Raw genomic sequence first — 144179 nt, 5'->3', positions numbered from 1 at the left:
CTCAGCAAGGGGGAACAGGCCATGAGCCAGACCTCCATTCATTTGATGCCAAACTTCCCATTAAGATAACTACGTACTCAGCTCTTGAAATGTATTTTTTAATTTAATTTAGACATATTACCTGTGCTCAAGGAGTTTTCAATTAAGTAATGGAAAAACAAGCAGGTCAATATGTGGTTTCAGAAACACATACAGAGATAACATAAAACTCTGAAATAGAGGCCGGGCGAGGTGGCTCACGCCTGTAATCCCAGCACTTTGGGAGGCCGAGGCGGCGGATCACAAGACCAAGAGATCAAGACCATCTTGGCCAACATGGTGACACCGCATCTTTAATAAAAATACAAAAATTAGCCGGGCGCGGTGGCACGAGCCTATAATCCCAGCTATTCCAGAGGCTGAGGCCGGAGAACAGCTTGAACCCGGGAGGTAGAGGTTGCACTAAGCCAAGATCACGCTACTGCACTCCAGCCTGGTGACAGAGCGTGACTCTGTCTCAAAAAACAAACTCTGAAATAGAATGTGACAGGGTCAAAAATGTTAAAGTGGAAGTATTTGCAACCTTGTTCTCCTCCCCTGCTCAACCTAAGAGCTTGAATCTCGGAATCAGTTGTGTGAGATGGAGCTGTAGTCGGGCGTGGTGGCTCGTGCCTGTAATCCCAGCACTTTGGGAGGCCGAGGTTGGCGGATTGCTTGAGGTTAGGAGTTTGAGACCAGCCTGGCCAACGTGGTAAAACCCCGTCTCTACTGAAAATACAAAAATTGGCTGGGCGTGGTGGCTCACGCCTGTAATCCCAGCACTTTGGGAGGCTGAGGTGGGCGAATCATTTGAGGTCAGGAGTTGGAGACTAGCCTGGCCAATGTGGTGAAACACCGTCTCTGCTAAAAATACAAAAAAATGAGCTGGGTATGGTGGCACATGCCTGTAATCCCAGCTACTTGGGAGGCTGAGGCAGGAGAATCACTTGAACCCAGGAGGCAGAGGTTGCACTGAGCCAAGATTTCACCACTGCACGCCAGCCTGGGTGATAGAGTGAGACCCTGTCTTAAAATAAATAAAAGAAAATACAAAAATTAGCCAGGCATGGTGGCATGCACCTGCAATCCCAGCTACTCAGGAGGCTGAGGCAGGAGAATCACTTGAACCCGGGAGGTGAAGGTTGCAGTGAGCCAAGATCATGCCACTGCACTCCAGCCTGGGTGACAGAGCAAGACTCTGTCTCACAAAAAGAAAAAGAAAGATGGAGCTGTAAGGCTGGAAAGAGCTTTATTTCTTTATTTTATTTTAATTTTTGAGACAGGGTCTCCCTCTATTGCCCAGGCTGAAGTGCAGTGGTGTGATCGTGGCTCACTGCAGCCAGGTTCAAGCAATCCTTCCACCTCAGCCTCCTGAGCAGCTGGGACTACAGGTGTGCACCATCACACCTGGCTAATTTTTTTTTTTTTTTTTTGAGACTGAGTTTCACTCTTGTTGCCCAGGCTAGAGTGCAATGGCGTGATCTTAGCTCACTGCCACCTCTGCTTTCCAAGTTCAAGCAATTCTTCTGCCTTAGCCTCCTGAGTAGCTGAGATTATAGGCGCCGGCCACCATGCCTGGCTAATTTTTGTATTTTTAGTAGAGATGGGGTTTCACCGTGTTGGCCAGGCTGGTCTTGAGCTCCTAACTTCAGGTGATCCACCCACCTCAGCCTCCCAAAGTACTGGGATTACAGGCGTGAGCCACCATGCCTGGCCACACCTGACTAAGCATTAAATTTTTTGTAGAGACAAGGTCTTGCTATGTTGTCCAGTCTGGTCTTGAACTCCTGGCCCCAAGTGATCCTCCCACCTTGGCCTCCCAAAGTGTTGGGATTACAGGCATGAGCCACCACGCCTGGCCTGGAAGGAGCTCAGAGAAGTCATGAGGAGAGGGGAGGAGAGGGAGGTCAGGAGGATACCTCTCCCACAGGGAGGCACAAAGGTGGCAGCAGCAGGTGCCCTAGGATTTAGCAGCTGGTTGGCGTGCGGGTGGAGCGGTGCTCCTTTCCGTCTCGCAGCTTGTCTGGAGAACCTGATGTAAGAGCTGCTAGAGCCTCCTTTCAGGTCCAGGTGTGTGTGTAGGGGTGTGTGTGTGTGTGTGTGTGTGTGTGTGTGTGTGTGTGTGTGAATTCCATGGGGGCGGAGGAGGTGGGAGAGTAAAGTCTGTCACGGTGGAACTTCTGCCCAGGCAGAGACATCTTCGTGGTGGATTTCAGAGAGGCAAGATGGAGCCACCTGCAAGTTTCAAGACCAGCTGGGGGAAGAGTAAATTAGAGTCCCAGCCGCCCCCACATCTATCTTCTACACCTGCTCCTTTATTTTTCTTTCTCTGGAGGGCTGAGAGAGACTTACTGGGCAGAAGGAAGAGCTCCTCACTCGGTTTCAGGAATCTCACTAAAGGAAATGGTCACAGAAAGAAGAGTCACTCAGGTAATTGGGATGATATAAGTGAGTAATTATCAAAAGTTGATTGAGCAGAAAAGACTCACAGGTGGGTGGGGTAGACTTTTTTTTGAGACAGAGTCTTGCTCTTGTTGCCCAGGCTGGAGTGCAGTGGTGCAATCTTGGCCCACGGCAACCTCCGCCTCCCAGATTCAAGCGATTCTCCTGCCTCAGCCTCCAGAGTAGGTGGGATTACAGGCATGTGCCACCACGCCCAGCTAATTTTGTATTTTTAGTAGAGACAGGGTTTCTCTATGTTGGTCAGGCTGGTCTCAAACTCCTGACCTCAGTTGATCTGCCCGCCTTGGTCTCCCAAAGTGCTGGGATTACAGGCTTGAGCCACTGCACCTGGCCATGTGGGGGTAGATTTTGGGAGAAAAAAAAGGATATTGGATCATGATCCCACCTGGGCAGAGACCACAGTTCTAGTTCCAGATATCAGCCTAATGTGGGGTCCAACCCTGGAAGGCATCGAGGCAGCTAGTCCTGGTTACACTGAGAGAGGAACTGGGTTACAGCATCTTGGCTGGACATGGTAGCTTACACCTGTAATCCCAGCACTTTGGGAGGCCGAGGCAGGTGGATCACTTGAGCCCATGGGTTCGAGACCAGTGTGGCCAACATGGCAAAACCCTGTCTCTACGACAGATACAAAAATTAGCTTGGTGTAGTGGTGTGCGCCTACAGTCCCAGCTACTCGGGAGGCTGAGGTGGGAGGATTGCTTGAGCCTGGGAGGTGGAGGTTGCTATGAGCTGAGACCGTGCTACTACACTCCAGCCTGGGTGACAGACAGAGACCCTGTCTTAAAAAAAAAAAAAAAGTTATAGCATCTTTACTAAAAATGTTCAGGAGACTAAAGTAGGGCAGAGGATGAAGGGAAAGACTTCTCTCCTGAGCTCTAGGTCCACATTTCCAACTTTCTGTTAGAAATCTGTAAACCCCATCTCTAGAAAGATCATGAGCTTGGTAGGAGGGTAAAGGTTAGATCAGAGGGGAGCTTGGAGGAAGGGTCAGTTAGCTGCTATCACAGATGAGATTCAGGCAAGAGGTAAAGATAGCCTGAATCAGGTTAGCAGGAGAGAGGCTTGCAAGACATTCTCTAGGTGGAATCTGTGGTACTTGATAACCGATTGGGGTGAGGCAGAAGGAAGAAGCTTCCAACCTGGGTCAGTGGGAGGGCGGGATGCTGTGAACATGAACAGGGGACACAGTGGAGAAGGAGCAGGCTTGGGAGGAAAATGTGGGAAGAGGTGTTGAGCACATTGTGTTTGGAAATTTTTCTTTTTTTTTGTTTGAAATGGAGTTTTGCTCTTGTCACCCAGGCTGGAGTGCCGTGGCATGATCTTGGCTCACTGCAACCTCTACTTCCTGGGTTCAAGCAATTCTCCCACCTCAGCCTCCTGAGTAGCTGGGACTACAGGCATGCAACAACACACCCAACTAATTTTTGTATTTTTAGTAGAGACGGGTTTTCACCATGTTGGCCAGGCTGGTTTCAGAACTCCTGACCTCAGGTGATCTGTTCACCTGAGCCTCACAGTGTTGGGGTTACAGGCCTGGGTCACCATGCCCGGCTTTTTCTTTTTTTTTTTTTTTGAGATGAAGTCTCGCTCTTGTTGCCCAGGCTGGAGTGCAATGGCACAATCTCAGCTCACTGCAGACTCTGCTTCCTGGGTTCAAGCAATTCTCCTGCTTCAACCTTCCAAGTAGTGATCCGACCTCAGGTTTGCCTGGGCCTCCCAAAGTGCTGGGATTACAGGCGTGAGCCACTGCGCCTGGCCCTGTATATTCATTTCTCTGGGTATATACCTAGGAGCAGAATTGCTGGACTCCAGGATATGAACATGTTCAAGATGACTAGGTAAAGTTATTTTTCAAAGTGATTGTACCCATGTACCAGTGAAATTTACCTTTTTTGCTCTATTTTTCACTGCTTTCTTTTCTTTCTTTTTTTTTTTTTTTTGAGATGGGGTTTCAGTCTTGTTGCCTAGGCTGGAGTATAATGGCGCGATCTTGGCTCAGGGCAACCTCCGCCTCCTGGGTTCAGTGATTTTCCTGCCTCAGCCTTCCGAGTAGCTGGGATCACAGGTGTGTGCCACCACACCCAGCTAATTTTGTCTTTTTAGTAAAGACAGGATTTCTCCATGTTGGCCAGGCTGGTCTCAAACTCCTGACCTCAGGTGATCCGCCCACCTTGGCCTCCCAAAGTGCTGGGATTACAGGCATGAGTCACCACGCCCAGCCACTGCTTTCATAATGAGAATATAAATGCATATATATATATATTTTTTTTTTTTTAATTGCGAAACATGCAGGATTGTTGCATAGGTACATACATGGCAATGTGGTTTGCTGCCTCCATCCCCCTGTCAACTATATCTGGCATTTCTCCCCCTGTTATCCCTCCTCAACTCCCTACCCACTGCTGTCCCTCCCCTGTTGCCCCTCAACAGACCCCAGTGTGTGATGCTCCCCTCCCTGTGTCCATGTGTTCTCATTGTTCAACACCTGCCTATGAGTGAGAACATTCGGTGTTTGATTTTCTGTTCTTATGTCAGTTTGCTGATAATGATGGTTTCCAGATTCATCCAGGTCCCTGCAAAGAACACGAACTCATTGTTTTTTATGGCTGCATAGTATTCCATGGTGTATATGTGCCACATTTTCCCTGTCTATTCTATCAATGGGCATTTGGGTTGGTTCCAGGTCTTTGCTATTGTAAACAGAGCCGCAATGAGCATACATGTGTATGTGTCTTTATAATAGAATGATTTATAATCCTTTGGATATATACCCAGTAATGGGATTGCTGGGTCAAATGGAATGTCTATTTCTAGGTCCATGAGATAAATGCATATTTTTAATAGACAAATGAGATTATATCAAACCAAAAAACTTCTGCATAGCAAAGGAAATAATCAACAGAGTAAAGAGACAGCCTGCAGAATGAGATAAAATATTTGTAAACTACTCATACAACAAAAGATCAATATCTAGAATAGGACCGGGCATGGTGGTTCATGCCTATAATTCCAGAACGTTAAGAGACTAAGGCAGGAGGATCACTTGAGCCCAGGAGTTTAAGACCAGCCTGGGCAATGTGGCAAGATCCTGTTGTCTGTATTTTTTTTTTTTTTTTTGAGACGTAGTTTCACTCTTGTTCCCCAGGCTGGAGTACAGTGGTGCAATCTCGGCTCATTGCAGACTCCACCTCCTGGGTTCATATGATTTTCTTGCCTCAGCCTCCTGAGTAGCTGGGATTACAGGCATCCACCATCACCCCTGGCTAATTTTGTATTTTGGGTAGAGACAGGTTTCAGCAGGCTGATCTTGAACTCCTGACCTCAGGTGATCCGCCTGCCTTGGCCTCCCAAAGTGCTGGAATTACAGGAGTGAGCCACTGCACTCTTTTCCTGTGTCTATTTTTAAAAAAGAAAAGAAAATGGCAAATAGGCTGAATAGACATCTCTCGAAAGAAGACACACAAATGGCCAAGGTATATGAAAAGAATCTTGATTACTAATCATCAGGGAAATGCAAGTCAAAACCACAGTAATTTTTCTTTCTTCCTTTCTTTTCTTTTCTTTTCTTGAGATGGAGTCTCACTCTGTCATCCAGGCTGGAGTGCAGTGATACAATCTCAGCTCATCGCAACCTCCCCCTCCCGGGTTCAAGCCATTCTCATAGTTCAGCCTCCCAAGTAGCTGGGATTACAGGCATGTGCCACCACGCCCAACTAATTTTTGTATTTTTAGTAGAGATGGGGTTTCACCGTGTTGGCCAGGCTGGTCTCAAACTCCTGACCTCAGGTGATCCACCTGCCTCAGCCTCCCAAAGTGCTGGGATTATAGGTGTGAGCCACCATGCCCAGCTGAGATGCCATTTTATCCTAGTTAGAATGGCTATTATCAAAAAGGCAAAAAAGGCCGGGAGTGGTGGCTCACGCCTGTAATCCAAGCACTTTGGAGGCCGAGGCAGGCGGATCACCTGAGGTCGGGAGTTGAAGACCAGCCTGACCAACATGGTGAAACCCCATCTTAAAAAAAAAAAAAAAAGGCAGGGCCGGGCGCGGTGGCTCACGCCTGTAATCCCAGCACTTTGGGAGGCCGAGGCGGGTGGATCACGAGGTCAAGAGATCGAGACCATCCTGGTCAACATGGTGAAACCCCGTCTCTACTAAAAATACAAAAAATTAGCTGGGCATGGTGGCGCGTGCCTGTAATCCCAGCTACTCAGGAGGCTGAGGCAGGAGAATTGCCTGAACCCAGGAGGGGGAGGTTGCAGTGAGCCAAGATCGCGCCATTGCACTCCAGCCTGGGTAACAAGAGCGAAACTCCATCTCAAAAAAAAAAAAAAAAAAAAGGCAAAAAAAATAACAAATGCTGGTGAGGATGCAGAGAAAGGGGAACTCGTATATGTTATTGGTAGAAATGTAAATCAGTACAGCCATACTGGAAAACAGCATGGAGATTTCTCAAAATAGAACTACCATATGATTTAGCATTCCTACTACCAGTTATATATCCAAACTAAAGGAAATCAGTATGTCAAAGAGGTATCTGCACCCCCATGTTTACTGCAGTATTATTCACAATAGCCAAGATACAAAATCAACCTCAGTGTCCACCAACGGATAAAGGGATGAAGAAAATAGGGTATATGTATATACATGATGGAATGCTAGTTAGCAATGAAAAAGAACAAAATTCTGCCATTTGTGGCAACATGAATGAGCTTGGAGGACATGATGTTAAGTTAAATAAGTCAGGCACAGAAAGATAAATACTGCATATCCTCACTCACATGTGGGAACTAAAAAAATTGATTCTCTCTAGAAGTAGAGAGTAGAATAGTTGGGGAGGAGGGTTAGCCAAAGACTTGTTAACAGATACAAAAGTGTGGTTAAGTAGGAGGAATAGGTTCTAGTGGGGTTTTTTCCTTTTCTTTTCTGCTGGTTCTAGTGTTTTATAGCATGGTTGGGTAACTGTATTTAACACCATTTTTTTTTTTTTTTGAGACAGAGTTTCGCTCTTGTTGCCCAGGCTGGAGTGCAAAGGCGTGATCTCAGCTCACTGCAATCTCTGCCTCCCAGTTCAAGCAATTTTCCTGCCTCAGCCTCCCAAGTAGCTGGGATGACAGGCATCCACTACCAGGCCCAGCTAATTTTTGTATTCTTAGTAGAGATGGGGTTTCACCATGTTAGCCAGGCTGGTCTTGAACTCCTGACTTCAGGTGATCTACCTGCGTCAGCCTCCCGAAATGCTGAGATTACAGGTGTGAGCCAACGTGCCTGACCTAACATCAATTTATTTTCTTTTTCTTTCTTTTTTTTCTGAGACAAGGTCTTACTCTGCTGCCCAGGCTGGAGTGTAGTAATGCCATCACGACTCACTGCAGCCTCAATCTCCTGGGCTCCAGTGATCCTCCCGCCTTGGCCTTCCAAAGTTCTGGTATTACAGGCGAGAGCCATTGTGCCTGACCTATTGTATATTTTCAAATAACTAGAAGAGTAGATTTTGAACATACCCAACATGAAGAAATGATAAATATTTGAGGTGATGGAGTTGTGTCGCACCCCTATTGACTCCCATGGGAAAGACACCAGGTTTAAGAAGCTAAAGAAGAGATCCAGAGTCAGCAAAGGAGACATGGGGCTTTAGTGGAGGCTACATACAGGGAAGAAAGTCCAAGGTCAAAGGGCTGGACAGGAGAACCACTTGCAAAAAGCATACAGTTTATGGCTGGGCTCAGTGGCTCACGCCTGTAATCCCAGCACTTTGGGAGGCCAAGGCAGATGGATCACTTCAGGTCAGGAGTTCGAGACCAGCCTGACCAACGTGGAGAAACCCCATCTCTACTAAAAATACAAAATTAGCTGGATGTGGTGGCACGTGCCTGTAGTCCCAGCTACTCGGGAGGCTGAGGCAGGAGAATCACTTGAACCTGGGAGGCGGAGGATGCAGTGAGCTGAGATTGCGTCACTGTACTCCAGCCTGGGCGACAAGAATGAAACTCTGTCTAAATAAATAGCATGCAGTTTATATCGTATTTTCACCTAGAACCCTCTCCATGACAATCTTTGGAACACAGGCTGTACAGGGGGATTGAGGGCCTGAGTTTGGGGTTGAATGAGGATTGCCAGGTGGAGGTTGTTATGGGCTTCCATTTCACATCATTCTGGGAAGAGAATGCCTGCCTGGTGGTCTAGGGTATCCTGCTCTTGTTGACATCTTAGGGCAGCAGCCAGACTGGAGTGCACCCTGGTAATGGTTCAAGCAGGTGAAGAGAACCAACCATCTTCATTAAGTCCCATTTTTCCATTCGGGACTGAGGCAGAGAGCAGGAAGGGGCGAGGAAGGATGGGGAAGGGAAGGTCTTGTCAGGGAGGGATAGACCAGCTCCCCTCCCTCCCTCCCTCCCTCCTTCCTTCCTTGCCTTTTTTTGAGATGGAATCTCACTCTGTTGCCCAGGCTGGAGCGCAGTGGCGTGATCTCAGCTCACTGCAACCTCTGCCTCCCCGGTTCAAGTGATTCTCCTGCCTCAGCCTCCTGAGTAGCTGGGACTACAGGCATGCACCACCACACCCAGCTAATTTTGTATTTTTAGTAGAGACGGGGTTTCCCCATGTTAAACAAGCTGGTCTTGAATGCCTAACTTCAAGGGATCTGCCCATCTTGGCCTCCCAAAGTGCTGGGATTACAGGCGTGAGCCACCACTCCCAGCCAGCTCCACTTCTTTCTGAGGCTGGCATGCTGAAAGCTCGCTCCAACCTTTATAGTTCCACTGCCTGGCATGCTTTGGTGGTCAGTTTTTGCTTGCTGGCTTCTTCCCTTGAATCCAGCATTAGCTGAAACGTCCCTTTCTCAGAGAGGCCTTCCCCACCCTCCTCACACTGTCCTCACCCCTCTGTCTTGAATCAGCCTGTCTTTACTCCTGCAGCACTTCAGAGCGGACGCTGTTGGCGGCCTTCCTAGCAGACATTCTTCTCTGCGGATAGAACTTTGCTTTTGTTCAGGTGACTCTTCCTAGCTCCACTCACCTCGAGAGTGAATCCTAATTAGCTTCAGCCAATCATGGTGCTCCCAGTGTTTTTGCCAGTGCTTGGTTTGGGATTGGGCCTGGGAGGACATGAGGGCCAACATTTTTACTTGACTAAGGGCTTCTGGAAATAATTTTATTTTTCTGAAAAGGGGATGCATGGCATGAATCAGACCCTCTTGGCTTCCAAGGAGTGTCATTCTGAGTGTGGTGCCTTCAAGAGCCAGCTACAACCGCCAGGCACGGTGGCTCACACCTATAATCTCAGCACTTTCGGAGGCTGAGGCGGTTGGGTCACCTGAGGTTGTGAGTTCAAGACTAGCCTGACCTTTAGTAGAGAAACCCCATCTCTACTAAATACAAAATTAGCCAGGCGTGGTGGTGCATGCCTGTAATTCCAGCTACTCGGGAGGCTGAGGTAGGAGAATCACTTGAACCTGGGAGATGGAGGTTGCAGTGAGCCAAGATTGCACCATTGCACTCCAGGGCAACACGAGTGAAACTCTGTCTCAAAAAAAGAGAGAATAAAAAGAGCCAGCTACAACCACGTGGGGCACTGGCAGAGGGCAGAGCAGAAGGGTGAAAGAGCATGGTCTGTGATGATTAATTTGAGGCCCCGAATTAATCAAGCCACCGCTTGCTTCAGGGGTTCTTGGTGGTGGGTGTATGAGTTTTGCTGCCATGACAGAGTGCAACAGACTGGATGGCTGAAACAACATATATTTATTTTCTGACAATTCTGGAGGCTAGGAGTCTGAGATCAAGGTGTTGGCCTCTTCTGAGGCCTCTCCTTGTCTTGCAGATAGCATTCTCTCTGTGGGTCTTCATGTGGTTTTCCCTCTTTACATATATCCTAATATATTCTTTTTTTTTTTCCTTTTACTATTAAGAAAAAGGCCAGGCGCAGTGGCTCACACCTGTAATCCCAGCACTTTGGGAGGCCGAGGCGGGTGGATCACCTGAGGTCAGGAGTTCAAGACCAGCCTGGCCAACACGGTGAAACCCCGTCTCTACAAAAATACAAAAATTAGCTGGGTGTGGTGGTGGGTACCTATATGCCCAGCTACTCAAGAGGCTGAGGTGGGAGAATTGCTTGAACCCCTGAGGCAGAGGTTGCAGTGAGCCGAGACTGCGCCATTGGACTCCAGACTGAGCGACAGAGCAAGACTCCATCTGAAAAAAATAATAAATTTTTTTAAAAATTAGCGATGGAGTCTTACTATATTGCCCAGGCTGGTCTTGAACCCCTGAGCTCAAGTGATCTACCTGACTCAGCCTCCCAAACTGCTGGGATTACAGGTGTGATCCACTGCACCTGGCCAGTAACCTTCCTATTATATATATATATATGTACACACACACACACACACACACACATATATATGTATATACATATATATAGAGAGAGAGACAGAGTCTCACTCTGTCGCCTAGGCTGGAGTGCAGTGGCACGATCTCAGTTCACTGCCCTCAGGCTGTGCCCGGGTTCAAGCGATTTTCATGCTTCAGCCTCCCGAGTAGCCTTGGGATTACAGGCACCCACCATCACACCCGGCTACTTTTTGCATTTTTAGCAGAGATGGGGTTTCACCATGTTGGTCAGGTTGGTCTCAAACTGCTGACTTTAAGTGATTGGCTGGCCTCGGCCTCCCAAAGTGCTGCAGGTGTGAGCCACTGCGCCTGACCCATATTTTATACTTAAAAAGCAGAATCTGATGTGTGGAAAATGTGAATCCCCAGGCAAGCAGAAAGTCAGCCCTTCATTTTGGAGATCTGGTATCTGCATAATTTCAACAGAAACTATGTGTTAGAGAGGCAGAAATGATGTTGGCTCCTATCTGAGCCTCAGGGGTTTCTAGTCTCAATCAAGGAAGTGAAGATCAAAGAGAACATGACTGATTAGGGCTTTGACTCTTAGAGTTTGGTGTGAATCAGAATCACCCCAGCCTTGTTAAAGAATTCAGACGCCTGGCTCCACCCTACAGACTCCGATTTTATGAGTTTAAAGTGGGGCCTGGGCATCTGTTTTTAACAAATCACCCAGGTGACATTGTTGCCCACTTATGTGTTGAGGGCCTGCTGGAGGAGTCTGAACTGAGGAAAGCTGGGAGGGGAAGCATTCAGCTGTGATCAATCCTGACTCTGGGCACAGTGGCACGCATCTATAGTCCCAGCTACTTGGGAGACAGGCTGGAGACTTGCTTGAGCCCAGGAGTTTGAGACCAGTGCCCCTACACACCCCACCTCCATCTCTTTAAAAAAAAAAAAAATCCTAGGGCTATGAGAGGCCTTGAACTTGGCCCTGGAAGGGCAGAAGGCTTGGGAGGACTATGATCCCATCTCCGTTTAGGCACAGGGAGCTGGGTTTGGACCAGGATCATCCATGAAAAGCCAGCATTTGGCCCAGCGCGGTGGCTCATGCCTGTAATCCTAGCACTTTGGAAGGCCAAGGTGGGTGGATTGCCTGAGCTCAGGAGTTCAAGACCAGCCTGGGCAATACGGTGAAACCCCATCTCTACTAAAAATACAAAAAAAATCAGCCAGGTGTGATGGTGTGCACCTGCAGTCGCAGCTACTCGGGAGGCTGAGGCAGGAGAATTGCTTGAACCCGGGAAGCAGAGGTTGTAGTGAGCTGAGATTGCAGTACTGCACTCCAGCCTGGGTGACAGAGCAAGACTCTGTCTCCAAAAATAAAAAAAAGAACAGCCAGCATTCACCTCTGGCCAAGACCTGCCCTTCTGAGAGGCAGCTGAGCATTAGCCTTCTGTCTTTTACTGTAACCTTTCTGTTTTCTGCTCTTTGGTCAGTTCTGGGGAAGAGACAAACATATCCCTGAGTTGCTGAAAATTTTGCTGGTGGCTTGGGAGCATGTTCAGGACTGGAGATAATCCAACCTACCGTGGTGTCTAAAAATAGAGCCAAGCCAGCAAGAAGCCAGCTGGTTGGGGATCCTGAGGTCTCCCCGGTGATGGAGAGGCCTCTGAAGAGTTGCTGCTCCGGGGAACCACAGTCTTCTCCCCAGCGCTGCTTCCTGGCAGCTCCTGCAGCATCCAGTGGCTAGCACCTGACCCCACAACAAAGCCACTCTTCTCCAGAGCGGCCAGCCACGCAGGCCGGCAGGCTGCGAGATTAAGCCCCACTGCCACATGGCTCCAGCCAGGCCTTGCGAGCTTGCCCGGACCACCAGGAGGGCTCTATTTTAAATCATGAAAATACGGTCCCCATGAAACAGCTGAAGTGAGAGCTTAAGACAGAGGGCCCTGTGTTTCCTGTGCCCACCCGCCCCTTGCTCAGCTGGCTTCGCACACGCTGCTGCTGCCCGCCTGCCAGAAAGGGAACTGCCTCTGAGTCTTGTACCACGGGGAACCAAAGCACAAGGCGAGACATGATCACGGTGAAAGTTCCCAAGAGGAAGGCAAGGGGCTGGCGTCTGTCTAAGTAGATGTGAGTACCAGGATGCAGAGCTCTTGAGGATGTTGGAGCGCGTGGGCTTTATTCTGGAATTTTTTTTTTTTTTTGAGAGGGAGTCTTGCTCTGTTGCCCAGGCTGGAGTGCAGTGGTGCAATCTTGGCTCACTGCAACCTCTGCCTCCGGGGTTCAAGAGGTTCAGCCTCTGCTCCCGGGTTCTCCTGCCTGTCTCCCAAGTAGTTGAGATTATAGGCGCCTGCCACCACACTCGGCTAATTTTTGTATTTTAGTAGAGATAGAGTTTCACCATGTTGGCTAGGCTAGTCTCAAACTCCTGACCTCAAGTGATCCACCTGCCTTGGCCTCCCAAAGTGCTGGGATTATAGGCATAAGCCACCACACCTGGCCTTGGAATACATTTTTATTGAGCATGTCATGTTGACAGTTTTATGCCTGGTCCCACGCCAAATGAAAGTGCAACCATGGTCCCTGCTTCTGAAGAACCAAAAATCTGTTTGGAAAAATACTCACTTGTCGACCGTGTGCCAGGCTCTGTTCTCCATGCCCTACAATGTTCTGACTCATCCAATTTTCACCCCTCTCTTATGAAGTGGTTCCAAGGTGGACGCAATTATACTTCCCGTTCTAAAGAGGAGGACTTTGAGGCACAGAGAAGCTAAGTAACATGCCATAGGTACCAGCTCATGAGGGACACAGCTAGGACCTGAATCCAGATGCTGGCACCTGTAGCTGGGCCATCACCCTGGCACTGCTCTGTCCTCAAATGTGGCTAGCACAGACTGGGGGTGGGAAGATGCTGCCTAAGGCCTCTTCCTTCTCCTGGGAGTTATGACTGCCCTGTAATGAGATTTTATTTTTTTTTTAAAGACAGAGTCTCACTGCGTCGTCCAGGCTGAATTGCAGTGAAATGCTCTCGGCTCGCTGCAACCTCTACCTCTCGGGTTCAAGCGATTCTTGTGCCTCAGCCTCCCAAGTTTATAGTAGCTGAGATCACAGACATGTGCCGCCACACACGGCTAATTTTTGTATTTATTTATTTATTTTTTTAGATAGGGTCTTGCTGTGTTACCTAGTCTGGAGCGCAGTGGCGTGATCTCAGCTCACTGTAACCTCCACCTTCCAGGATCAAGCGATTCTCCTGCCTCAGCCTCCTGAGTAACTGGGATTACAGGCATGTGCCACCACACTTGGCTAATTTTTTTGTATCTTTAATAGAGATGGAGTTTCATCATGTTGACCAGGCTGGTCTCAAACTCCTAACCTCGTGATCCGCCCGCCTCGGCCTCCCAAAGTGCTGGGATTACAGGCATGAGCCACTGCACCCGGCCCTAATTTTTGCATTTTTAGTAGAGACGGGGTTTCGCCATGTTGGCCAGGCTAGTCTCAAACTCCTGATCTCTAGTGATCTGCCCGCCTCAGCTTCCCAAAGTGCTGGGATTATAGGGGTGAGCCACTGCGCCCAGCCTGACATTGTTTTTTAATACAAAAATAGATCCATAGACTCTCAAGTTTACAAGGGTCTCGAAAGTTGCGGAGTGAAACAGCCCTGCCACGCTGTGGAGCTTCACAACGAGATAATTGCTGCCCTTTCCACCCTCAGAGGGCTCAACAGTGATGCTGTTGTGCCGCCAGCATTCTTGGCTCTCCAGTTTTGGAATTGCTTGCTTCCAGAAACACTTCTTGAGCAAGACATGAATCAGTCTCCCAAGAGTCTTACTTATATATTTATTTACCCGCTGTGTTATTACCTAGCTTTATCACGAGAATTATTTGCCAGCTTAATTCTGAATGCCTTTTAGCTACTTCTGAAAGTCGGAGCTGCTGTAAACCACTTTGCCACCACTGAGGGTATTTAAAAGAATCCTCCAGAGGCTCTCAAAGCTATTTCATGAGAAAAGCTACAAAACAAAAGAAACACAAAATCCTTGCTAGAAGTGTGTGTACAGGGTATCATCTTCTCAAAGTCACAACTTTAGGAGGAGAGTATGCCTTTGGATAGTTTAATTCTGCCTGTTTGTTAGAAAAATGAATTTCTGGCCAGGCATGGTGGCTCACGCTTGTAATCCCAGCACTTTGGGAGGCTGAGGCAGGTGGATCATGAGGTCAGGAGTTAGACACCAGCCTGTTCAATATGATGAAACCCCGTTTCTACTAAAAAATGCAAAAATTAGGCGTGGTGGTGCACACTTGCAGTCCCAGTTACTCAGGAGGCTGAGGCAGGAGAATCGCTTAAACCCAGAAGGCAGAGGCTGCAGTGAGCCAAGATCATGCCACTGCACTCCAGCCTGGGCGACAGAGTAAGACTCTGTCTCAAAAAAAAAAAAAAAAAAGAAGAAATTTCTCTGCCTTATGGTCTTCTTCTTTAAGAGACAGCGTTTTGCTCTGTCACCCAGGCTAGAAAGAAATTACATAATCATAGCTCAGTGTAGCCTCAAACTCCTGGGCTCAAATGATCCTCCGGCCTCAGCCTCCTGAGTAGGTGGGATTATAGGCAGGAGCCACCATGCCCTGCCTACGGTCATCTTTTGTATGCTAGGTTGTATGCTCTCTGTATGAATACCAGGCAGGCTGGTATCTATTTTGCCCACTGTTGTATTCCCAGTACCTATTACAAGGCCTGACCCAGAGTAGGTACTTAAGAAATGGGCCAGGTGCCAGGGATGGTGACTCAAGCCTAGAATTCTAGCACTTTGGGAGGCTGAGGTACGTGGATCACAAGGTCAAGAGTTCAAACCAGCCTGGCCAAGATGGTGAAACCTTGTCTCTACTAAAAATACAAAAATTAGCCGGGTGTAGTGGTGGGTGCCTGTAATCTCAGCTACTTGGGAGGCTGAGGCGGGAGAATTGCTTGAACCTGGGAGGAGGAGATTACAGTGAGCTGAGATGGTGTCACTGCACTCTAGCCTGGGTGACAGAGCAAGACTCTGTCTCAAAAAAAAAAAAAAAGGGCCGGGCGCGGTGGCTCACGCCTGTAATCCCAGCACTTTGGGAGGCCCGCCTCGGCCTCCACGAGGTCAACAGATCGAGACCATCCTGGTCAACATGGTGAAACCCCGTCTCTACTAAAAATACAAAAAATTAGCTGGGCATGGTGGCACGTGCCTGTAATCCCAGCTACTCAGGAGGCTGAGGCAGGAGAATTGCCTGAACCCAGGAGGCAGAGGTTGCGGTGAGCCGAGATCGCGCCATTGCACTCCAGCCTGGGTAACAAGAGCGAAACTCTGTCTCAAAAAAAAAAAAAAAAAAAAAAAAAAAGACCAGGCACGGAGGCTCACACCTGTAAGCACAACATTTTGGGAGGCTGAGGGAGGAGGATTGCTTGAGCCCAGGACTTTGAGACCTGTGTGGGCGACATAATAAACCCCATTCTATTTTTTAAAGGATTAAAAATTAGGTGGGCATGGTGGCACACACCTGTAGTCCCAGCTACTTGGGAGGCTGAGACTGGAGGATCACTTGAGCCTAGGAGGTTGAGGCTACAGTGAGCCATGATGGCATCGCTGCATTCCAGCCTGGGTTACAGAGTGAGACTGTGTCTAAAGAAGAAAAAAAAAACTTGTTGAATTAATGGATAATATGATACACTAAGTAATAATAGATACTCAAACCAGTAATGAAAGACTAGACCAGGTGTGATGGCTCACGCCTGTAATCCCAACACTTTGGGAGGCCAAGGCAGATGGATCACCTGAAGTCAGGAGTTTGAGACCAGCCTGACCAACATGGTGTAACCCCATCTCTACTAAAAATACAAAAATTAGTTGGGTGTGGTAGCATATGCTTGTGATCCCAGCTGCGTGGGAGGCTGAGGCAGGAGAATCGCTTGAACCCAGGAGGTGGAGGTTGCAATGAGTTGCTGAGATCACACCATTGCACTCTAGTCTGGGCCACAGAGTGAGCTTCCATCACCAAAAAAAAAAAAAAAAAAAAAAAAAAAGACTGTAGCCAGGCGCAGTGGCTCACACCTGTAATCCCAGCACTTTGGGAGGTCTAGCGAGGCAGGTGGATCACCTGAGGTCAGGAGTTTGAGGCCAGGAGTTTTCAACATGGTGAAACCCATCTCTACAAAAAATACAAAATTAGCTGGGTGTGGTGGCACGTGCCTGTAATCCCAGATACTCGAGAGGAAGGTTGAGGCAGGAGAATCACTTGAACCCGGGCGGAGGTTGCGGTGAGCTGAGATGGTGCCACTGCACTCCAGCCTGGGCAACAAGAGCAAAACTGCACTTCAAACAAACAAACAAAAACATTCACACATATATATATTTCACACATATATATGTGAAATGTTCATGTTACAGGCAATGAGTTCTATAGGAGTTCAGAGTAAGGAATTGTGAGCTGGTGTGAAGGTGGGGTTAGCGCTGAGTCTTGTATACAATTGAGATAGGGAAAGAGATACGAGGAGGAGCATTGGAAGCCTGGGGGAAGTACCTACGTGGACCAGCTGGCTAGAAAAAGGCTCTTCTCACAGAATTAAAGTTTGTAAAGGTTGTTTTTAATTTTTATTTTTAATTTTATTTTTTGAGACGGAGTCTCTCTCTGTATCCCAGGCTGGAGTACAGTGGCTAGATCTCAGCTCATTGCAACATCTGCCTCCTGGGTTCAAGTGATTTTCATGCCTCAGCCTCCTGAGAACCTGGGATTACAGGTGTGTGCCACCAAACCCGGCTAATTTTTTAATTTTTTTAGTAGAGGCAGGGTTTTGCCATGTTGGCCAGCTAGTCTCAAACTCCTGACCTCAGGTGATCCACCCGCCTTGACCTCCCAAAGTGTTGGCATTACAGGCGTGAGCCACCGCACCCACAGGTTGTTGAAACCAGGTTGGAAAAGCCCCAGTTACCTAGGAATGAGTCACTGAATGATTTTGTGGATGGCATTGGCTTGGTAAGAGTGGCGTTTTGGAGCAATTCATCTGGCAGGACTGTGGGCAAGATGGGCTAGAGAGGGTAAAGCCTGCAGGCAGATCTATCCCAGAGAGCAGTGTAGACACGATGCCATGAGGACCTGGTCTGGGGAGAGCGAGACATGGGGGAGAGACACCTGAGGATGGAAGAGATGCAGGAGGGATGAGGTAACCGGTTAGGAAACTGATGGCTGGAGGCGAGGGAGAGGGAGACATCAAATATCAAAGATGACTCTGAGATTTCCGGCCTGAGTGATTGGGATAATTACAATGGTACTGGGCTGGGCACGGTGGTCCACGCCTGTAATTCCAGCACTTTGGGAGGCTGAGGCGGTAGGATCACTTGAGCGCAGGTGTTTGAGACAAGCCTGGGCAATATAGTAGACCTCGTTTCTACAAAAAATGCAAAAATTAGCTGGGCATGGTGGCACAAGCCTGTGGTCCCAGCTACTCAGGAGGCTGAGGTGGGAGGATCACGTGAACCTGGAGGCTGCAGTGAACTGATGCCGTGAACCATGATGGCTTCAACGCACTCCAACCTAGACAACAGAGTGAGACCCCATCTCAAAAAAAAACCAAAAAAACCAACATTGGCCAGGTGCGGTGGCTCATGCCTGTAATCCCAGCACTCTGGAAGGCCAAGGCAGGTGGATCACTTGAGGTCAGGAGTTTGAAACCAGCCTGGCCAACATGGTGAAACTCTGTTTCTACTAAAAATACAAAAATTAGCCAGGTGTGATGGTGGGCACCTGTAATCCCAGCTACTCAGGAGGCTGAGGCAGGAGAATTGCTTGAAACCAGGAGGTGGAGATTGCAGTGAGCTGAGATCATACCACTGTACTCCAGCCTGGGTGACAGAGTGAGACTCCGTTTGAAAGCAAAAACAAAAACAACACTGACAGGAACAGGAGGTGGTTTCTGGTCATATTAAGATTGAGGTGACAACAGGACATCCAGATGGAAACATCTAGGAGGTGGTTAGAAATGTAGGTGTGGTTCTCTTGAGCTTTGCCCACCCTGAGCTCCTCTGCTCCCCATGGCCAGAATGGAGGGGTACAGCAGCCCTCAGAGGCCCAGGGGGTGAGCGGCCGTGCCCACCCCAGGGCGAGTGAGGTACAGGTGCCGTGAAAAAAAAAAAAGTAGGTGTGGAGCTGAGAGACAAAGAAAAATGGGAAGAAATCTTATAAAGAAAACAAGGCCAGGCATGGTAGCTCACACTTGTAATCCCAGCACTTTGGGAGGCCAAGGTGAGCGGATCACTTGAGGTCAGGAGTTTGAGACCAGACTGGCTAACATGGTGAAACCCCGTTTCTACCATAAATACAAAAATTAGCCAGGTGTGGTGGCGGGTGCCTGTAATCCCAGCTACTCAGGAGGCTGAGACAGGAGAATCACTTGAACCCGGGAGGCAGAGGATGCAGTGAGTGGAGATTGCTCCATTGCACTCCAGACTGGATGACAGGAGCGAAACTCTGTCTCGAAAAAAAGCTCATCAGAGGGTGGCACCCTGAGTCCCCACTTGCACCCCTGAAGCTCTCTGGCCCTACCTGCCAGAAGGTCCCAGGTCTTCAGCTAGACAGAAATTGACACTCTTATTCTGCCACCCTGATGGAAGGCTGACTCCTCCCTAGTCCAATTTAGAATGCAGAGATTTCCTTTTAGCTTGAAAGGACAAGGCTGCCTTTTTCTTTTCTTTTCTTTTTTTGAGGCAGGGTCTCCATCTGTCACCTAGGCTGAAGTGTAGTGGTGCAATCATGGCTCACTGTAGCCTTGATCTGCTGGGATCAAACCATCCTTCATCCTCAGCCTCTAAGTAGCTGGTTCTATAGGTGGTCACCACCATACCTGGCTAAATTTTTTTTTTTTGAGGCAGAGTCTTGCTCTGTCCTCCAGTCCAGAGTGCAATGACATGATCTCAGCTTACTGCAACCTCTGCCTCCCAGGTTCAAGCAATTCTCCTCTCTCAGCCTCCCGGGTAGCTAGGATTACAGGAATGCACCACCATGCCCAGCTAATTTTTGTATTTTTAGTAGAGACAGGATTTCAACCATGTTGGCCAGGCTGGTCTCGAACCCCTGAGCTCAGGTGATCCACCTGCCTCAACCTCCCAAAGTGCTGGGATTACAGGCATGAGCCACCACGCCCAGCCTGTACTTTTTTTTTTTTTTTTTTTTTTTTTTTTAGTAGTAGAGATGGGGTTTTGCCATGTTGGCCAGGCTGGTCTTGAACTTTTGAACTGAGGTGATCGCCTGCCTCAGCCTCCCAAAGTGCTGGGATTACAGGGGTGAGCCACCACACCCGGCCACCTGGCCTATCTTTTGAATCTATAATGTCAGGGTTCCCTGGGCTTGATCCCTTAATTCTCATAGGTGACTTCCTCCAGCCATGACTTCAATAGCAAGTGTACTCAAAGATCCCCAAGTTTCCACCTCTAACACATCTTCTTCCTGAAGCTGCACACTCAAATGCTGAACTGCTCTCTTTTTAAATTTTTATTATGGAAAAATTAAAATATATGCAAAACAGAATGATGATCCCCATGGCATGAAGTGCTTTCTTAATGTCTTGCCATGAATTTCTTTTTGTTTTTTCGTTTTTTGTTTTTTGAGATGGAGTTTCACTCTTGTTACCCAGGCTGGAGTGCAATGGCGCGATCTCGGCTCACCGCAACCTCCGCGTCCTGGGTTCGAGCAATTCTCCTGCCTCAACCTCCCGAGTAGCTGGGACTACAGGCGTGCGCCACCATGCCCAGCTAATTTTTGTATTTTTAGTAGAGACGGGGTTTCACCTTGTTGACCAGTTTGGTCTCGATCTCTTGACCTCGTGATCCACCTGCCTCGGCCTCCCAAAGTGCTGGGATTATAGGCGTGAGCCACCGCGCCCGGCCTGTTTGTTCGTTTTTTCAGATGGAGTCTCGCTCTGTCACCCAGGCTGAAGTGCAGTGGCTGCACCTTGGCTCACTGCAACCTCTGTCTCCCAGGTTCAAGCAAGTCTCTTGTCTCAGCCTCTTGAGTAGCTGGGATTACATGTGCCCGCCACTACACCTGGCTAATTTTTTGTATTTTTTTAGTAGAGAAAGGGTTTCACCATATTGGTCAGGCTGGTCTTGAACTCCTGATCTCAGGTGATCCATCCTCCTTGGCCTCCCAAAGTGCTGGGATTACAGGCGTGAGCCGCTGCTCCCGGCTTTTTTGTTTGTTTTGAGATGGAGCCTTGCTCTGTCACCCAGGCTGGAGTGCAGTGGTGCGATCTCAGCTCACTGCAACCTCTGCATCTCAGGTTCAAGCAATTCTCCTGCCTCAGCCTCCCGAGTAGTGGGATTACAGGCAGCTGCCACCATGTCCAGCAAATTTTTGTTTTTGTTTTATTTTGTTTGAGAAGGAGTCTCGCTCTGTCACCCAAGCTGGAGTGCAATGGTGCGGTCTCAGCTCACTGCAACCTCTGCATCTCAGTTTCAAGCAATTCTCCTGCCTCAGCCTCCCGAGTAGCTGATACTTAAGGCCCATGTCACAATGCCTGGCTAATTTTTGTATTTTTTAATAGAGACGGGGTTTCACTGTGTTAACCAGGATGGTCTCAATCTCCTGACCTTGTGATCCACCTGCCTTGGCCTCCCAAAGTGCTGAGATTACAGGCATGAGCGACTGCACCCGGCCAACTTTTGTATTTTTAATAGAGAGGGGGTTTCACCATGTTGGCCAGGCTGGTCTTAAACTCTGGACCTCAGGTGATCCACCTACCTCAGCCTCCCAAAGTGCTAGGATTACAGGCATGAGCCACAGCATCCAGCCATGAATTTCTTAATGAATATCTCAAAGTTAACTATGATCCAGTTGAAACTTTTTTTTTTTTGAGACCAAGTCTCGCTCTGTTGCCCAGGCTAGAGTACAGTGAGGTGATCTCTGCTTACTGTGCAGCCTCTGGGTTCAAGCAATTCTCCTGCCTCAGCCTCCTGAGTAGCCAGGATTACTTGCGCCACCATGCCTGGCTAATTTTTGTATTTTTGGTAGAGATGGGGTTTCACCATGTTGGCCAGGCTAGTCTCAAACTCCTGACTCGAGTGATCCACCTAGCATGACCTCCCAAAGTTCTGGGATTACAGGTGTGAGCCACCACACCCAGCCTCATTTGAAACGCTTGATTCCCCTTCAGGTATGCTCTTTCTCGAATCTTCTTCCTCTTTGTGAACTCACACTCAGTCACCCTGTGGTGAATGAAGAGGAAGCGAGGCCCAGACCAGGCAGGTCCTTCAGTATCCACTCTGCAAAATCCTTGAAGCCAGGTGAGGGCTGCACATTTATCTCTACCCACAGGGTAAATGCAGTAATATGATTTTCATATCAATAGATATGATGCTGAATGTCCTTTACCTGCCAATGCTGGGGAGTATATAAATAAGCCTACCCCTGGCCGGGAACAGTGGCTCACACCTGTAATCCTAGCACTTTAGGAGGCCCAGGCGGGTGGATTGCCTGAGCTCAGAAGTTCAAGACCAGACTGGGCAACACGGTGGAACCATCTCTGCTAAAATCACAAAATTAGCCAGGTGTGGCAGTGTGTCCCCTCAAATGTCAGAAAGGGCAGGGGACTTTCACTCTCATTTTTTATAACTTTTGAAAAAGTATTTTCTTTTTTTGAGATGGAGTCTCACTCTGTTGCCCAGGCTGGAGTGGCATAATCTTGGCTCACTGCAACATCCGCCTCCCGGGTTCAAGTGATTCTCCTGCCTCAGCCTCCCAGGTAGCTGGGATTACAAGGTGCCCACCAACATGCCTGGCTGATTTTTGTATTTTTAGTAGAGACAGGGTTTCTACCCATGTTGGCCAGGATGGTCTCGAACTCTTGACCTCAGGTGATCCACCCACCTCGGCCTCCCAAAGTGCTAGGATTACAGGTGTGAGCCACTGCACCCGGTCTGAAAAAGTCTTTCTTTTTTTTTTTTTTTTTTGAGACGAAGTCTTGCTCTGCTGCCAGGCTGAAGTGCAGTGGCACAATCTCGGCTTACTGAAACCTCTGCCTCCCAGGTTCAAGGGATTCTCCTGGTCTCGAACTCGACCTCAGGTGATCCACCCACCTCAACATCCCAAAGTATTGGGATTACAGGGGCGAGCCACTGCGCCTGGCCAGTATTTTCTAATTTTATTCATATTTTAAAACATGGTACTGTGAAACATAGCACCTGTTTTGTTCCTCATTTCACTTTGGAAAACCCCCAGGTTGAGAGTGAGAGTTAAGCCCAGTCACTCTTTTTTTTTTTGAGATGAAGTTTCACTCTTTTTGCCCAGGCTGGAGTGCAATGGTGCGATCTCAGCTCGCCACAACCTCTGCCTCCCAGGTCCAAGCGAGTCTCCTGCCTCAGCCTCCGGAGCAGCTGGGATTACAGGCATGTGCCACCCTGCCCAGCTAATTTTATATACATATATTTTTTAGTAGAGACGGGGTTTCTCCATGTTGGTCAGGCTGGTCTCGAACTCCCAACCTCAGGTGATCCGCCTGCCTCAGCCTCCCAAAGTGCTGAGATTACAAGGGTAAGGCACCAAGCCAGGCTGGAGCTCGGTCGCTCTTGACTGGCTATGTGGGCCTGGGCAGTGCTGGGGTTTGGCAAGAGGGCCTGGGGGCCTCTGAGGACCAGTGGGGCACAGAGAGTGGCTACTGGTATGGCATGGGCTGAAGGAGAGGGGGAAGCTGCTGCCTGGTCCGTCTCTGATCCGTGGAGCTGATTTTCCAAAGACTCTAAGGCTTCAGCTCACGTTCTGTTCCCCACAGAGGGGGCCCTGTATCTCTGGCCTGTTCTCAGGCCCTGCCGGGCTGTTCACCATTTGGAGCCACACCTATGGAGCCAAACTGCCTCGACCCACTTTCTGAGGAGGGGACAGGCAGGAAGTGCCTGCCCTAGCCAGGTTCAGCCCGCAGGGGGTGTTCCAGTCTTCGGGCAGCCTGCTGGCCCAGCTCCAGGCCCAGGTGGCTGCAGGCTCTGTGATGGGTGACTCAGGTAAGCTGTGCTGGGCAAACAAGCCAGTATTCTCAGTCCAGCAGGGTGATGCTTGTCATTAGCTTTCCTGTCATCATTGTGTAAGGTTTGTTCTTGCCGAGTTTAAAAGGAAGAAACTGAGGCCAACACAAGAAGATCCAATGTGAAGGGTTTATTCAGGCTCCCGGGCGAGGTTCTGCGGTCCGACAGGAGGGGCCGGAGAAGTCGCACGGACTCCTCTCAGACGTGGGGTTTTATAGGGAGCGAAGGAGCTCGATTGGTTGTGGGAGAGCAGGACTACTATTGGGTAAGGTTACAAGCCTTTGTTTGAGCTTTCGGAAAAAAGGAGGGGGGTGTGTGCGTCCGAGCTTCCAGCGAGGCAACCGGCCTTACACATTGTACCACCACTTTCTGAGTGTGGCCTTGCCAGGGCCATGGAGACTGGCAGGAATGTGGTTCTCTTGGTTTATGTCTTGTTGCCAAGGTGCTTCCTGATGCTTCCAAAGCTGGGCTTGGAGCTGATCCACCAGCACCTGTGCTGTCTGATGATGCCATGGAGGCCACTGGGCTGAAAGAGCTCTACTTAGACCACAGACAATCTGGTGAGGAGATACTGATATGTGTCTTTCTCGTGATCCCAACACCTAAAGTTTTGGTGCTCCCTTCAGGAGACCCAAAAGACCAGCCAGACTGGAGACACTTGGCCAGACAGGCGACTGGGCTTAACAAACAGCCAGCTTAAACAAACAGCTAATGTTTCCCAAGCACTTCGCATGTGCCAGGCACTGCTCTAAGCACATATGTCACTGAATTCTCAAAACATTCCTGTGATACAGCTACTAGTATTATCCCTATTTTACAGATGAGGAAACCGAGGCTGAGTCACAGGCTCAGAAACACACAGCTGGAGACCAGGTGAATCCAGGATCTGAACTCAGGCTATCAAACCTAGAGGCTGCTAGATCCACCTGCCAAGCTACCCGACCTTGAGTCGGTGCTTTTTTTTCCCTTTGTTCTTTTTTCCTCCCTCCTTCCCTCCCTCCCTTTCTCTTTCTGATAGAGTTTCGCTCTTGTTGCCCAGGCTGGAGTGCAATGGCATGATCTTGGCTCACCACAACCTCCACCTCCCGGGTTCAAGTGATTCTCCTGCCCCTGCCTCCTAAGTAGCTGGGATTACCGGCCTGCGCCAACACACCCGGCTAATTTTGTATTTTTAGTAGAGATGGGGTTTCTCTATGTCGGTCAGACTAGTCTCAAACTCCCGACCTCAGGTAATCCACCCACCTCGGCCTCCCAAAGTGGTGGGATTACAGGTGTGAGCCACCGTGCCCGGCCTATTTTTCTTTTTTATAGACAAGGTATCTTGCTCTGTCACCCAGACTGGAGTGCGGTGGTACAATCATAGCTCACTGTAGTCTCGAACTCCTGGGTTCAAGCAATCCTCCCACTTCAGCCTCCCTAGTAGTAGGACTATAGGCATGTGCCAATACTCCGGTTAGTGAGCTGGTGCACCTAACTCTCACAGGTACTGCCTCTCTTCTGCTCTGTCATCGTGACTGTAGTGCAAGAAGGGGACTCAGCATGCAGCCTCAGGATTCTAGGCCTGGCTTAGCCACAGCCTGCTGTGTGATCTTGACCTTCACTCCCTACTCTGGCCTTCGGATTCCTCAGTGATTAGATCAACTAGTCTGCAACTCTGCCTCCAGTTCTGTGGCTCTGACCCACATGGAAATAGCAGTGGGGAAAGGCCCTATCCCCTCCCACCTTGGACAACCCCACCTGTAAGTGTCTACTCCTGATTACCAAGGACAGTCTCATGGGCATTTGAGAAGGACGGGAAGCAACCCCTGACCTGGTGACACTGATGGAGCAAAGCTGCTTCCCCACTCTACACCTCAGTTTCCCCACTCCTTCCAATGGAGATAATGACCTCTTTGTGCTCTGTGCTACGTGAGTCAGGGTTAATTAGCATTAGTCACAGACTTGGGAATCCTCAGAAGAAAAGGGTCATCTGGTGGGTCTGGGGTGTGCCCTGACCGTGATGAGACACCACTCATGCCCTGGTGAGTGTGTCATCATGCTTCATTAGTGGCTTGCTTAACTGCAGGTTGGCCCTGGGGTGGCCCAGCCCTGAGTGCCAGTGCTGAGACCTGCCCAAGGCTGACATGTGGGGAGGGCTGCGTGTGTGGCAGCATGGCTGCCAATGGCTCACGGTCCCCTGGGTTTCCCTTTCGGTTGACTTGCCATTTGATCTGGTTCTTATCCTTGCCACTCAAGCGTCTCATCCTGAATGCAAGGCCCCAATTCTGACCTTAAATTTAGAGATTTTTTTTTTCCTTCTGTCTCCTAAATAAATATCCATTCTCATTTCTCTGTCCCTCCTGTCTCAATGCTTTCAGTCTCCTTCTGTTTCCATCACTGCACTTGGTAGAACTTAAGTGAGGTTAGGGGAGAGTACCTGTAACAAAATAAAGACAAAGTTCAGAATGATGAATGTCTGTTGGCAAGTTCATCTAGGTATGCCAAATATGGAACGCTGGGAGCATCTAGTGGCCGTGGTAGGTATTGCTAGCATTCCTGCTTCGCACTGAGGCCAAATACCTGAACTTTTTTTTTTCTGAGACCAGGTCTTGCTTGGTCACCCGGGCTGCAGGGCAGTGGTGAGATCACAGCTCACTGCAGCCTTAACTTCCCAGGCTTAAGTGATCCTCCCACCTCAACCTCCTTAGTAGCTGGGACTATAGGCGAATGCTACCACGCCTGGCTAATTTTTTTTTTTTTTTTTTTGAGACGGAGCCTTGCTCTGTCACCTAGGCTGGAGTGCAGTGACGTGATCTAGGCTCACTGCAACTTCCGCCTCCCGGGTTCAAGAGATTCCCCTGCCTTAGCCTCCTGAGTAGCTGGGACTACAGGCACGTGCCACCACACCCGGCTAATTTTTTTATACTTTAATAGAGACGGGGTTTCACCATGTTGACCAGGATGATCTCGATCTGACTTTGTGAACCACCGTGCCTGGCCAATGCCCTCCTAGTTTTTGTACTTTTTTTTCTTGTAGAGATGGGGTTTCCCTATGTTGTCTACTCTGGTCTTGAACTCCCGGGCTCAAACAGTCTGCCCGCCTTGGCCTCCCAAAGTGGCCTCATACCTGAACTTGCTTCTCAAGTCGGCTACAGTGACTTGCCCCAGCTCTTGGAGACCTGGGAGATGGCATAATCGTTAGGAGGGGAGATTTTCTTATCACTTAATAGCTAATAAATTGCATTTCCCTTGACATCTGCTTTCTCTGGATCTACAGAAGAAAGGTCTCAGGAGTAATCCTAGCACTTTGGGAGGCCAAGGCAGGTGGATCATTGAGGTCAGAAGTTCAAGACTGGCCAACGTGGTGAAACCCTGTCTCTACTAAAGACACAAAAATTAGCCAGGCGGTAGTGGCACATGCCTGTAATCTCAGCTCCTCAGGGGGCTGAGGGAGAATCGCTTGAGCCTGGGAGGTAGAGGTTGCAGTGAGCTGAGATCGTACCATTACACTCCAGTCTGGGTGACAGAGTGAGATCCTGTCTCAAAAACAAAACAAAACAAAATTCAAAAATTAGTCAGTCATGGTGGCAGGCGCCTGTAGTTCCAGCTACTTGGGAGGCCGAGGCAAGAGAATCATTTGAACCTGGGAGGCAGGGGTTGCAGTGAGCCAAGATCACAGCATTGCATTCTAGCCTGGGCAACAGAGCAAGAATGTCTCAAAACAAAAACAAACAAAAAACTCACATTACAATGGTATTAAACATCGTCATGAATGAATAACTATATCCTTGGTTAAAGGCAGGCGGTAGGGGCTGCTCTGGAGGCAGGTGGACTGTTTGAATCCCAGCCCCCACTTTGTTCAGGGCTGTGTGACCCTCAACAAAGTAATTAACTTATGCTTTTGTTTCCTCATTTGGAAAAATGGGACAGTAATTATACCTACCTCATAGGACTGCTATGAGGCTTAACTAAGATAAAATGCTTAGACCAGTGCCTGGCAAACCATCTGTACTTACAAGTGATAGCTATTTGCAGTATTAGTAAAATCAAGTTTCAGAGGTTCTCCTGCTCAAGACTGGTCCCCCACATCTCAGCAGGAGGCAGACTCCAGCTGCAGGCTTGGCTTTGGCTTTGCTATCACTTCTTTTTTGAGACACAGTCTCATTCTGTTGCCCAGGCTGAAGTGCAGTGGAGCGATCTTGGCTCACCAGAACCTCTGCCTCCCCAGTTCAAGTGATTATCCTGCCTCAGCCTCCGAGTAGCTGGGACTACAGGCACCTGCCACCATGCCTGGCTAATTTTTGTATTTTTAATAGAGATGGGGTTTCACCACATTGGCCAGGCTGGTATCAAACTCCAGACCTCAAGTGATCTGCTGACCTCGGTCTCCTAAAGTGCTGGGACTACAGGCATGAGGCACCGCACCTGGCCTTGCTATCACTTCTGATTGGCTCAAAACCCACCGTGCCATCCAGGTATTCTTGCTTGCCTTTCCTTCTTCTCTTTTGGTTCTAGTTAGGTTGGACAAGACTGGCCAAGAAATGGACACAGAGGCTAAAAAGGGTTTTCTTGTTTCTGTGATCCTGGCTTCCCCATGAGAACTATGATGGCCTTGGAGGTGAATCTTGAGTCCCTTCCACCCTTCACATTTTCTGTTCCTACTACTATCCCTTTGAGGGCTGTGACTGATCCACTATGGGAAACAGTCAGTTTTCCTCTCTATCTGCTTACTGGGATATCAATAGATAGCTAATAGAAGTGAGTACAGAAAGCTGAAGAGAGTTACTATAATGATCTGACTTGTTGGATAATCTCTGGATAAGTGGCCAAATCTCCATGACCTACCTTTCCTACACAGATACCTTTGTGTGTTTCTATTTCCCTCTCTTCCTAACTGGCTTCAGCTACACAACAGTCAATTCACCTAGAGAGGCACTGTGGCAAGAAAAACAATAACCACCACATCTGTAGCTAAGGAGCAATGAGAGAAAAGACAGTATGGGATATAGATCAAATGAATGGTCTCTAATTAAAGGGTTTAAATGCAGCATTCACTTCTGAGGGCATGGGCCAACTCACCAAGATGGCAGCTGTAGAAAGCCAAAGAAAACCTAGCATGGGAATAAAACTAAACACAGAAAGGAAAACAGGAGAAGGAAGTGTTTGTGCTTCTGTCGTTGGTCAAGCTGAGCGTGCAGCTGTTTTTGTTGCTATGATGGAATAGGATGGAAGGGATTCAGAGGCGGCTCTCAGGCAGCCACAACCAGAGAGTGTGAGAAAAGCCCCCAAACAGCAAAGAGAATGAGAATGTGCCACCTGTTAAGTCTATTAAAGTTGGCTGAAATCAAAAAGGGGCCAGGAAAAAGACTCTGTTCTGGGCACTAGTATCCCATGAGGGGCTGCAAGATATTCCTTTCTACTGTGAGAGGCAGATCTCAACTTTGAGCTTGGGAAAGAAAATCACCGACTCACAGTGCTTGGAAGATATTCCCAGCTATATCGTAATGGAAAGAACAGAAGGCTGGGAAAGATGGATTTCAGTGCAGCTCTGCCTCATCCTAGCTATGACACTAGATACTAGATGTCTTTGAGCTTCAGTCTTCTCGGTAAACAGAGAATCTACTTGGATGGGAAATGCAACCTTTGTTGAAACACAGAATCCTAGAGGATTTAGTGGAGAAAATTAGTGAAAGGTGAATCTGACAGTTGGGGGGCTATCCATATAATGGGGTATGAATAATCTGGAATGGCAAGGGTGCTTCAAAATGCCACCACCTGTCCTGATCACTGAGACCAAGCACTGCAAAAGGTGTTGGTCTGGGAGGTGGGGAGGAGGGCGCTGAAGTTCTGCTTACCAGCGGGAGACAAATTAACACAGAAATCACATAGGATTCTCATAATCTACCTAATGTGGCTAATACAAGAGGAAAAATTCCTTAGAAGTTGACTTATGCTACCTTTGTGGATAGTCAAGTAGCAAAAATGAAATTTCAGGCAATTGTCTTCTTTAGAGAAATCTAACAAAAGAAAAAAAAAATCAAGCCAGGTGCAGTGGCTCACACCTGTAATCACAGCACTTTGGGAGGCTGAGGCACGTGGATCACTTTAGGTCAGGAGTTCGAGACCAGCCTGGCAAACATGGCGAAACCCCATCTCTACCAAAAATACAAAAATCAGCTGGGCAAAGTGGCATGTGCCTGTAATCGCAGCTACTAGGGAGGCTGAGGCAGGAGAATCGCTTGAACCCGGAAGGCAGAGGTTGTTGTGAGCCAAGATTGCACCATTGCACTCCAGCCTGGAGTGAGACTCTGTCTCAGAAAAAAGAAAGAAAGAAAGAAAGAAAGAAAGAAAGAAAGAACAATGCAAATAAAGAATCAAATCAGGAAGACTGGGTTCCTAGAAAGGTGAAACTAAAACTTTTATGGGAACAAACCACGAGACGAATGAATAAGAGCCTGGGGTTACAGGCGTGTCCTGGGGTGTCGAAGAGACAGATGCTTTGGGAAAGGAAGCTCACGTGCTCAGTCCCATCTGAGAACACCCCATGACACTACTAGGCTGGAATGAGCATGTTTGAAAGCACACTCATTCCAGTTTAGTAGCGTATTCTCCAGAAACGCTGATATGTAGACTTGAACTCATGCTGTTAAAGAGGATAGCATTAAGATTTCTTGTGAGAAGACAAGGTTGAGAGCTTCACTCTACATGGCTCTATAGATCCTAAAGGTCCTCTGTGCCACCTAGGCTAGTCTTAAACTCCTGGGCTCAAGCAATCCTCCCGCTTCAGCCTCGTAAGTAGCCAAACCTACAGGGGTGTGCCACCACTGCCAGCTGATTTTAAGCATTTGAAACAACGATCTTTGATTTCTCCAACACAATGAATCCTCTCCTGAACTCTATTTCTAGACAGATGTCTTCATATGTAACTGAATTCAGTAAGTTAAGAGTAAAAAACTATTATCATCCATCAACATCTGAGGGGTTCTCAGTCTTGGTTAGGCCTCAACCTCAAGGTCATCTCTGATTCTTCCCTCTTCCTCATGCCTGAAACCATTCATGAAGTCATTGCTGACATTTCTATCCTATTCTGCCCCATTGCAACTGCCATGGCCACTGCCCTCACACCTCCCTTAGAGCCTTGTCTTCCCTAATGCAGGCTATTTAGAGAGCAGAATTCTCTTCCTAAGCACAAATGTCACTCTCCTGCTCAAATATTCTTTAAGAGTTTCTCGGCCGGGCGCGGTGGCTCACGCCTGTAATCCCAGCATTTTGGGAGGCCGAGGTGGGTGGATCACGAGGTCAAGAGATCGAGACCATCCCGGTCAACATGGTGAAACCCCGTCTCTACTAAAAATACAAAAAATTAGCTGAGCACAGTGGCGCGTGCCTGTAATCCCAGCTACTCAGGAGGCTGAGGCAGGAGAATTGCCTGAACCCAGGAGGCGGAGGTTGCAGTGAGCCGAGATCGTGCCATTGCACTCCAGCCTGGGTAACAAGAGTGAAACTCCATCTCAAAAAAAAAAAAAAAGAGTTTCTCTTTCCCTACAGAATCTAGTCCAGACTCCCTAGTATAACATACAAGACTCTAATCTGGCCCAACTTTCATTTTGTTTTCCTTTCTTTTCTACTCAATGCAAAGTTCTAGCCAAAACAGAACACCTGCTCTTTCTAGAATATATGCTACATGCTGCTCATTTGCTTACAATGCTCCCTCCAACTCGGATGTGCATATTTTTAACTGAGGGTCTATGACATGTCAGGCACTATTTCAAGTGTTGAGATTAAAACCAAGACAAGGCCAAGCATGATGGCTCACGCCTGTAATCCCAGCACTTTGAAAGCCGAGGTGGGAGGATCACCTGAGGTCAGGAGTTTGAGACCAACCTGGCCAACATGGTGAAACCCCATCTCTACTAAAAATACAAAAATTTGCTGGGTGTGGTAGTAGGCGCCTGTAATCCCAGCTACTCCAGAGGCTGAGGCAGGATAATTGCTTGACCCCAGGAGGTGGAGGCTGCAGTGAGCCAAGATGGCGCAACTCCAGCCTAGGCGACAGAGGGAGACTGTTTAAAAAAAAAAACAACCAGGACAAAGTCCCTGTTCTTATGAAGCCTACATCTCCCACTCATCTCCAAGGTCCAGCTCAAATCTACACCTTCCTCAAAGTTCTTCCCAATGATACATGAGCATTAACTTCTTCCTGTTTTATACCTCTCCTAGACTACAGCATTTAGCAGTTTGCCCTGTGCGATGTTTATATACCGGTGTGTCTTCTGGCCTGGACTATAAACTTTTTAGGGGTAAAAACTAGGTAGTCATTCATCTATAGCACAGTGCCTCACACACGGAAAATAATATTTCTTGAATTACACAAAGTCTATATCAATCTGCTTCCATTTATTTTTATTTCTATTTATGTATTTATTTTTGAGACAGTGTCTTACTCTGTTGCCCAGACTGGAGTGAGTGCAGTGGCGTCATCTCAGCTCACTGCAGTCTGCATTTCTGGGCTCAAGAGATCCTCCCAGCTCAGCTTCCTGAGTAGCTGAGACTACAGGTGAAAGCCACCATGCCTCACTAATTTATTTGTATTTTTTGTAAGACAGGGTTTCTCTGTGTTACCCAGGCTGGTCTTGAATTCCTAGACTCTAGTGATCCTCCTGCCTCAGCCTCCCAAAGTGTTGGCATTATAGACCTCTGCTTCCATTTATGATTTTATTTTTTGACATGAACTCTTGCTCTGACGCTGAGGCTGGAGTGCAGTGGTGTGATCTTGGCTAACTGCAGCCCCACCTCCCGGGTTCCAGAGATTCTCCTGCCTCTGCCTCCCAAGTAGCTGGTATTACAGGCGCACACCACCACGCCCAGCTAATTTTTTTATTTTTAGTAGAGATGGGGTTTTGCCATGTTGGTCAGACTGGTCTCCAACTCCTGACCTCATGTAATCTGCCCCCCTCAGCCTCCCAAAGTGCTGGGATTATAGGTGTGAGCCACCATTCCCAGCCTAAGATTTTAAAATACATATAAAAACAAAAAATGTGGAGTCTTGTCTATTTTAAATAAGTATAAATACTTTTAGGGGGAGTATAAATTAAAAACTGGTCCGGGCACGGTGGCTCACGCCTGTAATCCCAGCACTTTGGGAGGCTGAGATGGGTGAATCACAAGGTCAAGAGATTAAGACCATCCTGGCCAACATGGTGAAACCCTGTCTCTACTAAAAATACAAAAATTAGCTGGGTGTGGTGGCACGTGCCTGTTTTTGCAGCTACTCTGGAGGCTGAGGCAGGAGAATCATTTGAACCCAGGAGGTGGAGGTTGTGGTGAGCCAAGATCATACCACTGCACTCCAGCCAGGTGACAGAGCGAGACTCTGTCTCAAAAAAATAAATAAAATTAAAATTAAAAACTGAGGTGGAAAAACTTGAGGTCTCGTTTCTATAAACATTAGAGAGGTACCCACTAGTCTCCCCTCAAGGGAGACCTGGAGACCAATAATAAACAATTAAGGCACTTACCACAGCCTAAGGTAAGAAAACACCCGTAGAAAACAACTTGGGGCTGGGCACGGTGGCTCATGCCTGTAATCCCAGCACTTTGGGAGGCCGAGGAGGGCGGATCACAAGGTCAAGAGATGGAGACCATCCTGGCCAATATGGTGAAACCCTATCTCTACTAAAAATACAAAAATTAGCTGGACGTGGTGGCCTGTACCTGTAGTCCCAGCTACTCAGGAGGGTGGGGCAGGAGAATCACTTGAACCCAGAAGGTAGAGGTAGCAGTAAGCCAAGATCGCGCCACTGTATTCCAGCCTGGCGACAGAGTGAGACTCCATCTCAAAAAAAAAAAAAAAAGAAAGAAAAACAACCTGGACAGCCTCTACCTGGCTTAGTCCATTGATAAAAGATTGGTTTAGGAGATATTTTACCTTTTAAAAGTTCAGATTGAAAATGACAAATTTAAAATCTGACATGCATGAAAGAAATGACTGCCCTTTAGAATAAAATGAGTTATGCAACTAATGATCATGTCCTGGTTTGGACGATTCACATATAAACAATGTATTTGGAATAATCAGAAATTTTGAATATAGAGTAGGTGGTATTAGATGATACTGAGGGATTTTTTTTTTTTTTTTTTTTTGAGATGGAGTTTCGCTCTGTCTCCCCAGCGGGAGTGAAGTGGCGTGATCTCAGCTCACGGCAACCTCTGCCTGTCAGGTTCAAGCAATTCTCCTGCCCCAGCCTCCTGAGTAGCTGGGACTACAGGCACATGCCATGACTCCTGGCTAATTTTTTGTATTTTTAGTAGAGATGGGGTTTTACCATGCTGGCCAGGCTGGTCTTGAACTCCTGACCTCGGGATCTGTCCACTTTGGCCTCCCAAAGTGCCGGGATTACAGGCATGAGCCACCACACCTGGCCAGATTATTAATTTTTGTTGGGTGTTATATGTAGGGAAAAAGTTCTATTATTTATTTATTTATTTATTTATCTTTGAGACGAAGTCTGGCTCTGTTGCCCAGGTTGTGGCACAATCTTGGCTCACTGCAGCCTCCACCTCCTGGGTTCAAATGATTCTCCTGCCTCAGTCTCTCCAGTAGCTGAGACTACAGACACATACCACCATGCCCAGCTAATTTTTATATTTTTAGTAGAGACAGGGTTTCACCATGTTAGCCACATTGGTCTCGCACTCCTGACCTCAGGTGATCCACCTGCCTTGGCCTCCCAAAATGCTAGATTACAGGGCGTGAGCTACCGCACCTGACCTAAGTTCTATTTTTTAGAGATTAAACAATGAGTAAAATATTATGTCTGTTATTTTCTTTAAAATACTTCAGTACAAAAGTATAAAAACAAAACAATCACAGCAACTAAAAACATGGCGTATCAGAGAAAAATCACTTTCTAGCCTTTGCTACATCATGGTTACTTTATCAGTGGGCAGTCTTATTTAGATGGGTCAGGTTCAGGGTCAACCTTCTCTACCACTAAAACTGATGATCCCCCAAAAGCAGTGAGTCTTGGGGAAGCCCAACTGGGGGAGTCACGCATTCAATGACACATGGAAAGGGGTCTCTTCTGAAATGCCTTCCTCCCCATTACATTCTTTTATTCTGTTATTATCAAAGCAAAGAGAAAATTATCGGCTTACCATTCACTGTAACACACCAGGAAATGGAGTTTGTGGTGTGTTACAACCGCAATGAAAATCACCTTGCTTTTGATTTAAGAAAGATTATACTGCTGGGCAAGGTGGCTCACACCTGTAATCCCAGCACTTTGGGAGGCTGAGGTGGGTGGATCATGAGGTCAGGGGTTCAAGACCAGCCTGGACAAGATGATGAAACTCTGTCTATAAAAATTTTTTGTACTAAAAATACAAAAAAAAAAAAAAATGAGCTGGGCATGGTGGTAGTCACCTGTAATTCCAGCTATTCGGGAGGCTGAGGCAGAGAATTGCTTGAACCCAGGAGACGGAGGTTGCAGTGAGCCAAGATAGTGCCAAAGCACTCCAGCCTGGGCAACAGAGCAAGACTCCATTTCAAAATAAAGAAAAAGAAAAAAGAAAGATTATACTTCCTTGACTGGAATCACAAATAAATTTTAGGCTTTACAGCAAATCTGAAAACCAGCCCACAAAGTAAAGGGGAAAACAGTTCTCCAACAATGAGAATCTTAGCAAATATTTTATTAACACACGCTGTCATACTCCTGGGATAGAAGAGTCCTCAGAACACTGCCCCACATTGAAGATGCTGAAATGGGTAGTGAGGTCCTTGGTCCTCCCGCTAGTCAGATAACCCCACACTCCTTCAACACAACCAGGCTTGCTGCCCTTACCCCGCCACAACCTGAAAGCGATGACATCTGGTCTCCCTCAGCCAGATGCAGATGGTCGACACTCACTGCCTTTGTAACAACAGGCAGTCCTTATGATTAACCCAGAACAGGAAAAACTTAGCATCAGCTGACCAAAAGGAACTCGGTCTTCATTTTTCAAAGAGTCACTCTCATTCCAGCTGTCTCCACAAGGGGCTGGAATATCTTCAGGACGAGCATAGAGATTCCCACTGCCGAAATATTCGGAATACTTTCCTTGATTTTTCAGAGAGACTCTGTAGGTAGAAAAGCTTATTATTAGTGATTATATTCTTTTATAGAGACAAAGGATAGATCATTTCTCCTACATGATCTAGACATGTCTAGAACTGAATAAAAATTCACTTTGTAGTGTGCCATACATAACATATAACTAAAGTCAGACTAAAGATCAAGGGGCTGGGGTTCTACTGTTAGATTCCTGTTAACACACTCTGAACCTCTAAGACTCGGCTCGTATCCTCCCTTCAGGCATCTGTATCTGTCCTCCTCTTTGTACTTGAGGATGACACTTCTAACTCACTGTTGTACATCATGTTTAGCACTGCTTTTTCACTCATGATGCTGAATTGGCCCTAGTTCATTATAAAGACTTATTCCTGTGAATAAGTATTTATACTAATGTGAGGCCTAGCTGAAGTGAACAATATAAACCAAGGCCAAGTAATAAAAAAAGAGTTGAATGACTCCTATGAGTTTAAGCCTTGGCCTTGGTCTTCACAGCTTTGTTTTAGCTGGCAGTGCTAATAATAGGAAGAATCTCACTGCCATCTGATCATGCCTGTGAAATGCTCTGAGATTCTGAGAAATGGTGGTAAAGGGAGACAAAGTAATTCATTAGGAGATAAAAGCTCTTGGTGAATCAGAACACTTGGAAGTCTCACTCTGTTGCCCAGGTTATGGCATAATCTTGGCTCACTGCAGCCTCCACCTCCTGGGTTCAAATGATTCTCTTGCCTCAGTCTCTCCAGTAGCTGGGACTACAGGCAACATACCCTGTCTGCCTTTGAGAATCAAAATAAATAGCAAATATTCCATGCATGAAGGGTCTCTGTAAGAGTACAAAGAATGTCTAGCAAGATGATCCACAGTTACCTCCAGTTTCTCATATGACACTTTCATAGTTTTTAAAAAATCTGGTCGGGCGCGGTGGCTCACGCCTGTAATCCCAGCACCCCATCTGGGCTCACTTCAATCCCAGATGGGGTGAAACCTCGTCTCTACTAATACAAAAAAAAATTAGCTGGGCATGGTGGCGCTTGCCTGTAATCCCAGCTACTCAGGAGGCTGAGGCAGGAGAATTGCCTGAACCCAGGAGGCGGAGGTTGCAGTGAGCCGAGATCGCGCCATTGCACTCCAGCCTGGGTAACAAGAGCGAAACTCCATCTCACAAAAAAAAAAAAAAAAAAAAATCTATCCTCTTCCTTTTTTGAAAGGGAGTCTCACTTTGCTGCCCAGGCTGATGTATAGTGGCACGATCTCGGCTCACTGCAACCTCCGCCTCCTGGGCTGAAGTGATTCTCCTGCCTCAGCCTCTGGAGTAGCTGGGATTACAAGTACACACCACCAGGCTGGCTAATTTTTTTCTTTTCTTTTTTGAGATGGAATTTTGCTCTTGTTGCACAGACTGGAGTGTGATGGCATGATCTCAGCTCACCGCAAATTCCAGCTCCTGGGTTCAAGAGATTCTCCTGCCTCAGCCTCCCGAGTGGCTGGCATTACAGGCATGCACCACCACACCTGACTATTGATTTTTGGATTTTTAGTAGAGACGGGGATTCGCCATGTTGGCCAGGCTGGTCTTGAACTGCTGACCTTAGGTGATCCGCCTGCCTTGGCATTCCAGTGTTGGGATCACAAGCGTGAGCCACTACGCACAGCCTTAGTATACGCTTTTTCTCAAACATCAGGATCCTTTACCACACAACCTTATTAAGCTTTCTAGCTTCCAGTCGCAGCAGCTGTCAGAAGGTTAAAAGACATACTACCAAAAAAAAAAAAAAGAAAAAAGATCTTAAAAGTCCTTTAAACAGGACATTAGTTAAAAAAAAAAAAAAGAAGTCCTGGAATCCACGTCCAGTTATGAGGCCAACTTCCCACCCCAAAACAAAAGTAAAACCCCATGGGCTTTCTTTTTAGTATGGCAGTGACAGAGGAGTCCTGCTAAAAACTGCCAAGTTTTCTGTGAAAACCTGGAAAACTTTCACCTGTATATTTACTAAGTGTACTAATACACACTTTTGGACTTCTAGCATTACTATAGTTCCCTCCGGTGGAATCCTGTAACCCTACAAAACCATGAATCTGGGAATGCTGCTCGTAAATATCTGGTGACAAGCATTATTTTACTTTGTCCTTGCAAGTTATAGAGGTCAGAAATTGTTACCAGCTACAAGGAAAATCTGGGAGTGAGCCAGCCAAGGAGAGACCCAGTTTTCAGGATTCCATATTGCCCAGCCTATCACTTCCAATCTTTACACACAGCAAACACTTGACTTTTCTTCTCAGTTGACACCCACATTTGTAACCCACAGCAGTCATGGCTAAAATGGCTAGTAGAGTCACAGTCTGGGCTATGGAACAGAGTAAAGTAATGTGGCCAGCATGCGGAATGAAGCCATCATCTTGGTGTCAGAGTCCAGTGCTCCAAACAGCTAAGTTAACTGGCCAGGTGCAAGTGACAGCAACTGAAAGAAAAAGCAGCTGTCTGCAATATGAGGCTGGAGCAGCTGCCTATTCATCTATTTCTGTTTCTGTACTCCTTTTCTATTTGGAGTCATTTTATTTAAGAGAACAAAAGAATTTATCAGAACTTGATGGAATGTCATATGCTAAAGTGCAGAAAGACAAACCGGTTCTACGCCTATTCCCTAGGATGAAAGCAAAATGAGTCTAACTTGACCTATTAGCCGGGCGTGGTGGCTCACGCCTGTAATGCCAGCACTTTGGGAGGCTGAGGTGGGTGGATCATGAGGTCAGAAGTTTGAGAACAGCCTGGTCAACATGGTGAAACCCCATCTCTACTAAAAATATAAAAATTAGCCGGGCATGCTGACGGGCACCTGTAATCCCAGCTACTCAGGAGGCTGAGGCAGGAGAATCGCTTGGAACCAGAAGGTGGAGGTTGTAGTCAGAAGGTGGAGGTTGAGATTGCGCCACTGTAGCCTAGCCTGGGCGAAAGAGCAGAACTCCGTCTCAAAAAAAAACAAAAACATCTTTGTGTAGTTTGCAGGAAAAAGAAAAAAAAGGAAAAAAAAATTAGCTGGGCGTAGTGGTATATGCCTGTAATCCCAGCTACTTAGGAGGCTGAGGCAGGAGACTCACTTGAACCCAGGAGGCAGAGGTTGCAGTGACAGAGATCACGTCAATGCGTGCCAGCCTGGGCAGTAAGAGCAAAACTCCATCTCACAAACAAACAAACAAACAAAAAAACCCAAATAACTTGACATATGAAAGCTGAGGGCAGGTGGGGTGCTAAATATAGGACCAGCCTCTGCTCCTCCTCCTATAAACAGCAAGGGCTGTCCACACACAAGGTAATAGCTTATCTCACCACAGAGTCTGTTTCAGCTGGCTGGCTGGACTGTTTGTGGGCCAACAGGATGGTCAGCACTGCCTTCCAGCCTGGCTCTGCTGGGGCGCTGGCCTCTGGTTCAGTTCCACCATTCTCCCTGCTTTCTTTGTCAAGTGTGATATTCACCCAAGGGCACCAGTCTCTATGCTGAGAGGTGGGATCAAAGAAGCTTCGGGAAGATGTGTCCTGAGGAAGGAGAAAAAGAAATAGCATTCATGGGCAGATGCTATGTAAGTTCAGGGAGGCACTGCTATTAGTCATCAAATCCAGAATCTCATAACTACCCATACTTCAAGTGTTTATGCTCTCCTTTAAACTCTGCCGAGATATTTTCCTCTCATTTTCCTTATTTTTTCACTCCTTTCATGTTAAACAAACTATACCTTATCACAAGGGATAGGGGATACCTCTTAATCTCTGAGCATTGGGTGCCAGATTAAAAAAAAAAAAGGATAGGGGATACCCCACCCCTAGGCCATGCCATGGATGGGGACCAGGCCATACAGCAGGAGGTGAGCAGCAGCCGGGCAAGGAAAGCTTCATCTGTATTTACAGCCACTCCACATCCTTTGCATTACTGTCTAGGCTCCGCCTCCTGTCAGATCAGCAGCGGCATTAGATTCTCATAGGAGCAGGAACCCTACTGTGAACTGCACATTCGAGGGATCTAGGCTGCTGGCTCCTTATGAGAGTCTGACACCTGATGATCTGTCACTGTCTCCCATCACCCCCAGATGAGATCATCTAGTTGCAGGAAAACAAGCTCAGGGTTCCCACTGATTCTATATTATGGTAAGTTGTATAACTATTTCATTATATAAAAAGTGCACAATACATGTAACGTGCTTGTATCATCCCGAAACCAACCTCTCATGTATGTGGAAAAATGGTCTTCACAAAAACAGTCCCTAGTGCCAAAAAGGTTGGGGACCACTGCCTTATCAGGTTTGTCCCCATATCACACTGCTGTTCCATTTGCCTGAGATCTCTATTATTTCTCCAGAAGCTACCCCAAAGGAGCAAATGTCTGACATTTTTTCCCTTTGGTCACCCAACTTTAAACATATTCACATGGTCTACTTTTTGCAATGGACCATGGAAGGGCTGCTTCTCCATGCTGCCCAGGGAAATCCCAACATGCTGTCTATGCTCAGCCACTGCTACATGTGAGGTGGACTCACCGAACTACTGGAGGAGCAGAGGCGAGCTCGCTTGGCTTTCCGAAGAGGGCTAGATGGTACCTCCAGGCCAGGGGTGTCACCTGTTCCCATGCTTCGGGTCACTGGGCGGGTTCTGGTGGTGGGGCTAGCAGCCTCTGGCTCAGGACGGTCAACAGGACTGGAGGAGTCCCAGCTGCGAGTTCGAGACACAATGGGACCAGGGCTCTTTTCAGCCTGAAGGAAAGGGGAGATAATGGAAGTACGAAAATGATATTAATGATCATGGTCAGAAACACTTCTTTAATCTTTTTTTTTTTGAGACGGAGTCTTGCTCTGTCACCAAGGCTGGAGTGCAGCAGGGTGATTTCCGCTCACTGCAACCTCTGCCTCCTGGGTTCAAGTGATTCTCCTGCCTCAGCCTACCAAGTGGCTAGGACTACATGCACCCGCCATCACGCCTGGCTAATTTCTGTATTTTTCATAGAGATGGGATTTCACCATACTGGCCAGGGTGGTCTCAAACTCCTGACCTCAAGTGGTCTGCCTACTTCAGCCTTCCAAAGTGCTGGGATTACAGCATGAGCCACCGCATCTGGCTGAATTTAGCTTCTCCATTAGTGAACAGAAACACCATGTGGCATTGTAACCAGTGTGGTAGAAAGTGAAGCCTATCTCCCTAAATTAATTTCCAATTTTCTAGCAACAACATTTTTGCCAAGAATGTTGTTTCAAAGTCCACTCCAGTTCAATTCATCCACTTCAGAGGACAGTTAAAAAAAAAAAAAGGCCGGGCGCGGTGGCTCACGCCTATAATCCCAGCACTTTGGGAGGCCGAGGTGGGTGGATCACGAGGTCAAGAGAGCGAGGCCATCCTGGTCAATGGTGAAACCCTGTCTCTACTAAACATATAAAAAATTTGCCGAGCATGGTGGTGCATGCCTGTAGTCCCAGCTACTCGGGAGGCTGAGGCAGGAGAATTGCTTGAACCCAGGAGGCGGAGGCTGCAGTGAGCTGAGATCGCGCCATTGCACTCTAGCCTGGGTAACAAGAGTGAAACTCCGTCTCAAAAAAAAAAAAAAAAAGTCCACCCCAAACAAGCTAGGTGCATACCTGCTCTGAGCCTGGGGAGAAAGTGGCATCCTGGCTCCGGGTCATCATCCTCCGAGGAGATTCAGGCACCAGAGGGAAGCGCTCTGGCCGCCCCTCAAGGCCTGGGATAGGGGAGCTGGTCAGGCCAAACGATGTGTCCAGATCAGCTATGGACGACTCAATCTGCTGGAAGCCCCAGAGCCCCACCTTCCTCATACACTGCGAACATGTTATCAGGGAGAGCTGCAAGGGTTCCAAAGAGGAACTAGACAGGAATGAAAAAGAAAGAGAGTTTTCTCAAAGTGTCACAATTCCAAATGACTAAGTGTAATGTCTTGAGAGTATGTTTTATCTCATCCAATTTCTAACAGTCCAGTGGACGGGAACCATGTCCTGTCAGAGCCTTTGTGCTCCAATCTCAGGACCCCAGCTTCATGCTTTGTCATTTCTCATATATTTCCCATAGAAAGACCTAGGGTTCTTAGTGTGCTCTCTATGGTGAGACTGTTTTGCAGGCATGTTTTAAAAGTTTCTCCTGTCCCTTCTTAAACCTTTTCCCTTTACACAAAAAACATTCCTTAATCTACCAAAGAGAGCATATTTAAAATAAATCAAGATTTATTTACTGTCAGAACCAATCTTGATTTATTTTAAATATGCTCTCTTTGGTAGATTAAGGATAGTGGAAGTCTCTGCCAAATTGAGCAGCTGGAATGGAAATAGCAACATGGGGGCCTTGAGGACTCCAGCTGGTGTTTCCTATGGTAGTTTTTACCAATTAAGCGGATTTTTCTTCCTTTCTAAAAATAGAAAAGAACTTCCTATTTTTCCTTCTTAAAAATAGAAAAGAGCTTATTTTCTATTTTTAGAAAGGAGCTTCACTGTTTATAGAATACAAATTCCCAGTTGAGAAGCAACAGCACAAGAAACAAAGTTCAGCTGTGACACTAAGAATTCCTGAATTCGAATTCTGGTTTTGTTACTAATTATTATTACCCATTCTCCCTGCTGCCACCCCCCAACCAGTTTCTCTTTGTCTCTTTTTCTCACGGGAAACACCATGTGATTTCTAAATATGATTAGGGACTGATATATATGGGTATAATGCTGTTGTCATAGTTCCTGTCTCTGGGCAAAATTCGCTGACTCACCTACATGCCCAGCCACACACAGAGAGAACACAGGCAGTGACGTGGACTTGGATGTCTGAGCCTAATTTGGTTGTAGTTTTCCTCTCATCAGTTCGGTGATCAAGTTCATCTTCAAGTAGGTGTAGGAGAAGACTGATCTTGTCTTCTGTCAAGCACTACAGAGGAGCCAAGTAAAAAACTTCAAGTTTTAACCACCATAAAAAGAAAAATTATACATTATAACATACCTAGTTGGTACAAGTCAAAAATCAGGAAGGAAATTACAAACATGAAGACAGTTCAGAGAGAACAAATACTTCCAGGACAGGGCTATAGTATCACACAGAAGGCTTCTTTCTTTCTTTTTTTTTTTTTTGAGACAGAATTTCATTCTTCTTGCCCAGGCTGGAGTGCAGTGGCGCAATCTCAGCTCACTGCAAACCTCTCCCTCCCGGGTTCAAGAGATTCTCCTGCCTCAGCATCCTGAGTAGCTGGGATTACAGGTGGGTGCCACCACACCTGGCTAATGTTTTTATTTTTGTAGTAGAGATGGGGTTCTACCATGTTGGCCAGGCTGGTCTCAAATTCCTGACCTCAGATGATCCACTTGCCTCAGCCTCCCAAAGTGCTGGGATTACAGAGTGTGAGTCACCACGCCCAGACCCACACAGAAGCTTTCTGAATTGCCCTGGATCTGCCGACTGAGAAAGACAGAGTTTCCCTGGAACTGCCAAAACTCTTGTTACTACTAAATTGTTTTCAATTTACCAGTTGCAGATTTTCCCTGAAACATGCAAACTTCAAACTCAAATAGTGAAAACAGATTACTGCTATGTCTTAGCCTAACGCTAAATTTACTTAAACATTAAAAAAAAAAATTTAGAGATGGGGTCTCACTATGTTGGCCATGCTGGTCTTGAACTCCTGAGCTCAAGCAATCCTCCCACCTCAGCCTCCTGAGTAGCTGTGACTACAAGTGTGCATGACTGTGCCCCTCGCTCTGAAATTACTTTTTGACAGAATGACAGAGCTTTGTTAGACTTTATTTTTGTTCTAAGAAAAATTAGGAACTGTCTGGGCAAGGTGGCTCACACCTGTAATCCCAGCACTTTGGGAGGCCAAGGCGAGTGGATCACAAGGTCAGGAGTTCAAGACCAGCCTGGCCAAGATGGTGAAACCCCATCTCTACTAAAAATACAACAATTAGCCAGGCATGGTGGCAGGTGTCTGTAATTCCAGCTACCCGGGAAGCTGAGGCAGAGAACTGCTTGAACCTGGGAAATGGAGGCTGCAATGAGCCAAGAACATTCCACTGCACTCCAGCCTGGGCAACGGAGCAAGACTCCATCTCAAAAAAAAAGGAACTCTGATCTGGTGAAAAAAATTGCCTTGGCTAGAGACAGGGTAATATTCATAAGAAGCATCAGAGGTTAACAGTTTGCGTCTATGGCCATAACACCCCGAATGCACCTGATCTCGTCTGATCTTGGAAGCTAAGCAGGGTCAGGCCTGGTTAGTACTTGGACAGAAGTTCAAGAGATGAATAGTTTGATGCTAAAACCCATATCACTCTCTTAATTTTAAGAGGCTACTATTTCCTACAGTAAAGCTTGTCTTCATGTCTTGTCTTCATGGAGTACCCACATGGTGATGAAATGGGACAGTAAATATTCAGTTTCAAAGTACAGATTGACTAGAGCATTTATTTATTTATTTTTTTGAGATGGAGTTTCTCTCTTATTGCCCAGGCTGGAGTGTAATGATATGATCTTGGCTCACTGCAACCTCTGTCTCCCAGGTTCAAGCAATCTTCCTGCCTCAGCTCCCAGAGTAGATGGGACTAGGGGCACACACCACCATGCCTGACTAATTTTTTGCATTTTTAAAAAATTCTTTTTTAGCACTCGAAGTGGCTTCAGAATAATTTTTTCTATTTTTAGTAAAGACTGGGTTTCACCATGTTGGCCAGGCTGGTCCTGAACTCCTGACCTCAGGTGATCCACCTGCCTTAGCCTCCCAAAGTGCTGGGATTACAGGCATGAGCCACCACACGCGGCCTGACTAGAGCATTTAGACGTTTCTATTCATAAGGAGAAGGGAGTTTGTTACTTTCTTTGGAAAATGATATGCAATAAATCATATGTAGTCGTATTTCTTTTTTTTTTTCTTTTCTTTTTTTTTTTGAGACAGAGTCTCGCTCTGTCACCCAGGCTGGAGTGCAGTGGCACAATCTCAGCTCACTGCAACCTCCACCTCCCAGGTTCAAGCAATTCACCTGTCTTGGCCTCCCGAGTAGCTGGGACTACAGATGTGTGCCACCATGCCTGGCTAGCTTTTTGTATTTTTATCAGAGATGGGGTTTCACAGTATTAGTCAGGACCTGGTCTCCATTTCCTGACCTCATGATCCGCCTGCCTCAGCCTTCCAAAGTGCTAGGATTACAGGCATGACCCACCACGCCCAGACTGTATTTCAGTATTTTCTGTTAATTAGTTCAAGTAATAAATTAAGATAGAATTGAATTCATGGGAAGCATATATTCAGGGCAAACCTGAATCTATGCCTCCAGGTTATAGCCCTAAAACTTGGCTCAAATAAACTCTCTACTTATATACATATATTTTAAATTGAATCTATGCCATTTAAAAAACCATACCTGCAGGGCATGGTGGCTCATGCCTGTAATGCCAGCACTTTGGGAGGCCAAAGTGGGTGGATCACCTCAGGTCAGGAGTTCGAGGCCAGGCTGGCCAACATGGTGAAACCCCATCTCTACTAAAAACACAAAAATTAGCCATGTGTGGTGGCAGGTGCCTGTAATCCCAGCTACTAAGGAGGTTCAAGGAGGAGACTCGTCTGAACCCGGGAAAAGGAGGTTGCAGTGGGCTGAGATCACGCCATTGCACTCCAGCCTGGGGACAAGAGCAAAACTCCACCTCAAAAAAAAAATTATACCTAAATATTCAAATGGAACTCTCAACAGTTACCTTCCTGGTGGAGACTGAAAAGGTCAGCTGAGAGACAGACAAGCAGTTCTCTTCGTAGTAATTGCATCGTGTTGTCATTAAAAGAAATGCTTCAGGCCGGGCGCAGTGGCTCACACCTGTAATCCTAGCACTTTGGGAAGCTGAGGTGGATGGATTGCCTGAGCTCAGGAGTTTGTGACCAGCCTGGGCAACATGGGGAAACCCCATTCCTACTGAAATAGAAAAAATTAGGCTGGGTGCGGTGGCTCACGCCTATAATCCCAGCACTTTGAGAGGCCGAGGCGGGTGGATCACGAGGTCAAGAGATCGAGACCATCCTGGTAAACACGGTGAAACCCCGCCTCTACTAAAAATACAAAAATTAGCTGGGCATGGTGGTGTGCACCTGTAATCCCAGCTACTCGGGAGGCTGAGGCAGGAGAATTGCTTGAACCCAGGAGGTGGAAGTTGCGGTTAGCCAAGATCACGCCATTGCACTCCAGTCTGGGTAATAACAGCGAAACTCTGCCTCAAAAAAAAAAAAAAAAGAAATAGAAAAAATTAGCCAGGCATGACGGCCTGCGCCTGTAGTCCCAGCTACTGGGGAGGCTAAGACAGGAGAACGGTTTGAACCCGGGGGGCAGAGGTTGCAGTGAGCCAAGGTCACACCACTGCACTCCAGCCTGGGCAACAGAGCAAGAGTCTGTCTCCAAAAAAAAAAAGAAATGCTTCAGGTATAAATGCTGGCAATAACTGGAGGCCACTGCAGCATAGTCAGGAAAAACTTACCATGGTTTTCAAGTCCTCCGGCCTTAGGGAAGGAAGCTGGAGATCCAAGTGACAAAGGCTTTGAAAACGATCTAGGAATTCACTAACAAGGACAGCAGGCTCATCCAGGGGCAACATCCCAAATCGGTCTGTGGAAAAAGTAAACTGGAAGATTATACTGGTGTAAACTGTCAAAAATAAAAAACACTATTGAACGACTGAGGAAACTTGATGATATCAGGAAATTACTGATTTTCATTTTGATGGGGCTATAATGATACTACTGTGACTATGTTTAAAAAGTAGAATCTGGCCGGGCGCAGTGGCTCACGCCTGTAATCCCAGCACTTTGGGAGGCCGAGGTGGGCAGATCACGAAGTCAAGAGATCTAGACCATCCTGGCCAACATGGTGAAACTCCCATCTCTACTAAAAATACACAAATTAGCTGGGCATGGTGGTACACGCCTGTAGTCCCAGCTACTCAGGAGGCTGAGGCAGGAGAATCGCTTGAACCTGGGAGGTGGAGGTTGCAGTGAGCAGAGATTGTGCCACTGTACTCCAGCCTGGCAATAGAGTGAGACTCCATCTTAAAAAAAAGAGAAGTAGAATCCATATCTTTTATATCTTAAAATATTTACAGATAAAATGGCATAGTATGTGGGACTGGGCTTCAAAATAATGCAGAGGGGCAAGGTGTTTGTTAGGTGTTAGGGATATAGAAACAAGATTGGCCATGAGGTGATAATTGTTGAAGTTGAGTGATGGAGTTTCATTATTTATCTCATTCTGTGTACTTCTGTGTATGATTGAAATTTGTTACATCAAGAAAGAGAAAACAAAACAGAGTTAGTGGAGGTGGAGGCTTAAATAGGTGAAAGGGCTTAAAGAACCAACATTTTATAACAACTCCCAAGTTGTAACTTATTGAGCTAAGAATGAAAAACATGGCATGTTCCTAAAGTCTACACAAGAGATACAAAAAGGCTTACATTATAAGGTGAAGCATAACTGGGTACCAGAGTATATAAAGTATACAATTAGGAATTATACTGGTAATACCTACCTTGGAAAAGAAAGAATCTGTCTGAAATCTAAGCAGTGTGGCAACTGATTATATACTATAGTATAATTATATCTGGCAATGGCCGGGAGTCGGGGCTCACGCCTGTAATCCCAGCACTTTAGAAGGCTGAGGCGGGTGGATCACTTGAGGTCAGGAGTTCAAGATCAGCCTGACCACTAAGATGAAACCCCATCTCTACTAAAAATATAAAAATTAGCTGGATGTGGTGGCTTGTCCCATAATCCCAGCTACTCAGGAGGCTGAGACAGGAGAATCACTTGAACCTGGGAGGTGGCGGTTGCAGTGAGCCGAGATTGCACCATTGCACTTTAGCCTAGGCAACAGAGCGAGACTCCATCTCAAAAAAAAAAAAAAAAAGATGGAAACAAAAAATAGCAAAAGTAGCTGGGTATGGTGGCTCATGCCTGTAGTCCCAGCTACTTGGAAGGCTGATATGACAGAACTGCTTGAGCCCAGGAGGTCAAGGCTGCAGTGAGCCAAGATCAGGCCACTGCATTCCAGTCTGGGTGACAGAACAAGACGGTCTCAGAAGAAAAAAAAAAAAAGTAAACAGTGAAGAAACTAAACCCAACATGAAAATATATATTTAAGTTTAAAGATATATTTTGTAATTAATATATTTGTACATTTTACTGTTTAAAGTGACGTGTTTAAAATAAGCAGTCCTAGTAAATTAATCATTGTAATTTAAAATGTTTAAAGAAATTTAATTTAGTTTAAAATTATTGGTAAATGTTAGAAGAAAATTTCCTTCAAAATTATATTTATTAGTTTTGCTTAATAAATTTAACCGTAAAGTGTAAATAGTTGTGAGTGTTCTTTTCTCCACATATACGTCCTTTGAATGTTAAAGAACCAAACCAAGGGATTGTATACTTGAAAGGTCATAGCTAAGACCCTTTTAGGAGACAGAATGGATAGGTCAAAGTGGGTGACGATAGAGAAGAGCATCTCAAGTGACTTCCAGGTTTCTGGCTAGGACAACTGGATGGGAAAGTTAGTGCCATTTGCCACGATGGAGAAAGTTTTAGGTATGAGATGAAGAGTTCAGTTCAGTTTTATACATGTTGAGTTCCAGCTACCTATAATATTAAGTGGAAATGTTTAGAAGGTAGATGAAAATATAAGTCAAGCTCAAAGGAGAGATCTGGATAGGAATTAGAGGTCTCCAAGGTGGTAGCTGAAGTTGTGAATGAGGTCAAGAAAGCAGAATGTATAGTAACAAGAGCTGGGAACCACCAATAGAGCCCTGGCAGACCTTAAAAACTTACACAGCTGAGCATGGGGGCTCACGCCTGTAATCTCAGCACTTTGGGAGGCCAAGGCGGGCAGATCATGAGGTCAGGGGTTTGAGACCAGCCTGGCCAACATGGTGAAACCCTGTCTCTACTAAAAATACAAAAATTGGCCGGGTGTGGTAGCACATGCCTGTAGTTCCAGCTACTGGGGAGGCTGAGGCAGGAGAAACACGTGAACCTGGGAGGCAGAGGATGTAGTGAGCCTAGACTGCACCACTGCACTCCAGTCTGGTTACAGAGCAAGACTCCATCTCAAAAAAAAAAAAAAAAAAAAAAAACTCAGACTGAGTGCACTAGACAGGGATGGATTCAAATCCTCAGAGGACCAAGTTCTGTTATACTCTACAGTTAAATAATTAGTAAATCCTAGCTATTTCAACAGCAGGAAATCCGTCTTACATAATCATCTTCATTTTAACAATTTTAATAAACTCTTTTCTACCATACCTTCATTGATCAAAGGTAGAGAGCAATCTCTGGTTATTTTCAATCTACTTTTTCCTTTTAGTGATAAATCATGGACTATTCCTAGCCATCAGTGACCCTGGAAGTAGCCTGCTATCCTACTGAAATAAAAAATACACCTATATGGCACTGATTCCTGGTCAAGGCATGAAATATAGGGATGAACAGTGTTGCTTTTTAACTACGGGTCTAAAGAATTTTTTATACCTGCTCTTAGATTCCCCATCAGAGGGCTCTGCTGTTGAAGCTGTTTAGTTAGCAGGAACATGCCTACATGATCAACAAAATATTTATTTATTTTTATTTTTAATAGAGATGAGGTCTTACTATATTTACTGCTCAGGCTGGTCTCAAACTCCTGAACTCAAGTGATCCTCCTGCCTTGGCCTCCCAGTGTTAGGATTATGGACAAACAAAATATTTTTTAAAACAAAATATTTTTTTAAATGATGAACAAAATTATTTTCAAAAACCCAGTTGAGGCTGGGCGTGGTGGCTCACACCTGTAATCCCAGCTTCGGGAGGCCGAGGCAGGAGGATCATGAGGTCAGGAATTCAAGACCAGCCTGGCCAACATAGTGAAACCCCGCCTCTACTAAAAATACAAAAATTAGCCAGGTATGGTGGCATGAACTTGTAGTCCCAGCTACTTGGGAGGCTGAGGCAGAAGAATCACTTGAACCGGGGAGGCAGGGGTTGCAGTGAGCTGAGACCATGCCATTGCACTCCAGCTTGGGTTACAGAATGAGACTGTCTCAAAAAAAAAGAAATAATAAAAATTGAAAAAAAAAAAAAACCCAGTTGAGATTACATTTTGGGCTCTCTTATTCCAAAGTGTTCTGTGTACACATAAGTAGTTCCTGATTCAAGGGAGAGTATGTCCTGTCATGGCCCTTATATAAAGAGGAAACAGGAGGGTGGACCTGGCCTCCCCAGATAGACAGCCTATGGCTGTGATGACACCCTTACTTCAGTGCTGTTGTGATAGTGTACTGTTTTACTGTAATAAATTGCAGATTTGTGATCACTCTCACTTGGGGTCCTGTGAGTCTTCTTTAGCAAATGAACCCTGTTTAACTTCCACCATTATTGCTATTAGTACTCCCTCTACAGGAAGCCTAGGTAGAATATGGTGTTGCTTGGTGTGGTGGGAAAAGCAGAGGGTTTGAAATCAGATTAAACTTAGTTATAGCTTCTCTTTACTTGGTTTTAAGACCTCTGATTCTTAGTTTCTTCACCTAAATGAACTGGGTTGTGGCCAGGCATGGTGGCTCACACCTGTAATCCCAGCACTTTGGGAGGCTGAGGCGGGTGGATCACTTGAGGTCAGGAGTTCGAGATCAGCCTGGCCAACATGGTGAAACCTTGTCTCTACCAAAAATATAAAAAAATTAGCCAGGCATGATGGTAGGTGCCTATAATCACAGCTACTTGGGAGGTGAGGCAGGAGAATCGTTTGAACCCGGGAGGAGGAGGTTGCAGTGAGCCGTGATCGTGCCACTGCACTCCAGCCTAGACGACAAAGCAGGGTTCCATCTCAAAAAAAAAAAAAAAAAAAAGAACTGGTTTGATAATATCTACCTCCGTAGGCCGGCATGGTGGCTCACATCTGTAATTCAAGTACTTTGGAGTCCAAGGTGGACGGATCACCTGAGGTCGGGAGTTCAAGACCAGCCTGACCAACATGGTCAAACCCCGTCTTTAAAAAAAAAAAAAATTAATTAAATTAAAAAAAAGATAACATCTACCTCCCAGGGCCCCTGTAAGGATTACATGGGATAATGCATATCTATGGCTAAAGCCTTAAGTATGTCAAATGCATTTAATAAAGGTAAGAAATAACACAAGTGAATATAAGTTCTTCTGGAAAAATGCAAATAGAAAAAGAGAAGAAGAAACTTCAAAGACTAAGTTTTCACAAACAAGTAGACAATATTAGAAATGCAATGACAAAGGAGAAATGGTGAACAGGAATTCTTAGAAATAAGTACCTGGAGATGGGCTGTCTGGCCAGAAACAGAACTTCTCATGGGCAGTACACAAGGCTTTCTTCAGCTCAGCACATCGTTGCTTATCTGAAATCCACATAAACAGCGACGCCTTAAAAAACACTCTATAGATTCAAAATCCAATGAATGGCCTCTAAGAGTAGAGATTTAACTAAAAATAAAAATAACTAAGAGAATTTTAAAATGTGAAAATATTAGCAAGGACATCATCTTAATATTTTCCACAAAACAGCTTCTAAACTGAGATCCTAAGGTCAACAAAGGAGATACCATGTATCTTGTTTTTACTTTTTATTTTTTTGAGACAAAGTCTTCCTCTGTTGCCGAGGCTAGAGTTCAGTGGTGCAATCTCAGCTCACTGCAACCTCCACCTCCCAGGCTCAAGAGATTCTCCTGCCTTAGCCTCCTGAGTAGCTTTTCTGTATTTTTAATAGAGACAGAGTCTCACCATGTTGGCCAGGCTGGTCTCAAACTCCTGAACTCATGTGACCCACCTGCCTAAGCCTCCCAAAGTGCTGGGATTACAGGTGTAAGCCACTGCATCCAGCTGCGTACATCTTATAAGGCAGAGCATTCCAAAGTGTGAGCCTTCACAAAAGTCCTTTGTCACTCTTTGTCTAAAAGTATACATTTTGGAATAATAAAGTAAACATGCTGCTGTTACCTAGATTACATTATGTTAAGTCCATGCTGTAGTAGCTAGCTTAATTTTAAAAAAAAAAAAAAAAAACAAGAAGAAAAAAGACTGGCCAGGCACTATGGCTCACCCCTGTAATCTCTGTACTTTGGGAGGCCGATGTGGGCAGATCACTTGAGCTCAGGAGTTCAAGACTAGCCTGGGCAACATGGCAAAACTCTACCTCTACAAAAAATACTAAAATTAGCCAGGTGTAGTGGCACTGCACCTGTAGTCCCAGCTACTTGGAAGGCTGAGGTGGGAGGATCACTTGAGCCCAGAAGGTTGAGGCTGCAGTGAGTTGTAATTGCACCACTACATCTCACTCAGCCTGGGCAACAGAATGAGACCCCATCTCAAAAAGACAAAAAGATTAAAAAAAAAAAAAAAAAAAGAATTAAAGCTAACAGGGTGAAAGCAATCACAAATACACCTTGTCATATATAATAGTACACACTTTCTGATTAAACTGACTCTTTTTTCCAGAAAACCAGGATAGTATCTATTTCAGTATGGAGAAAAACGTAATTTGTACCTTATACTTACATCTGTCAAAGTCAAAAGCTGGTTGTAAACTGGCACAGAGAAAAGCTTGACAGCTAGTGCACTTGAGCATATCACATTCAACTGTGACCCAGCCATATTTTGCACAGACGAGGGGAGACAGCTCAGAGGGCTTACCTGCCCATTTCAAAGAGTATCCATGTTAAGAAAAGCAACATCACAAATGTATATATAAGTGTGTGTGTGTGTGTGTGTATATATATATACACTTTTTTTTTTTTTTTTTTTGGGAAAAGGTCTCCCTCTGTTACCCAGGCTGGAGTGCAGTGGCACGATCTCAGCTCAATGCAACCTCACCCTCTCAGGTTCAAGCAATTCCCCCACCTCAGCCTCCCAAGTAGCTGTGACCACCTGGCTAATTTCTGTATTTTTTGGTAGAGACAGGGTTTCACCATGTTGCTCTGGCTGGTCTTGAACTCCTGACTTCAGGTGATCCACCCACCTTGGCCCCCCAAAGTGCTGGAATCACAAGTGAACACTGCAAGTATATTAAATGAGTAGGTCATAAATTACAATCTCTCTTAGCTTCTAGGGCTTAAATTAAAAAAAAAAAATTACAATCTTAACTCATTCTTAAGGTATATAGGAATAAATATTAAGGAGAAAGGCAATGAGAAAAACTTTTTTTTTTTGAGACCGAGTCTCACTCTGTTGCCAGGCCCGAATGCAGTAGTGTGATCTCAGCTCACTGCAACCTCCGATTCCCAGGTTCAAGCGATTCTCCTGCTTCAGCCTCCCAAATAGCTGGAATTACAGGCACGAGCCACCACGTCCAGTTAAGGTTTGCATTTTCAGTACAAACAGGGTTTCACCAAGTTGGCCAATCTCCCAACTTCATGATCTGCCCACCTCGGCCTCCCAAAGTGCTGGGATTACAGGCATAAGCCATGGCACCAAACCAAGAAAAACTTTTCTTTTTTCTTTTTTTTCTTTGTGCCTCCCCTCCCTCCCCAGAAAAACTATTTTTAATGCACAGGCACATGCTTTACAGAATGATGAAGGTCATTTAAGTAGTAAGTGGAGGGGAAAAGTTATTAACTTATTCTTGAAGAAGCCCTATGTATTTTGTGTGTTTAAAATGTGTTGGTCAGGCACAGTGGCAAATGCCTGTAATCTCAGCACACTGGGAGGCTGAAGTGAGAGGATCGCTTGAGCTCAGGAGTTCAACATCAGCCTGGGCAATACAGTGAGACATCTCTATGAAAATCAAAAAATTAGCAGGATGTGGTGGTGCACACCTGTAGTCTTAGCTAATTGAGAGGCTGAGGGAGAAGGATGGCTTGAGCCCAGGAGATTGAGGCCACAGTAAGGTATGATCACACCACTGCCCTCTAGCCTGGACAACAGAGTAAGACCCTGTCTTGAAAAAAAAAGTTTATTACTGGTCATCTGGTAGAATATAGGATCCATTAATTTTCACTCAATCTGAAACACTACGAACTTAATGACATTAGTGAAAGTACTGCGATAGGCCTAAACAGTAAGAGATGGTCAAAGTGAAACACAGAAATATTTTCTGCCACTCGCCTATGCTCTCCTACTGTACCACCTCCATTTTTACTTTCCAAAGAATAAAGGAAGTAAAATTATCCCTCCAAAATTTGATTGCTAGTATCAATGGGGATATGCGAGAATGTGTTTCAAATAGCTAAAAGCATCTATAAGTATATATTTGGAAAGGTATCCTAAAACATTTATTGCTCCTTAATAGTAAATGCTCAATTTTTTTTGTTGTTTTGTTTTGTTTTGAGACAGAGTCTTGCTCTGTAGCCCAGGCTAGAGTGCAAATGGCACAATCTCGGCCCACTGCAATCTCCACCTCCTGGGTTCAAGCGATTCTCTTGCCTCAGCCTCTGAGGTAGGCTTACAGGCATGGGCCACCATGCCCCGCGAATTTTTGTATTTTTAATAGAGGAATGGTTTTACCATGTTGGCCAGGCTGGTCTTGAGCAACTGAACTCGAATGCCTGAGGCCCTCCTTGGCCTCCCACAAGGCCTCTCCTTGGGATTACAGGCGAGAGCCACCTCGCCCAGCCTCAGTTTTTAATATTCTACCTGGGCCGGGTGCAGTGGCCCCAGGACTTTGGGAGGCCGAGACAGGCAGATCACTTGATGTCAGGAGTTTGAGACCAGCCTGGCTAACATGGTAAAACCCCATCTCTACTAAAAACATAAAAATTAGCTGGGCATGGTAGGATGTGCCTGTAATCCCAGCTACTCAGGAGGCTGAGGCAGGAGAAACGTTTTAACTCAGGAGGCAGAGATTGTAGTGAGCTGAGATGGTGCCACTACACTCTAGCCTGGACAACAGAGCAAGATTCTGCCTAAAAAAAAAAAAAAAAAAAAAAAAAAAATTCTACCTGAAGAGCTCTTATTTTACAAAGCACAGTTAAAAAAAAAAAGGATAAAATATGAAAGAAGATGCAGGAAAGTTTTACATTTTTATAAAGGGATATAGGAATTTGAAAAACATTCCAATATCAGCAAAGGAAGTATGAAGACTGTAAAACAAAATTTAGACGTAAATATTAAAGGAGCCATGATTATGTAGAATAAAAGTAACAGTTAAATAAATAATCATCATAACCAAAATGATGATCAATTTATAGCCAATGAGCGAAAAGGAAATTGATCTAAATACTGTATCAAAATCAAGATTTAATGCAAGAAACAAAGGTAGAAAGATGGCTAAAAAACCTTCCCTTTCCTAGGCAATTTAGCTTTTTTTTTTTTTTTTGAGACGGAGTTTCGCTCTCGTTACCCAGGCTGGAGTGCAATGGCGCGATCTTGGCTCACTGCAACATCCGCCTCCTGGGTTCAGGCAATTCTCCCGCCTCAGCCTCCTGAGTAGCTGGGATTACAGGCACGCGCTACCATGTCCAGCTAATTTTTTGTATTTTTAGTAGAGACGGGGTTTCACCATGTTGACCAGGATGGTCTTGATCTCCTGACCTTGTGATCCACCCGCCTCGGCCTCCCAAAGTGCTGGGATTACAGGCGTGAGCCACCGCGCCCGGCACAATTTAGTTTTAAAGCCATTAGGTGGTTAACAAGGAAGATGTCTGAGTCAGGAGGCTGGGAAGAGGCAGCTCAGCACAGGGTGTCAGAACCTAAGTGGTATGTAATAGGCATTCGCTTACGGCAGCCAAGTGTGGAGTGCTAGGGCCCAAACGGGATGACGAGAGATCCATGCAAGAAAGGATGGCAGCATGGCAGAAGTGGGAGATGAAGCACACATAGGGAGATTGATCAAAGTAGTAAATATATTGAGGATAATAGAAATTATGTTTCACAGTGTTGAATAAGGGAGGGACAAATACGGAAAAGGAGAAAACTAGAATGAATCCTGTGATGTACAATTGCAACTGGAGATGCCAGAAGGAACTCACTGTTTCTAAAATATAGAGATAAATGGATGTAAATTTTGACGTATGTGTGTACATATGTGAATGTGTGTGTGTATGTGTGTACGTAAACATATATATTCTCTAGCTTTTTCCTCTGAGAGGGCCTGAGAACAGTGGTATCCCAGTAGCTGTGAGTTCTCCCTGCACCCAGATCTTGGCATTCATTCATTCATTCATATAGAGACAGGATCGTGCTATGTTGCCCAGGCTGGTCTCTCTCCTGGGCTCAAGCAATTCTCCCACCTAGGCTTCCCAAAGTGCTGGGATTACAGCTGTGCCACCACGCCCAGTTCAGATCTTATCTTTTAAATAACATTCTCCACTGAAAATGAGCCAAGGATCCTTGTAGAATTGGCTGATTCCAGGGATGGGACAAGAAGATAAGCTTAGAACAACTTGTTCCTGAAAGCAATAAAGAAGTCATGGGTTATGGGATAGGTCAAAAGGCCAACCTGAGGGGGATGTCACTGACTAAATAAGGAACAACTGGAGCATCAAAATATATAATAATAGTTATGAATTATAACCTATTGAATAAAAACGAAAATCATGAGTCTATGTTGCTACAAATAAATCAATTACCTAAAGTCTGACAAGGAACAGAATATTTACATAGTTTCAAAGAACCTCCCCACAAAGTACTTTTTATTCACAAAGGAGGAAGGAGTTATTTTACAATGGAAATGCCAGACACTCCCTTAATCAAGTGATCAAAGTGATCAACACCACAAAGGGATAAATAGAAATCATGTGTCACCTGACAGGATGCAATGAGAATACAGCATCGCTTCACGACACTCCTGCATAACCTGAATCTAATCACTAAGAAACATCAAACATCATTGACGTACACTCTACAACATAACTGGTCTGTTGTATCAAGATCATGAAATTCAAGGAAAAACTGAGGAAATGTTCCAGCTCAAAGGAGACTATAGCAACATGACAACTAAATGTAGTATGTGATTCTCAACTGGATCCTTCAGCTATAAAGAATGTTATTAGTACAACTGATGAAAAAACTGGCATCTGAGGTTAGAGGGTAGGAACTTATCAATGTCAATTTCCTGATTTTGATGATTGCATTCTGGTTATGTAGGACAAAGTTCTTGTTAATAGGAAGTACTTGGGAGTAATAAGACATCACTTTGGTGGCTTACTTTCAAATAGCTCAGGGAAAAAAGGTTCTCTGTAACCTCTGCAACCTTTCTGTAAGTCTGTAATTTAAAAAGATTTTTAAATCACTGGAAAAAACTACCATCTAGGTCTTTCTGTCCTTGCATACAAGGAACAAAGTAGTGAAAAACAGAGGACTTGGTGTGGTACCACATTTCTTACACCTTCAGCCTCTGCTCCTTTCACAGAGCTACCCATCAGTACTATGTTGGCCATGTTGGGCTAGAGTATCCTCAGCTTCACAATCTCTATGGTCTATAGAAGCCAAAATGACAGCCCAGAGAATTTGACATTTTCAGTGAAAACAATTGGCATTTAATAATTATGATGACTTGTACTTTGGATCCGATTTGCTGTACGTTTCTTTATAAGATATCAACTGCCAGGGGTGGTGGCGGGTGCCTGTAGTCCCAGCTACTCAGGAGGTTGAGGTGGGAGGATTGCTTGAGCCCAGGAGTTCTGGGCTGTAGTACGCTATGCCGATCAAGTGTCCGCACTAAGTTCGGCATCAATATGGTGACCTCCTGGGAGCAGGGGACCACCAGATTGCCTAAGGAGGGGTTAACCAGCCCAGGTTGGAAACGGAGCAGGCAAAACTGCCGCGCTGAGCAGTAGTGGGATTGTGCCTGTGAATAGCCACTGCACTCCAGCCTGGGCAACATAGCAAGACCCCATCTCTTATTTAAAAAAAAAAAAGTCATCAACTGGGCCAGGTGTGGTGGCTCACGTCTGTAATCCCAACACTTTGGGAAGGTCGAGGCGGGTGGATCACCTGAGGTCAGGAGTTAGAGACCAGTCTGGCCAACATGGTGAAATCCTGTCTCTACTAAAAATACAAAAACTAGCCAGGTGTAGTGGTGGGAGCCTGTAATCCCAGCTACTCAGGAGGCTGAGGCAGGAAAATTGCTTGAACCCAGGAGGCAGAGGTTGCAGTGAACCAACATCACATCAGTGCACTCTAGCCTGGGTGACAAAAGTGAAACTCCATCTCAAAAAAAAAAAAAAGACATCAACTGTTTAAGATGGATGTTTGAGTTCACAGTTTCTTTGATACTATACAGCCATAAAAGGAATTAGATAATGTCCTTTGTAGGGACATGGATAGAGCTAGAAGCTAGTTCAGCAAACATACACAGGAACAGAAAATCAAACACATGTTCTCGCTTATAAGTAGGAGCTGAATGATGAGAACAGATGGACACAAGGGGGGAAAAACATACACTGGGGACTGGTGGGGGTGGGGATGGGAGAGGAAGAGCATGAGGAAGAATAGCTGATGGATGCTGGGCTTAATACCTAGGTGACGGATTGATCTGTGTAGCAAACCACCGTGGCACATGTTTACCTATATAACAAACCTGTATGTCCTACACATGTACCCCAGAACTAAAAATAAAAGTTGAAGAAAAACAAAACAAAACAAAACAAAAAAAATGGATTAAATTCTTGAACTCAGGCATAGAGCACACTGGGTATGTTTGTAAATAAACTTATGATCTAATGCTTAATGTCTTTTCTTGAAATATGCAATGTGATAACTAGTACGTGCTTACTTTTTCATTTGACTAACATTCCAGTATTAGTTTCTGTTTTTTTTTTTTTTGAGGCAGAATCTTGCTCTGTTGTCCAGGCTAGAGTGTAGTGGCACCATCTCAGCTCACTACAATCTCTGCCTCCTGAGTTAAAACGTTTCTCCTGCCTCAGCCTCCTGAGTAGCTGGGACTACAGGCACGTGCCACTATGCTCAGCTAATTTTTTTTATTTTTAGTAGAGACTAAAATTCACTGTCTTAGCCAGGATGGTCTCAATCTCCTGACCTCGTGATCTGCCTACCTCAGCCTCCCAAAGTGCTAGGATTACAGGCATGAGCCACTGTGCCCAGCCTAGTTTCTTTCTTTTTTTTTTTTTTTTGGAGACAGTGTCTTGCTCTGCTGCCCAGGTTAGAGTGCTCACTGCAACCTCTGCCTCCCAGGTTCAAGTGATTCTCCTGCTTCAGCCTCCCAAGTAGCTGGGATTACAGGTGCACATCACCACACCCAGCTAATTTTGTATTTTTAGTAGAGACAGGGTCTCACCATGCTGGCCAGGCTGGTCTCAAACTCCTGATCTCAGGTGATCCACCCACCTTGGCCACCCAAAGTGCTAGGATTACAGGTGTAAGCCACTGCAACGGCCAGTATTTAGTTTCTTTATCAAAAAATGGTGTGTGATTTGGCTTATTTCATGGTCTTAAGTTCTGAGATTTTGTTAATTTTTGATTCCTAGGTCAAGACCTTGTTAATAGTTTATAAGACAGAAATTCAGGGTCAGGTTTGGCAGCTCATGCCTGTAATCCCAGTACTTTGGGAGGCTGAGGTGGGCAGATCATGAGGTCAGGAGTTCGAGACCAGCCGGCCAATGTAGTGAAACTCCACCTCTACAAAAAAAAAAATATATATATATATATATACATACACACACACACACACACACACACACACACATATAAAGTAACACTTCTGTCAAAGCAAGGTGATGTAAGCAGCTTTTAAGGTGGCTCCAAAGATCCCTGACTCCTTATATTCATGCCCTGGTGTTATCTGCTCCTCTTGAGTATAGGCTGGCCTAGCGACTTGCTTCTAATGCATAAAATATGACAAAAGTGATGGGATGTCACTTCTGAGATTAGATTACAAAATGAGGCTGGTTTATATCTTGTTCTCTCACTTGCTCACTCTGATGGAAGCCAGCTTCCAAGCTGTGAACTTTCCTTTAGAGAAGTTCATGTAGCAAGAAACCAAGTGGGGAGGGGCATCTCTGGCCAATGGCCAGTATAGAACTGAAGCCCTCAGTCCAACAGACACCAGTAAATTAATCCTGCCAACAATCACCTGACAGTTTGGAAGTGGACCATTTCCTAGCTGATCCTTGAAACAACAGTGCCCTGACCAACCTTAATTGCAGCCTGTGAAAGACCCTGAGCCAGAGGACTCAGCTAAGCCATGCCTGGACCCACAGAAATTATGAGATAAAAAATGTTTCTTGTTTTAAGATCACTAAGTTTTAGGGCAATTTGTTATGCAGCAATAAGTAGCTAATACACAAAGGAAAATCTAGAAAGAGACAGTATAGTAGTATAGTCTCTAATAATCTAAAAAACATTAGGTTATAATCTTGGATCTGCCATTTGCTAAAAGGTTCATCTTGGGCAAGTCCTATAACCTGCCCCAAACTGTTTCCTCTTCTGTAAAACAAGTATAATAATAATGCTTTTTTCATAGGTTTAAGGTCAAGATCAAACATAATAATATTTCCTTCCAAAAATAATACTATGTACAAGTATTAGTTGTTATTTGTTCTTTTCTCAGACTCTTAGTGTTTTCTTCGGTAAAAAGAAAAGGTTAGATAATCTCAATTGTCCCTTTGAGGGATAACATTAGGATGCTGAGTTTCCTATACAATTTCTTAGCAAGATTTGATTCTTCTTTTTTTTTTTTTCTTTTTTTTGCTTCTTCTTATACCAGGACCACCGGAAAGAAGGATTTGATTCTTAAATTTAAACCTTGAAGAATTTTAAATACCTTGGAGTAATACCTTGGAGGAATGTGTAATACCTTGGAGGAATTCTAGAAGCTGGCAGAAAGTGCAATTCACATGAACTAAAAAAGGATATAGAAAATGTTTCCACTCTGCTAAAGAAGGCTTCTTTGCTTGTAGATTCCAATGAAGATTGTTCCACTTGGGGTGATCCATTAAGTGACTGGGATGTGGCAGACGTGTCCTTCCTAACAAAGTGGCAAAACTGTTGGTAAGCCTTTCACAGTATCCCTCTGCTTAAATATTTTCCATCTAGCTTCTCTATGTATCGTATCATAAATTACACCAATACTGGATTTCAAGCTTCCTAAAAATCATTTTACTCATGTCATTCCTCAGCTTATTATTTTCAATGGTTTTATAATATTTAATAAGTAAAACTCCAATTTTTCAGTCTGGCATTCAAAACTCTTTACAGTTTAGCCACACCTAACTTCAATCAATTTCTACCTCTACAGGGCTCTACTAATCCTAGCAAACTATTCTCTTCACTCACTCACTGTTCTCCACAAGTATTCTGCATAACTTTGGTGAACAAAAAATAAGACTCAAGGCTTCAGATATGCATTATACAATTTGAATCTCTTCAGAAATCTGTTAACAGCAGAAAAAACAATTTTGATATTTCTACCTGGAGAGACCTTTGATAACCCACACCTTCCAAAAAAAAAAAAAGGACCAATTAGAAAAATTCAAATAAAGGAAAGATCTTCAGGAGATTTAATGAAAAAAAAAAAATCAGGGAGAAAAAAAGTCAGCAAAGCAATTATCTCATTTTCAGTGGAAGGCACTTCAGCAGTGCCTGGGGAAGTGCTGAAAGACGAGCATTATTTTAATAAAAATAGGATTGCATCAAAGATTATAGCTCCAAAGAAATAAATTCTGGCCGGGTGCGGTGGCTCACGCCTATAATCCCAGAACTTTGGGAGGCCAACGAGGGCGGATCACCTCAGGTCAGGAATTGGAGAGATCAGCCTGACCAACATGGTGAAATCCTGTCTCTACTAAAAATACAAAATTACCCAGGCGTGGTGGTGCATGCCTGTAATCCCAGCTACTCGGGAGGCTGAGGCTGGAGAATCCCTTGAACCCCGGAGGCGGAGGTTGTGGAGCCGAGATTGAGCCATTACACTCCAGCCTAGTAAACAAGAGTGAAACTCCGTCTCAAAAAAAAAAAAAAAAAAAAAAAGAAATTCTAAGACTCTCAGAGATTCATAGAGAGCCTCAAGGGGGTGTGGTTCTTAGGGAAAAAAAAATCACAGCATCCAATAACTTGGATGGGTAAAAATGACATTTATTTCTCTCTAAATGACAAGATTTAGCATTTTCTTCAATTGTGAACGAAGGTAAAAATACCATAGTAGTATTAGCAGTACCAGTTAATTTGTCACCAATGGAAATAATGTTCCCACATTATGGTGGTTGCACATTTTCAAATAGCTTTGTGCTCAACACTACTTCAAAATTATGGTTGACTAGACATACTACTAGATATTATGAACTCTTTAATATGTTACTGAATAACTTTTTTCTTTTACTATCTTGATAACAATATTCCAATCTAACTGGTTTCCTTTATAGTCCTATGTAATTTACTTTAAGCAATTACAAATATTCTGAGTTCATAAGCTTCTCCAGACAGCCAAAGAGGTCCACGCCACACAAAAAAGGTTAGGAATCCCCAAGTAAAAGAAGTCAGGTGCACTTATTCAGTTAACGGTCCTCCGTGTCCGATGACAAAATTTCGGCTATGATTATGAATCCGGTACATCCCGAGGGGAAGATCAAAGCCAATCAAACATAGTAATACCAGTATCTTTCAGATCCTGAGAAGCCAGCCCCCACTGCCCAAGTCGCCGACCGAGGGGGACCTTCCCTACCCGCTACCCCCTCTCCAGGCCTGTGTTTCCCAAGCCTTCTCCACTTTTCCAACGCCGGACCCAGGGTTAACTCATGAACTCACGCGTCCACGCCTCCCTCTTCCGGGGCAATCCCCTCATCTATCAGCTGCCGGATTTTCTGGGGGGTTCCTTCTGGGGAGCGAACTACTGCACCCCAATTCTTTTCAACCCCCATGGCAAACGCTAGCCCCTCACTGGGCGCCGCCATCTTGGTCCGCTGCCGAGTTGCTTCCCCGAGGGTTTGAAGGCTCCGGAACTTCCGTCCTGGGCGGCTAATATCCGCCTCTGGAGGCCGCCTGGCAGGGAAAGTGTAATCGCCGGACCCCCGTCTCCCTGACCGTTAGAATCTTAGAGCTACCTTAAGGAGGGCTGTAGTGTTTAGGACACTCTTGATTAGTCGTTTCCTTCGTCAACTAGCATATTTAAGTTAAGAGATTTTTAGAACGCTGTCTCTCCAAATTCAGCAGGGATGAGGGGCCCAAGTTAGTTTTCAAGTAACAATAGTTAGTTTTCGAGGAACAATAGAGAATGTCTCAAAGTAGGCCCCACAAGGGTTGACCATTTCTTCCTCTTTTCATTGTCTTCCAGTTACTTTAGATTTTCCAGGAACTCATTCTCTGAGACGGAGTTTTGCTCTTGTTGCCCAGGCTGGAGTGCAATGGTGCTATCTTGGCTCACTGCAACCTCCGCCTCTCGGGCTCAAGCAAGTCTGCTGCCTCAGCCTTCTGAGTAGCTGGGATTACAGGTGTGTGCCCCCATGTCTGGCTAATTTTTGTATTTTAGTAGAGACGGGTTATTGGTCTCTTGGCCAGGCTGGTCTCGAACTCCTGACCTCAGGTGTTCCGCCCGCCTCGGCCTCCCAAAGTGCTGGGATTACAGGCATGAGCCACTGTGCCTGGGCTTGACTTGTTATTTAATGTGTTACAGAGGCACATTAATTACTCTATCACAGCTGGGTGCAGTGGCTCACTCCTGTAATGCCAGCACTTTGGGAGGCTGAGGTGAGCAGATTGCTTGAGCCCAGGAGTTTGAGACCAGCCTGGACAACATGACGAAACCCTGTCTCTATAAAAATCACAGAAATTAACCAGTTGTCGTGGCGCATGCTTGTAGTCTCAGCTACTTGGGCGGCTGAGATGGGAGGATAACCTGAGCCCAGGAGGTTGAGGCTGCAGTGAACCGTGATTGCTGCACTGCACTCCAGCCTAGACAAGAGTGAGACCCTGACTCAAAAAAAAATTTACTAGATTATAAATTTAATTATTTTAATATTTTGCTATCTATATTTCAATATAATTCATTTCCTTTGTAATCCTACACATCTTATTTTATGCGTTAAAAACATTATTCTGGAGGCTGGGGGCGGTGGTTCACACCTGTAATTCCAGCACTTTGGGAGGCTGAGGCAGGTGGATCACGAGGTCGGGAGTTCAAGACCAGCCTGGCCAACATAGTGAAAGCCTGTCTCTACTAAAAATACAAAAAATAGCCAGGCGTAGTGGTGGGCGCCTGTAATCCCAGCTACTTGGGAGGCTGAGGCAGGGAATTCCTTGAACCTGGTAGGCAGAGGAGGCAGTGAGTCAAGATGGCGCCACTGCACTCCAGCCTGGGCGACACAGTGAGACTCCGAGTCTCAAAACAAAAACAAAAACAAAACATTATTCTGAAAAAGTGTCCATAGGCTCCACCAGGTTGATAGAAGTTTAAAAAAAAAAAAAAAACCCTGTTTTTTGTTTGTTTTTTTTGAGACAAGGTTTACTCAGTCTCTCAGGCTGGAAAGACCTCCTAGCTGAGTAGCTGGGACCACAAGGTGGCGCCACCACACTACTAATTTTTAAATTTTAGTAGCGACGGGGTCTTGCAGTCTTGGCCTCAAGCAATCCTCGTGCCTCAGCCTACCGAAGTGCTGGGATTACAGGAGTGAGCCCTTCACCCAGCCAAGAACTCCTGATTATAAGGAGCAATATCTGCTTGGAGAAACCAGAACAGTGTCCTATGAACAAATTCCTCAGGGAGATTAAAGTCAGTGGAGCCCTTCCTTCTTTCCTTCCCTCCTTCCCTCCTTCCCTCCCCTCCCTTCCTTCCCTTCTCCTCCCTCCCTCCCTTCTTTCCTTCCTTCCTTCTTCCTTCCTTCCTTCCCTCCCTCCCTCTTTCCCTTCTTCCCTTCCTCCCTCCTTCCCTTCCTCCCTCTGTTGCTCCCTCCCTCTGTTGCTGAGCCTGGAGTACAGTGACGCGATCTCGGCTCACTGCAACCTCCACCTTCTGGGTTCATGAGATTCTCATGCCTCAGCCTCCCAAGTAGCTGGGATTAAGGCGCCCATCACCACACCTGGCTAATTTTTTTTTATTTTTAGCAGAGACAGGGTTTCACCATGTTGGCCAGGATAGTCTCTCTAGACTTCAAATGATCCACCCACCTCAGCCTCGTAAAGTGCTGGGATTACCAGTGTGAGCCACCATGCCCAGTCCCTTTTTTTTCTTTTTCCTTTTTTTTTTGAGACAGGATCTCACTCTGTCGCCAAGGCTGGAGTGCAGTGGCATGAACACAGCTCACTACAGCCTCAACTTCCCCATAGCTGATCCTCCCATCTCAGCCTCCAGAGCAGTGTCTGGGACCACAAGGCAGGCACCACCACACCCTACTAATTTTTGTATTTTTTGTAGTGATGGGGTTTCACCTGTTGCCTAGGCTGGTCTCGAACTCCTGGGTTCAAGTATTCCGCCCACCTTCACCTCCTAAAGGTCTGGATTACAGGCATGGGCTGCCCTACTCTGTCAAACATTTTAACCTACTGTATAAGGATATCCTCAGATTCACTCAGATCTTGACAAATTATCTTTCCTGTTTAGAGAAATCCCTCTCCCACCTTTAATTTTTTTTGAAAGGAAAGATTGTTCATATGCTGAAGACAACTTCAACTTAGCTTTTGTTTGGAGTCTTTGAGTGATTTTAACATCTTTTGTTTAATTTTTGCTTGTTTTTACAACAACTTTAATTAATTCATTTTTGAGACAGTGTCTTGCTCTGTCACCCAGGCTGGAGTGCAGCCATGAGATCATAGCTCACTGCAGCCTCGAACTCTTGAGTTCAAGGGATCCTCCTACCTCTACCTCCCAAGTATCTGGGACTATAGATAGGCACAGGCTATCATGCCTGGTTAATTTGTATACATATATATATATATATATATATATATATATATTTTTTTTTTTTTTTTTTTTTTTTTTTTTGTAGAAACAGAGGTCTCACTATGTTGCCCAAGCTGATCTTGAACTGGGCTCAAGCCATCCTCCTACCTCAGCCTCCCAAAAGACTGGGATTACAGACATGAGCCAGTGCACCTGGCCTTAAACTCACATTTCAAACTTCCAGTGTGCTGATTTGGGCCTGAGAAATCTTTAGTAGTTGTTTTCACCAATGGTGACAGAAGGATGGTTGCAGGTATTTACTTACTTTATTTTTAAAAATTATTTATTTATTTCTTATTTTTTAGTTTTTCTGAGATGGAGTCTTGCTCTGTCACCCAGGCTGGAGTGCAGTGGCATGTTCTCGGATCACTGCAACTTCTGCTTCCCAAGTTCAGGTGATTCTCCTGCCTCAGCCTTCTGAGTAGCTGGGATTACAGGCATGTACCACCACACCCGGCTAACTTTTTTTGTACTTTTAGTAGAGACAGGATCTCACCACGTTGGCTAGGCTGGTCTCCAACTCCTGGCCTCAGGTGATCCACCTGCCTTGGCCTCCCAAAGTGCTGCAATTACAGGCATGAGCCACCGAGCCCGGCCCTCGTTGCAGATTTCAAAAATAAAGGAATAGCAATGTACTCCAGATGTGATGGCTCACCCCTGTAATCCCAGCATTTTGGGAGGCTGGGGTGGGTGGAGCACTTGAGGTCAGGAGTTCGAGACAAGCCTGGCAAACATGGTGAAAACTTGCCTCTACTAAAAGTACAAAAATGTCAGCCAGGTGTGGTGGTGCATGCCTGTAATTCCAGCTACTCAAGAAGCTGAGGCAGAAGAATTACTCGAACGTGGGAGTTGGAGGTTGCAGTGAGCTGAGATTATGCCACTGCACTCCAACCTGGGCAACACAGTGAGACTCTGTCTCAAAAAAAAAAAAAAGAAAGAAAGAAAAAGAAACACAGTGGAACTCTGTCAGTACGAAAAATAAGCAAAATTAGCTGGGTGTGGTGATGCAGGCCCGTGACCAGCTATCGGGAGGTTGAGGTGGGAAGACGACTTGAGCCCAGGAGGTCAAGGCTGCAGTGAGCCAAGATTGCACCACTGCACTCCAGCCTGGATGACAGATAAGACCCTGTCTCAAAAAACAAACAAAAACTGTGGGGGGGAAGACCCCATAAGTGCCGAGGCAGGAGTCAGAAGCCTCAGCCTATTCCCATATAAATAATGAAGAAGAAAATAACTAGAGATATAACCATAGCAGTTATTCACAGGTGATCTTAGTTATTCATATGTGATCTTAGTTATTAACAGGTGATCTTAGTTCTTTTATTAATGCCTTTCGGTCGTGAAGTGTGAACGTGGGGTGACATTGTGAAAGGACCCTAAGGCAGCACACTTTAAGCCCTCTGTCACCCCCATGTAAGGGCTGCTGGAGGGCGCCTTGGCTGAGTGGCAGCACCAGCTCTGGGAATGCGCCTGCTGTTTAGCCAGCTAGGGAAGGAGAAGTCCAAGACAGCTGAGACATCTCCCTCCCCGGAGAAGTTAAGAGAAAACTCCGCTCCTCCAAGCTCTTGTGGTGGGCCTGATGCTGTCAGGTAGGCCTGCAGACATCCCGGGGCTTAATTGTCTGTATGTGATGCTGTGCTTCAGTGGTCACATTCCATGTCCACTCTCATGTTCCGCTTCTCACCTGGTTCCCTTTTTCTTAGAAGAGATAATCAGTGAAAGTAATATAAATCTTAATGTCTTCGCCCACTTTTGAATGGGCTTGTTTGTTTTTTTCTTGTAAATCTGCTTTAGTTCGTGGTAAATTCTGGATATCAGCCCTTTGTCAGATGGGTAAACTGCAAAAATTTTTTCCCATTCTCTTGGTTGACGATTCACTCTAATGACTGTTTCTTTTGCCGTGCAGAAGCTGTGGAGTTTGATCAGGTCCCATTTGTCTATTTTGGCTTTTGTGGTCAATGCTTTTGGTGTTTTGGTCATGAAGTCCTTGCCTACGCCTATGTCCTGAATGGTTTTGCCTAGATTTTCTTCTAGGGTTTTTATGGTGTTAGGACAGACACTTTACAAAAGAAGACATACATGAGGCCAACAAACATATGAAAAAATGCTCATCATCACTGGTCATTAGAGAAATGCCAATCAAAACTACATTGAGATACCATCTCACACCAGTTAGAATGCGATCATTAAAAAATCTGGAGACAACAGATGCTGGAGAGGATGTGGAGAAATAGGAACACTTTTACACTGTTGGTGGGAGTGCAAATTAGTTCAACCATTGTGGAAGACAGTGTGGCGATTCCTCAAGGACCTAGAAATAGAAATTCCATTTGACCCAGCAATCCCATTGCTGGGTATATATCCAAAGGATTATAAATCGTTCTACTATAAGGACACATGCACACGAATGTTCATTGCAGCACAGTTTACAATAGCAAAGACCTGGAACCAACCCAAATGCCCATCGATGATAGACTGGACAGGGAAAATGTGGCACATATACACCATGGAATATCATGCAGCCATCAAAAACGATGAGTTCGCGTCCTTTGTAGGGACATGGATGAACACCATCATTCTCAGCAAATTGACACAAGAACAGAAAATCAAACACCGCATGTTCTCACTCATAGGCGGGTGTTGAACAATGAGAACACACGGACACAGGGAGGGGAGCACTACACACTGGGGTCTGTTGAGGGGGAAAAAGGGGAGGGACAGCAAGGGGTGGGGAGGTGGGGAGAGAGAGCATGGGGAGAAATGCCAGATATAGGTGAAGGGGAGGAAGGCAGCAAATCACACTGCCATTTGTGTACCTATGCAACAATTTTGCATGTTCTTCACATGTACCCCAAAACCTAAAATACAATTTAAAAAAAAGAAATAAAATAAGTAAATAAAATTAAAAAAAACTTAATGTCTTTGTTTTTTCTTGACAAGTGTGGAAAAGTGCTGATGCATTATGCTCCTTACCTCATCTCGGCTACCTGAAATTCTTGAGCCCCTGCCTATATAACACATGATGTACTTCACCCTATCACTGACCACCAATGCCACGCCCTACCTACCCTGCCCCCAGCTTTGTACTCAATAAAAGTCAGAGCGTCCAGCCACTTGGGGCCACTGCCAGACTCTGTGCTTTGGTTGGCAGTAGACCCCCGGGCCCAAACTCTCTTTTCTCTATCTCTGTGTCTTGCGTCTTTTATTTCTACAGTTTCTTGTCTCCACACCAGCAGAAGGGCTCACAGGACCCTGCAGTGCTGGACCTTACAAAAAAAACAAAACAAAACCCTCAAAAAACAATGTATAGAGCTAAGACATATTGTATTAAACAACAGAAAACTATCTGCTGAATACATATTGTATAAAAGTACAGAAAACTATCTGCTGATTGAGTACTATCCCTGTTAAAACTCACACTTTGAAGAGACCCCCTAAACAGGCTTTGTGTGAGCAACATGGCTGTTTATTCACCTGGGTGCAGGTGGGCTGAGGCCAAAAAGGGCGTTAGCAAAGGGCGTGGGATAGGAGTTGGTTTTATAGGTTGGGGCAAAGTTTTTGGGGAGGGGGCAGGGGTGTTACGGAGTAAGATCAGTTACAGTGGTGGGGGTAGGGGCGAGGAATATACATTATCATAAATTCAGTTATAATGATGGGTGGGGTAAAGAGTAAGAGTAGTTAAAGCGTAAGATGGTAGGGTGGGGCGGAGGGATATTCACAGAGCAAGAACAGTTAAGATGGCAGGATGGGGTGAGCCATCTTACCGGGGGGTCGGGGGTGGGGTGGGGGGAAGCTCCACTGGGCTATCAGGGATAATGGTGAACACAGGCCGGGGGTGAGGGGTGATCAGCCGAGGCAGGCAGGACTTCAGACTTTCTGGGTCCAGGTTTGCACGTGGAGGCCTGACAATCCCGAATTACATTTATGTAATAAGTAAAAACAGAGTACCTGCACAGGTCTACAGATGTGTGCATGTATACATAGAGAACTAAAACTATATCAAACTCTGTGTGTGTGTGTGTGTGTGTGCGCGTGCGTGCGCACGCACATGCATGTGCCTGTGTGTATGTGTCTGTGTGTTTGAGTCGGAATTTCACTCTTGTTGCCCAGGCTGGAGTACAATGGTGCCTTCTTGGCCCACTGCAACCTCTACCTGCTGGGTTCAAGCAATTCTTCTGCCTCAGCTTCTCAAGTAGCTAGGATTACAGGCACCTGCCACCATGCCCAGCTAATTTTTCTATTTTTAGTAGAGACAAGTTTTCATCATGTTGTGCAAGCTGGTCTCAAACTCCTGATCTCAGGTGATCCACCCACCTTGTCCTCCCAAAGTGCTGGGATTACAGGCATGAGCCACTGCGCCTGGCTGTACTCATTATTTTTAACATTAGAATTGAATTTAAAGACAGTAAAGTTACTGTCTTAATCTATTTTATGCTTCTGTAAGACAATACCACGGACTGGATAATTTATAATGAACAGAAATCTATTAGGCTCATGGTTCTGGAGGCTCAGAAGCCTGAGATCCCGAAGCCATATCTGGATAGGGCCTTCTGGCTGCATCTTAACATGGCAAAAAGCATCACATTGGGTGAGAGAGAGTGAGAGGGAAAGGCAGAGGAAAGGAGGAAGAGAGAGAGAGAGGCGCCAAAGTTATCCTTTTACTGGGAACCCACTCCTGAGATAACTAACCCATTCCTGCAATAACAGCATTAATCCATTCATGAGGGCAGAACCCTTAGGTCCTAATCACTCTTAAAGGTCCCACTCCAGCCGGGCACAGTGGCTCACACCAGTAATCCCAGCACTTTGGGAGGCCAAGGTGGGTGGATCACCTGAGGTCAGGAGTTCAAGACCAACCTGGCCAACATGGTGAAACCCTGTCTCTACTAAAAAAAAATAATAATACAAAAAATTAGCTGTGCGTGGTGGCGGGCTACTGTAATCCCAGCTACTGGGGAGGCTGAGGCAAGAGAATCACTTGAACCCAGGAGATGGAGGTTGCAGTGAGCCGAGATCATAGCACTGCTCTTCAGGCTGGGATGACAGAGTGAGACTCTGTCTCAAAAAAAAAATTCCCACTTTTACAGATTGGGGATTAAGTTTCCAACACATGAACTGTGGGGGACACATTCGAATCATAGCAGTTACCCATATAGCTATTGAGTCAAATCTTGGGACTATGAAAATGTTCTATGTCATTGTCTTATTTCATCTCTCCCAGTTGATTAATTAAAAAGCATTGCTTAAGAATCTACTTTGGGGGCCGGGCGCGGTGGCTCACGCCTGTAATCCCAGCACTTTGGGAGGCCGAGGCGGGTGGATCACGAGGTCAAAAGATCGAGACCATCCTGGTCAACATGGTGAAACCCCGTCTCTACTAAAAATACAAAAAGTTAGCTGGGCACGGTGGTGCGTGCCTGTAATCCCAGCTACTCAGGAGGTTGAGGCAGGAGAATTGCCTGAACCCAGGAGGCGGAGGTTGCGGTGAGCTGAAACTCCGTCTCAAAAAAAAAAAAAAAGAAAAAAAAAGAATCTACTTTGGCTGGGTGTGGTGGCTCATGCCTGTAACCCAATGCTTTAGAAGTTCAAGGCAGGAGGATGGCTTGAGGCCAGGAGTTCTAGACCAGCTGGAGCAACAAGGTACGACCACCCTCTCATTCACCAACACTGCCCCATCTCTACAAAAAAGTACAAAATTAGCCAGGTACTTGTACTTAGGAAGCTGAGACAGGAGGATCCTTTGAGTCCAGAGTTCAAGGTTGCAGTGAGCTATGATGGTGCCACTGCACTCCAGCCTGCGTGACAGAGGAGACCTTATTTCACCACACACACACACACACACACACACACACACACACACACACACAACCTCTGTATAGTAAATATCTCAATCCATTGTACTTTATGGTTTGCATCTATTTCTCACAACTCTAGAGATAGTGTATTAATGATAATTTTATTGGCTTCAGGTAACAAATCCAATTTAATCTAACCTAAAGAAGAAGGAAAACTTAGTAGAACAGTGTTTCTTAAAATTGAGATCTCCCTGCCTCGGCCTCCCAAAGTGCTGGGATTGCAGGCGTGAGCCACCGTGCCAGGCCTGTGATAGATAGATCTTAATGTGGCAGTTAGAAGATATTTGGGAGCAGAGGTTTTTTCCCTCAGGCTGCTGCTTATAGGCACCTCCATTCTCCATTATAAACACCCAACTCAATTCACTGTAGCTGGAGTGATCTTTGAAAACAAATCTGATCGTGTCACCTCTCTGCTTAAAGCCTTCAATGCTCCTCACTCTGTTAGGATTCAATCTAAGCTCCTTGATGAGGTTTACCTTTTCAGTGTCATCTCGAGCAGAATTGCTCAACTTCTTCCCCATTCTAGAATGGCACATTATGTCTCACCTCTTATTTTGTGGTGCTAGCGGTGGATGATGCTTAGTGGGTAGATCTCTTAATTCATTAGGGGTTGCAAAATGGTGACATTCTATCATTCCTTATTTATTTGTTTCTTGGAATACTCTTTTTTTTTTTTGACATGGAGTCTGGCTCTGTAGCCCAGGCTGGAGTGCAGTGGTTCGATCTCAGCTCACTGAAACCTCTGCCTCCAGGGTCCTGGTTCAAGCAATTCTACCTCAGCCTCCCAAGTAGCTGGGATTGCGGGCATGAGCCATCATGCCCAGCTAATTTTTGTATTTTTTAGTAGAGACGGAGTTTCACCATGTTGGCCAGTCTGGTCTTGAACTCCTGACCTTGTGATCTGTCCGCTTCGACCTTCCAAAGTGCTGGGATTGCAGGCATGATCCACCACGCCCAGCCGGAATACTCTTATAAAAGAAAATTTCCCTCATTTACTCTTTGGTTACTCAAAGGTATAGATTCCTTAGAAAAGTTAACACAGGCTGGACTCGATGACTCAACGCCTGTAATCTCAGCACTTTGGGAGGTGGAGGCAGGTGGATCACCTGAGGTTGGGAGTTCAAGACCAGCCTGGGCAACATGGCGAAACCCTGTCTCTACTAAAAATATAACAATTAGCTGGGTGTGGTGGCTTGTGCCTATAATCCCAGCTACTTGGGAGGCTGAGGCAGGAGAATTGCTTGAACCTGGGAGGAGTGGAGGTTGCAGTGAACTGAGATCACGCTTTTGCACTCCAGCCTGGGTGACAGAGTGAGACTCTGTCTGAAAAAAAAAGTTAACATATATTAATTTTGGTTTTTATACTTTGAACTATAGGCTTTTTTTTTCAAGTCTCAAACATTTTCATAAGCAGTGTGCTACAGTGCTAGTGGCTAAAACATCTCTGCCTACAGAGACTGGAAGTAGAAAAACAAGGAGGCAGGGCCAGTGGCGACTAGAAATTTTCACAGCAGGACCAAAGGGTATTTGTCCTTAGCTCCAGCAGAGTTTCTCACCTTTTTTCTCTGCAACCGTGAAACGTTCTTCTCATGCAAAAGAGAAAAAAAAGAAAAAATCCGTCATATCTAAGACGTTGCAAAGTTTTGTTTCCCTTGAGAAATTTGATATGCTTTTTCCTTATCATTCAGAAACACAGTCTGTTTTCCCAGTTTGCATTGCGCCCTATAAATTTCAAGCCAAAATTTGTTTAATTTTGGAACAATAGGAACTTCTGATCTGCACATCTAAAGTTTTCTTCTATCTTGATCTTCCATACTTGTTGCTGCCTTTTATTTAATTTTACGTTTCTGTTTGATTATATATATTCCACTAGCAAAAAGGAGTTTGAGTGAACGAAAACATTTACAGAGCCATCAGCCATCTAAGAGAGTACCTTTTCTTGGCATTCCACACACTGCCGGGTGTTATTTGAAACATTTTTACTGATGTAGTAAGCCAGAAATGGTTTCTCATTGAGGTTTTAATTTGTATTTCTAAGATTACTGGTGAGAGTGAACATTTTCCGATATTTATTAACCAGGTTTAAAACTGTTTGCTTGGGACGTGGCTTATACAGAGACGAGTGCAGCTAATCTGCCTGAAAGACAAATGAAATCCAGGAATATATAGTTTTCACATTTTAGCTTTGACTCCGCCCCTGGGTCCCCTCACCCACCCCTACCCCAAGCAAGCCCTTTGTGTGTATCAACCGTCAGGGAATGGGATCTCAGACTGAAAAGCTGGTAGAATACCGTATTGCCCCTAAATATGTGTGTTATGCGTATATCCTGTGTCTGATTGTAATGTTTATGGGAAAGAGTTCCCGAATCCTAACCAAGCCTGGGGCACTGGCCGGAATCGGGCATCTTTCAGCAGGCGCGGCCTCTGCCACTCGGCCTTCGATTGGCCCGCCTGGTCCCGCAGGAGTCCGGAGACGCCGGCCTGCCCAGCGCGGACGATGCGAGCGAGGAGTGTCTGCTTCTGGCTTTCTCTCCCCCACTTTTTTTTTTTTTTTTAGCCATAGCTATGGTTACCACGTTTCTCTCCGCCTCCCTCCACCTGCCAAGAAAACGATTGGCCATTGGTTGCCTTTCACCAAGGCGGTCAGTCATTGGTCTCTGTTGGGACGGGCGCTGCCCCCTTCCCCTGTCTCCTGGGTCTCTGGAGGAGCCCAGGAAGGAGGCTCCGCTGGTGCCGCCGGGTCAGGCGCTGCTGGGACCGGGCTGCGGCAATCGTTAGCGGGTCATGTCGGCCGCCCAGGGCTGGGACAGGAACCGCCGGAGGGGAGGAGGCGCTGCCGGCGCTGGTGGCGGAGGTAGCGGGGCCGGCGGGGGCAGCGGGGGCAGCGGGGGTCGGGGGACTGGCCAGCTCAACCGGTTCGTGCAACTCTCCGGGCGACCGCACCTGCCAGGTGAGTCGTGGGACAGGGTTCTGACCGCTTGCGGGCGCGGCGGGCGGGAAGGTGACTGCTACCTTTTCTTTTTCTCCCTGCCTTTCTTTTCCTTGGGAGGAGGAAAGGCAGGCCCCACGCATAGCAGAGGGATTGGGGAATAGAGAAAAGGGAAGGTGCCTTTGAGGTCAGGGAGGGAACAGGAGCACAGCGAAGAAAAGTATCTTGGCTCTGTTGAAAGCTATGTGCTGAGAGTTGTGTTTTCTTTTCAAAGGAGAGGCCACTGTCTCATTGACATTTCCAAATGTTTCACTTATTCGATTCCCAGTCTCTTCCCCTTCCGCAGTTTGAACTCGTAAATGAAAGACATTGGCGCCTAGCTGTGGGAAATTATTTCAAAAAGGGTGCCAAGTTAAGGAGAGAAGAGGGAATCGCATTCCAAGGAGTGTTTTTGTAAAAAAACCACCCCGGGTGTGTGTGTAAGAGTTAGGCATTCTGAAACGGAAGAAGAGGGTGGGGGAGTGTTGGCTGGGGAGTGCATGGGAAAGAGAACCGAGGGGATTAGGGAAAACTAGTTGGATTATTAATATTTTGGAATGTCCAGAGACAGAATGGATAATGGTGTCTAGGTTTTAAGAGAAGCGAGTGAATCTCAAAAAATATATTCAGTGACAAAATTATGCTGTGTTTACGATATAAAAACAACTGAGAATTGGAAAAATGTACCCAACACAATTATTTCACATTTTGGTCTACAGTGCCCTAGCCTTGGGTTAAGATGCTTTTGAAGACAAAATCAAATCAACTGGATATGTGTGTGTAGACAGTTTTAAAGAAATGCACTTGTAATCGAATATTCGATCTAGTAGAAGAAAGATAGGGAATCAAATAATGTACAGAATGTCAAATATTCCACTGGGCAAGCTGATTTTTACTATGAAAAGAACTATCAGGAATTATGTGTTAATTATTCACTGTGTTTTTTTGTGAATAATCCTGATTATATTAGTGATATATTTGTTTAGCTGATGAGTTTTGAGAACATGATGAATTGGTTTTTTTGAATTGTTTTTATGACTGTACCTTATACTTGTAAGTAGTCAAAAATTATTTGATTAAATTGAAGATGACAAAGGGAATTTAGCACATTTAATGAAACAATTGCTTATGTTTGTGATGAGGTAATTGATGTTTGCTAGAAATGTACATTACCCCATTTATATGCACCATTAAAATTAAATCGAGGCATTTGTAAGTAGTCATATAATATACCAGCAGTTGAGTTTGAGACGATATTATTAGACTGTGCACCCTAGAATTGCTAAATATATGATCTTTAACATAAAGGAGCAATCGTTTTTCTTACTCCCAATTAATAATAAAAACTTAGATTTTTGTGTATTGATACCTTAGAAGATGAATCTCTTAGCAAGCACTATCACCAGTTTGCTTTCTGCCACCACAATCTTTAGGTCTTTGATCACGGATTAATTATACCATGGGCTTCATGTAGGCATTCCTGGGTTCCTAGAACCTGGTTGGTGCACTTCCTAGCTGCGACCACGTGATGGCAGTGGAAACCATAATTTCTGTTAAGGGGCTTCAGTGTGGAGTTATTTCTGCATTCCCTTAGCACATAAGGCCGAGAACAGCCATTTATCCGAAGGTAAAGATAAACGTGTCTAAACTGTGAAAATTTGTAAAGTAGGGTCATCAGTCTCTTTTTTCTGCTTCCCTTTTCTCTTGACTGACACTTCATTGCCCCTTTACTCATTCTCAAAATTGGGACACATCTGATATCTCAATGTATTATATAGTTTGAAATTCTTTCATACCAATTCTTTATTCTCCCACGTACTGCATTCTAAGCCTTTCCCTTTCTCTTGTATTCTGATAGATCTTTAAAGATTTTAGGTGATGGAGAGACATAGAATGTCTAGGCTTGGTTTGTGATGGGCCCTGGAGATAAAACTTTTTTTAAAAAAAATTTTTATTTATTTTTTGAGATGGAATCTTGCTCTGTCCCCCAGGCTGGAGTGCAGTGGCGTGATCTTGGCTCACTGCAACCTCCGCCTCCCGGGTTCAAGTGATTCTCCTGCCTCAACCTCTTGAGTAGCTGGGATTACAGGTGCCCACCCCCACCCCTGACTAGTTTTTGTATTTTTAGTAGGGTCGGGGTTTCACCATGTTGGCCAGGCTGGTCTTGAACTCCTGACCTCAGGTGATCTGCCTGCCTCGGCCTCTCAAAGTGCTGAGATTCGAGGTGTGAGCCACCTCACCCAGCCAAACCTTTCTTTCTTTTTTTTTTTAAAGTGTACTATGGCGGTTGGTCGAGATGGCTTATGCCCGTAATCTCAGCACTTTCGAAGGTCAAGGTGGGAGGATCGCTTGAGCCTAGCAGTTCAAGACCAGACTGAGCAACAAAGCAAGACCGAATCTCAAGTTAAATATTAAAAAAAAAAAAAAGTGTACTATAGCTAACTTTCTCTCTCTTTTGACCTCTAATCCCCGTTTGTCTTTTTCTTTCTTTATTATTATTATTTTTTTTCGAGACAGAGAATATCACTCTGTGGCCCAGGCTGGAGTACAGTGGCACAATCTCGGCTTACTACAATCTCTGCCTCCCGAGCTCAAGCAACTCTTAGTCTCCCAAGTTACTAGGATTAGAGACTCGGGCCACCACGCCTGGCTAATTTTTTGTATTTTTGGTAGAGATAGGGTTTTGCCACTTTGGCCAGGCTGGGCTTGAACTCCTGGCCTCAAGTGATCCTCCCACCTTGGCCTCCCAAAGTGTTGGGATTACAGGCATGAGCCACGGTGCCCAGCCAGCCCCATATTCCATTTGTCATCCTTCTCTACCAAGACTTCCAGTTACTGATACCTAGAACCTTTTCTTACTTTTTACGTCTCAACCCTTCATCCAGTCCCCACTGAAACCAAACAAAACAACCTGGTCTTCTTGGAGTGTTCTCACTCTCTTTCAGTGTTAGTTTCTTTATCCATCCAGTTGTGCAAACCTGAAACTTGGGCATCCTCCTCAATACTTTCTTCTCCCTTGTGCTTCAGGTATAATCATTTACCAAGTCCTATTTCCTTTACTCCTGCCATAACTCTAATCCATGGGGCCACCATCCCTCACTTAGGTCTCCTGTAGGAGCTTTTTAAGCAGTATTCCTGCTTCTGCTCTTGCCTTCCGATTCATATATCATACCAGTCTTTGCAAGGACAAATGCGTTCTCATCCCCACTCACAGCCTTTTTATTGCTCTTAGGATAAGGCAAAAATCTTTAACATGGCCTAAAAGGCACTGTGTCCTCTGACTCCTCTGTAACTCTCCAGTTAACCCTGTGTTATATTATCTTGCTCATTGATCTTTTTCTGCCTCCTCAGATGTATCATGCTTCCTCCTGCCCCAGGGCCATTGCACAAGCTTTTCATCATCCAAGAACTTTCTTAAATACTCCTCATTCCATTCTCTTGTGTTAACTTCTCTTCCATTAGAGCTCAGTTTGATTACAATTTTTTGCAGGGAAGCCTTCCGTGATGTTTCTGACTTGGTCTCTTCTCTCTGTAACACTCATAGCGTCAGGTGGCTCTCCTTGAGCATACGTTATCATTTGTGTGTGATTTCTTGCATGGTGCAATCCTTTCTAGCCCCACTGACTCTGGACAGATGGTTAAAATAGAGTTTTTGTTTTTGTTCTTTTCCTAAGATGGAGTCGAGCTCTGTAGCCCAGGCTGGAGTGCAGTGGCGCGATCTCGGCTCACTGTGACCTCTGCCTACCAGGTTCAAGCAGTTCTGCTTCAGCCTTCTGAGTAGCTGGGATTACAGGCATGTGCCACTGCGCCCAGCTAATTTTTGTATTTTTAGCAGAGACAGGGTTTCATCATGTTGGCCAGGCAGGTCTCGAACTCCTGACCTTGTGATCCACCCACCTCGGCTTCCCAAAGTGCTGTGATTACAGGCATGAGCCACTGTGCCTGGCCAAAATCAGGTTCTTTAATGTAAAGTAGTGGATTAGACTCTGCATCCATTGTGACAGCACAAACAATAGTTTGTGAAGCCTTTTTTTGAGCACTTGCCTTTCTGCTGTTTTCTAAAGTTCAGTAGTGATTATGTGTTTGCCTAGAAATTAATAGCTTTTTACTCCTGGATTTTTACTAACTCATAATTTCTATACACCCAGTAACGAACAGGGAATTGTGCTTTTTGTAGAATAAGTATGCAGAGAGAGCTCAGGAGCAAGGGGATCATGGGACAATGGAATCCAAGTAGCTGTTGTAATTTAACTGTGTGTTTGATTGAATACGTGATTAGCTAGGAAAATAGCTAAACATTGTTGCTAACATGGGAACTGGAAAAGGGACAAAGGAAAAGAAGGAAAAATGAAACAGTTGGTAAAGCTGGGTAAAAATAATACAGTAGTCTTAACTTAAAATTTTAAAATAAGTAATGTGTATAAAATTCAAATGGTGCCAAGAAAAATATGGTAAAATGAAGTTTTTCTTCTATCTTAGACCCCAGCTAATTGACTTCCTTCCCTAGAAGCAGCCAATGAAACATTTCTTGTGTATTTTTTCCTGGTATGGGGGATGGGAAGGACTTTGTGGAGATGGTAGCATTCCTTTGTTTGGATGGGTATTTAAAATGTTTACAGTCTTGCTAATGCAAATAGTGATACAATGAATATCCCTATACATATATAATTTTTGCACAAGAGAGAATCTCTCTTTAGGATAAATTTGTAGAAGTACAGTTTCTGGGTCAAAGGGTATGTACTATTTAAACTGATAGATACCGTCAAATTGCGAGTTATGTTTCTCTCTTGGTGTTAGAGTGCTGTCCTCCTTGTTCTCTTGGTAACAGAGTGGGTTATCAAACGTTATTTAAATTGTCAGTTTAATAGGAATATTTTTCTTAAGCATCTCTTCAATAGGTAGGTGTAAGAGCCATTTATTTGTTTCCTTTATCTATACACCTGTTTATATTTTTTGTTCATTTTTCTATTGGGATGGTTCATATTGTTTATAAAGGCGGTCCCCAACCTTTTTGGCACCGGGGACCGGTTTCATGGAAGACAATTTTTCCATGGACAGGAATGGCGGGGTGGAAGAGTAGGGGGAATGATTTTGGGATGAAACTGTTCTACCTCAGGCCATCAGGCACTAGAGACTCATAAGGAGCACACAGCCTAGATCCCTTGCATGCACACTTCACCATAGAGTTTGCGCTCCTGTGAGAATCTAATGCCTGATCTGACAGGAGGCAGAGCCAGGGCGGGAATGCTCGCTTGCCCACCACTCACCTCCTGCTGTGTTGCCAGGTTCCTAACAGGCCATGGACCAGTACCAAGGGTACGTGGCCTGGGGGTTGAAGAACCCTAGTTTATAGGAACTCTGTTTTTTGTTTGTTTGTTTGTTTTTGAGACAGGGTTTCACCATATTAGTCAGGCTGGTCTTGAACTCCAAACCTCAGGTGATCTGCCTGCCTTGGCCTCCCAAATTGCTGGGATTACAGGCGTGAGCCACTGCGCCCGGCCCAGAAATCTGTATTTTAATGAAATCAGTTCTTAGGCTTTGACATATGTTGCAGATATTTTTCACAGTTTTTCATTTGTCTTTTGACTTTGTTTATGGTCTATTTTTTCAGCAGATATTAAATGTTTCATTGTCAAACTTATCAGTCTTCAGAGTCTAAGTTTTATGTCATAAGAAAGGCCTTTCCTATTTCAATATTATTTCTAATTAGAATTAAATATTCTTGTGTTTTCTCCGGGTACTTCTGTAACATTATTCTTAAGTTAAATGCACCTACCTGCACAAATGTAAGTTGAATAAAGCGTTGAGGTAGGAATCCAGCTTTACTTTCCTTCCAGGTGGCTGCCCAGTTATCACAGTGTTCTTCATTTAGTTCAGCTTTGCCCTGCCGATTGAAATGTTGTCTCTAGGTGTACTTAGTTCCTACATATAATTTGAGGTTATTACTGGACTTTTATTCTGTTTCATTGATCAGATTACCTATTTATACCTAATGACTCCATACTTTGGTTATAACCTTCCCTCATTCTACTTCCCAGTTTTCCTGGAAAGTTTTCCTTGTTTTTTTTTCTATCTGACTTAGAATTAGCCAACCAAGTCCCATTCCTCTGTCCTGTTGGTATTTTTGTTGGTATTGTAGTATATTTATAGATTAATTTAGAGATAATTGACATCTTTTTGAGGTTCAGGAACAGGGTCTATATTCATTTCCTTATGTTAAAGGACAGTATATGTGGCCAGGCACTGTGGCTCACGCCTATAATTCTAGCACTTTGGGATGTTGAGGCAGGCAGATCACTTGAGGCCAGGAGTTCAAGACCAGCCTGGCCAACATGGGGAAACCCCGTCTCTGCTAAAAATATAAAAACTAGCAGTGGTTGCAGGCACCTGTAATCCCAGCTACTCAGGAGGCTGAGGCAGGAAAATTGCTTGAATCCTGGAGGCAGAGATTACAATGAGCCAAGATTGCACCGCTACACTCCAGCCTGGATGACAGAGCAAGACTTGGTCTCAAAAAAAACAACAGTTTATGTATTTATTTTTGTTCAAGTCTTGTTTTGCATCTATCAACATTTTAAAGGTTTTTTTTATGTAGGCCGCTCAAATTTCTTATTATGTTTATTCCTTGGTGCTTATTTTTGTTGTTGCTATTGTAAATGGGGTTTCTACTTCTTTTACAACTTTTATGTGGTTGTTTGAATATGAGAATGCTCTTAAATTTTGAGTATTAATTTTGTACCTAGCCACCTTAAGAATTCTAATATTATCTGTTATAGTTTCTCAGTTGTTTTTCTAGAGAATAACAGGTATAGCTAAATAATCATATCATTATGGAATAATGATAATTTTATCTTCTCCTTTTCATTTTTTTTCTTTTTTAAAAATAGGGCAGGCATGTTGGCTCATGCCTGTAATCCCTGCACTTTGGGAGGCCGAGGCGGGCAGATCACTTGAGGTCAGGAATTCGAGTCCAGACTGGCCAATATGGTGAAACCCCATCTCTACTGAAAACACACACAAACAAAAATTAGCCATGCCTGTAGTCCCAGCTGCTCCGGAGGCTGAGACAGGAGAATTGCTTGAATACTGGAGGCAGAGGTTGCAGTGAGACAAGATTGTGCTAGTGCACTTCATCCTGGGTGACAGAGCAAGACTCTGTCTCCAAAGAAAAACAAAAAATAAAAAATATGTATATGTAAATAAATAAATAAAATAGAGCTGGAATCTTGCTATGTTGCCCAGGCTGATCTCAGACTCCTAGGCTCAAGTGATCATTCTGTCTTGGCCTCCCAAAGTGCTGGGATACAGGAGTAAGCCTCCGCGGCCTGCCCTCCTTTCCACTTTTTATGCTTAGTTCTTTATTTTGCTCAATTGCTTTGGCTAGTACTTTCCCAAAATATCAAGCAATAAGACAGTAGTAGAGCTTTGTCCTATTCCTTACTTCAACAGGTATTTTTAATGCTTTCCTTTTAAGATTAGATCTGGCTTTAGATTGAAGCGTACATGTTGAAGTATTCAGCTGTTACCATTTTTAAAGTTGTTTTTTTTTTTCCTTCAAGGCAGAGTCTCACTCTGTTGCCCAGGCTGGAGTGCAGTGGCTCAATCTTGGTTCACTGCAGTGTCGCCTCCTGGGTTCAAGTGATTCTCCTGGCTCAGCCTCCCAGCTAACTGGGATTACAGGTACCCACCACCACATCTGGCTAACTTTTGTATTTTTAGTAGAGATGGGGTTTCACAGTGTTGGCCAGGCTGGTCTCAAACTCCTGACCTCAAGTGATCCAATTGCCTTCGCCTCCCAATATGGTGGGATTACAGGTGTGAGCCACCACACCAGGCCTAAAATTTTTTTTTTTTTAATAAATGGAAGTAATATTGCCAATGCCTTTTCAGCATCTATGGGAATTATAATGTGATTTTTGTCCTTTGATCGATTATTGTGGTAGATTGTAGTAATGGATTGTTACTGAACCGTTCTTGTGTTCCTGAATTAACTTACTTTGTCATGGTTATTATTATTTTAAATGTAATGTTGGGTTCTGTTTGCTGAACTTTACTTAGAAATTTTGCATCACTCAGGTTATTTTTTTATCATGTTATTTTTGTTTGATTATTCCACTTTTATAAAACTACTTCAAAGCTTGCCTGCCTGTCTGCCTTCCTTCCTTCCTCCCTCGCCTCCTTTCCCCTTCCCTCTCTCCCTTCCTCTCTTCCTCCCTTCCCCATCCCTCGCTCCCTCCCCCCTCCCCACTCCTCCTCTTTCCCTTGCTCCCTACGTTCCTTCCTCCTTTCTTCCCTTCCTCCCTCCCTCCCTTTATTCCTCCCTCCCTTCCTCCCTCTGTCACCCGGGTTGGAGTGCAGTGGTGCAGTCATAGCTCACTGCAGCCTCAAACTGCAGGGCACAAGCCAACCTCTGCTTTAGCCTCCCAAGTAGCTAGGAGTGCAGGCAAGCACCACTACACCCAGCTTATTTTTAAATTTTTTATAGAGATAAGGCCTTGTTATGTTGCCTAGGCTGGTTGCAAACTCCTGGCCTCAAGCCATCCTCCCATCTCAGCCTCTCAAAGTGCTGGCATTACAGGCATGAGCCACTGCACCTGGCCCTTTCTTTATTTTTATATGTATTTTTCCCCTCTGGGGTTAAATGATACTGAAGTTAAAGATTTTGTTGAATTCCCCATAAAGTCATTTGGACTTCCTCTTTTTTAGGGGGTAGAAGTAGCTCTCAGACAATTATATTGTCCAATTATATCATACTTCTTAGTTTTTTTGAGGCAGGGTCTCACTCTGTTACCCAGGCTGGAGTGTAGTGGCATGATCATGGCTCACTGCAGCCTCAACCTCCTGGGCTGAAGGGATTCTCCTGCCTCAGCCACCTGAGTAGCTGGGACTACAGGTGTACACCACCACACCTGGCTAATTAAAAAAAAATTTTTTTGTAGCAACGGGGTCTCACTATGTTGCCCAGACTAGTCTTAAATTCCCAAGCTCAAGCAATCCTCCTGCCTCAACCTCCCAAAGTGCTGGGATTATAGGTGTGAGCTACCACATTCAGCCCAATTATATCATTATTCTCTGATAGTTTGGCTGCTTACAATTTATATCCTTTGAGGGTAGCTTTGATAATTTATGTTACCCTAGAAAATTATGCTATTCATCCAGATTTTCAAAATTATTTGTGTGAATTGGGTAAGGTATTCTTTTATTATTAAAGAATTATTTCTTGGGTCTGTGACTACTGATTATCATTTCTTATCTTGTATATGTGAGGCTTTGCCCTTTTTTGTTCATAACCAGCTCTTGAATTTTTAAAAATTAGTTTCACTATTTTCCTTTCTTTCTTTCTTTTTTTTTTTTCTTTGAGGCGGAGTCTTGCTGTGTCACCAGGCTGGAGTGCAGTGGTTTGAACTCAGTTCACTGCAGCCTCTGCCTCCCGGTTCAAGCAATTCTCCTGCCTCAGCCTCCTGAGTAACTGGGACTACAGGCTTGTGCCACTATGCCCAGCTAATTTTTGTATTTTTAGTAGAGACGGGGTTTCACCATGTTGGCCGGGACGGTCTCGATTTCTTTTCTTTTTTTTTTTTTTTTGAGACGGAGTTTCACTCTTGTTACCCAGGCTGGAGTGTAATGGCGCGATCTTGGCCCACCGCAACCTCCGCCTCCTGGATTCAGGCAATTCTCCTGCCTCAGCCTCCTGAGTAGCTGGGATTACAGGCACGCACCACCATGCCTAGCTAATTTTTTGTATTTTTAGTAGAGACGGGGTTTCACCATGTTGACCAGGATGGTTTCGATCACTTGGCCTCGTGATCCACCCGCCTCTGCCTCCCAAAGTGCTGGGATTACAGGCGTGAGCCACCGCGCCCGGCCCCTGGTCTCGATTTCTTGACCTCATGATCTGTCTACCTCGGCCTCCCAAAGTGCTGGAATACAGACGTGAGCCACCATGCCTGGCCCTATTTTCTCTTTTTATTAATTTTTTTTTTCAGTTTTAAATCCTCCCTTTAGCTTTCCACAGCTCTATTGCGTTGTTTGTATTTCTGTCTTCTTATGTTGGATGCTTAATATTTCTTTCCATATGTTTAAATGTGATTTCTTCTAAGCCCTGCTTTAGTTGTTTTCTGTTAGTTGTAGGCTCCTCATTGTAATTATTCTCTAAATACTTTGTCATTTCATTTCGATTTTTTTTTTTTTTTTGAGATGGAGTTTCGATCTTGTTGCCCAGGCTGGAGTGCAATGGCGTGACCTTGGCTTACCGCAACCTCTGCCTCCTGGGTTCAAGCGATTCTCCTGCCTCAGCCTCCCGAGTAGCTGGGACTACAGACATGCACCACCATACCCGGCTAATTTTAGAGTTTTAGTAGAGAGAGGACTTCTCCATGTTGGTCAGGGTGGTCTTGAACTCCTGACCTCAAGTGATCCGCCTTCCTTAGCCTCCCACAATGCTGGGATTACAGGCATGAGCCACTGTGCCTGGCTGATTTTTTTTTTTTTTAAACACAGACTAATTTATCCTTTTCAAGTGTTTTATGTTTTGTTTAGAGACGGGATCTCATTCTCTAGCCCAGGTTTGAGTGCAGTGGTACGGTCATGACTTATAGCAGCCTCAGTCTCCCGAGCTGAAGCAATCCTCCCACCTCAGTCTTCCAAGTAGCTGGGATAACAGGTACATATGCCACCATGTCTAGCTAATTTTTTAACTTTTTGTAGAGATTGGGGTCTTGCTGTGTTACCCAGGCTGGTTTTGAACTCCTGGCCTCAAGCCATCCTTCTGCTTCAGCCTCCCAAAATACTGGGATTACAGACATGAGCCACTGTGCCTGGACCTTAAATTAAAAAAAAAAAAAAAATTTCCATTTGTATGTATTTTAACAGCTTTATAGAGATGTAATTCACATGTCATGCAATTCATACTTTGGAAGTGTGAACGTCAGTGGTTTCTAGTATATTCATGATACGCACAACCATACCTGTAGTCAATTCTAGAACAGTTCATCTCCTCAACAGCAAACTCTTTATCCTTTAGCCATCATCCCCTTATCCTCCTGTTCTCTTCCCCATCCCCTCACCCTAGCCCTAAGCAACTATTCATCTATTTTTTTGTCTCTATAGATTTCCCTGTTACAAACTTTCTCATATGAATGGAAACGTATAATAATAGTATGTGGCCTTTTGTGTCTGGCTTCTTTTATTTTGGATAATGTTTTCAAGGTTCATGCATGTTGTAGGAGGTATCAGTACCTCATTGCTTTGTATTTTCCTGATGACTAATGATGCCGAGCATCGTTTCATGTGATTGCTGCTCATTTGTGTGTATTGGCCATCTCTTCTTTGGAGAAGTATTTATTCGGATCCTTTTTCCAATTTTTAATTGGGTTGTCTTTTCATTGTTGTTATAGGAGTTCTTTATATATTCTAGATACACTGTTGTCCTATGTATGGTTTGCATATATTTTCTCCCTTCTGTTGTTGTCTTTTCATTTTCTTGATTGTGCCCTTTGAGGCACAAGAGTTTTTAATTTGATGAAGTCTAATATTATTTTGTTCCTTTCCTTTTGGTATCATATCTTTTTTTTTTTTTTTTTTTTTTGAGACGCAGTTTCGCTCTTGTTACCCAGGCTGGAGTGCAATGGCGCGATCTCAGCTCACCGCAACCTCCACCTCCTGGGTTCAGGCAATTCTCCTGCCTCAGCCTCCTGAGTAGCTGGGATTACAGGCACGTGCCACCATGCCCAGCTAATTTTTTTGTATTTTTAGTAGAGACAGGGTTTCACCATGTTGACCAGGATGGTCTCGATCTCTTGACCTCGTGATCCACCCGCCTCTGCCTCCCAAAGTGCTGGGATTACAGGCATGAGCTATCACGCCTGGCCTGGTGTCATATCTTAGAATCTTTTGCCAAATCCAAGATCGTGAAGACCTGTTCCTGTTTTTCTCTAAGAGCTTCATAGTTTTGCTCTTACATTTATTAAAGTCTTTGATCCATTTTAACTTGTGTATTTGGTGTGAGATAAGGGTTATCTCAACTGTCTATCCAATTTGAAAGACTGTTCTTTCCCCGCTGAACGGGTTTTGGCACTCCTGTCAAACCTCGATTAACCATAAATGTAAGGGTTTATTTCTGGACTCTTAGTTCCATTGCATTGATCTGTATGTCTGTTCATGTACCAACGCCACGCTGCCTCAGTTATTGTTGCTTTGCAGTAAGTTTTGACAGGACAGTTTGAGTCCCCCTAATTTATTCCTCCCTTTTAGGGTTATTTTGGCTATTCTAGGTCCCTTGCAATGCCATATAAATTTGAGTGTCAGTTTGTCATTTTGTACAAAGGATTCAGTTTGTATAAGGGATTGTCGTTTTGTCAGCTGGGATTCTGACAGGGATTGCTTTGAGTCTGTAGATCAGTTTGGGCAGTACTGACATTTTGATAATGTTAAGTCTTCCAGTCTGTGAACATGAGATGTATTTGCATTTATTTAGATCTTCTATTTATGTTAACAATGTTTTGTGGTTTTCAGAGGTCATTTATGTTTCGCCTGCCTTTCTCAATTCTGTCATCTATTAATATGTCCCTTGCTATGTTTTCAGCAGTGTCTGTACTCCTTTGTGCTACTTTCAATGAAGATTTCATATTTGTGTTGGTTTTTTTTCCCTTCCATTTCTTTTCTGTTCACTGTTGATGTTTCCTTCTATTGTCTGCCTTTCTAGAGCTTTCCTTTATCTGCCCCTTAATATTGGTATCCAAGAATATATCTTTGTTTGTTTTCCCTTTTTACTCTTAGTAAGATATCATTAACGTCCTGACCAAACCTATATCTATGTCCAACCCACACCTCTCTTTGTGGCCTGTTTGCCAACAGCCTCTAGATGTTTCTACCAACTGACTGATGAGTACCTTAAATACGACATTTTCAAAAAAACAATTTTATCATTTCCTGCCAAACCTTTTACTTCATCCTGTGCCCCTTAATGTAATGGCTGTATCATCAGTTTAGTGAGTCAAGCCAGAAATGTGGGAAACACATTAGATTCCTTCCTTTTACTTATTCCTTATAGAATTGGCCACAGTTCTGTTGAATTGGTCACAATTCGATAAGGAATTGTGTTGTTGATTCTTCCTCCTTACTCTCACTCTATTTGCCCCTTTCTACCTCTCTGCCTTTCCCATTTATGCCTTTCATTTTATATTTCAGCTATACAGAAGTATTCTCTGTATAGTTGAAATTTAAGTTAGTTGCCTTAAATTCTTGGAACAAGGTAGGTTGAGAGGAGAGATTTTTTTAAAAAACTTGAAATTTCCTGTGCTACGCTGTTCTTGATTTTGTACATACCATTTCTTCTATTTTTTTCTTTTTTTTTTCTTGACATGGTGATTGTAGTTAGCTGTGTACCATTTCTTCTTTCTAAAGTACCATTCTCCTAGTCATCTTTTAAGACCCACCCATGTATACTTTAATCTACATAGCATTTTTTTCCTATTCTCTGTTAATCCCAGTACTTTGGGAGGCCAAGGCAGGAGAATTGCTTGAACCTGGGAGGCGGAGATTGTAGTGAGCTGAGATTGCATCACTGCACTCCAGCCTGGACGACAGACTCCATCTCAAAAACAAACAAACAAAAAAACCCGCAAATGACTTATGTGTATGAAGTCAATGGACATTTTAAAATCTCCATCTGCCTTGATCTCTCTTCATTTTGAAAAATCCTTTTCCCTTTTGGTTTCCTGGGAGTCAGGTCTCATTTTCCATTTAAGTGTCTGGCCTCATCCTTAGTCATCTTTGTCAGCTCTTTCCCTTCTACCTGGACTTTATGTATGGGAGTTCTCAATTCTTGGTTCTGTGTCCCCTCCCTTCTCTTTTCAACTTGCTTGAGGTGTTCTCTTCCAAATCGCTGATTTTCAGTATCTATCCATATGCCAATAAGTCATGCCACTGTGTAATTTCAGCCCAAATCTCTTTTGAGAGTCATTCCCTTGCTTTCTCCCTATCTACAGTTATATGCTTTATATTCCTCAAGCTCAGCAAGTCGAAACTGAATTTGCGATCTTTACTATAAATTTGAATGGTAACTATTGGGTAATTTTAAGCAGAGGAGTGATGTGATATGATTTACTTTTCTAAAGCTCCCTTTACTGCTGGTTGGAGAATGGATAGTGGGACATGGTGACAAGGAAGCATGGAGGTCATTTAGAAGACTATAGAAGTACTTTCCTAAAAAGACTGTGCTTGGACTAGGATATGGTGGTATATTGGTTGTTGGAAGTGGTTAAATATGAGATATATTTTGAAAGTAGCATTGATAGGATTTGCTGTGAGGTGTGAAGGAAAGAGAGGAGTCAGGATGACTCCTAACAAGGCCAGATGCGGTGTTCACGCCTGTAATCGAGCACTTTGGGAGGCCAAGGCGGGCAGATCACTTGAGGTCAGGAGGTTGAGGCCAGCCTGGCCAACATGGTGAAACCCTGTCTCTACTAAAAATACAAAAATTAGTTCGGCTTGGTGGTGCGTACCTTGAGTCCCAGCCATTCAGGAGGCTGAGGCACAAGAATTGCTTGAACCCAGAATGCGGAGGTTGCGGTGAGTCTTGATGCACCACTGCACTCCAGTCTAAGTGACAGAGTGAGACTCTGGAAAAAAAAAAGATGGCTCCTAAGTTTTTGTCTTGAGCAGTTGGACAGATGATGATCTCATCAGATGTGATGGAACAGATCTGAAGCAGCAGGATTGTAGGGGGCAAATCAAGAGTTTTGTTCTGACAGTGTTAAGCTTGAGATGCCTATTTGACCTCCAAGTAAGGATATAGAGTAAGTAATCTTTACATAAAAATCAAACTCAAGGGAGATGGTGAGGCTCACAATGTAGATTTTGGAATTATTAGCATGCAGATGATATCTAAAGCCATTGGACTGGATGAGTTCACCAAATATTTTTAAAAATTGGGCAGAAGAGTATGTAACTCTTGAAAGTGAGAAGGAAAGGAGAAACAAGCAAAGAAGTTCAGTGAGATAGGAGGAAGACCAGGGCTGCCTGGTTTCACAAGCAGTCAAGAGAAGAACATGTTTCAAGAAGGAAAGAGAGGTTACCTTGTCAAATGTACCTGAGAGCTTGAGTAGGATAGGGTTTTAAAATGGTGGACTCAGCCGGGTGCAGTGGGTCATGCCTGTAATCCCAGCACTTTGGGAGGCTGAGGCAGGTGGGTCACCTGAGGTCAGAAGTTCGAGACCAGCCTGGTCAACGTGGTGAAACTCCATCTCTACTAAAAATTCAACAAATTAGCTGGGCATGGTGGCTCTTGCCTGTAGTCCCAGCTACTCGGGAGGCTGAGACATGAGAATCACTTGAACCCAGGAGTTGGAGGTTGCAGTGAGCCGACATTGCACCACTGCACTCCAGCCTAGGTGACAGAGTAAGACTCTGTCTCCAAAAAAAAAAAATTAACAACAGCAACAACAAAAATGGTGTATTCTGTACTACCATTAGTACAGTACTATAAGTAATCACTGAGGGTATAGTTGGCCTTTGTGGGCTGAATAGGTACTGACCTATTAATTATGTATAACATTGGAAAATATAGTAAGAATTTCAGATCACAAATTGACATAATCACTTAGAATTTTGAGCTACAGCCTAATTTTTATTAGCCTGCATCTTTTTTAAGGCTTTATTTTCCCCAAACAATTTTTAAGGCCATCCCCCGCTTTTTTTTTTTTTTTGAGATGGAGTCTTGCTCTATAGCCCAGGCTGGAGTGCAGTGGCGTGATCTCAGCTCACTGCAACCTCCACCTCCCGGTTCCCAGTTCAAGCAATTCTCCTACCTCAGCCTCCCAAGTAGTTGGGATTACAGGCAAGAGCCACCAAGCCCAGCTAATTTTTGTTACTTTTTTTAAGTAGAGATGGGGTTTCGCCATGTTGGCCAGTCTGGTCTTGAACTCCTGACCTCATGATCCACCCGCCTCGGCCTCCCAAAGTGCTGAGATTACAGGCCTGAACCACTGTGCCTGGCTCATCCCCTCACTTCTTAAAGTAAGCAGTCCTCTACTTTATTCACCTTTGCTTCTCCTTTCTTTCTCACTCTCAAGAGTTCTATAGTCTGCCCATTTTTAAGTGGTTTTGAACACTCAGTATCATTAGACTTTCACCAGTATCTATACTGGGCAAGCTTGTAGAACACATAAACATTATGCTTACTTGAAATATGTAAGTATGATTTCCTATGATTGAATGCATTCAGCTTTTCTCCTAAAAGTCTTTTTGTCATTAATTTTTTCTTAATGGAAAAACATTACATAAACTTGGTATGATTCAAACAGTATGCAGGAGGAGAAAGTGCCCCTTCCTCTTGAGATCCCTCACTTTCCAGTCTGTCTGCCTAGCAGTATCATCTCCCTAGAGTTTCAGGTGTGTCGTTCCAGAAATATAATTTGCATATATATGCATATAGGTATGTGTTATCTTTATATTAAAACAGAGTGTGCCGGGCGCGGTGGCTCACGCCTGTAATCCCAGCACTTTGGGAGGCCGAGGCGGGTGGATCACGAGGTCAGGAGATCGAGACCATCCCGGTCAACATGGTGAAACCCCGTCTCTACTAAAAATACAAAAAATTAGCTGGGCACGGTGGCGCGTGCCTGTAATCCCAGCTATTCAGGAGGCTGAGGCAGGAGAATTGCCTGAACCCGGAGGCGGAGGTTGCGGTGAGCCGAGATCGCGCCATTGCACTCCAGCCTGGGTAACAAGAGCGAAACTCCGTCTCCAAAAAAAAAACAACAGAGTGCAACAACAAAGTATCCTTTCTGCATCTGTCTTTTTTTCTTTTAACTTAAAAATATATTTTGGGGATCATTCTATATAGCACATTTAGACTCATCTCATGCTTCTTCATGGCTGAAAGTATTGTGTTGTGTGAATGTGCTGTAATTTACCAGCCACCCAACTGATGGGTATTTAGCTTGTTTCTGGTTTCTGTTATTTAAGAACATCACTGCAATACATAGTGATAAACATTGTTAACTTACCTTTTAATGTCTGTGTTTTTAAAATTTTCTTCAGGTTATAGAAGTTAAAAACTCACACTTACATTTATCCCTTTATTTTACTCAACTTTCTCATTCAGCTAGTCTTTTAGATCCTTATGTTTTATCCCTATAATAATATTAGCTAGGTAGTTATATAAACATTTACTCATAACCCAGTAAGGGGATAGATACTATTGCTGTCCCTTTTTTTATAGTTAAGGAAGCTCGGGTACCCAGGACAAGACCTTGTCCAAGGGCATATAGCTAGCAAGGGACAGAGCTAGGATTTAGACCCAGGCAATGTGGTTCTAAAAAATCCATGTACCATACTGCACTCCCCTCTGCTTCCTGTCCTTCCCAGTTTTTTTTGTTACTAGTACTGTAATTCAGGCCTTCACTGCTGTGAACTGGACTATACTAAAAATGTTTTTTGCTATTCCTCGTCTTCCTTTCCTAACCCATGCTGTATACTGAAACAAGATTAATCGTCCTAATGCACAGCTATGGTTATGTTGCTTCCCAGATAAGAATCCTTCAGTAGCTTCCTGCTGCATTTAGAATCCAGCCCAATCTCATGCTCTTCCCTTTTATATTTGCTATATGTCCCTGAATTTGCTCCAAGCTTTATCTAGGATGTGAGCATTAAAGTGTCATAAGACATAATAAGGCTAGATAGTGAAGTGAAATTAGAAGTATTAGGACTAGAAAAAAAAATGAGATAAGTGATCTTTGGAGTTGAATGGTGTTTTTTCTTTGAGTTGTGTTCCTTTTTACCCATAGTAGCTCCTGCCATATGGTTTCATCAACAAACTGTCAACTCATTTAATTTGAATCAAATGTGTAATTGATCAAATGTTAACCACAAATATTTTGGTGTCACATAAAACACATTCCTTAAAACACACACGTACACACTAACCTAATACAGAAATATGGAATTTCTTTTTTTTTTTTTTGAGGCAGAGTCTCACTCTGTCACCCAGGCTGGAGTGCAGTGGCGTGATCTTGGCTCACTGCAACTTCCACCTCCCAGGTTCAAGTGATTCTCCTGCCTCAGCCTCCCAAGTAGCTGGGACTACAGGTGCGTGCCACCACGCTCGACTAATTATTTGTATTTTTAGTAGATATAGGGTTTCACTGTGTTAGTCAGGATGGTCTCCATCTCCTGACCTTGTGATCTGCCTGCCTTGGCCTCCCAAAGTGCTGGGATTACAGACATGAGCCACCGCACCCAGCCCATATTATACTTTTTAAAGCAGCTTTAAAAATATCAGATACTAAAAATTTGCTAATTAGTGACTATTACTTTTTGCTGGATTTAGTCCAGTATAAGCTTTTATGTCCTTCAGTCAGATCTAGGTATTTTCTTGAAAGGCATTGCATTTGCCAGCAGAAAATGACCTGAGAGAAGGGAAAGTGAGTTCATAGAGAGAAATTGTGTCTTTTTTTTTCTTTCTTTTTTTTTTTTTTTTGAGACAAGAGTCTCACCGTGTTCCCTGGGCTGGAATGCAATGGCACAATCTCGGCTCACTGCAACCTCTGCCTCTCAGGTTCAAGTGATTCTCCTGCCTCAGCCTCCCAAGTAACTGGGATTACAGGTGCCCACCACCACACCCTGCTAATTTTTTGTATTTTTAGTAGAGACAGGGTTTCACTATTTTGGCCAGGCTGGTCTTGAACTCCAGACCTCGTGATCTGCCTGCCTTGGCCTCCCAAAGTGCTGGGATTACAGGCTTGAGCCACCGTGCCCGACCTCTTTTTTTTTTCTTTTTGAGACTTGGTCTGGGTCTGTCCCCAGGCTGGAGTGTAGTGGTGTGATTGCAGCTCACTGCAGCCTCTGCCTCCTGGGTTTAAGGCAAGCCTCCTGAGTAGCTGGGATTACAGGTGTCCACCACCACACCTGGCTAATTTTTGTATTTTTGGTAGAGACAGGTTTTCACCATGTTGGCCAGGCTGGTCTCAAACTCCTGACCTCAAGTGACCCACCTGCCTCAGCCTCCCAAAGTGCTGGGATTACAGGCCAAAAGTCACCAGTCCCAGCCATGTCTTCACTTTCAAAATTGGTTACTTCTCTAGTTTGGTTTTTTGTTTTTGTTTTTTTGTTTTTTTTTTGAGACAGTCGCACTCTGACTCACACTGGAGTGCAGTGGCACAATCTCGGCTCCCTGAAACCTCTGCCTCCCAGGTTCAAGTGATTCTCCTGCCTCAGCCTCCCGAGTAGCTAGGATTACAGGCGCCCACTGCCACACTCAGCTATTTTAGTAGAAACGAGGTTTCACCATGTTGGCCAGCTTGGCCTTGAACTCCTGACCTCAAGTGATCTGCCTGCCCAGCCTCCCCAAATGTTGGGATTACAGGCCTGAGCCACTATGCCTGGCCTCAGTTTATTTTTCTAAGTGAAGTTTTGCTGTAGATAAAAAGGAAGGAGGTGATACTCAATTAAGAAAAACATTCTCTGGTGATAGTTAATATTTCAAGATAGGCACGTTCATACAGGTACATGTAAAGTACAGATACAGGCAAGATTTTTGGTAAATCTTACACAGAAAAGAAAGCCATGAACAGTAAAAAAAAAAAAAGAAAAAAGGTTTTAAAATGAACTTTTATCTTTTTTATATTTTCTCCTTGTCTGAAACGTCTTAGAATCATAAAATGTTAAAACTGAAAAAGATTGCTGGGCATAGTGGTTCATGTCTGTAATCTCAGGAGTTTGAGACTAACCTGGGTAACATGGTGAAACCCCAGCCCCATACCTACAAAATAAACAAAAATTAGCTGAGCGTGATGGCGCATGCCTGTTGTCTCCCTGGTGGGAGACGGAGGCAGGTGGAATGCTTGAGTCCAGGAGTTCAAGACCACCTTGGGCAACATAGCTAGACCCTGTGACTACTTCCCCTGCGCCCCACCAAAAAAGAGTATTTATAATGGCTAAGCATAGAGTAGATACTCAGTGTATAAAGGTGCTTGGCATAGAGTAGATAATAAATTTGATTATCCTAAATTTAAAAGTAAGTCATTTACTTAACAAGTAGATCACCGTTAGCTCAAAGTGTGCCACTGTGAAATTCTGAAAAGATTCCTCTTCCAGGTAGACATAGTCCCATGGGTACATTGGGGAACAGAGTTAAGGCTGGATTTAGCCTCCACTTAGACACTTTGCGTGGAGCTCTTGTGCAGTAAGCAATCTGTACAACCGTGCAGTGATTCCAGATATAGTATTAATTTGCTTCTCTTTTGAAATCTTTACAGATCCTGAATTACATATAGCAGTAGGACTGTAGCACATGTTGTAGCCACCTAAGTCAGAATTCTTGGATCATTTTCTCTGATTGAATAGTTCAAATTGTTAAATATTCATAATTGTTTAGATATATCATTTTTTAATGTAATCTGTTCCATATTAGCACCATCATGTTTTTTCTTCATTTTGGTTTTTATTTAAGTTTTATACCTTTTACTTTGAGACTTGTAGATGCACTTGCAGTGTTAAGAAATGGGAGGCTGAGGCGGGTGGATCACGAGGTCAAAAGATCGAGACCATCCTGGTCAACACGGTGAAACCCCGTCTCTATTAAAAATACAAAAAAAATTAGCTGGGCATGGTGGCGCGTGCCTGTAATCCCAGCTACTCAGGAGGCTGAGGCAGGAGAATCGCCTGAACCCAGGAGGCGGAGGTTGCGGTGAGCCGAGATCGCGCCATTGCACTCCAGCCTGGGTAACAAGAGCGAAACTCCGTCTCAAAAAAAAAAGAAATAGTATTGGCTGGGTGTGGTGGCTCACGCATGTGATCCCAGTACTTGGAAGACTGAGGCAGGTGGATCATTTGAGCTCAGGAGTTTGAGACCAGCCTGACTTGGTGAGACAATGCCGTCTCTACAAAAAATACAAAAATTAGGCAGGCAGGGTGGCACACGCCTGTAATCCCAGCTACTTGGGAGGCTGAGGTGGGAAGATCACTTGAGCCCAGGAGGTGGAGGTTGCAGTCATCCGAGATCATGCCACTGTACTCCAGCCAGGGTGACAGAGCAAGATCCTGTCTCAAAAAATAAAAATAAAAATAAAAAAAAGCAAAGAAATAATGTTGAGAGATCCATATACCCTTCCCCAGGCAATTTCTTGGAATCATAACATCCTGTTACTATTGTACAGTAACACAACTAGGAAATTGACATTGATACAATCCAGTGACCTTACTCAGATTTCGTCAGTTTTGCATGTACTTGTGTGTGTGTGTGTGTCTGTGTGTATATCATATTCTGTACAGTTTTATTATAAAGATTCATGTGACTACCACAGTCAAGATACAGAACAATTCCATCACAAGGATCCCTGGTGGTACCCTGATACAGCCACAACCACCTTCCCTGGCAAACCCCTGGTGACTACTAATCTGTTCTCTAAAATTTTGTCATTTCAACAATGTTGTATAGTAAAATCATATAGTATGTAACCTTTTGACACTTTTTTTTCTGTTGTTACATGAATCAGTGGTTCATGGTTGTACCACAGTTGTTTAACCATTCATTCGCTGAAGGATATTGAGATTGGTTCCATGTTTTGGCTATTGTGAATAAAGGCGTTATGAACGTTTGTGTACAGGTCTTTGTGTGGACATAAGTTTTCACTTCTCTGGGATAAATGCCCAAGAATATAATTGTTGAGTTGTGTGGTAAGCATATGTTTAGTTTTGAAGGAAACTACCATACTGTCTCTCAGAGTATGTGTGTATTATTTTACATTTCTACCAGCAAAGTATAACTCATCCAGTTCCTCTGCATCCTTGCCAACATGATCAGTTTTGATAAAACACTTTGGCAACTACTGTTATCTAGTCTTTCTCATTTTAAAAAAATCAGAACTGACTACTTAGATGTGTCTTCAGGTTCCCTAGAATGAGACCTTTGGTTACTTATATCAATTTGACTTGGCAATTGGTCCTTAAATATTTGGAGGAATTCACCAGTGAATACTAAAAGATACAGTATTCTTAGATCTTTTACATAATACTTCAATTTATATTTTTCTATCAGTATCCATGTTAATCATTTTCCATATCCTTCATCTGAATAAGACATACTTTAATGTTCTTCTGGTTTTTCTTCTCTCAACCTCCCTTTCTACCCTTATTAATATTCCTGTTGATAGCATCTGAGATTATAGTTTCGAACGTTAGTAATGTTTTTTTCCCCAATCAGTGCGTATTTAGACTTAAAGGTTTTACTGGTTTCTCTGCTTACTCTTTTCTTGTGCCTTGTTATTCTTGCATTAACTTTTTTTTTCTTTTTTTTGTTTTTGTTGCATTAACTTTTTAAAGAAAATCCAGATACATATCTTTGAGTAATTCTTTCATCAGAATTCTGAAGGAAACAAACTTTTTGGGTCCTTGCATATAAAAAAATGTCTTTATTGGGCCGGGCGCAGTGGCTCACATCTGTAATCCTAGCACTTTGGGAGGCCGAGGCAGGTGGATCACAAGGTCAGGAGTTTGAGACCAGCCTGGCCAACATGGTAAAACCCCATCTCTACTAAAGATACAAAAAAATTAGCCAGGCGTAGTGATGGGTGAGACTCCATCTCAAAATAAATAAATAAATAATTATCTTTTAAAAATTTCTTTATTTCACTCTCCTTCTTGAGCAAGAGTTGGAGTAAGTTTAGATTCCTACATGTAAAAGTATATCCAAGTGTCCCAGGACAATTTGTTGAAAAGACTGTTCATTCCCCACTGTCTTGTCACCCTTGTCAAAAGATCAATTGACTGTAGATGTTAGGGTTTACTTTTGGGCTCTCAATTCCATTCATTTAATCTGTGTGTCCATCCATGTGGCAGTACCACAGTTTTTGAATACTATATCTTTGCAGAAAGTTTTGAAATTAGGAAGTGCGAGTCCTATAACTTTCAGTTCTTTTTCAAGAATGTTTTGGTATTCTGGGTTTCTTGCTTTTTTCCTTCTGAAGTATTGGATTAGCTTGTTCATTTCGGCAAAATAAACAAAAAGGTTGTTGAAATTTTAATATTGTTCGATTCTCTTTTGTGTCTTAACTTTTTTTCCCCATTGATTTTAACTTTATTTAGACACCTCTGTCATCTATTATTTCACTTTGTGACTTGTGTCTTAACTTTTTAATATACTTTTCTATAATACTTCTCCATGCTTGGGTTTTAGTTTTATGCGTGTTCATCTTTATCTGTGAGTCCTGATTAGCCTTCCTGTGAATGTTGCATCTGTTTATCGTAGCAGGTCTCCACGGATTGTGGATAGGGATGGAATGTGCGGCAATGAGATGAAGTGTGCTAGTTGCCAGGCTTCTTCAGTGTGACTGTCGCCTCTTCTGCCTGGGTGTTAATATCCCCGCAGGGTTCTATCTTCTCTCTCTGATCCCAATGTCCACACTCATTGTTCTAGCTGGAGAGTGACACCTTTGTTCTTTTTGCCACTGTTCCCATCTGGGAGCAAATACCTCTATTCTATAATGCTTGACTCAAAACGGTAAATGGCTGGGAGGGGTTCACCTGCTATGTAACTTCTGTGCTACACTCCAGTCACTTAGGCTGCAAGTGTTTCAAATTGTTTTCACTTCTTCCTGTTGTCTTGGACTTAGTTTACCCTGCAAGCTGATCCCTTCACTTGCCCTGGTCCTCTTTTGGTGTGTAGGAATGTGGTCTCTTCCTTTAGGCGGATTCTATCTGCTTTTCATCTTCCAGTGATTCCTCATAGTATTAGTCCACTAAGGGCATTTCTTGTTTTCTTTTGATTATGGGTTTGTTTGTTTTTTCCAAAAAAGTCAGCAAAGGGGATTTTTTTTTTTTTTTTAATGACTTATCTGTTATTTGGGAGATTTTAAGGGAAGGTAAGCTTGCTCAGTGTGCTCAGCCTATCATCTTAATTTAGCCAATGACTATGTTATATTTATAGTGAAGTAAACATAGTAAAAAAGAGAAAAATAATTTAAAACCTAGCAAAAAATAAAATATTAATGAAATCATTGAAGAAATTATGGATTTGTGTGTGTGTGTGTTTTGTTTTTTTTTTTTTGAGACAGAGTCTCGCTGTTGCCGAAGCTGGAGTGCAGTGGCATGATCTCGGCTCACTGCAACCTCTGCCTCCTGGGCTCAAGCAATTCTCCTGCCTCAGCCTCCCGAGTAGCTAGGACTACAGGTGCCCACCACCATACCCAGCTAATTTTTTTTTTTTTTTTTTTTGTATTTTAGTAGAGACGGGGTTTTACCATGTTGGCTAGGCTGGTCTCGAACTCCTGACCTTAGGTGATCCACCCATCTCGGCCTCCCAAAGTGCTGTGATTGCAGGTGTGAGCCACCATGCCTGGCCTATGTTTTTGTTTTGAAGAGTTGAAGCTATCACTTATGAAGATTGGCACTTTGAATAAATAAAAACTAAAACATCAATGAATAAAAGTTCAGACCAGGAATATATTTATATGAAACTGGAGAGGCATATATTTATTTAAAAATTTAAGAAATATATTTGTATTGATATTACACTGCTATGTTGCTGGTTTCTCTTTTTTCTGCTCTTTGGGTAAGAGATTAAAACGTGGGTTCTGAAGTGTGCCTGCCTTGATTGAATAACCTGCATAGAGTCCACAGGAGTCTGCATAGACTTAGGCTGGTTGCTGAGAGACATGCCAAAGATGTTTGACAGAAGCTCTGAGAAAACATAAACAGGGTTTTGTTAATTACAATTTTGGTTTGTTAATTATTTTTGTTTGTTTTTGTTTTTGAGACAGAGCTTCACTCTGTCGCCCAGGCTGGAGTGCAGTGGTGCAATCTCTATTCACTGCAAACTCTGCCTTTTGGGTTCCAGCGATTCTCCTGTCTCAGCCTCCTGAGTTGCTGGATTTACAGGTGCCTTCCACCACCTCTGACTAATTTTTGTATATTTTTAGTAGAGATGGGGTTTTGCCACATTGCCCAGGCTGGTCTCAAACTCCTGGCCTCAAGTGATCCACGTATCTTCGCCTCCCAGATAGCTGGGATTACAGGCATGGGCCACCACGCCAGGCCCAGTTTGGTAATTTTTAATGTTATTCCCTCAGTGTTACTCCAAAGTAGTTTTTTATATTTTTTCTTTACAAAATCATATATAATAGAATTTATGGATAACACAAAAGGGGTAATAAAACCCCAGGCCCAGTCATAACCAGTGTTAAGACTTTGGTATGTTTCTTTCCAGTATTTTTATGTAATAACTTTTTTAAAAATAAAAAAAATACAGTATTGTTTTTCTTCCAGTCTAAAAGTAATGCCTACTTAGAGAGCTTGGAAAACAAAGACCATCATAAAGGGAAAAAACAAAAATAATTCATTAGAACCGTCCAAAGATAACTACAGTCAAATACATTAATTTGATGTATATCAAATTAATCTTTCCTATATTTTTTATGAATACATAAAAATACTTTCTTCTTTACTAAAATGGTATCATGCTTTAATACTGTTTTGTACATTGTATTTTTCATTTGCAATATATTGTGACTTTTGTTATGTTAATGAATAGTTTTGTATATATCTTTAGTGGTGTGTAGAATATGAGCATATTTAAGTATGTTCATTTAGCATACTTAACCATCTCCCTATCATTGGACATTGAAAGTGTTTCTAATTTTTTTACCATTATAAATAATACCATAGTTAATATCTTTGTCCATACATCTTTCCATGCATCTATGATTGTTTCTTTAGGAATAGATTCCTAGAAGTGGAATAGCTGGGTCAAAGGGTATGTACATTTTAACACTTTTGATACATAAAAATGTCAGATTTTGAGCTAATCACTTGTTATATTCTGTCTTGTATTGCTAATTGTTTTATGTGTCTGTCTTGTTTCCCTAATTAGAATATAAACTTCTTAAGGGCAAGGGAGGTTTCTTATATATCTTATGTATCCTTTGACAGTGTGGTTTACAGCTTTGGACTCTGGAGTCATCAACACATACTGTATTGATTTAAAACAATGTTTCTCTAGACTGTTGAATGTCATAAACCTGTATGTTTATATATATATATATATATATATATATATATATATATATATGCACTTATATTTATTTATATATGTATATTTAGAGTAGATATGGGCTTGCAAATGTTCAATTTTTCCACAAAAGAATATTAAAAACAAAGTCAACTACCATTTTCTTAGCAGCATCATTTCATAAGGTAAAGAATATTTAACAACAAAAAGGTTCTAATCTCTGAAAAAAGGGCAGGCCTTTAAATGGAACCTTTTAGCTTTTTGAAAAACTTATTGCCTTGTCCATATTTTTATCATGTTTTTGTTGGATCAGTGAATCTTCACCTTAGCCTAGTAGTGGTCTGTAGACCAGCATTTGGGAATCATTGATTTAAAAGACTTAGAATGTTAAAAAATAAACCCTTTTGCAAAATAAATAATTATTCCCCTTGCCCATGAGTCTGTATTCTCTACAAAATTAAGTGCAAATGTGCAGGTGATGTCATTTCATTATACAGAATTTGTATATCTCCATGTACATGTTCTGTAGCAAGCAAACTGGATGTCCTTGTTGATGGACATCTGAATATATTTCCAGTTGCCAAAAATAAAAACTGTTCTTTTTCTAGGGAATTTAAGACAGGACAAATATGGTGTAGTGGAAAGAAGGCAAGTTTTTAGAGTCAGAAGGCCTAGCTTGAATCCTGGCCTTGGCATTAAATCACTTAATTTTCTTTTAGCTTCCTTACTTGTAAAATGATGATGATACTTTCTTCAAAGTGTTTTTATAGCTCCTGTTACAGCAGTTTCTTCACTGTAATGTAATTATTTGTTTACACATCTGTCTTCCTCGTGAGACAATGGGTTCTGAAGAGCAGGAGTCAGTCCTTGTTTTGCAACCTTTGCAACCCTCGGTCCTAGCATAGGGCTCCAGACATAGCAGATGCTTAATAAAATTATTGTTGAATCAATACAGGATTGTTGTGAGAATTACATGAGGTAATATATGTGAAAGCTGTTTGTAAACCTTAAACATTACACAAGTGTTAATTGTTTTTATTGTTAAGAGTTATCTTTGGGAGTTATCAAAACTTTGGGAAAAAAGAAAATTATCCCATTTAACAGTTCCATTAATTTATTAGGTTTTTCTTCTATTTTATAAGACAAAAATTTTTAATTGGAGTTAACATGGAGCTGATTTGCTTCCTGGGAAGGCAGATGAGCTCCTTCCCTCCCTTCTTCCATGGAAGTGCCAAGATATTAAATGTTTGTTTTATTTGGTTGCTGTTTTAAAATTTAATTATAGTAGAGTCAGCTTATTTAATATTTAAGGAATGGTGCCCATTGCTTTATCTTCTTAACCATATAATTATTATAACCTTGAAGAGAACAGGAGCCTATGTTATGTCCAGTTAGTTTCAGAGCTCCATTTTGAAATTAACTGACTTTAAAATGTCATCGTTTCTAATCTGTTCATAAAGCTCCTGGTGAATTTTTGCCACAAGATGGCATTGGTGATTATCGAGTGCACATACTATTGAACCAGAATTCCGAAAAACGGTGCACAAAATTGTATTCTTTTGTGGGTAAGAGTTGAAAACCTTCATCACTGCTTATATATTAATTTAATTTTGACTTCCAAAACAGGGTTAAATGCTACTTTATATCACTTTCTTTCTGTATTCAAGTATTGTTTTGTTTCCTGTTTTTCTGTCTTTATAACTATAGTAACTATGTATTATTTGCCATGTGTTGTATGTGTCTGACTTATTGCTGATAATTGTGGTAACAGGTAAGAAGAAAATACGATGGGACCCAGTTAGGAGGCGCTTCATTCAGTCCTGTCCCATCATAAGGATCCCTAACAGGTTTTTGAGAGGTGGGTGATAACTAGCAAGAGATCTGTGCTTCGTATGGGTTAAAGGGAACTTTGAATGAATTTTCTAAACTCAAAACTCTGGTTTTTAAAAGTCATCTAAACAGCTAATGAAACAATTGGAGTAAGAAAAATCTAGAACTTAATTTTAAATCTGTTTCTTATTGGCTACTATTGGGATTGTAATTGTAACTTAGTTTGTTATTAGATGGTAGAGATAAATTATCTCGCTGATATAAATGGTATTCCACTGTAGCCATATTAGAAAGAATTTTGAGTGAAAATCTATAAAATATGCATGTGGGAAACAATTTTCTAAATATGATTCTAAGGAAGAAATAAAAGATTATGTGATGGTATAAAATTAAAAACCTTTTATGTCAAATGTCATATATTAAAAGATAAAAAAGAATTATTTGTAACAAAGGGGTGATATGAATATATAAAGAGTTCTTATAAATGTCGTATATTAAAAGATAGGTTAAAAACAAATGCCCACTAGAAAAATAGGTAAAAGATATAGAATTATCAATTTGTTAAAAAGAAGTACCAATAAATATGAACAAATATTTATTTTTACTATTATTATAAACACAATTAAAACAATAAGGTATTTTTACCTATTAGATCAGCAAAGACCAAAAATAAGAATACCTTACTTGGAATATTCTCAGGAAAAAAATAAAGAAATAAAAATAAGAATACCCAGTGTTGGCAAGGGTATGGGAAAATAAACCTCAAGGAAGTGTAAATTTTATATAGCTATTCTGAAACCAGTTTGGTGATATGTATTAAAAACCTTAGAAATGTTCATGCCCTTTGACCTAGTAGTTTTTACTTCTGGAAATGTTGCATTCCTTCTACTTTTTCTTTTTTCTACTAAAACATACTCCATACTGAAAAAAGAAAATCTCAGAGGAAGGTTGAAAACTCTGGTTCACACTATTTTTCTAGATACAACAAATTGTCACACAAGCCTACTTCATGTAATTTAGGCTGTATTAAATTATTTACAACCCGGTATATCTAATTTTAACTGGAGTTTGTTTTTTGTAACCTAGGAAAAAATCCTGCAACTGCTATAGATGTTTCTATAGCTAGTTCCTAACCTATTTTTGGCAGCCAAGCTCCACGGCATGCATAAAATCAACTGTAAAATGGGTCAAGATAAGATCCTTGAGATGGTGTACCACTTTTTAGCATGAGTAAATTTTGTTGGTAAAAACTAAGGGCCAGGCTGGGTGGCTCATACGTGTAATCACCACTCTTTAGGAGGCCAAGGTGGGCAGATTGCTTGAGCCCAGGAGTTCAAGACCAGCCTGGACAACACAGTGAAACCCTGTCCCCACAAAAAATACAAAAATTAGCCGGGCATGGTGGTGCACACTTACAGTCCCAGCTACTCAGGAGGCTGAAGTGGGAGGATCACCTGAGCCCGGGAGGCACAGGTTGCAGTAAGCCATGGTTGCACCACTACATTCCAGCCTGAGCGATAGAGTGAGACTTTGTCTTAAAAAAAAAAAAAAATTAGGTAATTGTAGTATTATATGACAGGAAAGCCATTGTACACACACATGGCCAAGCAGGCATGTCTAATTCTATAGCATTTTTTCTTTTTTCTATTTATAAATTGGAATACTAATTTACCAATTTCCAATGAGAAATCTAACTTGTGCTGAATAAAGCATAAATTAAGCTTCATTTTTAATTATATTAATAGGAATTTTACGTATACTACTTAAGGAATTGTTTAGGATATAGAATTCAACGTAACAATGATAAAAAACATATAAACATAAAAAACAAAGGAAATAGTGACGTAACAGGTTGTATCTAAATGGTGGGGATTTTATTTTCTTTTGTATGGTGTCTGTTTTTCAATTTTTTGATAGTAGAAAAAAAAGATTGCACAGGTAAGTTTTATACCATTTGTTATTTGTAAGCCCTCAGTAGCCTCAATCAGTGGTTGAGAAAGGTGGCCCCTGACAGTGCTGGAATTGAGGGGGGCGTTAACTCAGCATCAGCAACATCAGGATCACTAGTGGCCTTCTTCTCACTAGTTCTCACCTTCTTTAACCTCTATGTAGCGTCTGATGCTGTTGACTACTTGCCCTTCTTAAATTTCTCTCTTTTTTGGGGTTGCTTTACTGTATAGTTCTAGATATTTTCTTCCTACCTCTTTGATTGTTCATTCCGTTTCCTTCTCTAGCTTCTTTCTTCCTACCCCCTCAAGGTGGGTATTGCTCCAGTGTTCTGTCTTCTCCATTATCTCCTTTGGTTGTCTCATCAACTTTCACAGGCTTAACTCTCTTCGTTTGTTCGTTCCTTCATTCTTTCATTCTTTCAGTATTTCTTGATTGCTTCCTTTGTATTGTACTAGCCTGATGATCTAAGTAATAGAGAATCAGGTAAACAGACAATCACAGAATAATTTGAGCATAATTCTTTGTGGTAAGTGTTACGATGAAGTAGCATGCTATGGTAGCACAAAGGAGAGATTCCTGACTCAGCTTGGCTGGAGGAGGGTGACAAGGAGTGGCTGTGAGGATGACATCAGAAGGGTTGTGATTAAAGGCTGAGTAGGTGTCAGCAAAGGAAAGTTGGATCCTCACAAACTGGTGATTAGGCAGCTTGAGTAAAGGCATTTAGGCAAAACAGAACATGGTGTTTTTAGAGATCTAGAGAAAGTTCAGCACAGTGGGAAAGGGGCTGGACAGAAGAGGCTGGAGAGGGCCCAGATCAAGTGGATATCACCCAAGTGGAGTTTTCAGGATCACATTTGGATTTTTAGCTAGTGAAGAGATTTAATTAAAGGCTAATTATGAGATGATTACTGTTAGCAGTGTGCAAAATGATGGAGACAGAAATGAGGTAGTTGTAATAGGAATGGAGAGTAGGGGCTGGGCATGGTGGTTTATACCTGTAATCCTAGCAGAGTGAAACCCTTTCTCTACACACACACATACACACATGCACACACATGTACAATTAGCCAGGTGTGGTGGGGCATGCCTGTAGTCCCAGCTACTCAGGAGGCTGAGGCAGGAAGATTACTTGCACCTAGGAGTTTGAGGCTGCAGTAAGCTATAATCATGCCACTGCATTCCAGCCTGGGTGAAAAAGTGAGGCCCTGTCTCATAAGAAAAAAAAAAATTGAGAATTAATTTGACATATCAGGAAGTGGATGTGGAATTAGATGTAGATTTTAGGCAAAGGATAATAAATTCAGTTTAATCTCTCCAAACCAATGATAGCATATCCTTTAACACTCAGTTCAAGAGTATTTCCAGGGAAACTTCCTTGGCAGGCCTCTCCCCTCTTTGTTCTGATGGCACCCTCCATGTACCTACCTGTATTATAGCACTTATTGTTGCACTGAATTGTAGTTGTTTACTTGTCTGTGCCTCCCACTAGACTGTAAGCTCTGTAAGGGCAGGGACAGCAGGACAATGCCTTTCGTATCACTTACTCCATAGTGAATGTAGCAGGTATATCATATGTATTTGAGTTGAATTAAAGTATTATAAAGGCCACTGTCAGGAAACAGGATGAGACTAACATTTTATTATGTTCTCAACTTCTCTTTGGTGTTGGTGACAGTGAACTAATGAATTGTTGAGAACATGAAAATGCTATTGTTTAATGCTTCAATAGGTTGTGTGGTTTTTGTTTTTGTTTTTTTTTTTAAACTTATCTATACTTTTGAAATAACCACTTCCAAGCCTCTTATTTTGGAATTCTTTATGTCACCTCTCTTGGTTCAGATTGTAGACAGTTTTATAGGGCCCATTTTCGTTCACTAGATTCCTTCACCAGATCCTGCATCGTCTCTAAAACATAGTTCTACCAATTAAAACTGTGGTGTAGTGAAAACAGTATGGTATAATGAAAACAGTGGTTTTTATTATAAAATGGCAGACTTAACATACCCATTTACCTGCCTCTACTTCTCAGATATCATTGGAGATGACAAAACAGACATAAGACAAAGAATAAGTCATTGTCATTAAAAAAAAAAAAAAGAACAGAAAAGGGAGACTTTGAAACTAGATGACTTGTGTCTAAATCCAAGCTCTGCCGTTTACCAGCTGCATGACCTTGAGCAAGTTGCTTATTCTTTTTTGGCCTCAGTTGCCTCATCTGTAAAATTAGGATGTTGATAATAGTACCTACCTTCTAGAGTTACTGTGAAATCAGGAGAGACAATATGTACAGAGCACTTAGGAGAGTTTCTTTACATGTAGCAAATGCTGAATTAATGTTAGCTATCATTATTGTTACTGTTATGATACCAGAAGTTTTTAGAAATGTTAGGGTACTAGAAAACAATTGGAATTATATTGATGGAGGAACCAGCACAGAATAAAATGCAACCCAGAATAGATGCTCCTGCTGCATGATGGAGGTCAGAGAATGTCTTAGGAGGGCTCTTTTCTTAAACGCTAAGCCTAGAGGCAGCAAGTATAGGAAGATGGAGCAGTTTTGGAGGAAAGTGGACTATCTGGGCAGGTTATGAAAGACCTGCCTTCAAAACAGTTACTTCCCCTATTCCTTCTCTCCCTTCATATAAAGTGCCCTAGCAATGGCATTAGTTCCAGGATAAAGTCATGAGAACGGTTCAAGAAAAGCAGAAGATTTGCCTTGGGGACTGGAAGTAGAGTGCACAAAGCAGAGCCTTAGCGAATGGACTTCTGCAGTAAATGGGTGAGGAGGGTGGAATGAGAGGAGAACAAGAAAAGGAGCTCTATCAAGGATTGATATGCATTAAAGGACAATACCATCAAAATACAGCATGACGATTTTGGCAACAATAAGGTAAAACTGCTTTCTTTTTCTCCACTTGTAAAGGGAAGCCCGTCTGTCAGTGTGCCACTTACCTGCAGAGACCCACACTGAGAAAGACCTTCCATTTGGGCTTTGGAGGCACATTAATACAACTGTTGAAGAAACACATGTTTCTTATAATAACTAACCAATGTGAGTAGGTGATAAAGGCTCACCAGAAATTTGAGGGAAACGACTTAGAAGAGATTAAAATAAACAAAACAGCTGCCTGTGGTAGAAACAGAGATAATGAAGAAGTAGAGTGGAACTTGAGGAAGTTCTAATCACAGGATGTATCTTTACAGAGCCAAGCATGAATTAGATCCATAAAGTGAAAAAAAAAAGCTTCCTGGCCGGGTGTGGTGGCTCACACCTATAATCTCAGCACTTTGGGAGGCTGAGGTGGGTGGATCACTTGAGACCAGGAGTTTGAGACCAGCCTGGCTAACATGACAAAACCCTGTCTCTACTAAAAATACAAAAGTTAGCTGGGCATGGTGGCACACGCTTGTAGTCCCAGCTACTCAGGAGGCTGAGGCATGAGAATCACTTGAACCTGGGAGGCGGAGGTTTCAGTGAGCCGAGATCACGCCATTGCACTCCAGGCTCGGCAACAGAGCAAGACTCTGTCTGAAAAAAACAAAGCAGAACAAAAAACGCTTCCATGGATAAAAAGTAATGATTAATTAGTTTTATATTGAAGAATTTAATTGAAATTAAAACTCAGTTGGAGCATTAAACAATACACTTAAGACGAGTTACTTTTCATAAAAATAAAACAGGAAATTTGCAGACTGTAAAGTAAGAAGACCTACAGATAGAAAGTACATGAGGAAAATTCATCCTTTGAGGATAGATCTGAGTGATCCAGTACCCATTTCATAGGAGTTACAGAAGGAAAGATCAGACAATGGAAGGGAGGAAATTAAAAAATCTGAGTTTTGCCAGGCGCGGTGGCTCACGCCTGTAATCCCAGCACTTTGGGAGGCCGAGGCGGGTGGATCACGAGGTCAAGAGATCGAGACCATCCTGGTCAACGTGGTGAAACCCATCTCTACTAAAAATACAAAAAATTAGCTGGGCATGGTGGCATGTGCCTGTAATCCCAGCTACTCAGGAGGCTGAGGCAGGAGAATTGCCTGAACCCAGGAGGCGGAGGTTGCAGTGAGCCGAGATCCCGCCATTGCACTCCAGCCTGGGTAACGAGCGAAAACTCCGTCTCAAAAAATCTGAGTTTCCACATACAAAGGTCACGCCAAGGACCAAGCAGGAAAAATGCAAAAACAAACCAACAAGAAGTACCTCCCTGTATGTTACCAAAGTACTACTATTTTAGAGGTAGAAAACAAATTACATAGACTAAAACTGAAAATTGGACTGGCATGGATTTCTCACCTGCAGCATGGTTTGCTGGAAGATGAGTGCCTTCAGTGTTCTGAGGGGAAATTATTCTCAAGACAGAATTCTGTATCCTGCCTCACTCATGTTTAAGTGGGGGTAAAAATGAGTAAGATCTCTGGAAGTTTATGCTATCCCATTTTGATAAAATTACTTGAAGATGTACTCCCGGTAAAATGAAAAATCCAAAATAGAGGAAGATTTGGATATAAGAAGTGGAGTAAGCCAGGAAATTCAGGAAGGCTAGTATAAGTGTTGATATTTCTAAAATACAGAGAAGTAAAATAAATATGCATGTATGTGTGAATATACGTATATACTTGACCCTTGAACAATTCAGGTGTTAAAGACACTGACCTCCATGCAATAAAAAATCTGTGCATAGCTTTAGACTACTGATAGTTTATGGTTGACCAGAAGTCTTACTGATAACATAGTAAGCTAACACATATTTTGTATATATATTATATATTGTATTCTTACAATAAAGGAAACTGGAGGAAGGAAAAAAATATTTTTAACAATATCCTTGTGGCCAGTCATGGTGGCTCACGCCTGTAATTCTAGCATATTGGGAAGCTGAGGTGGGTGGATTGCTTGAGCCCAAACTGCCATGTTGCCCATTTTGAGATCAGCCTGGGCAACATGGCAAAACCCCGCCTCCATTTTAATTCTAAAAAATTTAAGAAGGACAATAATCCTTGTCATGGCAAGGAAAATATTATTATTATTTATTATCTTTCAATGTTATCCAAGAAGGATAAGAAAATTATAGGCCAGGCTTAGTGGCTTATGCCTGTAATCCAACACTTTGGGAGGCTGAGGCAGGCGGATCACTTGAGGTCAATAGTTCAAAATCAGCCTGGCCAACATGGTGAAATCCCATCTCTACTAAAAATACAAAAAAATTGGCTGGGTATGGTGGTGGGCGCCTGTAATCCCAGCTATTAAGGAGGCTGAGGCAGGAGAATCACTTTAACCTGGGAACCGAGATCATGCCACTGCACTCCAGCCTGGGCAACACAGCAAGACTGTTTAAAAAAAAATTAGAAAAATAAAATATATGTACTATTCATTAAGTGGAAATGGATCATCATAAAAGTCTTCATCCTCATTGTAATTCAAATAATATAGAAATGCATAGGGTGAAGGCCGGGCGCAGTGGCTTACGCCTGAAATCCTAGCACTTTGGGAGGCTGAGGCAGGTGGATCATAAGGTCAGGAGTTCGAGACCAGCCTGGCCAACATAGTGAAACCCCATCTCTACTAAAAATGCAAAACTATTAGCTGGGCGTGGTGGCAGGCAACTGTAATTCCAGCTACTTGGGAGGCTGAGGCAGGAGAGTGCCTGTAATCCCAGCTATTCGGGAGGCTGAGGCAGGAGAATGAATCCAATAAGCCAAGATCGAGCCATTGCACTCCAACTTGGGCAACAGCGAAACTCCATCTCAAAAACAAAAATGACAGTTCAGTGAGAGAATGTATATAAGAGGCTTGAGCAGGTGCATTAGTCTGTTCTTGCACTGCTATAAAGAAATACCTGCTTCTGGAGAGGCCCCAAAGAGCTTTTTCTCATGGCAGGAGACAAGTGGAACCAGGTGTCTTACATGGCAGGAGCTGGATCAAGAGGGGGTGGGGGGAGGTACCAAGTGTTTTTAAACAACCAGATCTTGTGAGAACTCACCCTCAATACAGTACCAAGGAGGGATAGTGCTAAACCATTCATGAGAACTTTGACACCATGATTCAGTCACCTCCCACTATGCCCATGCCCCATCTCCAACCCTGGGGATAACAATTGAACATGAGATTTGGACGGGGCCACAGATCCAAACCGTATCAGCAGACATTTCCCAAAAGAAACATTCACATGGCCAATAAACATGAAAAGGCGCTCACCCTCATTGTGATGAGAGAAATGAATATTAAAACCATGAGACAGCTTTACAAACTCACAGGAATTGCCAAATTAAAAAGACTGACAATGGCAATACAAAATATTGGCAAGGATGTGGAGCAACAGAAATTCTCACATGCTGTTGTTGGATGTATAAATTGGTACAACCATTTTGAAAAACATTTTGGCTTTGTCAAATGAAGGTGAATATTTACATTAAGATTCAGAAGTACCATGTTTAGATTTATAGCCAACAGAAATACAAGCCCCTGTGCGCTTGCAATGTGTGCAAAAATGTTCATGGCAACATTAAGAACCACAAATTTGAAACAACCCCAAATGCCTATTCACGCAACTTAGACTGGATAAACTGTGGTATATATTCATACAAATAAATAGTATTTGGCAAGGGAAATGAACAGACCACCTCTGTTCCCCTAGAACATGGATGAATCTCAAAAACATAATTGTGAATAAAAGAGCCCAGAAAGAATACATACTGTATTATCCTACATACTATATTATTCTATTCAGATACGCTTTAAAACATGACTAAAACACCAAAAGCATTGGCAACAAAAGCCAAAATAGACAAATGGGACCTAATTAAACTCCAGAGCTTCTGTACAGCCAAAGAAGCAATCATTAGAGTGAACCGGCAACCAACAGAATGGGAAAAAATTTTTTCAATTTACCCATCCGACAAAGGGCTAATATCCAGAATCTACAAAGAACTAAAACAGATTTACAAGAAAAAAATAAACCCATCCAAAAGTGGGAGAAGGATATGAACAGACACTTTTCAAAAGAAGACATATATGAGGCCAAGAAACATATGAAAGAATGCTCATTATCACTGATTATTAGAGAAATGCAAATCAAAACCACATTGAGATGCCACCTCACACCAGTTAGAATGGCAATCATTAAAAAAATCTGGAGACAACAGATGCTGGAGAGGATGTGGAGAAATAGGAACACTGTTACACTGTTAATGGGAGTGTAAATTAGTTCAACCATTGTGGAAGACAGTGTAGCACTTCCTCAAGGACCTAGAAATAGAAATTCCATTTGACCCAGCAATCCCATTACTGGGTATATACCCAAATGATTATAAATCATTCTGTTATAAAGACACATGCACATGTATGTTCACAGGGGCACTGTTTACAATAGCAAAGACTTGGAACCAACCCAAATGCCCATCGACGATAGACTGGACAAGGAAAATGTGGCACATATACACCATGGAATACTGTGCAGCCATAAAAAAAAAGAAAAAAAACGATGAGTTCGTGTTCTTTGTAGGGACATGGATCAATCTGGAAACCATCATTCTCGGCAAACTGGCACAAGAACTGAAAGTCAAACACCACATGTTCTCACTCATAGGTGGGTGTTGAACAATGAGAACGCATAGACACAGGGAGGGGAGCATCACACACTGGGGTCTGTTGGTGGGGGGCCAAGGGAAGGACAGTGGAGGGGTGAAGAGGTTGGGGAGGGATAACATGGGGAGAAATGCCAGATGTAGGTGACAGGGGAATGAAGGCAGCAAACCACATTGCTATGTGTGTACCTATGCAACAATCCTGCATGAGCTAGACATGTACCCCAGAACGTAAAGTACACACACACAAAAAAACTAGGCCAAAATAAACAGCATTGTTTAGGGATGCATACCTAGGTATAATAAAGCTATAAAAAGACACAGATTTTATGATTGCCCTAAAAATCAGGAAGTGGGATACTCTAGAAGTGAAGGGAGGTTGGAGGGTGTGATCAAGACGGGCAGGCAGAGAGCATCTGGGTGCTGGCAGTATTTTGTTTCTTGACCTGGATGATGATTATATGTTCCTATTTTAATAATTTGTTAAGCTCTTGATGCAATATTCAGTTTCTTGAGCTGGATGATAGTTACGTTTCTCTTTTTAATAATTTGTTAAGCTGTGCATTTCTATTTATGTAAATTCTAATGCATGCCATATTTAACAGTAAAAGGAGTTAAATTTTAAAAGCAAAGATCCTGCCTCACATCTTCACTCAACCACCATTAACAGGCGACTTTCTTTCCAGATGTGGTTTATTCTGAAGAATGTTAAAAAAATAAAAGTTTGTTTTTCAGAAAATATTAGGGGTAATAAGATGTAGATCTTTGTAGAAGAAAAGAAGAGAGCTTATTTCAATAAGATCAGAAAAGTGGGAAAATAAAGCAATAAAGTGGTAAATAAAAAACACATAAGATTGGGCCGGGCACGGTGGCTCACGCCTGTAGTCCCAGCACTTTGGGAGGCCGAGGCAGGCGGATCACGAGGTCAAGAGATCGAGACCATCCTGGTCAACATAGTGAAACCCCGTCTCTACTAAAAATACAAAAAAATTAGCTGGGCGTGGTGGCGCGCGCCTGTAGTCCCAGCTACTCGGGAGGCTGAGGCAGGAGAATTGCTTGAACCCGGGAGGCAGAGGTTGCAATGAGCTGAGGTCGCGCCACTGTACTCCAGCCTGGCACCTGGTGATGGAGTGAGACTATTTCTCAAAATAATAATAATAATAATAATATTGCAGGGGCAAATCTAAATACAGTCATCAAATGGGCCTTATCTCTGGATTGTATTTAGTTTACTATTTTAATAGACTTAAAGAAAAAGTGTGACTTTGCTGTATTAAATAAAACATTTAATAAACTTTGATATTTAATGTGTTCATTTTGTTAAAATGTATCTAGTATCCATATGACATATGTGCTTTTCTGTATGTTACATTTGAATACAAACTTTGTGCTGGGCACACAGTGGCTCATGCCTGTAATCCCAGCACTTTGGGAGGCTGAGGCAGGAGGATCTCTTGAGCCCAGGAGTTGGAGACCAGCCTAGGCAACACTCTGTCTCTTAAAAAAATTTAAAAATTTCCCTAGCAAGCAGACTCGGATGGAGAAGAGAAAAAAAAAAATTTAAAAATTAGCCAGGCGTGGTGGCACGCACCTGTGGTCCCAGCTACTTGGGAGACTGAGATAGAGGATTGCTTAAGCCTGGGAGGTCAAGGCTGCAGTGAGCAGTGATTATATAAATAAATAAATAAGTACCCCACATCCATTCCTGGTAAGGGAAAACATTCTTAATCATCCAGGGATAAAAGAAGATTTATTTTATGACAGACTACTATAAAAAACCAGTAGTAGGGCTGGGTGCGGTGGCTCACGCCTGTAATCCCAGGACTTTGGGAGGTCAGGGTGGACGGATCACGACGTCAGGAGATCGAGATCATCCTTGCTAACACCGTGAAACCCCATCTCTACACAAAAAGAAAAACAGTAGTAAAGATCGTGTATGACGTATCACAGTATCCTCATGAAAGTAAAAACAAAAACGACATGCAGGTACATGCCAAAGAATTAAAAATTAAAATTAAAAAAAAAAAAGACAAAGATGCCCACTGTCATCTCCACTATTCAACCTTGTTCAGGAGTTTTCAGCCAATACGGTGGAAGACCAGGAAAAGAAAAAAAAAAAAAGAGGTACACATATTGGAAAGGAAGAGTTAAAGTTGGCATTAATAACAGATGATCTGATTGTGTACCTATAAAATTCAAGATCATACATGATAACTAATACTAGAGTTCAGAAAATTGGGTGGACAAAATTTAAAAGTGCAAAAATAAATCACCTTCCTACATATTAACAGCAACCAATTAGACGATAAAAGAGGTATCTATTTAAAATTGTGTGGAAATTTATAAAGTATTTAGAAAAGAGAAGAAGAAAACGAAACTATACTGATGAAATACAGAAACTAGCTGGGCAGCCAGGCGCTATGGCTCATGCCTGTAATCCCAGCACCTTGGGAGGCCGAGGTGGGTGGATGGCCTGAGGTCAGGAGTTTGAGACCACCCTGGCCAACATGGTGAAACTCCATTTCTACGAAAAGTACAAAAATTGGCCGGGTGTGGCAGCTTACACCTGTAATCCCAGCACTTTGGGAGGCCAAGGTGGGCGGATCACCTGCGGTTAGGAGTTCAAGACCAGCCTGGCCAACATGGCGAAACCGAAACCCCCTCTCTACTAAAAATACAAAAATTAGTCAAGCCTCGTCGCGTGCACCTGTAATCCCAGCTATTCGGCAGGCTGAGGCAGGAGAATTGCTGAAACCTAGGAGGCTGAGGTTGCAGTGAGCCAAGATCGCGCCAGTGTACTCCAGCCTGGGCGACAGAGTGAGACTCCGTCTCAAAAAGAAAAAAACCCAGATGCAGTGGCCCGCGCCTGTAGTCTCTACTTACTCAGGAGGCTGAGGTTGTAGAATCGCTGGAACCGGGAGGCGGAGGTATCGGTGAGCTTAGATCGCGCCACTGCACTCCATCCGGGCGACAGAGCAAGACTCCTCAAAAAAAAAAAAAAAAAAAACCCAAAAAAACTAGCTGGTTGAGGTCACGTGCGCCTGTAGTTCCAACCACTCAGGTGGGAGAATCGCCTGGACCCGGAGGCGGAAGTTGCAGTGAGCTGAGATCGCGCCACCATACACCAGCCTAGGCGACCGAGCAAGATTGCGTCTCAACAAACAAAAAAGCAAAATATTGTACTCATGGACATTAAAAAAAAAACAAAAAGAATAAATGGCTAGGGATTATGTACCTTAATGGGTTATCCCGATAAAATCCTCAAGGGACTTTTTAAGAATTGCATTTTAATTTCTGTGTAACTTCCAGTTTAACAAAAACTGCAAAAATGCTCACGCCTGTAATCCCAGCACTTTGGGAGGCTGAGGATGGCGGATCACTACATCAGGAGTTCAAGACCAACCTGACCAACATAGTGATACCCCGTCTCTACTAAAAATACAAAAATAAGCCGGGTGTGGTGGTGCATGCCTGTAATCCCAGCTAATCGGGAGGCTGAGGCAGGAGAAGCGCTTGAACCCAGGAGGCGGAGGTTGCGGTGAGAGGAGATCGCGCCATTGCACTCCAGCCTGGGCAACAAGAGCGAAACTCCATTTCAAAAAAAAAAAAAGCAGAAATGGTAGACATTCTCCTGTATCCTGTCTGGGCATGGTGAGTCACGCAAGTAATCTCAGCACTTTGGGAGGCTGAGATGGGTGGATCACTTGAACTCATGAGTTACCAGCCTCGAGACCAGCCTGGGCAACGAGGCGAAACGCCGTCTCTACCAAAAATACAAAATAATAGCTGGGCGTGGTGGCGTGCGCCGGTGGTACCAGCTACTCAAAATGCTGAGGTGGGAGGATTGCTTGAACTCGGGAGGTGGAAGTTGCAGTGAGCTGAGATCGCGGCGCTGCACTCCAGCCTGGGCGACAGAGCGAGACCCCATGTCAAAAAAAAAGAAAAAAAAAAAATTCTCCTGTATCTTTTACCCAGATTCCCCAAATGTTATTTTCTCTTTCGCTTTATCCTGCTCCCTGTCCTGTCTCCTTCCCCGCTTTTTACACAATACATATATGCATATTTTTCTGTTTCAACCATTTGAAAATTGCAGACATGTCTCTCTCTCTTTTTTTTTTTTTTTTTTTTTTTTTTTTCTGAGACAGGGTATCACCCTGTCGCCCAGGCTGGAGTGCAGTGGCGCGATCAGAGCTCACGCAACCTCTGCCTCCCGGGTTCAAGCGATTCTCCCGCCTCAGCCTCCTGAATTGCTGGGACTGCCGTTATGCGCCACCATGCCGTGTATTTTTTTAGTAGGGTCGGGGTTTCACCATGTTGACCAGGCTGGTCTTGAGCTCCTGACCTCAAGTGATTCACCTGCTTTGACCTCCCACAGTGCTGGGAGTACAGATGTGAGCCACCGCGCCAAGCTGATGTCTCTTTAAAAAAAAAAAAAAAAATTCAAAAATCAGAAATTTTAGAGATGAAATTTTGTTCTATCACCCAAGCTGAAGTGCAGGGGTGCAATCATAGCTTACTGCACTCAAGCGATCCTCCCACCCATCTCAGCCACCCACATAGCTGGGACTACAGAAATGTTCCACCATGCCCAGGTAATTTTTTTGGCGGGGTCGGTAGAGTTAGGGTTTCATTATTTTGCCCTGTCTCTTTATGTCTAAGTACTAAAGTGTTTGCTCCTGAAAAACAGACATTCTCTTCCGTAACTGCAGAACATGTATCAAAATTAGGTATCAACACTGATTATTAACCCTATAAATAATGGGTGAAATTAATACTAGTATATAAGTTACAGACCTTGTTTCAGATTTTGCCATTATTATTTTGCCACTATCCTAATAATGTTCTGTTTGTTTGTTTTGCGACGGAGTCTCATTCTATCACCAGGCTGGAATGCAATGGTGCAGTCTCGGCTCACTGTAACCTCTGCCTCTCGGATTCAAGTGATTCACCTGCCTCAGCCTCCCAAGTAGCTGGGTTCACAGGTGCCCACCACCACACCCGGTTAATTTTTGTATTTTTAGTAGAGATAGGGTTTCACCATGTTGGCCAGGCTGGTCTGAAACTCCTGACCTCAGGCGATCTGCCTGCCTTGACCTCCCAAAGTGCTGGGATTACAGGTGTGAGCCACTGCACCCGGCTAATAATGTTCTTTAATAGCAGTAGAAAATCCGAGATTGTGTGTTGCATTCTGTTTTCGTGTATTTTTATCCTCTTTCAGTGTTGAGCAGTTTCTCAGCATTTGTCTTTTTTGACATTGATATTTTTGAACAGTTGCAGACTAGTTATGTTGTAAAACATCCTTTAGTTTTGATTTTTCTCTGTTTTCTCATAGTTATATTCAGCTTATGTATTTTTGGCAGGACTACCACTGAAATAATATTGTGATCATCTCATTGTACATGATGTTGATTGATTCGTCCCGTTACTGGTTATTTTAATTTTGATCACCTGGTTAAGATGCTCTCTGTCCACGGGACTTTTTATAGACTTAACAGACTCATTCTAAAATTCATTGCAAAAGTAAGTGGAGAAAAATAGCTAGAAGTTTTTAGGAAAAAGTAATACAAAAGAGAATTTATTCTACATATCAAAAGATAGTTCAAAGCTATAATAATTAAAACAATGTGGTAATGAGGACCAGGCATGGTGATTCACACCTATAATCCCAGCACTTTGGGAAGCCCTGTGGTTGGAGATGTTTATATAACCAAGAAGTAATATTGTGGGCTGATGTGAATGGATTACTTTGGTCTGAGCAACTTGGGCTCTGAGGGTAGTAAAAAGTTCTACCTGCCATTTGGGGGATATGGAGAAGCTAACTGGATCAGACTTCCTTGGCTTTCCTTGAGACTTCTAGGTCCAACAGAAGACCTGTCTTTTGTGGTAGAGGTAGTTGTGGCCTTTATATTTGGAAAGAAGTAACCAGTTAAATTGATTTATCGTTTAGCCTGTTCGATATTTATAACCAGTGAATACTTTTAGCAATGTTTTTATTTAAAAAAAAAAATGGCCTCACTACAAATGTTCATTAGCACATCTGGAGATGGCTACATCTTGTGAGTAATACATTTATTAAGCAATAAATATTATATACTACTTTATTTGCAAGCTTTTGCATTTAAGCTTCTGTGATGTTCTTTTATATATTTGCATACTATTTACATATTTTTATATTCATATATCCTTAAAGAGCAATAAATTTTGTGTCCAAGGTGATTAGACCTGAATATTGGGATTTTCCTAATTCTAGTCTAGAACATGTCGATTTAGTATATGATAAAGGTGGCATTTTAAATAATTATAGGAGGAGTGGCTTTCTTTAAGTGATTTGGGGACAGTAGCCTGTCTATTTTGGGAGGAAAAATTAGAGCCCTACTGCATACAACACGCAAAAATATAAATTCTGATGTATTCAAATTCTGAATATAAAAAATCGAAACATGAAATTATTCAAGATAAATCAGAATGTTTTAATCATTTTATAATGCAGAGGTGAATGAGTTGTGGAACAAGGGAGCTATAAAAGACAAAATTGACAGACTTAGTTACATAAACACCTTTGTATGTTAATAGATGCCATAAACAAAAGACAAGGAGCAGCCTGGAAGAAATAAACATAAAGAATTTGAGGCCTGGCTCAGTGGCTTATACCTGTGATCCCAGCACTTTGGAAGTCTGGGGCAGGATGATCATTTGAGCTTAGAAGTTCAAGACCAGCCGGGGCAACATAGTAATGCCTCATCTTTACAAAAAATTAAAAAATTAGCTAGGTGTGGTGGCTCATGCCTATAGACCCAGGTACTCCAGAGGCTGAGGCGGGAGGATCTCTTGAGGAGAAGTTGAAGCTGCAGCACTCTGTGATTATGCTACTGCAGGGTCTCACTCAGCCCGGGAGACAGAGTAAGACCCTGTCTCAAAGGAAAAAGAAAAAAAAAATTACACAATGGTGAGAAGACAACTTAATAGATCCAAAATCGGGCAGTTCCAAAAAGAAGAAATACAAATGGGCCGATAAACATGTGAACTAGTAAAATTAAAAAAAATGGAAATTAACCTGACACCAATTTGTACCCATCAGATTGGCACAAATGTGAGAAGGTTAAAGAAAGCATGAAGAAGTGGGCACTTGCATATACATTGCTGGGAGTATAAATTGGTCCATTCTATTTGGAGAGCAGTATGGCCCTATAACAGTATTATATCTATAAAATTTTTTTTTGTTTTGTATTTTTGCATTTTTTATTTTTTCTATAAAAATGTTAAATGCATATTCCTTTGACCCAGAAATTCTCATACATTTGCATACAAATATATATAGAGAAAGCTTCATTACAATATTATTTATAATAGTGAAAACACTGGAAACAACCTAATCTTCTGTCACATTATCTCAGACAGCTAGCTTCTTTCTGCCTTTGGGCTAGAAACTAAAACCCGTTTCTCTGGTTACTGTAAGTTCTTGCTTGCTCCCTGGGGTAAAGAGCAAGTCCTGTGACATGGAAGAGAAGATGGGTCAGACATCACAGGTACACAATCCTTTAGCTTCATGTTCCCTTCTGAGTATTAAGTGTTTACCTGTGAATACAGGTTCTGTTTTAATTTTTTGCTTTTACATTTTCCAGTGGGAGTTCCTGAATCAGGTAAACCAATTCTATGGTAGATTTTATTAGCAGTAAGTAATTTTTAGGAAAATGGGATTTGCACATGGAGAATTTGGGGGAGGATTTAGAGAGCTACTTTAGACTCTGAAACCCAATTTTGGTTTTGTCAAGGTTGAGGAGCCTATGCTATATTTCACCTAATAAAAATTAATGCTTGGTCTTCATGGCATTAACCCAGACAAATTCCCATGGTTTATCCAAAATGAAATGGCTTTTTAATATGTTAGTCAGTCTTGCGCTATAAATATGAGAAAGAAATCTGTAGTTACTGGCGAGAGAGAAGAGGAGTTGCCTTTTTACTCCCAGCTATGAGATTCCTTGACAGGATGTTTAATATTTATCAAATATTGATTAGATGCTCTTTACCCAACAGTGTGATTTGCAGAGATCATGAAATTATTAACAGAAGCCAACAGTTGGGCTGGATCAGCACTGTGTCAGAAATAGGTGAACCACAAAATTAAAATGTTCCTAGTACCCACATTCGAAAAAGTAAAACAAATAGGTAACATTAATTTTAATATTTTTAATTAACCCAGTATTTTAAAAAATACCATTTCAACATATAATCAATATAAAAACTAATAATTTTACATCATTTTTGGGTACTAAGTCTTTGAAATCCAGGGGGTATTTTACATGTAAAGCACAGCTCAGTTTGGATCACTCACATTTCAAGTGCTTAGGAGCCACGTGTTATGGCTCATGGCTACTGACTTGTGCTGTTCAGGCTGGACTGTAAGCTCCCAAGGACAGAGGTAGTTATTGCCTTATCATTGTGTCCCAGTGCCTACCACAGTACGTGGTATTGAGTACATAGCAAGCATCCAATAATTATTTTTCTTTTTTTTTTTGAGACGGAGTTTCGCTGTTGTCATGCAGGCTGGAGTGCAATGACGTGATCTCGGCTCACTGCAACCTCCGCCTCCCAGGTTCAAGCAATTGTCCTGCCTAAGCGTCCCAAGTAGCTGGGATTACAGCTGCCAGCTAGTTTTTGTATTTTTAGAAGAGATGGGTTTTCACCATGTTGGCCAGGCTGGTCTTGAACTCCTGACCTCAGGTCATCCACCTGCCTTGGCCTCCCAAACTGCTGGGATTATATGTGTGAGCCACCATGCCTGGCCCAATATATTTGACCTGAATGAGTGAGTAGAGAAATATGAAACTCTCTTTTCACAGACTCCTCAACTGTGTAATCCATGTGAATTATATTTGTCACAGAAATAGTTGGCAATAAACCTTTAACCTCACCTTCCCTACTATACAGCCATTTAGAAAAAATGTAGAATAGACTGCATTTCTTTTCATATTTGGCCAAAAGCAGCTTTAAAAATTATTTGCTTTAAGTAATACAGCAAATGACAGAGATTTTTAGAGTTCCTCTCTGCTGACCATAGTAACTCTGTTAGATTTCTTCTTTAAATTTGTCTTGCTAATTCTTAGAAAGAAGGATTTGTGTCTTGAGAACACTGCATAATCTGACAGTCATTCCCTAAACCATATATCTGTTAGGCATAATAATATCAAAGTCCACTGAGAGTTGAACACTGTTTTAGTCATCCCTGTCACTGTTTACTTTGACCTGACGTTAAAGTCAACCCAATTTCTAGTACCTGTTAGGATCGCCACCTGTTTCAGGTGTTGTAGGTGATACGGGATAATTATCATACATAATGTTTGCCCTTGAGGAACTCATCATCGATTTGGAGAAGAAAAACAAACTTGACAAAATGGGTAGAGAAAATTAAATGCCAAATTAGTTGGTTCCCAGTTTGGTTAGTGTCTGCTGTGTGCCCTAGGCTTGGTTATAGAAGGTGAATACAAATGTATTCCTCCTCCCTCAAATAGCTCACAGCCTCCTAGAAAGTTACATGTATAAACCAATAAACATTTCAACATGACAAACGTAACAAATATTTGAAGTACATTAATAATATCCAAATACGCAAATGAGGAATCTGAGACTACGCAAGGGTCAGTGACTTGCTCAAAGTAGCAATTAGAACTGGGATTCAAACTTAGACATTTATAGGAGCTTTTATTTTTTCTTCCACACCACACTTTCAAGAGTCCTAGAAAGAGAAGTTGAGTTCTTCATTTAAGGTAAATCATAGCTCAGTAAATTTGCCAACTGATTATAGTTTGCCTGATATCCATGTATTTACATAGTTATGTGTGATCATCTTATTAATTATACATGTATACACTAATATATGAGTAGTATGGTACTGAACTGGAAGGGTCCTAGGGTTTTATTGATGAGAAGGGCTGTTCGCACTAGATTTAGGTATTTCCGCAACTAGGGATTGAAGGGTAGGTAGGTAGACTAGGCCAAGGGGTAAGGCAGGGACTCTGGGCTTTCCTAGCCGAGAGAAGTGTGACAAACTGATGGTAGGACAAGGTTAGCAGGAGAACAGCTCTGACATGCTGAGCAGATGACTTGGTACTTGAGTGGCGAGGAGTTGGACCTGAGTGACTCAGTGATTCACTCTTTTTTAGTTGCTCTCCATCTGTGCACAATTTCAGTTCTTGTTTAAAAACATAACCTTAGAAAGTGGGATTTTGATGTTAAAAAGTAAATATAGAAGGCCTGTATTAGGTTGGTAATAAATGTTTGTATAACATGATTATTAGGTGTCTAGTGTTGTCCTAATATTATCTTTATGCTGGTATCTATTACCAACATGTAAAAGTGGGTTCCTCTGTAGGGTCACAACTACAGTAGCTTCTTATTCCACCCATTATATATTTAAGCATCTTTGGTTCTGAAGTTAGGCAAGTGTTTGTATAGATTGGTATAAGGATAACAAAAATTATAATAGAGGTTTTTTTTTATTCTAAAATAATCTTGAAGTAATTTTTAGTAAACTAGTTGACATAATTTAGACTTCAGAACACTCAAATATAAATTGTAGAAACAACTTTTCTTAGTAAAGCTGTTAATAGGATGAAAGATGCTCTCTGAGATAAATATAAGGAGATTCTTTGTCAACCACCATAATATCTGGAATGTTATTTAAATTCAAAATTTTGCTGTAACTCTTTAACAGCCAGTTTTCACTTTAAGTATATAATTACATCTTGTGGAAAAATCATAGATTTTATGTGTGTGTATTTTTATTTATACATGACTCATTCACATTCGTGATTATATTTATTTAGTTCTCTAATTCACAGTTTGATTTAGTTGGCCTGTGTTTTTTCTCCTCTAAGGAAATAAGAAAATTTGTCCTGTTAGCTTTTGGATTATTAAACCCTTCCTCCTATTTTTCCTGAAAATTTCAAGTTGTCAGCCATTTTCTTGAATTTATCATGCTTTTTACAGTTACCAAAATCTGAAGGTAGTCATATGAAACAGATGTAGAGACTAGCTCCTTAAAATCTTAAGAGGTATATGTGAAGAAATATTATTAAGAAGTATATCCATGTTATAAATCTAAACAAATAAGAAGTATATCCATGTTATAATTCTTTCCTGATCCCCTTTTAAGGCTAAAATGGTTGTTACCTAATTTTGTTTGGACTTTTCAACTGGCAGGACACCAGTGGAAAACTGTCCTCTTCTCTCCTAGGCCACAGACCTCCACCAGCACGAAGTGGACATCGTTGCGTGGCAGATAATACCAACCTCTATGTGTTTGGAGGTTATAACCCAGATTATGATGAATCGGGAGGGCCTGATAATGAAGACTATCCTCTCTTCAGGGAACTCTGGAGGTATCATTTTGCTACAGGAGTATGGCACCAGATGGGGACAGATGGCTACATGCCTCGGGAATTGGCATCTATGTCACGTGAGTGCAAGCAGTTCTTAACTCTAGACTTTATGAAATGTCTGAGAAGCCAGGTTCAATGTCCCATATTCCTCATTAATAATTTATAATACTATAATGTGATTTAGCCCTGCGGGTGGATAGGCTTTTTACTAGGGCAGTAATATAGCATGGTGATTCCAAATTATTTGGTTCCAGAGTTTGAATTCAGCTGTATATCATTTGCTTGTCAGGTGAGTTTTAGCTTTAATTTTCTAACTTGTAAAATGGGATTAATAAAATCTTAGAGGGTTCAACATCAAGTATTATGTATATGCTAGGCAAAATGTCAACAAATGGGGCTTATGATGATGACAGTTAATAGCTATTGAGCAAAGTACAGGCATATCTCAGAGATATCGTGGGTTTAGTTCCAAACCACCATGTGGTGCCTCACGCCTGTAATCCCAGCACTTTGGGAGGCCAAGGTGGGTGGATTGCTTGAGCCCAGGAGTTCAAGACCAGCCTGGCCAACATAGCAAAACCCTGTCTTTACAAAAAAATACAAAAGTTAGCTAGGCATGGTGGCACACACCTGTAGTCCCAGCCACTTGGGAAACTGAGGCAGGAGGATCACTTGAGCCCCGGAGGTCAAGACTGCAGTAAGCTGTGATCAAAGATGATGCTTCATTTTTCTCTGCTTTGCTGCATACTTAACTGTCTTTAGCAGCAGTGGTATACTGGGTAGACTGTAGTTCGTAGAACTCAATATTGTTATACACAGCGTTTAGTGAATTCCATAAACGTGTTGAATACGTCATATACACCTAGCAGTGAACTATATGATATATCCCGTATAGTGGAGTTAGATCTTTTTCTGCAGAACTTTCTAGTATAGGCTGTGTATCCCTTCTCTGAAATGTTTGGGACCAAAAGTGTTTCATGTTTCATAATTTTTTTTATTTTGGAATATTTGCATTGTACTTAGCATCCCAAATCCAAAACTTTGAAATCCAGTATATTCCAGTGAGCATTTCCTTTAAGCATCATTGTTGGTACACAGAAGGTTTTGCATTTTGAAGTATTTTAGATTTCAGATTTTTAGATTTGGTATGCTCAGCTACTAGTTAGATGTCAGTGGTTTGAGCTATCTTATAAGATCATTAAGGCAGATACGTGTTAGCTTCTCAGCTATTATGGGTTTATGTGGGAACACATTGCAGGTAGCCATCATGTGAATGGAATTTGTGCCTCTCCTTCCTCAGTTGTGCTGCATGGAAACAACCTGTTAGTGTTTGGAGGTACCGGCATCCCATTTGGAGAGAGCAACGGCAATGACGTCCATGTGTGTAATGTGAAGTATAAGAGATGGGCTTTACTCAGCTGTCGGGGGAAGAAACCCAGTCGTATATATGGACAGGTACCAATCTATGGCCAATCGTGGTGTATTTGTTCATATTTTTCTAGCCTGGGGACAGTGTTAGAATATTTGTAGTTGTTACCATTTTATTTTAATGGAGAAGTCTTCTTTGTGGTGTGTACTTGATTTTTTAGTTCTGATGTGAAATTATAATTTGTAAATCTGGTTACTTGCCATGTTCTTTTCTTCTTTTCTCTTCTGTTCTTTCTTTTTTTTTTACTTTCTGTTTCTAATTCAATTTAGCTCAGGATATAGATCTGTATGGAAGTTAGTTTAAATGTTAAAACCCAACCTCCACCCCTACCCTCACTCCCAATAAGAGATTGGGCTCCACTATGGTTTGGGTCCTGGTAACTTTTAGAGTGGTTCTTGAGTAGATGAGAAAGCACTTGGTTAAGAAACTTTTACGTGGGTCTGAGCTAAACATATATTATGCAGAGATTAGTTTAGGTTCCAGTGCTTCAAACTTTAGGTCTGAAAAGTTATATCCAGAAAGATAGGGAGCAACCCACCACACATCAGACTCTTTGAGAGTCTAAGCTTAAAACAACCAAGCTTTGGCTCCTTTCTTGACTCGCTGGCATTAGTACTGATAAACAGCTTCTGAGCTTAACTTTAAAGGAGCACATACTAGATAACTCTGTTGCTTCCACCAGAGGCCTATAAGTTGTAAGAAGTGGCCATAACAATAGCTGAAACTTTCACTGAAAAGAGTCCAGTGGAAAAGGTCAAGTTCCTTGAACTCCTGACTAGGCTTTTTACTTAGGAGATTGTAGTGACCTGTTTTCATATCTGCTGCTTCTTAAGAGCATTTTTCTTCAGACTGCTTATAGAGAGAAGCAGCTTTCAATGGAAATGCTTATGCCCATGGGCTAGAAATTATTTGATCAGCCAGGACTCTTAAGAAACATCTGGGAAGGTAGAACTCGCTTTCCAGTTGAGTAAAGCTTTACCTTTCTAAAGGTGTTTTCCAGGTTCTTAAAATGATCTCTGGGTTCTCTAAAATCTTTCGTCCTTTAAGAGTCTGATATATTAAAAAGATTAAAAAGTGCAAGAGAATTTCATAAAACCTGAGTTGTAGGTATCTGGTAAGTTTACATTCTTTAATCAAGTGTTAACAAGTCAGTCTTACTCACCTCTCCTTGTTATTCAGGCTATGGCCATCATCAACGGCTCCCTTTATGTCTTTGGAGGGACAACCGGCTATATTTACAGCACAGACCTGCACAAGTTAGATCTCAATACCAGAGAGTGGACACAACTGAAACCAAACAACCTATCCTGTGATCTGCCAGAAGAGAGGTGAGGATCTAGGATTAAAGCAGGTTTACTCTTCCGTGCTAATATTTGACCTCTTTCAGAGCATTGGCAATATGAAGAAAACCCTTTAGCCCTAGTTAGGATAACTAACTGGCTGTTGGATGTTAGATCTCAGGTAAGTTGTAAAGAAAGGGCTATAGTAAAAAAAGTTCTTCTGGTGAGGAAATAGTACTTCCTTCTAAACTATACAATTTTTTCCATGGCATTTCCTCTTATACTTTAGTCTTTCTGTATTAAGAAGATAGTAAGACTTTGAAGAAGAAACCAGTGGTAGCATTTATAACTAAATTTCATATTACAGGCAAAACAATTACTTTCCAGTTACTTTTTGATTTCACCTTTTTTTTTTTTTTTTTTTCTGAGAAAGGGTCTCACTCTGTCACCTAGACTGGAGCACAGTGACATAATCATGGCTCACTGCAACCTCGACCTCCTAGGCTCAAGCCATTCTCCCATCTCAGTCCCCAAGTAGCTGGGACTACAGACCTGTGACACCATGTCCGGCTAATTAAAAAAAAATTTTTTTTATATAGTTGAGGTCTCACCATGTTGTCCAGGCTGCTTCTCAAACTCCTAGGCTCAAGCGATCTGCCCACCTTGGCTTCCCAGGGTGTTGGGATTACAGGCGTGAGCCACCATGCCAAGCCTGATTTCCCTTCTTAACTTGCATATTGGAATTCTCTGGCTCATTCATTCACAGACATATCCTCAGTATAGGGCACAGGGCCATCCCCATCGTGATGCCCAGTAAATGTTGATTGGATAGATGGAAGGAAGTTTGCATGGATAGATGGGTGCATGAATGATGAATGGGTGGATGCATGGAAAGGTCATTCATTTTAAGTGTTCTGTTAAACACTCAAACATCACGTGATTCGCTCTAGTTGCCTTCTAGTAGCGGTTGCCTCTTAGAATTAAACTCACTGAAACACTTGAAGAGATTTTTTTCTCCTCCAGTTTGAAAGCAAAGACGGTAAACCATTTTTATTAACTCTATTTAGACTAACCCTGTGTCTCTTTGTTGCCTCTTTAAACAAAATAGCGTATAGGTGCTAAGGAAGAATTTCTCTTAATTGTAGTATGTTAGTGGACTGATCATTGTAAAACTACCATGACAGGACTTGAGAGGTGGCCTCTTATTGGACTGATTTTGATGTAATTCATTTTATGAGCAACAAGACCTTTAGGTAAAGAAGGAAATAGATTAAGTTTTCAAAGCATTGGCACATGGTTGCTTTCTTTGAGGGATTTTATGGACGTATTATAAATTATTTTAGCTTTTAGCTAGACTGCCTGGCTAAAATTCTGGTAGGTGTTTTATATTATATTCACAGTTCTATGTGGCATAATTTTCTGCTAAATAAGTATCTTAATTTGCAAACTCATAGTCTAAGGCCTCTAAATATAGGCAGATGACTTTTTAAAACTATGTAATAACTTTCCCTTTATACAAAGTTACCACAAAAGATTATAGAAACCTTTAGAAAATACAAGTAAGCAAAATGAAGAAAATAAAAAACCAAGTCTGAATTCAAAGATAACCAGGTTTAATGTTTTGGATTATATCCTAATAGTTATTTTCTGTATATATTTATGTATCTATAAATTTTTAATGCAATTGATTAAAAAAATAATGACACAGCTGGGCAAGGTGGCTCACACCTGTAATCTCAGCACTTTGGGAGGCTGAAGTGGGTGGATCAGGAGATCGAGACCATCCTGGCCAACATGGTGAAACCCCATCTCTACTGAAAGTACAAAAATTAGCTGGGTGTGGTGGTGCATGCCTGTAATCCCAGCTACTTGGGAGGCTGAGGCAGGAGAATCGTTTGAACCAGGGAGTCGGAGGTTGCAGTGAGCCGAGATCTTGCCACTGCACTGCAGCCTGGTGACAGAGGGAGACTCCATCCCAAAAAAAATAAAAATAAAAATAATGATAATAATAACACACACAAAGTTCTCAATACCTTAACCACCCTCTGCTGCCAACATTGTTATTGGTTGCATACTAAGCCATTTTATGTATATTCTGTAAGTCATATAACCAATTCACTGTTGTTAAGCACTTGGGTTATTTCCAATAATTTATTATTATAAATAATGATGTAATAAAAACCTTACAGCTAAATCTTAGGTAGATCATTTTCACTTAATTATAAAACTAATTTTATTGTGTATTTTCAGATACCGACATGAAATCGCACATGATGGGCAGAGGATTTACATCTTGGGAGGTGGTACTTCCTGGACAGCATATTCCTTAAACAAGGTATATATTTAAAAAAGAAAAAAAGGGAGAGGGAGAAGGATAGAAAAAGGCATATGTCAACTAAGCAAGATAATTCTGTGACTTTAGATATTTAATTTTTGAGCATTTTCCTCATTAACACCTACTTTGTGTTGGATGCGCTTTATAAGGTTGAACTCTGTGCCCCAATATGCTTTCAGTTAACAGGTGTTATTTATCACACACTGAAAATACTTTATGAAAATTATCCCCTTATGTTGGATGAGGAAAGTGACTAAAAGGAAGGCATAGTAGCTTGAATGGAGCAACTAATTAGAATTGGAACCAGCATTCTCAGAATGTCACATCCCTATCATTATCTTTGCTGTGTATCTAAAAAGAACAGACTTGTTTAGGGCTGCACGTCACGAACTTCAGAAAGCTGATCTCTGAAGGGCTGTTATTCATCCATTCCTGTGGCATTTCTAAAATGTCATAGTCACATATCCCAGGGGAAACCTAGATTAGGCTGTAGAGCTCCTGGACTGCCTTGAAACCTTAATGGTCTTTTTTGAGCTTTGTCAAAACTGAATTCCCACATTCCCTTACAAACACTTGCTTTTTTCTGTTATAAAAAAAGTTGCAGAACAACATACAGAAGAAAATCAAGAATCACACGCATGGCAGCTTCTCATTCCAACCCTTTTTGCACTTTTTCTGTGAATTTTAAAAAGTAGGCCAGGTGTGGTAGCTCATCCCTGTAATCCCAGCACTTTGGGAGGCCGAGGCAGGTAGATCACGTGAGGTCAGGAGTTCAAGACCAGCCTGGCCAACATGGTGAAACCCCATCTCTATTAAAAACACAAAAAATTAGCTGGGCATGGTGGTGGGCACCTGTAGTCTCAGCTACTCAGGAGGCTGAGGCAGGAGAATTGCTTGAACCTGGGAGATGGAGGCTACTGTGAGCCGAGATGGTGTCACTACACTCCAGCCTGGGTGATAGAGTGAAACTCCGTCTCAAAATAAAAAATAAAAATAAGAAGTGAAATCGTATATGTATTTAATTTTCAACTGCCTCATTTAATGTTTTCCCTTATATTTGGAAAGACCAGAAAAAAGGAAAAGAAGAAAGACTTTTCAACTAAGAATATATGTTTACACAGGCTGCTGCTGTTAAAAGTCCAGTTTTCTGTGTGGAAAATCACTGTACCTTCTGTTCAGTTTTGCTGTGAACCTAAAACTGCTCTAAAAAACAAAGTCTGTTTTTTAAAAATCCATTTTCAGGCTAGCTAAAATTACAATTATTTATGTATGTATATATGTTCTTTTTTTTCTCCAAGATCCATGCATACAACCTTGAAACGAATGCATGGGAGGAAATTGCAACAAAACCCCATGAAAAAATAGGTAAATTTAAAGTATTGATTAATTTATCTTTAACAAATGTATATTATACTTTTACTCATTTTGGAAGGAAAAAGTAATTTTACTGAGTTATGTGGCAAGTAAAATATCTGTTGGGCCGGGCGCAGTGGCTCATGCCTATAATCTCAGCACTTTGGGAGGCCAAGGTGGGCAGATTGCTTGAGCCCACGAGTTTGAGACCAACCTGGGCAACATGGTGAGACCCTGTCTCTATAAAAAATACAAAAAAATTTGCTGAGCATGGTGGTGTGCAGCTCAGGAGGTGCTACTCAGGAGGTGAAGGTGGGAGAATCACCTGAGCCTGGGAAATAGAGGCCATAGTTAGTCATGATGGAGCCACTACACTCCAGCTTGGGCACCTGAATAAGGCCCTATCTCAAAAAAAAAGAAAAATCTGTTGAACTGGTATTAGAAAATGCTTGTATTCCTTAGCCCAATTATAATTCTTTCTTAGCCCTGGGCATGATGTCTCACACCTGTAATCCCAGCACTTTGGGAGGCCGAGGCAGGTGGATCATTTCAGGTCAGGAGTTCGAGATCAACCTGGCCAACATGGTGAAACTGCATCTCTACTAAAAATGAAAAAATTAGCTGGGTGTGGTGGCGTGTGCCTGTAATCCCAGCTATTTGGGAGGCTGAGGCAGAAGAATCGTTTGAACCTGGGAGGCGGAGATTGCAGTGAGCCAAGATTACACCACTGCACTCCTGCCTGAGAGACAGAGCAAGACTCCATCTCAAATAATAATAATAATAAAAACACAATAATTCTTCCTTAGCAATTGAACAAAGAGGCTTTTAATGGGGATTGTTGAGTTCTTTGGCAGAAGCTGGGAAGTATGGGTGATATAAGAAATTGGAGCTTAAATAAAGATCTCCCAGCTGAGTGTGGTGGCTCATGCCTATAATCCCAGCACTTTGGGAGGCTGAGGCAGGCAGATCATTTGAGCCCAGGAGTTAGAGATCAGCCTGGGCAACATGGCAAAACCCTGTCTCCACTAAAATTACAAAAAATTAGCTGGGAGTGGTGGCATGCACCTGTAGTCCCAGCTATTGAGGAGGCTGAAGTGGGAGGATCACTTGAGCCCAGGAGGTGGAGGCTGCAGTGAGCCAAGATTGCACCGCTGCACTCCAGCCTAGGCAACAGAGTGAGACTCTGTTTAAATGAAATAAATAAATAATAAAGATTACCTACCTCCTTGTGTGTAAAAGGGCTTGGGAAAGCCACTAGCAACTCCTGTCCTTTACCCCTTTGTTTCTGGCACCTTAGCATTGTACTGTTATGATGAGATTTCTGAAGGCTTTTGAATTAAGGAGGGAGTGGAAGGACTAGTCAATGTTTGCTTGATCCCATGTAACAAAGGGATTGTTTTGAGTTTCAGATAGTGTGTCTTTCACTGTGTTATATCAGTGTGATTCCCAGTCCTTCTGTAAATAATGGGACTTCTGTGTTTGTGTGTTTGGCAGGCTTTCCTGCAGCCCGAAGGTGTCACAGTTGTGTTCAAATAAAAAACGGTAAGGATTCTAAATAACATGTTGCTTCCATTTCTGTAATTGTGTCTTCTGAAAACATCTTATTTCCTAATGATAGCCCCTCAAAGAGGCTCATAACTTTGAGAAAATTACAGTTTAAACTTAAAGGAAAATTCATAGTTATGCCTCTCAGCTATTTTCATAATGTAAACTAGTATGAAGTTTGGGTCCCTCAATTATAAGAGAACTCAAAAAATGGTGATAAATAAGCTTTTACTGTACCACTTGATCTTTCAGCACCCCACACCTCAACAGATGTCTGTGGTTACGGTGGCTAATACTAATAATCTCCACTGTTTATACTGTGGAGACCTCAGTGAACATTGTATTAAAATTGTAATAACTCCTTTAGAGTGTTATTTCATAAAGTTGATTCTGTTCTGTCTCTGATGCCAAATGGAACTCTGAGCTCATTCTTTGGCCATATTACAACTAAGGCATTGTATAGCTTCAGAAAGCAGCTGCAGCCACTTTAACTAAATGTGATAAGTGACTCCTCTCTGGATAACCTTCCTGTCTTTTAATTTATAACTTATTTCATTGTTTGCTATAACTCTTAAATTTTTTTCTGGAAGGAAAGTATGTATAAATGAGTTAGATAGCCTGTATGCTTTCAGCACTTTAGTTCAGATATAACTAGGATTGTTCTGCCATCTCTAGTACAGAAGGATTTTTTATTATGCTCTGCTTTCTGAATAAGATTTATAGATAGCGACACTGTTCACATTTCTCTCTCTGAGAATGGAACCGTACTTTAAAGTTTTCCTTGAATCCTAGCCAAAAAAGTTGCCAGTGCATTTTATAGCTTACATATTAGCTTAAACTTGGTCTAGACCTGAGTTAGGAAATTTATTCACTTAATTCTTTAAGGCCAAGCACCATACAAATAGAATTCAACCTTACTTCTCGACATTTCATTTGAAGGTTCACATAGCCTTTGTTATAAGTTGTCTAATTAGTTATAACTGATTTTACCAGAAAATCCACACCTTTCATTTTGGGAAAGTTATTCCTAATAACTGTGCAGCTCAAACAGAGCTTCAGTTTGTCCTCTTTTAGCTGAAAGCTTGGAAGAGCCTCTTTTGTGTTCCTAAACTGAGCATTGCAGTGAATGTTCCTCCTCAGGTTAAATGTCTACCTGGAGACTTTTGTCTCTATGAGCAGATAAATGTATATTCTTTCCAAGACCTTATTTAAACAAGAGTTTGCAAACTGGTGGCCTGCATATGTGTTTTGTTTGGCTTATGTGTGTATTAAAAAAATTTTTTAGGCCAGCTGTGGTGGCTCATGCCTATAATCCTAGCACTTTGGGAGGCTGAAGTGGGAGGATCACTTGAGCCCAGGAGTTCAAGACCAGCCTGGACAACATAGTGAGGCCTTGTCTTAAAAAAAAAAAAAAAATTAGTAGCCAAAACTTAAAAATCAAAATGTTTCCTTTTTTTTTGAGACAGAGTCTCACTGTGTCACCCAGGCTGGAGTGCAGTGGTATGATCTCAGCTCGCTACAACCTCCGCTTCCTGGGTTCAAGCGATTCTCCTGCCTCAGCTTCCCGAGTAGCTGGGACTACAGGCGTGCACCACTCGCCCAGCTAATTTTTGTATTTTTTTAGAGACGGGGTTTCACCATGTTGGTCAGGCTGGTCTTGAACTCCTGACCTCGTGATCCACCTACCCCAGCCTCCCAAAGTGCTGGGATTACAGGCATGAGCCACCATGCCCGGCTCCCAAAATGTTTCATCTTTAAAAACATATCCAGATTTCCACCTTGCCTTGAAAAAAATGGACAATCTGGCAGTTGCCAACCTTAAGTCTCTTATGGTGTCAAACAGCTGGAGCTGCATAGCTGTCACCTCTTTCAGAGCATGAGCATTCCTGTTTTCCTGAGACTTCTGTTTATCTTCCCTAGACCCCCTTGCTCATTCACTTTCTGTGCCTGGAATCTGTAGGTATGTGTTTGAATTTGGAAACTTTGACATGAACCCTCTTTAGAGGTTTGCATCCTTAGTCCCATTGAAGACCCCGACACAACATCTCAGTTCTGTTGAGGAGCAAGACAACAGCATGAGAGACTGCACAGCAGAAGTCCTCTGTGTCATGGGGCAGTCCACTTCACTGTCACATGTCAGCTGGCTGTGTGATCTACTATAAAACACTCCATAGCTTTGGCTCTTTTCCTTGGTGTGATCTTGGCTTTCTCTTTTCTTCATAGATGTATTTATTTGTGGGGGCTATAATGGAGAGGTGATCCTGGGCGATATCTGGAAGCTGAATCTGCAGACTTTCCAGTGGGTGAAGCTCCCAGCTACCATGCCAGAGCCAGTTTATTTTCACTGTGCAGCTGTTACACCAGTAAGTTTTTATTTTCATACCTTCCTTATGTAGTTACAGATGATAAGGAAATCTTTTTAGAGACACTAGCAAGAAAAAAACCCGGATATAGGCACACCAACGTCCTTCCCAAAGCTAGGCCCTCCTCTGAGAAAAGAGGAGAAAACTCATCACACCCAAATTTGAGAGAATAACATCAACATAAGAGAAATGCTACCTGTGGCATTCTGGCCCTGACCGTGATGTCAAAGGTGTTTCCTGGGAGGGCGGAATCGTTTTACTCCCTTGATACCATATTATTGAAGATCCCACTGGTTTCTTTGTATTCTCAGTATTTGGCACCTTGGATACTTAATATAGTCTTAGTTTAATATTAGTTAATAGTGGGCCGGGCACGGTGGCTCACGCCTGTAATCCCAGCACTTTGGGAGGCCAAGGTGGGTGGATCACAAGGTCAAGAGATCGAGACCATCCTGGTCAACATGGTGAAACCCCGTCTCTACTAAAAATACAAAAAATTAGCTGGGCATGGTGGCGTGTGCCTGTAATCCCAGCTACTCAGGAGGCTGAGGCAGGAGAATTGCCTGAACCCAGGAGGCAGAGGTTTGCGGTGAGCCAAGATCGCACCATTGCACTCCAGCCTGGGTAACAAGAGCAAAACTCCTTCTCAAAAAAAAAAAAAAAAAAAAAATACTAGTTAATAGTGAAATTGTTTGTTGTTGATGTAAAAAAAAATTCATATATATATAGTTTTTCCCTTAGTAATTCATTAATTATTTAAACCCTCTTGATCTCCACACGATATTGGAATCAGTGAGGAATTCTTGTTTCTTCTTGATTCCATCTACTGTACTCTTTCCCCGCTGAGTCTTCAGCCTTGTATCTGTTTCTCTCTCATTTGAATTTGTCCTCTTTTGACTACTCATAGGCTGGTTGCATGTACATTCACGGAGGAGTGGTGAACATCCATGAAAACAAACGGACTGGGTCACTGTTTAAGATCTGGCTGGTGGTACCTAGCCTGCTGGAACTGGCATGGGAGAAGCTGCTTGCGGCCTTCCCTAACCTTGCAAACCTCTCCCGAACACAGCTCCTGCACCTTGGACTCACACAGGGACTCATCGAACGCTTGAAATGAGGATTTCTGGACTGTTCATTGATACTGGAAATGTTAATTTAAAGAGACTCCTTTATTTATGAGCAGTGTAGAATGTGCTACAAAAAAGATTGCTTACCCTGATCAAGGCCTTATTTAGAAAATACATCAGATGCCTTTCTGTAAATTGGTTTTTCAGTTTATGGACATCTCACTTTCCCATGTGCTTCTTCTTTGCTTCTATTTCTTCTGCCCCATTACATGCACATGACCTCACATACTCCCTCTTCCTTCTCAGTGGAGTTAAGGGAAAGTCCGAAAGTACCTTAGCAACATTTTCAATCAAGACAGATTCCTTTTGAAAGGAATTCTGAACAGTTCCATGTCATACAATCTTCCAGAAATGAAAACATCATCAACATAAACAAAAATGAAATTAAAGAATTTTTACATCTAGCAACAGCAACAACCACAAGTTTAGGGGATCGATGAGAAGGCTAACCTTGAGAATCTCGCAGGTTACGCTCGAACCTAGATGTTTCACAGTGTTTTCAAGATGTGTCTAATTGAGTAGTAGCTGGATCTGATGGCAGCAGTGGTTACCATCTTGTTGCATAGATAACTCACACCTACCCTTTAGCTTTGAAGGAAAGTTAAGCAGCCCAGCAACTCTTGGTTAGTGGATTCTTTCTCGTCCTCATGGTGCCAGCACTGGTTAGAGCTGGCTTTGTCAAAGGACTTGTGTGTGTGTCGTGGTTGTGCTGTTCGTTGTTGCTCTTAGAAATTATGGCACCAAGAATGTTTCAAATAGAAAAACTTGTGATGGCCAAAAATTCTTCATTCTGGCAGTTTTGAAACTCTCTTCTGCTTATTAAGGGTTTTAAATATCTCTTTGACTTCTTCACGGGGAATTGTAGACCCTAAACATGTGGTGTAAATGCCGTGTAACGTGAACGCAAGCTCCTGAGAGAGGCCAGAGAAAAGCCAGGCAGGGAAAGCCTGCATCCTCTGAGCTTGTTAACATGGCTTCTGCTCGGGCTGTGGTCTTTGGCTGTCATCGTGGCCATTTTCTTTTCAGAACTTGTTTCTTTTCTAATCTCTGGACCAGGTAGGTACCTGCCATTTTCTCAGGCAGTTGGTCCTTGATTTTTCCCTTAGCTTGTTGCCTTCTTTTCTGTCTGCTTTATTGTGCATGGTGCTGTGAATAATTGTCTAGTAATTGGATAAAAGGTCTTGGGGGTAAAGCCACGGGTCATCCTTCCTGAAGAACCAAGTATCATTTAAAAACTAGCATGAGGAAGGAATAAAACTGAGTAGCATTTTTTTTTTTTTTTTGGTGTGAAATTTTCATTCTGGTTTGATTTTTTTTTTTTTTAATTCTAAAAAGAAGAATGACTTAAATTTTCACTCGCTTTGCCATCAGGCTGCTAGGGGAGCTGAGCAAGAGGCTCGCCATGCGCATGTGTAAGCCGCAGGTGTACTCAAGGTGCTGAAGGCGCACAAGGGCAGCGCTGGTCCTCCTGGGGCCACCTCGCAGCAGGAGACTCGTGTGGGAGAGTGAGGACACATCTTTCCTTTAAGTGCCTCTTTTTCACCTAGCTTTTAAAGTTCTTCTTTTTCCTTCATCTCAGAAGGGATCTCTTCAGCTTTTGTGTGGATTTGAAATTACCTTTGAGCTACGGTTAAAAAGTTACCATCTGATGTTCAGTTCTGGGGGTGAGAAAACCGCAGCCTCTAGATGTGTGCTCCTAATTCCTAAGCCTTATCATACCATCCCCTCTGTGATGGGTTGAGTTGATGGAGCCTGTATTCTGCGAAGTCTTACAGTAGTCATGCATCTGTGAACTTGGGTCCTTTCTGGGGAGTGAGGGATGTGGGAGAGAGGCAGAAGGAGCAGCTCCTCTAGGGCCCATCCCCCCACATCTCACCATTAGCAGTCTGTGTAGCACCTAACCTCCCGCACCCACTGCCTGGCTTGCTCCTCCGAGCTCTCCCAGAGTAAGTCAGCCTGAGCAGCTCCATTAGACCAGAACAGAGCTTTGCTGCATGACTTCAGCCTGCCTCTGGATATTTGCTGGAAATATATCCCAAATTGAACAAGCCAGGCTGTCTAGAGTGGCAAGAGGATTTTTGTCCTGGATTTATACAGGGACCAAAGACTGAATGCTCAGCCTCTGTGCTTAGACTTTCATGGTCCTTAGGAGAGAAGTGAGTCTCTAGCCCTGCTACGCCAGAGAGGTGAAGAGAGATGGGGTCTCTTCCAGCCACACTTGCTGGCATCCTTTGTTGAGCCTCTGAGGGTAGTCTTCTTTGAGGTAGGCTTTGGAGGCCTGACGTTGAAGACCTGTGTGTTTTGTTTTCATAAAAGTATATATCCTTGGTCTAAAGTGTCTTCTTTTAATATAACACTAGTAAAAATGACGTGGTATGACCAGCACTGAGTGCTATAGAACCACACACATGCACATGTTCCGGATGCCAAATGAGACTGTATGTGAATGACTAAGTGTAGATAACTAATTAGATAGGGGTCATCAGGTATTTCAGTATACCTATAACCAGCACTCGGAATTCCTGACACTGTTTACCTGATTTGGGAAAGTTTATGCCTGCTGCTTCTCTGCCTCTTTGAGGTACTCCCAGCCGTCTTACTACAGTCCTGTAAATTTAAGTGCAATATATAGAAACATATGGATATATACATATTATATATAGGGTGTAACTATAAAGCAGGTAGACTACTTTTTTGCGTCTGTCCTGGGGAAGCTAGCTCATTACTTTAGAGTCAAATTATGCCAAGAATTTTAGGTGTGATCGGCTGGCTTAAGCCAACTCATGGTAAAGCTGATTTTCAAGCCCATGTTTTCTTACTCCAGCTCTTAGAGACTCATCGTTCCTTCAGTTTGTTAGAGCTGAGATTTTTTTCCCCTGTCATTTTTGTACTATCTCATGTTTGCATGTCTTACATTTTGTTGCCCAAGAACAAGGAAGTTCATCTGTAAGGAATTTCCTAAATGGAGAATTTAAAACCAGCATTCAATACTATCAGTTCTGCCCTGCATACACTAATTTAAATGAAGAAAATGATGGTTTCTTCCATTTAATACTTTCCACATCTTGGAAAAACTATAAACCAATACAGAATAGATTGAAATCTTAACTATCCTTCAGGGTCTAGAAGAAAACCTTTCCATTGGCAGAATCTCCTTTTATCAGGGCCATACTGATATGATGTAAAAATTTGCTTTAAGCCATTCATGCTCTTACATAGCTAGATTTTAACGTATAATAAGCATATTAACATTTTTAAGCAAAAGATATCTTAACAGTGACATTTGGTTATCCAGAGTAGCAAGAGTAAAGCACAGATCATTGAACGCCATAGATAATCAGTGAATCCACTTTTCCATCAAACAATCAATTCATTTTTATTTCTTTTTCCTCCCTGTTGTTTCCCTCTTTTTCCTTGGAATGGGGCTAATGAGTAGTTAGAAAAGGAAAAGGAACAATCAGGGAGGAGCTGGCAACCAGTGACCATATAAGCAGCTGATTGCCTGTAATCAGTCAGTCTGAACAATTAGAACGCTGAAATTAGGAACCACAGGTGGTAATCCTGTTTAGATGTAACTCTTCAGTGTCATCTCCTGCCCTGAGCTCTAGGCCATCTCTTCTCTAACTACCAAAGAACTCTTAGTATCTATGGGAAGAGAAAGCTGTGTGCAACACAGAGGAAATTCCATTATTTGAACACATTTATGTGGCTCTTAACAAATACTTGCTTTTCCTCTAATCTTGCAAGAGCCGTGGCTCTGCCATTTTCCACAGCTTGGCCTATAGGAAAGGTTGAATGATCCTCTAAGACTGTGTTGGTCTTAGTAGTCTGTAAAACCAGTTTGTTTTTTGTGTGGTCTTACAGATGTTTAGAAAGTGGCACAGGTTACTGAACCGTCTACCTGCCAGCATTCTGATGTAGCACAAAAACCCATTTTCCTTTATTTTTTGTATTATTTTTTATTTTTCTGGCATTGAGCTCTAGGGTGGATGAGGGTTTATGGTCCTCTGATCATAAGCTCCACTCTAAAAACTGGTCCCTGTTAGCTGAAATTGCTTTGGTTCTCCAAATGCCTTGAACGCCAGGCACACTTGCAGGGCCTGAGGTAGGCTCGACAGAGTTCTGGGACCTCCGTGTGCATTGCCACCAGATCCTGCCCAGCCATGGCCTTTCCCTTGTAAGGTCATTGGATTCAGCCAAAAGCGGCCTCTTCCCTAGTGTGGCGTTATGAACAGAAGTTCTGAGTTGTGCTTCAAAAGTAGTTCCATCTTTCTAGTGTAATTTTCATGTTTTTAATTTGGAAAAAAACTTTTTATAAGTTTTTTAAAGGCCCTGCTTAGTTAGTGTAGAGGGTGAGTCAGAGGCAGTTTTCAGAAAAAAAAAAAAAAAAAAAAAAAAATTTCACCAAGCGGTAGTAATTGTTGTTTTACCAGTTACACATTTAGAATATAAAGGAGGCATTAGAAAACACACTCTCTAAAGCCACTTCCTTGTGCACAGTCTGCACAGGGAGAGCACAGGCATCTCCCTGGAAAAGCACCTGCCAATGACGAGTTTCCTGGAAGAAGCTAGGCAAGAAAGGAAGCCTCTTTCTGAGACACAGTCTTTGAGAGGCGAGCCTAGCTTTGCTCTTCCAACAGGGTATGCTTGGGCCACACACAATGCTCGCCTTACTTTAAAGCTATTTGCCACAGTCCTGTTAAATAGTGTGGATGTCCTTTTGCAGTCTGGTGTGCATGCCATATGATCAGGACAGCTTTTCCACTTTACTTGGTTTCCTACAAGCAAGTAGGAAATACAGTGAATTTACCCTAAAATGTCCAATCTGTATTTATGTACCTTGTCAGTGTTTTGCTGTTGGTTTTCTAAAACAATCTGATCAATAAATCTTATCCAAATCAATTCAGTTCATGGCCACCTTGATTGTCTGATCGTAATTTGTGTGTATGTGAGCGTACCTATATGATAGAGGCGTCCGTCCTACCCGCCTCCCCCGCCCCCACCAGGCTCCGCTTTTCTCTGTAATATCTGTGAGTCATCTGCCTTCCACCCCCACTCCGCTGTGAGTTCTTTATCTGCTCACTATCTGGAACTCGTGGACACACAAGAGTTCCCTCACCAGCATACTGCTCCCTCCACAAGGACAAGGGAGCAACTGTAGGGCAGCCCATACTCCGTCTTACCACCCCACCCCCTGTTCCCCGAACCAAAACTAGACAAGTTTGTATAGTTGATATATCAAGACTCTTCTGAAGGGCTGGAAGAGCTACAGGGAGTTCAAAGGGAAAATGTGAACCTGTATGTATAGTCATAGGACTAACTCTATGATCTGAGGGAAGAGCCCCAGGAGGAGCTGAGCCCTGTGCAGGGGTCCTTTGGGGATGAAACTATACTTCCTAGCTCTGCCCTTGGTCTTCCAGATGCTTCCCTCACCAAAGCCTCTGTTTTATGTTGCTGTGATCTCTAATCCTCTAATCCTTCTCCCTGCAGGACTTTTCTCTGTGTCTGTTTAGTCCAGAGTAGGTAGGCAAGGATACTCCAAGTCTGGTCACTTTTAAGGCCTCCCTTCTAGAATTGCATAGATGCCTCTTATTTTTCAGTGTTTCCATTGGTTAACTGTCAGATCAAAAACACCCTCTATGGGCAAATAATCTTAGATATTACAATAATCATCTACGAGGAAGAAGAGAAAATTTCTACCTGTTCATCCACCTTACGGTTAATACTTGATCATGCAGAGTAGTCTTCTTTCCTTGGGTTTATTTCTCCTACCTCTTAACTATACTCCCCTCCAGCCTACCAGAAATAAGAAATGAACCCTATACCTTTTAGTCTTTAGACCAGCCAGAGCTTTGAAATGGACTCTTATGTGCATTTGATTTGGTTCTTAGATGGGGCGTCTGAGACCCATCTTGGCCTAGTGGGACGGGTTTCAGCGGCCTAGTTGGTTTGCACGGTTTTGTTCTTCCAGTTTATATGTATAAATTCTAGTTTGTCAAAAATGATGTTATTAGGCTACTATAACTGAGCAACCACATTCTCTTGTAGTTAATCTTCTGCAGTAATTGTGTGAGGAAAGAAAACACTGGTAAAACCATCCAGTCTCCCTGCTGCCTTCAAATGAAAGGCCAGGTTCTAGCCCAGTGCTAGACCAATAGAGCTTTCTGCAGTGGTGGAGATGTTCTGTATCTACACCATCCAATATGTAGGTAGCCACAAGCCACATGGGGCTTTCGAGTACTTCAGATGTGGCTAGTATGGCTGAGAAACTGAATGTTTATTTAATTTTCATCTATTTATACTGAAATAGCCACACATAGCTAGTGGCTGCCTCTTAGTGCAATTCTAGGAAGAGATGACCTGGGGGTTGGGAGATGAGGCTCTGCTCTTGGCTCAGTCCATAATGGCCCTGTTCTGTGTGCAACTCGCTTTTCTTTGGGTCTTGGTTTACTCACCTATCAAATGTGAGGAGGTTGGCTAGATAATCCCCAAGATCTAACATTTTTTATTTGGGATGTTTGGCCAAAAGCCTGGAGCATCATGGTGAGTACCATAGGTGTACAGCACTAGGACTAGAGTCCCCTGTTCAACTTGATCATGATCTGAAGATCGCTGATCCCACCGTGGAGGGAGGTCTGCTGCCTTCTCCAGGTGGTTCCTTAGCGAGTGCCACAGTCAGGATTTCCACTTGCATAGTGCAAGCTCCAAGGAAAAGTACTGACAATGGAGTAGGGACTAGAACAAGGCCACTGCCAGGCCACCTGTAATCACTGGTTTCAAAACCATGATGCATACTTGTTAAAAATACAGATTCCTGGGCCCAAACCCCAAGGATTAAATTTTAGTAGGTGTGTAATTTTTTTTTTTTTTGAGACGGAGTCTCTCTCTGTCGTCAGGCTGGGGTGTAGTGGCGTGATCTCGGCTCACTGCAATCTCTGCCTCCCGTGTTCAAGCAATTCTACCTCTGCCTCCCAAGTAGCTGGGATTACAGGTGTGCACCACCACACCCAGCTAATTTTTGTATTTTTAGTAGAGATGGGGTTTCATCATGTTGGCCAGGGTGGTCTCGATCTTCTGACCTCATGATCTGCCCACCTCAGCCTTTCAAAGTGCTGGGATTACAGGCATGAGCCACTGTGCCCCACCTAGGTGTACAATTTTTAATCAACTCTTTAGTTGATTCCAATTCAGCTGGTTTAAGACGTTTGGGCCTAACTGACCAGTTCCGGCCAAGATGAGAGACTTTGCTACTTACTTTTTACTGTCATATTTCATTATTCAGCAGGGGACTTCACCGCAAAGGCCACCCATTAGAACTCAGCGACAGACTGAGTACACGAGTTTCCTCTGCTTCTTCTTGGAGAACCACTAAAAATAGTAACAAAATGGCCCTAGTTTCCTTTTCTCTGAAATGGGGCTAATAATAGTAACCTCTCTCCATACTACTGTGTGGCTGAAATAAGTAGATATGGGTAGAGTACTTCAAATGACACTTGGCATGTAGTAAGCATTATGGAGATATTCACTGTGATTGCTCTCTAGTTGGTGAAATTAGAAAAGTGAAATATTTACTAAAAATTACAAAGTTAACCAATAAAGAAGAAATGAAATGTAGGGCAAGGGAGGGAGAGTGGTGATGCAAGTGAGCTGAGTCCTGCTGTCCACAGCTGGAAGGGGATAAACAGAACGTCTCAGATTGAAGCAATAGCCAGGTTACATGTGTGGATTAGAGAGGTAAAGGTGGGTATCTGACCAGGTGCGGTGGCTCACCTGGGGATTACAGCCCATGCCTGCAATCCCAGCACTTTGGGAGGCCAAGGCGTGCACATCACTTGAGGTCAGGAGTTTGAGACCAGCCTGGCCAACATGGTGAAACCCTGTCTCTATTAAAAACACAAAAATCAGCCGGGCATGGTGGTGAGTGCCTGTAATCCCAGGGAGGCTGAGGCAGGAGAATTGCTTGAACCCGGGAGTCGGAGGTTGCAGTGAGCTGAGATAGCACCATTGCACTCCAGCCTGGGCGACAGAGCAAGACTCCATCTCAACAACAACAAAAAAGAGGGTCGGGTGTGGTGGCTCATGTCTGTAATCCCAGTACTTTAGAAGGCTGAGGCGGGCAGATCACAAGGTCAGGAGATCGAGACCATAAAAAATTAGCCGGGCGTGGTGGCGTGCAACTGTAGTCCCAGCTACTTGGGAGGCTGAGGCAGGAGAATCACTTGAACCCGGGAGGCGGAGGCTGCAGTGAGCTGAGATTGTGCCACTGCACTCCAGCCTGGGTGACAGAGTGAGATTCCGACTGAAAAAAAAAAAAAGGTGAGTATTTAAAAAAAAAAGTCGCAAGAGCTCACAGTAGTGAGAGAGGTGACGAGGCAGAGGGGCTGCAGCACGGACTGCTGGTTTTTGAGTGTGAGCCTGTTTAGTTTTGTTTTTTTTTGAGAGAGTCTCGCTCTGTCGCTAGGCGCCAGGCTAGAGTGCAGTGGCATGATCTTGGCTCGCTGCAACCGCAATTCTCCTCCCTCAGCCTCCCAAGTAGCTGGGATTACAGGCATGCGCCACCACACCCAGCTAATTTTTGTATTTTAGTAGAGATGGGGTTTCACCATGTTGGCCGGGATGGTCTCGATCTCTTGAACTTGTGATCTGCCCACCTCAGCCTCCCAAAGTGCTGAGATTACAGGCCTGAGCCACCGTGCCAGGTTTTTTTGTTTGTTTGTTTTTTTCTTTTTTTTTTTTTTGCTTTTTCCCACTTCTTAAAGCAGAACCTTCCGCAGCTCTTTCAGTCTAGCTCTTCAGAATACTGCGAGCCTGGGTCTCTTCTGACCGCATGAGAAGGGGTGATTGAAAGCGTGCCGCTGGAGTGTTCCTATTTTCAAGGTCCTCCCTGATTCAGATGCAGCCTGACTGGAATCTTGGGAATCTTTGATTTAAAAGACAATCCTCGAGGCTAGTGGAAGGAAAAAATGGAGAGGAGGGAGGAGGTTTTTAAAAAATACGCCTTGTCAAATTTTAGGTGTGAGATTTTTGTTTTTATTTGCGACAGGGTCTCGCTGTGCCACCCAGTCTGGAGTGCTGTGACTCGATCACAGCGCACTGCAGCCTCGACCTCCCAGGCTCAAGTGATCCTCTTCCCTCAGCCTCTCAAGTAGTTTGGACCACAGGCATGCACCGCCATGCCTGGCTTAGCTGTGATTTCATCCTGTCACCCAAAGCCTATTCCTTACCATCCTGTCCATAAAATCAAACAAGAACGTTATTGTAGGGCAGAGGTTTTTTTCCTTTCATCCACAGCCAGGTGAGAGGAGGTAGTTCTGAGTGACATACAAAGCCAACCCAACCAATCTGCTTGGCTTACACTGGCCTTGCAGTCTCAAATGCAAAAGCGAGAGGCTTCTCAGATTCTCCAGCAGCCAGCTCAGCATGGGGCCCTCA

At 43.2% G+C, this 144179-nt stretch overlaps 2 protein-coding genes and 1 long non-coding RNA gene across 3 annotated transcripts; 1 reads left to right on the top strand and 2 right to left on the bottom strand.

The window, feature by feature from the left end:
* Window positions 1-35505: 35505 nt before the first annotated feature.
* Window positions 35506-62773, bottom strand: ZC3HC1 (zinc finger C3HC-type containing 1). The gene is made up of 10 exons (XM_021673692.2): window positions 62619-62773; window positions 60732-60843; window positions 52479-52629; window positions 51239-51322; window positions 46420-46547; window positions 42686-42840; window positions 41556-41799; window positions 40467-40679; window positions 39265-39471; window positions 35506-35947 (listed from the first exon to the last, which is right to left on the bottom strand). Exons 1-10 carry the CDS (start codon window positions 62762-62764, stop codon window positions 35879-35881), a joined length of 1509 nt encoding a protein of 502 aa, XP_021529367.1. The 5' UTR covers window positions 62765-62773; the 3' UTR covers window positions 35506-35878.
* Window positions 62774-74274: 11501 nt separating this feature from the next.
* KLHDC10 (kelch domain containing 10) lies at window positions 74275-139653 on the top strand. Its single transcript, XM_012474077.2, has 10 exons — window positions 74275-74550; window positions 102345-102431; window positions 123171-123392; window positions 124616-124770; window positions 125924-126072; window positions 128275-128359; window positions 129658-129724; window positions 131207-131254; window positions 133481-133620; window positions 134528-139653. Exons 1-10 carry the CDS (start codon window positions 74385-74387, stop codon window positions 134735-134737), a joined length of 1329 nt encoding a protein of 442 aa, XP_012329500.1. The 5' UTR covers window positions 74275-74384; the 3' UTR covers window positions 134738-139653.
* LOC105732076 (uncharacterized) lies at window positions 99001-114926 on the bottom strand. The gene is made up of 3 exons (XR_001110881.3): window positions 114821-114926; window positions 104605-104817; window positions 99001-99246 (listed from the first exon to the last, which is right to left on the bottom strand). It is a non-coding gene; the product is annotated as an uncharacterized LOC105732076 (long non-coding RNA).
* Window positions 139654-144179: the final 4526 nt, after the last annotated feature.

The sequence above is a fragment of the Aotus nancymaae genome, unplaced genomic scaffold (assembly GCF_030222135.1).
Source record: "Aotus nancymaae isolate 86718 unplaced genomic scaffold, 86718_ANA_hifiasm-v0.15.2.pri h1tg000002l, whole genome shotgun sequence".
Taxonomy (NCBI): Eukaryota; Metazoa; Chordata; class Mammalia; order Primates; family Aotidae; genus Aotus; species Aotus nancymaae.
This window is presented reverse-complemented; position numbering and strand designations above follow the sequence as displayed.

What these genes read in the sequence shown, in the direction of transcription:
- ZC3HC1 (XM_021673692.2), bottom strand. Translation starts at nt 62,764, where the DNA reads ATGGCGGCGCCCAGTGAGGGGCTAGCGTTTGCCATGGGGGTTGAAAAG. An exon ending in GAAGAGGGAGGCGTGGACGC is followed by an intron (nt 60,844 to 62,618) that starts GTGAGTTCATGA and finishes CCACTTTGTTAG; the next exon opens with GAAGGACACGTCTGCCACAT. An exon ending in AGCTTTTGACTTTGACAGAT is followed by an intron (nt 51,323 to 52,478) that starts GTAAGTATAAGG and finishes TGTGGATTTCAG; the next exon opens with ATAAGCAACGATGTGCTGAG.
- KLHDC10 (XM_012474077.2), top strand. Translation starts at nt 74,385, where the DNA reads ATGTCGGCCGCCCAGGGCTGGGACAGGAACCGCCGGAGGGGAGGAGGC. An exon ending in GGAATTGGCATCTATGTCAC is followed by an intron (nt 123,393 to 124,615) that starts GTGAGTGCAAGC and finishes CTCCTTCCTCAG; the next exon opens with TTGTGCTGCATGGAAACAAC. An exon ending in ACTGTGCAGCTGTTACACCA is followed by an intron (nt 133,621 to 134,527) that starts GTAAGTTTTTAT and finishes GACTACTCATAG; the next exon opens with GCTGGTTGCATGTACATTCA.